We start from the raw sequence: 125,590 nt of genomic DNA, 5'->3' as shown, positions 1-125,590 counted from the left end.
ATTGATTCAGAAAAATGTTCCTCTGCATCCAAATACACCCAGATGCCCAGCAGCAAACATTTTATCACTACTAAAGTATTGACACATTTATCAGAAAGAAGGAATTCAGTGAAGAATTCCAGAGAGAGGGAAGTTAAAAGAGTTAGTCTTAGCTCCCTGACATTTCAGAAGATACTGTCAAGTCTTTGATCAAAAATCACTTTTCTAACCTGGGTCAAATATAATTCCCAAATACACCCTGAACAGAGGACAAACAACGGGCATCACAGAAGGAACTTCTGACCTGCAATTCAGTTTTATTTGTTCATTTTTCATAACTTATGCTAGGAACTCTGAGGGGCTAGAAATATCAGAAGGAACAAAAAGTAAAAGTTCACCCTGCCTTCGTGAACTTTATATTCCACAATAAGATACTATCTTTGTCTCTATCTCATATTGAAAATGGGTAGAAGGGCTAGCCCAGTGGCTCAGGTGGTTGGAGCGCTGTGTTCCTAACACTGAGGTCGCCAGTTCGATTCCCACATGGGCTAGTGAGCTGTGTGCCAGGCTCATAATACCAGGAGCTGTGTCCTACACAACTAGACTGAGAAACAATGGCTTGAACCGGAGTGGGGGAGTCTTGGGGGTAGGCAGAAAAAAGGATGGTCTGGAAAGCGCTTCTGGGACAGATATACGAGTGACAACCTGAATAAAGTGAATGTGATGATTGGGACAGTCCCAGCCTGTGGTCTGGTGGAAAAGACAGGCATGCATAATGATAAATTATTCTCTTTGCTATATAATATACTGTGACAAAATGTTAAATTCAAGGTTTTGACTGAGGTACCAAGATATGATAAATATCAACTATCACATGAGTTGTGAGATGGACCAAAATGCAATTTTCAAAAATATGTATATATATTAACAAGTTTGCTAAGTCTTTAAACCTTTGACTCAATTCAAAGATGGGGAAATTTACAAAATGTTATGAGGATGATTTTAGGAAGAGGAATTTCATAGAATTTTGTGGAGATTCCAGCTAAGATACTTGGAGAAAGTATCACTAACTGGGCTTTGAAGGACAAGTAGTTGTTTTTATTTGCAATTCAGTTTTTAAATGGCTATAGGACATCACTATTTGAGATCACAACCTGACATCGCCAGCATGTCTCATTCAGTGTGCACAATAAACGAATGAGTCATCTGACCCAGCACGTTTTACTGGAAAAGCTTAGCCCAATATTCAAAGCTTCCCTGTCCCCCTAACTTAGTGTGTGTGCAAACTGTGTCACACAAGTCCCCATGCTTAGAAGGGCCCTGAATTTGATTTAATGATCTGCTCTTAATAATTTTTGAAAAGGGGCCCCGCATTTTCATCCTATACTAGCCCCTGCAAATTATGTAATCGGTCCTGTCCTACCATTTGAACACTAGTTAATAGTTTAGTGACCTTGAACAAGCAATGTAACCCAAGACCTTTTCCAAAAGTGTTTGTATTACTTTGAGCTAAGATTTCTAGTTGCAGACCTACAGAATGGAAAATATTTTTGCAAATGATATATTTGATAAGGAGCTTATATCTAACATATGTAAAGAACTATTACAACTCAATAATGAAAAAGACAAATTGCCCAGTTAAAAAATGTACAACAGATCTGAATAGACCGTTCTCCACAAAAGATGTACCAATGATCAATAACCATATGAAAAAGATGCTCAACATGATTAGCCGTCAGGGAAGCGCAAATCAAAACCATATGAGATATGACTTCACACCCAACAGGATGGCTGCAATCAAAAAGACTGATAATAAATGTTGGTGAAAATGTGGAGAAATTGGAATCTTCATACACTGTGGTAGGAGCATAAAACGCTGTGGCCATTTTGGAAAAAAAGTCTGGCAGTCTCTCAAATGGTTAAAAATAAAGTTACCTTTGGACCCACTCCTAGATATATACCCAGGAGGAAATGAAAACATAATCCACACAAATGTTTATAGCAGCATTATTCATAACAGCCAAAAAGTGTAAATAATGAAATGTATTCATACAATGAAATGTATTTGGCAATAAAAAGAAATTAAATACTGACTTATGCTAGAAATGGATGAACCTTGAAAATAGCTATCAAATGATGGATTTTCTAAAGTGATATATTCATACAATGAAATGTATTTAGCAATAAAAAGAAATTAAATACTGACTTATGCTAGAAATGGATGAACCTTGAAAATACTATGCTAAGGTAAAGAAGCCAGTCACGAAAGACCATATATTATTCCATTAATATCAGTGCTAGAATAAGCAAATGTATAGAGTCAGGAAGTAGACTAGTGGTGACCTAGCATTTTGGGTGGAGGGATGGGACAACTAGAGGGTGGCACTAAAGGGTATAGGGCTTCTTTTTGGAGTAATAAAAATATCCTAAAATGTATTGTGATGATGGTTGCACTATACTAAAAGCCATTTAACTGTATATTCTAAGTGTATGGAATGTGAATTATAGCTGAATTTTTTTTTAAAAAGAAAACTGTTGGCTCCACGTCCCCATCAATATGTTGTGTTGTCAGTCTTTTTCATTTTAGCCTGCTGGTGTGTATTTTAGTTTGCATTTCCCTGGTGTCTAATGATATGCAGTACTTTTTCATGTGCTTATTATCATCTTTTATAAAGTGGCTGATCAATTCTCTTGCCTGTATTTAAATTGGGTTATCATTTCATTGTTACTTGATGTCATCATTATCAATTGCTGTTACAAATTACCCTAAAACTTAGCATCTTAAAACAACAAACATTTATTATCTCTCTCAGCTTCTGTGGCTCAGGAATCAAGGAGAGTGTAGCTGGGTGGTTTTGGCTCAGAGTCTTTCCTGAGGTTGGAAGCAAGGACTGCCATCATGTGAATGCTCAGCGAGGGCAGAAGGACCCACTTCCAGACTCACTCCTGGACTTGTCAGGCTGCAGTTCCTTGACACACGGGCCTCTCCATAGAGCTGCTCACAACGTGGAAGCTGGCTTCCTCCAGATCAAGTGATCCAAGAGATAGAAACCATCAAGACAGAAGCCATAGTATCTTTTATAATAACCTAATTTGGGAAGGCACATGCCATCACAAGGCTTCTTTGCCCTTTGGTTGTATAGGAAGTCTTAAGGCTCAACCCTCCACCTTTTCCTTTCATACCTCTTGGACGGGTGCTGAAACCCACTCATTTCACCTTCTTTTTATATTTGAGTTGCCCAAAATTTTGCCAAGTGGGATTCTGTGGGAGGAGCATTTTGACACCCATGTTCTTCTTTGCCAAAACTGCAAGGCAAGATCCTAACCTATAACTACCTCATCCTAACCTACAACTAACCACCTCAAGGCTGTGAGTGTGGTGATCTCAGGGTACCTATTTGGCCAGGACCAACCACAAGATGCACAGAACGTAGACCAACTGCGCCAAGTCCCAGGTATCTTCCTAAACAACAGAAACTGGGTCATATGACTGGAAGCCAAGAAGTAAGGCGTCACTCACTATTAAAAACCTTAGAAGTTGAGCTATGTTTGGGTGCCTTTCTTCTCAATCTCCCTCTTTCTTTGGCCACATGGAATCTCACACAGGCTATGGAATGTCTGCTTTTCTCTAGTTTCATCATCTGTTTGGATACTGGGGATGTTAATATGTTCCAAGATTACACGGGTTTGGTAGGCAATGATGGCTTATTTTTCAGATCATCAACCAGGCATCCACGGCCCTTGTATTGATTCAAATAGCAGCTGATAGACATACGAGCATTAATAGGAAATTTTAAACCTTAGAAGACATAGGAGCATTGATAGGAAATTTTAAAAGCAAATATGGTTTCTTTTAGAAAAAAATATTTGTATATATGTACAGAAACATTCTAGAAGAATATATACCCAAAATATTAACAGTGGTTATCCTTGGTGATGGTGGAAATATGGGTAACTCAGTAGTTCTCTATAATTATATTTTCTATTGTTTCTCTTCAGAAATAATTGCTTTATCACAAAAATAAAAGTAGTTTTAAGGAAATAAAAAACATTACATAAAACCTACCATATTTTTCTTTATAAGTAATTCCTAAAATACCCTTTGGATAAGTTTTTTCTTTACTACATGCATTGGGTTTGTAGTGAGTTGCTACCAGGTTGTGAATATACCACATCAAAGAAGATTGAAAGGCTTATGTTTTTCTATAAGGTGCTCCCGTCAAATCATATTTCTTAGAAAAAAGCTTTAAAACATTTCATAATTTTGATACATTGTATACCAAATTATGTCCCTAATAATTAAAATAAAATACATACATAACACTTACATATACATCATAAAATATAACACTGACATTATAAAGACTTTGTACTGTATTTTAAAATAATATAAGCCCTGGTATATAGTAATCCTAAAATGTCTATTTGTATATTTCTAGTAATTTTCATATTTCTAATATATAATATCAAGCTATCTTCATTATTTAAAATATGCATATTACATAGATAGCATCTTGAGGATCTCAGTTTAGCAATAAATATTTAAAATTACCACTAAAACATCAATTGAGTAAATAAGTAAATTGACCTGCCCTACCAATTTTGGTAAGTTGGGTTACAAATTTTGTGATGTTATCAAGTCCCACAGGGAATTGTGTAACCATGCAGATCTTTTGTAACAATTACGGCCTTTCAACAATTCTGGGTTTCCTAGAATTATTTGTATATATGTACATGTAGTAATAATAGCATGTAATTAGATTAAAAGTTGTTTTAAAGTATGCATATATTCCCCCGATGCACATTAGGTTCCTTAATATTTGATATTCCTTTGGGAAGAAATAAAATCAAATGAATGTCGAAATAATATGTTTTTCCACTCATGCAGGAAAACTTCGAGTCCTTTTGAGAGTCATTTTTATATTGTTCTGGTGTTTGGTTGGTGAGGCTTGCTACTATTCTTAATGCTATACTTGCTTTCCCTATGGAAGATAAGAAAGTGGTAAGTAAAGAGAAAATTGTTAATATCGGTATGCTGTGCGGCTACTATGATCAGAAACCCTACTTTGAGATTTTTGCCTCCACATCCTAAATTGAAAAAGAAAAATGACTCATCCCCTGATATTACTGGTAAACTCAACTGAAATTTATATAACTTCCGCCTATATTCAGGAGCAAATGAATTAGAGCAAAAAGATAGTGGAAGACATCAATGTTTGCCATATGTTTTTAAGATTCAATGTGGATGAGGTAGGAAATAATTTGCAGCTGATTAAGGATTTATGGTGAATGGTGATATAAAAGATTTCTGTTTTTAACTTTCAAATTTTCACTTCAGCAACAACAACAACAATTTATAGATTGCTACTGCTGTAGGCTGGTCTCCTAGACTAAGGAGTATGTTGAGGACAAACCTCCATACTCACCCAGAAGATAATTATGACTAACTGAAGGCATGGAGAGCTGGAGACCAGAAACGGCAGTGAAGAAGTGACCGGTGACTGGGAATTAGCTGCCTTTTCCTCATCTCGGTGTCAAGCAACGGTCTGCAACTTCCATTTAACTCATTGGTCCCCATACAAGCATCTGCTGACATGTATTTGTTGCTATTTCCAAGATAAAATTTAACTGTATATGTCAGGTAATGTATTTAACTTTTCTTGTGAAAAAAGAGGGGGAAAACCATGTATAAAGAGAGAAATTATGTGAAGTAGTACCAACAAGCAAACAAACAAAAAAACCAGGAGACAAGTGTATGTTCTAATTTTCCAATGTTTTCTTTCCGTTTATAACATTTAGTTATTTCATTTGTGGAAACATGAGATTAATCACAATAAGCAAACATTTCAGTGTCAAAACATTTTATATATATATATATATATATACTTGTGAAAGGCATTTAGGATCAAAGATAAAACATGTGCGAAGGCACTTTGAAAGCTAAAATTACTTTTTTAAGTTGTAAGGTAGTAGGAGTAATAGTACAGTCCCATTGCCCAAATATATTTAATATGCCTCCAAATATTACCTAAATAGTGAGGCACTTTATATATCACAGAAGGAAGTTAACACATTAAAAACACAGTATAATCAGCATATGAGAGATCTACTTCTTGTCTCCTCTTGTCTTTCCATTCTCCTGTTGGCTTTTTACCAGAATGAGTTAGTAACATGAGGTGTGGAGGAGACACAATGGATTTGGTTTTGGAAAACAATTTGATTTTGTGTATTAGACATTTTAAAGAAGCCTCTTAAAGTTCTATTTTTGAATGCTTAAGAAATTAAAAGACTTCTAATACATGATTCCCTATGAAATTAATTTCATTTTCATATTTGACATGTGTTACCCAAAAGATAGATTATGAAATTATGAACAGCTCTATAAATAAAGCTAGGCAAACTTATTCCAAGGCAAAATACACAAAAGGGATAAGCAACCAGGATGTATCGTTCGAGATAATAAAGTTTGCAATAAAGTGATTTTACAAACTAAAGAGTATCAAGGAAGGCCCAACAATAAGTTGATTTTAGGGTCTCCCATAGATAGCTAAAGTAAACAAGAAAATATTCAGGGAAGTTTAAGAACTGAAGGTGATGACTCACTGATAATATGCCTTCTCCAGAGGGACAACCTTTGCACGAAACACCACAGAAGCATACACCTAATCAGCAGGCAGTGGGCTGGGCAGTTTACTTACAAATGTGCAGAAAAAGCTCAGGGGAAGGCAATGCAGTGACCCTTCCATGAACTTTTTGCTCTCAAGTTCCGCCTTTAACTTGCAATAGAGGGAAACTCAGATCCTAAGGATCCAAATGCTTCCAGGCTTTTATTATATCTTACATCTGGGAATTCAGTAAGCAACACGTCTGTGGAAAGACAAGTGGAAAAAAAAGATAATTCACATTTTATGAAGTTTAACATGTATGCAGTGTGTGTGTGTGTGTGTGTGTGTGTGTGTGTGTGTGTAGAGTGTGGTAGAATAAAGAAAATTACTCAGCCTCAGTGAAAATCTGCTAGAGAGAAGCCTATATTTCTGTGCTTTGTAAAGAGACTCTATCTGCATGACTTGTTCTAGAAATTTATCCTTTGCTTTAGATAGCTCAGCTACTGGTAGTCCTCCATACCACATTCAACTCCCCCTGGTTTATATAGTTTAGAAAACTTGAACTATAACTTTAAAAAGCTCAGTTTTAAATATTTTCTCAAAAATGTTAAGGATTCCTTCCCTAAATCTTTTTTAAAAATCATAAATATGCTTTGTTTTCATGAGAGTTATTTAATCTTTTCTAAGGTAAGTATAAATGATTTATATTAGTTAATGATTTAAAAGAAACACAAAAATAAGATTGTGTAATATGGTGCTAGGAATCTCCTACAAGTAAATCAATTCAGACTGAGTCTTTGTATAGGTGACCTATATTTCCCTCTATTTGTTAACTACCTAATATCTTACGGTCAAGTCATTTTTACATACGAGTATGCCTAACAAAAGAGATGGTGGTGGCAAATCTTTACAAAACTCATTTTAATCCAGTGAGCTACAATAAAATCCAATTGCAAGTTTCCAGCAGCTGATGTCAGTGGCTGCCATGCAATGTTGATCTATGTGACAACAACTGGTAACTTCAATGCTAGTTTGATATAACAGTAACGGACATGCCTGTGTCTAGAAAGCCTGTTGGAGCCTGCTGACACTGCTACTGTCCGTTGTAGAGGCCTTGGCTAATAGCCATTAAAAATCATATTTCAAAGGAATATTTAATAACATGGTGAAATGTTCATATATGGTGTTTTTAAAAAGTTTACAAAACAATATATTTAGTAATATTTGTAAAAACAATACAGATATGCACACACAGGGAAGATAGAGATAGAAATTTATACTCCAAAATGTTAACAGTTACAGTATTTGGGGTGGGTTTTGTTTCCTTCTTTATGTTTTTTCACATTTTCTTCAAAATCTCCACAGACTTTTCTTTGTAATGCATTTCTTTTATAACTGGAAAAAAATCAGTTAAAAATAATTAATAAAATTCATCTGAAAGCATAAATATTAAGAATATTCAGAAAAAAAGTGAATTTGGGGAAAGAGATCCTACTGCTATTAGAAAGCTAACAGCAATGTGAAGAAGGATGAAAGGAAGAAAACAGAGGATGCAGAATAATGGCCTAGTGAATAAATGAACTTAATACATGGTACATTGGTCATTAAGAATTAGTGGGACAAGGATGATCAATAATGATGTCAAAAAAACTGGCTCAATATTTGGGTGGGAGAATCAACTTAGAGCTTCTCAAAATAACTTCCAGATTATTAAAGACTTAAATCTTAAAAATCAAATAGTAAAAATATTAGGAGAAATATAAGTAAATATTGATGTGATATTTGCTTTAAAAAAGACATAGGCATAGAAACAAAGATCCATAGATTTGACTAGATAAAAATTAATTTTGTAAATAACAATCCTCCAGTAAAATTAAAAAGCAAACTAAGAAAATCATAACAAATGTGACAAAGGGTTACCATACTTACTATATTGTTAATTGAATTCAACAAGATAAATAACAAGACTACAATATGCTCGTTTGTGAGCTCTGTGAGGGCAGAGGCATAACTGTATTGTTTAGCATTTATATCCATTAGCATCATGCCCCGTTACAACACAAGGAATTAATATGTACTGAATGAATAGAGAAATGGTCAAACAAGAAAAGGCAACTAAAAATGGGGGAAGGAGGAGAAAAGAAAACACGAATGTCAAATAGACATGATAAAAATTGTTTTACTAATAATAAAAATGCAAATACACCTATGATAAGAAATTAAGAGAGGTTTTTGTTTGTGTGTATTTGATAAGAAATGCAGTAAAGAGATATAAGCAACATTATTCAGAGTGAAGAGCATTTTGAAGGGCAATTGGCAAAATCATATTGCTGACCATGTAATTCTAGAATCCAATCTTAAGAAATATAATAGACACTTGACATTTATGAAGGATATATCTTCCAAACTCTTGGACTCTCCAAATCTGTTTTCAAATTTTGTTCCAAGGAACGCTGTGGTTCTGCAGGGGTGTCCCAAAGTCTACCTCAAAGGTGAGGAAGAAGGTTCTCCTAACCCTACCTGTGACTTTTATCTCATTTATAGACTTGATATATGAATATTTTGTTAAAGATTCCACTGAAAACATCAAAATTTGAACACCACTGTACAGCAGCATATGATTTCATCAATAAAATGCAACGAGATGTTACTACTTAAAAACTACTGGAAAAGTGGAGAACAATAGAGTGTTACATTGCCAAATACTAGCTTCACAGTAATTCAAATTCCTGCTTCAGGAAACTTGTAAATCATTCTATAATTACCTTGCAAACAGTCAAAAGTTCAGATATAAAATCTGAAATATCCAGGCTCTGTTGCATAAGAAACAAAAGATTTGTATTCTCTGATATTCAGCAATGTCCTTTAATACATCAGTCTGTCCTAACAGGAACCAACTTCCACTCAGATATTTCAACAGAAGAGATTTCATTGAAGGGACTATTTACAGAAATTTCCACTAGGTTTAGGATTAGGGTTGGGTGAAGGGAGACTCCACCACGTGGAGATGACGAGACATGGAGGTACTCAGGCTCTTGCAACAACAATAAGAAGCTATTACCATCGCTAGGACTGAAGGGATAAGGAGGGGAGATCAAATTAGAGCAGTGGAGGGGGAGCTGCCTTGCAGGCAGCTTAGAGGCCCAAAGCAGGGAAAGAGATGGGAAGAAATAACCCCAACTTTTCTCCTCTTCCGCCCTCCAACCTATTGTTGGTGTTACTCATTGGTCAATCCTACCTGAAAGCCAGCTGGCAAGAGAGCCCAGAGAAAATAGTCTATGAAAGTTCTGCCTTTGGAGGCACAGTTTAGCAGAGAGGATGGAACATGGATTTGGCAGAGAGCAAGTAGAACATAGCCAGCATAGTTATAATAGTGGAATATTGGGAACCCAAATGCTGAACAATAGAGGAACGCTTACCTAAATGTTGGTATTGACCATTGGCCAATTAGTAAATAATGGTACTCAAAAGACCATTATGTGTTCTGGGAGCACAGAACACAGAGTGACCAGCTCCATCTGGGGCAGTAGATTCTCATACTGAAAACTATTTTCTCATATTGAAAACTAAGGTGCTTTGTTGTCACCCAAGCAAAGTTTCTTGTATTTTTTCCTAACACAAAAACAATATATATATTTACTCCAAGAAACATACAACAAAAAAACAAATAGCTATAATCTCACCCCCAACCCAAGAACATTATCAACATCTTAGTGTGTTGATATCTTTTAGATCTTTCTCTATGCATATACATACACATATGATTATGTTGCATTCGGGATAACACGCATTTTTTGTAAACTGTATTTTTCCACTTAATAAATCACAAATACTTTCTCATGCAATAAATATTATTCTGTAACTTTTAAAAACACTTAAAACTTTTAAGAATCTTGTTTCCCCCTCTCTAGTAACTAATTTCTATCCTCAGACATTTAGTTTGCTTTCTCTTTGGCCGTTACCAAATGTACTGTGTCATGAGTTTTCATGTAGTCGATTCTTTGCACACATTACTGCCCTCAAGCCAATTTCAGGTCACAGCCTGTTTTGCTACAGCCCTCAAGCTAATAGCTTTCATATTTTTTAAGAGTTAAAAAAAAAAGAAAAAGGACACACACAAAGAAGAAAAGCAACAGAAACACATGTGGCCTGCAAAGCCTAAAGTATTTGCTATCTGGGCTTTTATAGAAAACACTTGTCAATCCCTGTATTATGAATTCCAAGAAATGCTATTTTTGAGTCAAAGGGTGTGAACATTTTTGAGCCTTTTAATGCATTCTGCCAAACGCCCTCCACAAACACTGAAGCAATTTATGTCTTGCTCAGTACTGAGCTTGGTCATTTGCCATGCATCCTGCCACAAAGGTCATTGTCCCAAATTGTTAGTTCTGAGTACTCTTTTAGTCTCAGTCAACTTGATGGGGCGTTTTCGGCTTAAGTTTTCACTTCCCTTAAAAATATGTTTGGCCATTTAATTTTTCTTTCACCACTTATCTAATTTACATTTCTGCCCATTTTGAAAAAAAACAGGATATTTATATTTCTTTCTAAGAGCTCTTTATTAAATAAGGATGTTACTCTCTTGTCTTTCATTATACATTGCAAATTTTTTCATAATTTCTACTTGTCTTTCAATTTTATTCTATGGGTCTTTTTGATGAAAGAAGTTAAAAATTCTATAGTTAAATCTGTCACTTTTCCTTTGTCATTTTGTCCTTTATTCCATGCTTACTCTGAGACTAAAAGCAATTCACTTGTGAATCCTGGAGTCATATTGCTGGGTTCAAATTTGGCCTCACCACATACTACATATTTGAGTAAAATTACTAAACCTAAGTCACAGTTTGATTCTTATTCAATTAAAGATAATAGTAATACCTACCGTAGGGTTGATATAAAAATGAACAGCTATCAAACACATAAAGCACTTAGCATCGTGCCATCGGCTATTATGATAGACGTGAGAAAATACTCCAGGCAAAAGAAATAATATTTATAAAGGTACAAAGGTATAAAACAACTTTGTGCGTTTGGCAAACTAGATGTAAAACGGGGTGTCATGTGTGAGGGGCAGGGTTGGCAGATGGGAGGGGGAGGTGGGCCTTGAAAGCCATGCTCAGGAGCTTGCTCTTCCTATCACCAGAGGCTGGGAGCCAAGGAAGGTTTTTAAGCCAGCAAGAGACCCAGAGACACGGGATGTAGGATGATCTCTGGCAGCAAAGTGGAAAATGGACTCGATTCGTACCTTAACTCATATTGCTGCCTCACACACAGCAGTCTCCTGCTCTACCCTCCCCTCCCCAAATTCCTGCTCTCTGGAGGCAAATTCTTTCACCTTCTAACTAGTATGATATTTGCCTCTTTACTTCTAAATATCATGTTTAAACTATTTCTTTTTTAACTTTCAAACTATTTCTATTTTGCCATCATAGATAAGATTATGAGACTAATTAATAAGCAATACCAATAGGGATGGACCTAAGGAGCCTTAAAAGGGGATGGACCTAAAAGATGGATCTGAGAGAGGAGACAGAATCAGCCCTACTTGCTAATGAGCGCAAGCCAGAGAATGAGCTGGCAGGGGGGAGGAGAAGAGGGGAGCTGTCCTAAGTCGGAGACCAGAGAAGCAGGCCAGGCACAGAAAGATGAGTTCAGTTTGGGAGATATAAGGTTTTAAGCACCATTGTGGAGAATGACCAAGTTGGGTATTGCCCCAGACTTCTATCTCGGTAGTTTCTCACTGCTCTAAGGACCAAGTATTGATATCTCAGGAGGCAGTCTTGGGTGGTCTGGGAAAATGTACATAAGAAAATCTGCCAGCTAGAGCTTTAATACAAAGCTTCCCAATTTCATGCCATGGAATGCGTACAGATATGTAGCTACGGGTCTCCTCAGCCCTTCAGGTCAAAGGGCACAGTCACTCTTGTAGGAGCAGCCTCTTCTGTTTACCCCCATTTGGGTCTCGCAGACATTACCATTTCCTGGGTGTGCCGTGAAGTAGGTGGAGGAGGCTGTGCTTTAGAAGGCCCCGTGCACTCACAAACAACGCTCACCCCGCCCAGGCCAGCTGCCAGGGCCCTTCTACTCAAAACTTTATGATGCCTTTTAAAACACGTCTACCCCTCCTTCCATCGTCACCCATTCTCATCCCCACCCACCATTCAAACCCATCCTTAAGGTATACTGAGTAGCACAGTTTAAAGGGTTCAAGAGAAAGGAGTTCCCGGCCCTGACAGGCTTCCTGTCATGGTGGCAAGCACACAGGAGACACTGCTGTGGTTTGAAGAACGACCAGCACACTTGACATTTCTATTAGAACAACGGGGCCCATTGCCACCGGCAGGAAGTCCATCTTCACAGCTGCCAACCCTTCAGTCAAACCCATAACCCCACCCCCAAAAGAGCACTGAACAATGGAGAAGGATTTTACAAGCGAATCTGTGAGCAGCTACAAGAACAAAAACAGTGGATTAGGTGACCCTGGATCCTTTTTGTTCCCTTGCACTCCTCTCTGCATCATCGTGCTCCGCTTGTGACGTCTCAGAAGCCCGGTTCCCGTGGGCGTGGGATGCCCTGGGCCGCCCCGGGAGCCATGAGGCGTCACTGTGCGGTTCCACGCCGCGGTCTTGAGGGAAACGAAGGGGCGGTGGCCTGGCCGATGCAGAGGGGCGAGCCAGGGCGAGTGAGGCAGCGCGCAGCCGGGCTTCGCCTTCCCCTTGGATGACCTCCGCCGCCGTGCTCCCCGCCTCTCGCCCTCTGAGCCTGCGGCCAGCCGCCTGGCGCCCCTCTGCTAGCCTCCCGTGCCCGGCCACCTCCTCCTTCTCCACTTTCTCCTCCTCCTCCTCCCCCGCCTCTTCCGTTTCTGGAGGGAAAGGCTGCAGCCTCCTTCTGGGCTCCGCATCCCCGGCTTAGGTAATACGATTTCCTCCTTACGCACCCCTCGCCCAGGCGCCACTACTCCCTCCTCCTCGGATCTGGTCCCAGTGTGGGCGAACAGCACGTCCCGATCGCCTCCCAGGATTGCAGGTGAGTAAATCTGGGCCCAACGGGCTCCTTGCCTTTCTGCCCGGCCTGTGATGACCTCCCTCCGCTGCAGCGAGGCGCCGCCTGGCCGCCCCACCCCACACCGTGGCTGCAACAAGCCGGGCAGAGGAGCTCGCGGGTCCTGCGGCTCCCTGCGCTCTGCGGCAACCACCGAAAGAAGTAGAGGGTGAGAAGGAATATTAGCAAGCAACTTAAAACAAAAACAAAAACGATCATTAGTATTTTTAGGTCAAAGAAGCTGATCTGACAGTTGAGAGCCACGGCCCAGGTTCAACAGGTAGATGGTGTTAGCTGTCTAGCGCCCCTGGGTTTTGCTTTGAGAGATGCTTCTAAGTGTCCAAAGCTGCTGGCTGCCACTAGCGACCGGCTAGATGAGTGTAAAATAAACATGATGGGACTATATTTAGAAAAGTCTTTACCGCCTTGCTTTTAATTCTCTGCATTTTGAAAGGCGGTTTTGTGAGCAGTACGCAGTTGGTGAGGCCAGAGTAGTTAGTAAGTGGGAGAAAATATGTAACATGGGTTTGGTTGAACCATGTATACTGTTAGACACAAAGAGCACGAAAGTCCCTAGGTTATTTAGTACATCCATGGAGAATAACTATAAACAATCAAGGTGTATATTTTGGAGATTCCCAGTTTTAAAGCTAATTTTAAGGCCTTGAATAACCAGTTTGCCCAGTGTGAATGGCGTTCACTTCAAGAGAACAGTGAGTTAAGACTGTATGGACATTCCACTTAAGTGCATCCCACGTGTTGAATAAAACATTTTTTGGCCCTTTTCCTGTGATGCCTAGCTTTGAAACCAAAGAAATTGATAAGGATCAGTCCTGCTCAGTGTGACAATAGTCCAATGATGAAAACAATCCACTGAACTACTGTTGACTGATGAATTAGCTATGTGACCTCATTTTTACCTTTTTAACTATAAGGGAAAAAACAAAGGCAATGGAAGAGTTCATTTCTTTTCATTGTAGGTATTTGTTTGCATTTTTATTTAGAACCTTCTTTATTTTTAAACTTAGCCGATTTTTATACTAATCTTGAAGTTAGTTCGTAGTCATAAACAGGATTATGTAAGATGCATAAAGTTATACTTCACATTTTGCATAGAATAAACTACCATTTCTTTTCAAGCTTTTGGACTAAACTACTACTTATTTGGAAATTGCAGCTTGGACTCATGATATATTTAATGTGAAATATTAAAATATTTTATTAACGATTTAAATTAGAGCTCTACTTGGGGTAGTCTTGAAAGAAAAAAGAAAATATGTCTTATTTGACATACAAGTCCTGTGAAAAAGTTATAAACTTATTCATTATATATGTATTAACCTTTTATATCTGTCTCTGATAACAACTAGAAAATGTCTTATTCTATTTCATCTTGTAGATAAATTGCCTAAAAGATAATTATGTTATATAAAGTGATCAATAAAAACAAGTTTCTTCATTTATTAAAGGTGAGAATGGTGTATATGAGAACTTTTTCTGGATATGTGTCTTATAAATGTCCTTGTTAAAATATTTTGAATCTTGTAATGAAGCTAATAAAACTCTGTCCATTGATTTATTTTTTAGTATAGAGTTTAGAAGTAAAAGCAGAGTTGACAGCACTTTGCTCAAGTTAGAGACCACAGTGTCAGTTTCCTTTCCTTCTCTTTCCATTCCTTTTCTTTCTTTCTCTTTTCTTTTCTTTCTTTCTTTCTTTCTTTCTTTTTTTTTTTTTGAGGGGGAAGAGAAGTGTTTGCTTGTTTGTTTTGATTTTTAATCAACTAAATATTTAAAATGTCCTTTACCCAAGTTTAAATTAATGTAAATAATTGCTAACTTTATCAATAGGTACTTAAACTTGTCCCTTTCTTTACAGAGTGATGCTTGTAGGTTTCCCTCAATGCTAATGAGAGTTATAATTAATATAAAGGAGTTAAATTCAAATGACCAAGGAAACTGTTCTTTTAATATTGCTCAAGGAAAGCCTAATTTAGTTAAAGTGATGCTATAATTTTTCATTATCATTGGTTTTTAACTAGGATCTGATCTTCCAAGTTCTAGAAAAACCTTCTAGTTAATTTCTGGGAATTTGCAAGAATCACATATACTCCCAGTTTGATCAGAGAATAATGAAAGGTGTGTTTTACAAATATGGCTGACTGTAAGTTTCATGAATAGCAAAGAATGAGGAAAATAGAAACAAAAATCAGAGCAAGAAGATAAAAATTAACCAGCTTAGACATTTATCTATGGTTGCAAGATTAGCAAGAATGCAAGAGTATTTAGTATATTTATATATTGGTGTGGCTTTAATGAGCCATATCTTTTCAGTACTTTGACCTCTTCAAGTAAAAAGTGCTATAAATATTATTTTATCAGTTTGTGTTCCTTTAAAGGCAAATGTTGCATTCAGTAGTCTGTATTGTTCTACTCAACATTTATAAATATCTGTTAAAAACAAACACTTACCTCTACAAAGTGGAAATAGAATAAGAGATATGCTGATAAACGCAGTCTGCCAAAAAGATACATGATGTGATCTATGATCTGCTTTTTTACTATATTTGGTGAATACATTTAGATTATATAGTTTGTTTATCACAGCATAAATAAATAATAATAACCATCTTCTAAAAGGTTCTGTAAAGAACTTCTTCCAATCATGTCTTCTAACAGTTATAATTCTAAAATTGCATAATAAATAATCCCTTACAGATCAAATTTTGGTGCAAGAAAATCCTTTTAAACATGTTCATGTCTAATGGAATGAAAATCAACCAATTTACAAAACTCCCACTGTGTGTCATGAGGAGATGGAAAAAATGTATATCCTGCTCTCAAGGAACTTATAGCCTATTAGAGCCATGGTACCCTAAGCGGTGGTGTCTTGGATGGGGGGCTTTAGGCCTTCTTTGTAATGTTCGTGAACCCCTCCAGCTATACCCTAACAATCTTAAATATTAAAACCTAGTGTGATTGCTGTGTAAAATCAACTTTAAGATAAATATCCTAGTGCCTTCTTTCAACCTAATTTTCATGCCCCTACTCTAGACCCTTTTTTTCTTTCAGTCAAAAAATATTTATTATGCCCTTATTAGGTAGATGATAAATATCAAAAGCTTTTTAAAAGTGCACTTTTGTACCTATAATTTTGTTTGTTTACTCTTTTAAAAATTGTACTAAAATTTATATAACATAAAATTTACCATTTAAACCATTTTCGTGGGTACAATTCACTGGCATTAAGTACATTCCCATTATTATGCAACCATCACAACTATCTATTTCCTGAAATTTTCTTCATCCAAAATGGAAACTCTGTACACGTTAAACCCTAACTCCCCATTACCCCCTCCCCCCAGCTCTAGTAACCACCATTCTACTTTCTGTCTCTATGAATTTGACTATTCTGGGTACCTCATGTAAGTGGAATCATACAATATTTGTTCATTTGAGTCCGATTTATTCACTTAGCATAAAGTTTCCAAGGTTCATCTATGTGGTAGCATATGTCGGAATTTCATTCCTTTTTAAAGTTGAATGATATTCCCTAACCTCTTATATATGGAAAGTAGATACCAAAACCAGGAAAGTTTTGAACTGGAACAGACCATAGAAAAACCATCCAACCTCTGTGCCCCTTCCTTTTTTTTCCTTTTTTATGTTTACAAACATGAGGAAAACAAGTCCCTGAGAGCTTCCAGTCCAGTGGCCAAGCATTCACACCTGGTTAGTTAAAGGCAAAGCAGACCCTAAGAACCAGCTCCCCTATGGCCTAAACAGGGGCTTTTTCTACCACACACCCACGTGGCCAATATAGACAAGGGAAGATGAGTGTTACATGAGTTGGTGTTGGAAGTTAAGTGTTGCAGGAATTCAGAAGGAAAGATACATTGATCTGAGCATCTCCCTTAATGGCTGAAAAATGTTCCATCAAAAAATACTCAAAATGGACTTAAGAATTAATAGGACCCCAATTAACAGTGATCAAAATGATAAATAATATTTTACTAGAAAGGATTCTTTCTACAAGCCATGCATGTGTGCCCTTTCTTTTTGCCTTGAATTATGCTTTAAATTTGTATTTTTAAAAATAGTTTTTCTTTCCTACAGTTAAGATGGAATTTTAAAAAGCAGATTCAGTGTGACTATGTGATTTCAGGTTTCATTTGTGACACCACAGTTGTTCTAAAAACATCTCTGAGCATGCAAAAGTTTAAGCATACAGTTGGAACACAGCAGACAGAAAATTTACATAAATGAATAGTTTCTATTTAGTGAAAATGTTACTAACAATGGAGAAGAGGGTAAAAAAGGGTCACTATCAAATTTAAAACTATTTCTAAATTGATTATGTTTTCATAGTTTTCAGATGAGTTCTGGGACGTCTTTGAAATGCATACTTTATACAAGTATTATGTGTATGCTAATGTGGAATACTTATTATATAGATCAACTTTCCTTTCTCTAGCATTTAATTTTTGCTACAAAAACGACAATATAAGTAGACCCCTAGCTGACCAAGGCCATCATTCTTACCCTGTTTCCCTGAAAATAAGACCTATCCGGACAATCAGCTCTAATGCGTCTTTTGGAGCAAAAATTAATACAAGACCCAGTATTATGTTCTGTTCTATTCTATTCTATTCTATTCTATTCTATTCTATTCTATTCTACCCAGTCTTATAGTAAAATAATACCTGGTATTATATTATATTATATTATGCTATGTTATATAAGACCCAATCTTATATTATAGTAAAATAAGACCCGGTCTTCTATTCTATTCTGACCCAGTCTTACAGTAAAATAAGACCCGGTCTTATAGTAAAATAAGACTGGGTTTTATATTAATTTTTGCTCCAAAAGACACGTTAGAGCTGATTGTCCGGCTAGGTCTTATTTTCAGGGAAACACGGTAGTTGCAGTGGCTATAAGGTTCCCTGTTCTGCTCCTACGTAAGTAACCAGTGAGAGAGAGGTGACTGTTGCACCTGGTGTTTCCTTAAAATTTCAGATAAAAATCAGCTGAGTTCCATTCCCTGTTTTTCAACCCAGATCTACTAAATCAATATCTCCAGGGGAAAAGTCCAAACATCTATATTTTTAACAAGTGTCTCAATTAATTCTTGATCTTGCTAATTTGGAAAACACTGCTTTAGCACAAGATTTACAATCCCAGTTACAAGCTACCAGAACAGCATTTGAGACAGAGAATATCTTTGTGGTCTATTGCTTTGAGCACGATGAGTGAGCAAGATGTGGGCTAATGCGGTCCATTCGTAGCCTTAAAAGAGCTGGGTAGGGTGAGGTGGACTGATCAGCTTAGCAATGGCTGTATGTCAACACTATTTGAAGGTTAGAAAGGAGGGAGGGAGAAATGTTAAGGTTAAATAGATGTATTTACATGTTCCACATTTAATATCTTTTCTAACAAAACCAAATCACACTTACTATTTTAATCAACTAAATCTTGTCAAGTAGGTCACCTCTACATGACAAGCATAATTTCAGATTCTGACTTGATGCTTAAGAAATGTGGTTCAGTTGCTAGTCTACAGAATATATGTAGACTTTTATATAAATAAATATGGGCACACATACCTAATGCCACCTGAGTAATGCTCGTGAAATCCAAGTACAATAAACAATATGACAAGGATGAATTTTGTATTTACAAAACTGAGAGGACATTCATCAGCCAAGATTTATTGAACACCTCTGAGGTATGTGAAAAGAGTCATAGAAACCACACATATTTAAATCTCCTGCCAGACACAGCATAGATAAGCAAACGGATGTACACTGGGTTGGAGAGTTGGGATAGAGATTTGGCCTGCCTCGGTTCTCCCGTGGCCCAGGTGCCCAAGATGACGGAGCGTCAGGAATGGCTCCTGGACGTGCCAACTGTTGAAATGACTCTCCTCTCTACACGTGCGAGTATGTGGATGCACACATGTGTGTACTCACACCACACACACACACACACACACACACACACACACTCCTTTTAAAAAACTTCCTATCAAATTAGAAACACATACAGAAAAGTATGCAAGTCCTAAGTGTATAGCTTGATGAACTTACAGTCAACCCACCCATATAACTATCACTCAGGTCCAGAACATTATTAGTGTCTGAAAACCTCCTTCATATTCCCCATCAATAACCCCTCCTTCTTCTCCAAGGGTAACCACCGTTGTGACTTTTAACCTTTGAAGTTAGTTTTGCCTGGTTTTGAACGTCAGATAAATTAAATTGCACAGCACATATCTTTTGGGTCCGACTTCTTTCACTCAACAGTATGTTTTCCTTTCGTGGGATGCATCCACATTGTTTCCTATGGCAGATATTAATTGTTTCATTTTCACTGCTGTAGAGTATTATGTGAACATGCCACAGTTCATTCTCTTTTATTATTGATGGTTATTTCTAGTGTTAGGCTATTGCAAATTATGCTGCTCATAAATATTCTTGTTCTTGTCTTTTAATGTATATGCGTATCAGTTTCTGTGTGGTATACATTGTCTACAAGGGAAATTGCTGGATCGGAGGTTATGCTTATATTCAACAAAGTACAAATAATTTTCCAAAATGATTGTACCAATATAACTCACACCAGCATTTTATAGGAGTTCTCATTGCTCCATAGCCTCACTAAAACTTGAAATTTTCAGTCTTTAATTTTAGCTATTTCACTGGACATGCAGTGGTATACTGTTATGATTTTAAGTTGCATTTATTTTGACTACGAATGAGGTAGACTATCTTTCCATATGTTTATTGGTCCTTTGATTATCTATCCTCTTTTATAAAGTATTGTTCGAGTTTCTTGCCCTTGGACTGATTCTGAGAGGGTGAGTGGACGTTAGGTATAGAAGGCAGAAGGAAGGCATGGCAACCAGACAGAACAACATGTGCAAATTAATGGTTTGGATAGAGCATGGGAGCAAGTGGACAGATAGTGAGAAATCGGCTACTAAAATGCTAAACTTAAGCAGAGCCTACGAAGCGATGACAACAATATCACACAGACTGAAGTAAAATGACACCAAAAAAGTACAGGCAGTCCCATTCTGTACTACTTAATGGATTCTGAGAAATGTTTAACAGTCAAATACTTAAAAGTTGAACAAGGCTTATACATTGGGAGGCCAATTTTGTTTCCAATGAGCTAAAGGGTAGTATTTGTAAATCCCTAGTAATTCTTATGGTTCAATTTCCCTCTGGTGGTCCAGGTAACCAGGTGGGCAGATGAGCATCTCATATGGCTATCAGGGGCAGCTGCTGTTAGCAAGTTGCCCTTTACCCATCCCTCAGTGCTCCAGCAGCTGAGCCAGTTGAAACATGTGCTCTTAATGTTTCCCCTCCCCTTCTGCCAGGGCAGTAGCCTCCAGTTTTTAAACTGCTCCCTAAAGCAGCTGTAAGTATGGTGCAAAAGGGAAGAGGAACTAAGTCTCTGTTTCCCCTACAACAGCAACGTGAGCTAAATAGAGCCTTGGGCCAGCCCCTCAGCATGTGCCCACCAAAGGAGACTCCTGAACAGCGGCACCACCTTGAGACGTCACCGCAAACACCATCTTGTAAAACACCGAGGTATTTCATGGTGTTGGCCTTTTCCCCCAGCAGCAATAGCTGTCAGGCAGGGCCAACTTACAAGAGCTTCAAATTGCCGCTCCTAGAGGATGAGTAAAAGACTAGATTCAGGATGTGAATGGTACAGGTAGGGTGGAGTGACTCTGTAACAGGAAAACATGTAGGCTCTGCAGAAGTCGTGGGTTATCTTCAGGAAGAAGGGAATGCCAACGGAAATGCTTTGACCCACTTGCCTATTCATCAGGGAGCAGCTCTGTGTTTTCTGAGGGCGTTTATCTATGTCGTCACACTTCTGTCACTCCGAAGAACAAAAGGGCAGGCCAGCTTCTGCTACAACCAGGCTCTTCACACAAGAATGGATGCCCCTGGCCCTAGAATCTGCACAAAATATCCTGACAGAATAGCCCCTTCACAGAATAATGACATTCTGGAGCCATCTGTAGCTGGTCCACCACGAAACCGGAGTAGTCTTGCAGCCTCCAGGAGCCAAAGTTTCCACCCAGATGCCCAGAAATTGCACTAATCAGATCGGGCCTACATAAAGGAACTTTATTCTGGGCCATTCAGAATCACAAATAGTTCCCAGCCATTTGGATTTAATGGACTAATAAATATTCAGAAAAGATTTCAGTGACCCATATAAAGTTGCCGACCTCTTGTTTTCTCAAGTAAGGACATGTGACTATGGTTTCTGTGAAGATATATTTAATAGTCATAGCTGCCATTTGTTATCTACTATATGCAAAGCTCTGTGCTGGATTCTTTTCCAGAAATATCTCATTTGATCTTCACAAGGACCCTGCAAGGTAAACATTATCTTTGTATTAGAGATGAGGAGAGCAGCTCTTACCTGATGCTACACAGCTAGTTAATGGCAGAGCTAGGTTTTGAACCCAGGTTTATCTGATTCCAAAGCCTATGTCTTTCCCACCATACTGTTTATCACATCTGAAATATGTATAAATTATTCAGATATGATTTTTAAACCTCTGCTGCTCTGATGAGATGACAGAATGGTCCGAAATTAAAATCGAGTTTTGTCTTTATAGAGAGATTTGGGTTTCCAGGAAAAGTCTTAAGAGCTTTTTTTTTTTTTTTAACTGACCTACTTCAATTTAGTCAATATTTCTCCAACTGGACATGAAAATCTCACAAAAGCTAAAGGGACTATTTAACAGGCAGATATACATTTGGTCTGAGATGGTGAGGAATATAACTTCTTTAAACCTGGTCTGCTCAAATGTGATTTTTTTTAAAAAAATTTTATTGGACTTTATTGGGGAACAGTGTGTACTTCCAGGACTTTTTTTTTCTTTTTCCAAGTCAAGTTGTTGTCCTTTCAATCTTGTTGTGGAGAGTGCCGTTCAGCTTCAAGTTGTCCTTTCAGTCTTAGTTGTGGAGGGCACAGCTCAGCTCCAGGTCCAGTTGCCGTTGCCGTTGCTAGTTGCAGGGGGCACAGCCCACCATCCCTTGCGGGACTGGAGGAATCGAACTGGCAACCTTTGTGGTTGAGAGGATGCGCTCCAACCAACTGAGCCATTCGGGATGCAGTTCAGCTCAAGGTGCCATGTTCAATCTTAGTTGCAGGGGGCGGAGCCTACCATCCCTTGCGGGACTCAAGGAATTGAACTGGCAACCTTGTGGCTGAGAGCCCACTGGCCCATGTGGGAATCGAACCGGCAGCCTTCGGAGTTAGGAGCATGGAGCTCTAACCGCCTGAGCCACCAAGCCGGCCCTCAAATGTGATTTGAAATAGGTTGTCACAAAGTAAGGCTTATGAGAGGTTATTTCAATGTTCATTGCATCATTAAAGATTTCGCTGTGAAAGTGAGTAGTTCCATGTTGGAAAGACTGCCTCACAGAATTAAATTTATTGACCACATACATGGGAAAGAGAACCCTACCCCATTTTTACTGTTTGGCCAGAAAACAAAAGACAGAAGGATAGTGTTGGCATTTGCTAAGATTATCAAGGTCTCTCTTTCACGAGAGGTGGGCTGAAGTGTATTCCACTAAAATTTGTATGGTGAAACCCTAACCCCCAATACTTCAGAGTGTGACTGTATTTGGAGATAGGGCCTTGGAGGAGGTAATTAAAGTTAAATGAGGTCATATGGGTAAGCCCTAATCAACCTGAAGAGGGAGACCCCAGGGATGTGCATGCACAAAGGAAAGGCCGTATAAGGACACAGCCAGAAGGTGGCCCTCTGCAAGCCAAGCAGAGAGGTAGGCTTCAGGAGAAACCAAACCTGCCAACACCTTGGTCCTGGACTTCTGGCCTCCAGAACTGTGAGACACAAATTTCTGTTGGTGAAGCTATTTCTGTTGTTTAAATGTTGATGTTATTTTGTTATGACAGCCCTAGGAACTAATACAAAAGGAATTAGATATTCTCCATGGGCTGTGTCTCCCATGGAGATGCCATGACAGCCAGGAAGAGAGACATCAATTGAACAGGATGGATGAGTTTTTACTATCCAGCAAAAATGGTTTTCAGTGAGACTGAGGATCAGCTGGGGAAAAGGTTTTTCTGCAAGTAGAAGGGAAGTCAGGTGTCAATTAAATAATGATTTATAATAGTCAAACTAGCAACAGCTACTGGGTGTGGGTTTCTCTATTCTTTGCTATATAATGTACCATATAATAACATTCTTATGATTATTTATCCAATAACTACTCATTTCCTTCCTTAGATAACTGCTAATAATCTGTGAAAGAATTTTATCGGCTAGAGTACTAGCTAACAGTGTGGGCTTCTGCCTGATTTTCTGGGCTTGAAACCTGTCCCAACCACTTCCTAGATGTGTGATTTTAGGGCAAATTAACATCTGTGCTTCGGTTTCTTTATCTGTAAAATGGAGAGAATAATACCTTCTTCATAGAGTTGTATGAGAATTAAATGAATTAATATATGTAAAGTGCTTAGAAGGATATAGTAAGCACCTAATAAATGTTACCTATTATTATTTTAACTCAGTGCTTTCTCTGCACATAGATAAGTGATAGCAGAACCATTAGACCTACATGGCTCCACCAACATATATGACACCAGCTCCCCCTCCAAAATTGCCAGCATAGTGGTAAATTAAAATAAGCAACCTGAAGAACCATAGCTATTAAATCTCAGTGTTTAGCATAATCTAGGAGGCTGACAAAAATACAGATTTCTGGGCTCTGTGTTCAGAGATTCTGATTCATTATGTTGGGATGGAACTCAGGAATCTGTCTTTTTAGTAGATACCTTGAGGGTAATTCTGACACAGATAGTTCTCAGAACACCCATTAAAAAATACTAAAGGAATTTCAAAGCTATTAAATTATGGTAAATGTCATAACTTGCTAATCATGTTCATTTGAGTTCATAATAATGTTCACTCAAAGTATTTGAAATGTTTAAATAAAACTAACTAACGAGTGTATAAATTTGTTTTTAAAAGAGATTTATCTAAAAGAGATTTCCAGTCAAGATAGCAGAGTAGGTAAATACTGTGCTTGTGCCCTCTCATGACTACATCAAAATTACAACTAAACTGTAGAACAACCATCATGGAGAATTGCTTGAAGTCTAGTTGAACCAAAGCCCGAAAACTAAGAACACTCAGAAGAAGCCACCTTGAGACTGGAAGGAGGGGTAGAGACACGGAACTGGCTGTTCCTATACCCACGTGTGACTGTTAAAAATTGAGAGAGATATATCAGCTGCACAGGTCCCCCCCCAGAGGAGCGAGGGATCCCAGACCCAGACCAGGGTCTCTAGCCCAGGGTTCCAGTGGTGGGAAGGAGTCCCCTTAACTTCTGGCTATGAAAACCAGTGGAGATTGTGGCTGAGTGAGACAGAGGGCGGTGAGAGTACTAGGCTTTTCCTCTTAAAGGGCCCAGGCATGGACTTACTCACTGACAGTCTTACTTGCTCTGAGCATCCGTGCTGGAGCAGCAGCTCAAAAGGTGCCAGGAACATATGGGGAGGAAATGAGTTATCTGGCTTAAGGGCAAGGGCCAGAGGGGCAGCTTTCTCCCAGACAGAAGTGCTGGCAGAATCCATTCTTTCTTTGTTGAGTCCTCTCCTCTCTTAGTGTGTAGATGTAGGCAGCTACTGTATCTGAGTCTCAATCAACCTAACTCTGGCCTGGTGATTCCCTGAGACCCAGCCCCATCTAACTTTCAGGCACACCCAAGCTTTTATCTACAAAAAGCCTGTCTTGGCTCATGCTGAGGATTTTCCTAAAATCTCTCAAAAGTTCACAAAACATAACATGCAGCAACTGGCTTTGATGTGTCCCATACCTCTGGCTGCTCAGCCCCAAGCCTGGCACTAGCAGCAGCCAGCCTTGGTTCACAGCTTGGCCTGTTGAAGCACCTTCAAGCCCAGCATGGGTGGTAGCCATCTGCGGATTGCTTTGTGGCTCATGCCAGGTGGCCCAGGCATGGCACAGGCTGTGGATGAACTTTGCCTGTGACAGAGCCCCTCCCAAGAGGGCCCTGGGGCTGGCATACCTGGTGGCCAGTTTTGGACCATGTCTGAGCATCACTCAGCCACCTCCAAGGACGACACACCCAAAGGGCCGACTGGCCAGGCACCAGAGCCCTGCTAAAGTGAATACTGCTAGAGTCAACCCCCTCACAACAGCTCCTCCACGATATCACAGCCAGTCTTCACAGTCAGCCCTCCCACTGATGTACAAACAACAATCAAAGCTCAGCTACAACAGGAGGACACACACAACCCACACAAAGGACATACAAGTAACAGGAACACCTGGTTCAGGTGACCAGGGAGACCGTACCACTGGACCCCCACAGGACACCTAGTACATAAGGCCACTCTACTAAGACTGGGAAACATAGCAGCCCTACCTGATACATAGAAACAAACATAGGGAAGCAGCCAAAATGGGGAGACAAAGAAACACGTCCCAGATGAAAGAACAGAACAAAGCTCCAGAAAAAGAACTAAACCAAATGGGGACAAGTAATCTACCAGACACAGAACTCCAAACACTGGTTATAAGGATGCTCAGTGATCTCAGGGAGAACTTCGACAAAGAGAAAGGAAACATAAAAATGGAGATAGAAAACATAAAAAAGAACCAGTCAGAAATAAAGAATACAATAACTGTAATGAGAATACATTAGAGGGAAGCAACAGTAGATTAGATGAAGCAGAGGACTGAATCAGTGATGTAGAAGATAAGGTAGCAGAAAACACCCAATCAGAACAGCAAAAAGAAAAAAGAATTAAAAAAAAAAAAGAGGATAGTTTAAGGGGCCTCTGGGACAAGATCAAGCATACCAACATTTGCATCATAGAATTACCAGAAGAAGAGAGAGCAAGGAATTGAAAACCTATTTGAGGAAATAATGAGGGAAAACGTTCCTAACCTGGCGAAGGAAATGGATATTCAAGCCCAGGAAGCACAGAGAGTCCCAAACAAGATGAAGCCAAAGAGGCCCACACAAAGACACATCGTAATTAAAATGTCAAGGTTAAAAAAAAGAAAGCATCTTAAAAGAGAAAAAAGAAAGGCAGTTATCTACAAGGGAGTCAGCTGATTTCTCAAGAGAAACTTTGCAGGCCAGAAGGGATTGGCACAAAATATTCAGTGATGAAAAGTAAGGACCTGAAACCAAGATTACTCTACCCAGCAAAGCTATCATTTAGAATTGAAGAACAGATAAAGAGCTTTTCTAGATAAGAAAAAGCTAAAGGAGTTCATCAGCACTAAACCAGTATTACGAGAAATTTTAGGGGGATTTCTTTAAGATGAAAAAAAAGTTAAAAATATGAATAATAAAATGGCAATAATTACATATCCATCAACACTTTAAATGCAAATGGATTAGTGCTCCAATTGAAACATAGGGTGGCTAAATGGATAAGAAAACAAGAACATTCCATATACTGCCTATAGAGACTCACTTCAGATCAAAAGACACACAGAGATGGAAATTGTAGGGATGGGAAAAATATATTTCATGAAAATGGAAACAAAAAACGCTGGGGTAGCAATACTTATACTAGAGTTTAAAACAAAGGCTATAACAAGAGACAAAGAAGGACCCAGGAATCCCTCTTCTGGGTATTTATCCACAGAAACCCAAAACACCACTTCAAGGGGCTTCCATATGTTCAATGGAGCATTGTTTACAATGGCCACGATGTGGAGGCAGCCTGGGTGTCCGTCAAAGTATGAAAGGATAAAGAAGACGTCATACATGTGTACATGGAATATTGCTCAGCCAGGGAAGGAAATAGGTTCTTGCCATATCGACAGCATGAATGGACGTGGACGGTATTGTGTTGAGTGGAGTAGGTCAGACAGAGAAAGACAGATGCAATGTGATTTCACTTATATGTGGAATCTAAAGAACAAAACAAACTCATAGATACAGAAAACATTTTGATGGTTGCCAGATGGGAAGGGGGATGAGGAAGTGTTTGAAAAAGGGGAAGGAATTAAGAAGTACATATTGGTTGTTACAAAGTAGTCATGGTGATATAGGGCATAAGGAATATAGTCAATAATATGGTAATAACTATGTACAGTGCCAGGTGGGTACTAGTCAAAGGGATCACTGCTTAAATTATTAAATGTCTATCCACTATGCTGAACACCTGAAACTGATATAAAATAATATTGAATGTGAACTGTAATTGAAAAGTTAAAAAGGAGCGGGGGACGGTGACAGGGAATAAGAGGTCCAAATTTCGAGGTATAAAACAAATAAGTCATGGGGATGTAATGTACAGCATGGGGAATATAGTCAATAATACTGTGATAATGTGGTACGGTGTCAGATGGCTGCTGGACTTATCATGGCGATCACTTCTTTGGGTATAAATGTGGAATAACTACGGTGTACACCTAAAACTAATACAATATTGTATGTTAGCTATATTTTAATAAAAACCTTAATAAAAATCATCTAAAAGATAATATCCACAAGTATCAATAAGAGCTATTAATAAACCTGAAGAACTTCTGTATTGTATGTAGTCCTCAGTTTCTCTGTAGACAGTTAACCTCAAGTTAAGTCATTCAAGTGAGAATGAATTACCTGGTACTAATACTCCCCTCAGAGTTGTGGCCTCCCTGAGCGAACTAAATTGAGGACAGATAGAGAGGTATACAGTAAAAGCAACAACTTACAGAGAAGCACAGAGAATGGTGGCTCAATTCATTTGAAGGAAATGGTCCATTCAGCTGGAAAGTAGCAGGCTAGCTATGCAAATTAATTAAAGTCTTGCATGTAGATGTTGACAGCTCCATTTTTTAAGGAGCTTGGACCCTGGAGAAAGGTAAATAGGTGAAGAAGTGCTAGGTTCTTACAGGATGAGATTCTTATAGGATAGCCGGAGAAAGGTTAGTCCCCAGCTGACACCGGGCATTCACGCTGGAGCTTGACAAAATGTGAGAGAGTTGGCTAGGGTCAGAATAAAGAGTGATTAAGGTTGAACTTGGGGATAACTTTGGAACTGAAAATCCTGATTATTGTTACAAAAAAAAATTCCTAAAATATGTGTACTTATAAATCAGAGGACTGTAATCTAAAGCTGGTATTTCTTTCTCAGTGGTCAAGTTGCTATGTTCCAGTGGGATGAGAATGGTCATTGTTAAGGAAATAAAGGTCAGGTTCAAAGAAGAGAAACTCCAGCTCCCTGGGGCAGCTGTACAGAAACTTACCAGGGCTGACTAGATGAGCTTTCTTGTGAGAGAAGGGGTGGGCTGGTCCTGGAGCTGGCAGCATCTGTGAGTGGCTCACCTGAGTGTGCTGAGGGCGCCAGAGGGAGAATTTCTTGGTGTTTCTGTTAGGGAAAAAAAAAAATTAATTGGTTTTAAAATGTTGAGTAAAACAGACAAAACTGATATTGTTTACCTAGAAAGCATTCAAATTGGACTCCTTAAAATCTTCATTCTACGTACTTTTAAGATAAAAAGCTATTTAGATAACGGTTGGCTCCTTGATTCTTTTCCCTTTACTTATAAAAAATCTCGGAACATTCACTAAGAAATCAAAATGATCAAAGTTACTGATCATTTTGTTTATACTCAAAGTTTATACTCATGGGATTTGTATATTCCACTAATACATAAGTATCTGACTATGTATATGTTATATATAACAATTTATAGCATACAGATGTCATAAATTATTTCTAATTCAAAGTGCCTCAGCCATATTAATGTAATGTTTCTCGTAGTGTTTAGGTTCAAGTAAATCAACATGAATTTTTGAACATATCACTCATTCCTGAAAGAAAAGTCATTTTGCAGGCAGGTGCTTCTGTTTAATTTTTAACTCCATCCTCTCTACCACCTGACAGTTTTTTTTAACATTATTAGCATAGTACTACTTTGTTTGGACAACTATCTCCAGGAATTGAGGAATTCTTGTGTTTCATGCCTAAATGTCCCAAAATATTTTAAAATGTAATTTCTTATTATAAAAGCAGCATATATTTATTGTAGGATATTTGAAAATTATAGAAAAGCATAATAGAAAAAAGTCACCCACAATTCCAGTACTCAGCGATAACTAACATTAAATATCTATGCAACTATCATTAAAACATCTACTAGACTTTCAGTCTCTCTTTGTCTTTCTCTGTATATATATATGGATGTATTACACATACACGTCTATGTGTATATATATATAAGCTCAAATTAGTAACATATATATATATGTTGTTTTTCCGCCTAACATTATAGCATTAACATATTTCCATATTAAACATTCTTCAAAACCATGATTTTAAGGACCACATAAGTAGTCTTACATTTTTACCAATGTTTAAGATTATTTTAAATTTTTGCTACTGTAAATAATATTAATCCTTCTTGCGCAGAAATATTTTAACTTTCTTGACACAAATTAAGGCAGGACTGGAGTTACTGGCTAATAAGGTAGTGACATCTCTAGGCAGTGACTTGCCACCTTTTTCTCTAATCGCCCTTAGGAAACCCAGTGTTTGCATGCCCATCAGGGAAGTAGCAGCACCACTTTCACCACACCTTCCCCGAGAATGAACGTTAACTTGAAAGGCAGCTTTGTCTATCTAATCGTAAAGAAGGACATCTCATTGTTTTATTCACTTTCCTTGTATTACTGTTAAGGTGGGACATATTTTCTCATGGTGGTTGATCCATAATCTTAAGAGTTTTTTGTTTGTTTGTTTGTTTTAGCAAATGTGTTTAATTCAAACCAGCTATCACAATCCACAATTAACTTAATTGTATAGACTATTCATTTGGGTACGAGTTCTCAGTCTCCTAGTCCATTTAAGGAGACTTTTTAAAAAACAAGTGCCTATTATGACAATAAAGAGCATGGGCTTCTGTGTAAGACTGCTGCTGAGGCCTGCCGTTTAATCTTGTGTAACCCTGAAGAGTTACTTAACCTCTTTTAGCTCCAGTTTCCTTGACTTTAAGACAGACTGATAATCCTCACCATAATTCTCACAATTAGACAGCAATTATTAAAGCTTTCACCAAAATGTAGCTATTACTGAAAGAGGAGAAACATTTTTCTCCTAATTACTCAATAGGTACATCAAAGTGTTACAGCACATGTCTTAGAAGCCAGAACTTTTCAAGTCCCAACAAGTTGCATGTTTTACTTCATTTTAGTATTTAAACTTTTTCTCGCTAGAAGAACAGCACCGATAATGGGACTTTTTTTATCGGCAAAAAAAAAAGGTGGCCAGGAAATCGCTTGCGTTACTAGCCCAAGAGTCGCCTCAGTCTAGCAGGATACAACAGTCCTTTCTGATGTGGTGCTTGGTATTTTAGGAAGTTGCCCCAAAACTAATAGGATAACTCCTCTCTCACTTCTCCCACCTTGCCCCAGGGGGTGAAAGAAACAACCCTCCTTCAGCACTGCCACTAGGCCTGCGTGATTGTTCTAAGCTCATTACAAGACTTGGGCTTTCTTTTTAACATCACGCTTCTGTGTCCACCTGTCTCTTTGTCTAGAGATTTATAAATGTAGATTGTCCTTGAAAAACATTCTTTTACCAAGAATTCAATTCTTTGCCTAATGGATTTTTGAGACTATAAATATTTTCTAAAGATTTTCAAAAATGAGTTTCAAATTTTAGATATCTAGTCTTCCACACTGAGGATGGGACTATGACACATATTTGTTGTTCAACCCTGCTGACCAGGTTGACAGCCAGATGGACTGTTAGTATTATTGCAAGCACTCTGACATCATTCTCTGAACAGCTTTCTCTTTCACATTCTTGTACTTTTCCAGCTGACAGCTGAGAAGAGGGTGGGTGCGGATTCCATCCACAGCTGCAACGGAAAAGCAAGGTTCTGAAATGTCAGATATCCTCCGAGAGCTGCTGCGTGTCTCTGAGAAAGCTGCCAACATTGCCCGGGCATGCAGGCAGCAGGAAGCTCTTTTCCAGCTACTTATAGAGGAAAAGAAAGAAGGAGAAAAGAACAAGAAGTTTGCAGTTGATTTCAAGACCCTGGCTGATGTACTGGTACAGGAAGTTATAAAACAGAATATGGAGAACAAGGTAAGAAAGGTAACAGCTGAGGTCATTGCAAAATATTTGCCCTTGTGGTTTTTGTCCCGATAGAATAGCATGCCCCCCACCCCACCCCCATAATACAAGCACCTTGGGTTCAAATAAACAAACAAGTTAGTTTTTTTTACCCCCTTGTGTTTTACAATATTACCAAAATGTTCACTGCAGAAAAATTTAAAAACACAGAAAAGCAAATAAGGAAATAAAAGTCACAATTCTAACAGCTAAAGAGAAACATTTTAGTATAGAACTTGTCACTTATTAATGAGTTCCTTTTTAATAAATAGTACACATTCTTTGGAAAATAAGTAAAAATAATAATCCTTTTAATCCCACCAATGGAGAAAACCACAGCTATGTTTTGCTAAATATTGTTAGCATGTTTTCCTTCTATGTGTGTGTATGCATAGCACATATAATTTATTTCAACAGAGATGAGAACATACTATTTTATAACTTCTTTTTACTTGATACAAGTATATTAAGTCCCACTTTTTTGACGTAATCATTTATCTAATGGTTGCCTTTGTTACAGGCTTGTAGAGTCCTGGAGATTTAAAGTACCCCTTATTCTAGTAGAAAAACGTTGTTTATAACTAACAACAATTGTAATTCTAGCTATCTTCAGCTGATTGAGGGGAAAACTGTATTCATAAATCATAATAATAAAAAATAACACTAATAGACACTTATAAATGAATACTGTGTGTCAGGCACTATTCTAAAGGCATATATAACTTTTTAATTCTTATAACAATTTTATGAAGAACTATTATTCCTATGTAATGGCTAAGACTAGCACAGAGAGGTTAAGTAACTTACCCAAGGTTACACAGCAAGCAAATGGCAGGGCCAGATTTTGAACACAGGCCACCTGGCTGGAGTCTCTGCTCTTTGCAATACTATATTGCCTTTTACGTGATCTAATAATGATATATATCTTTTTAGATCTGGGAGGATAGAACTTTATGACAGAAAGCACTATAAAATATTGGAATAGTTTTCTATGAAATTCTCAGAATATTGGGAATCATTTGGAATCATTTAAGTGAAATCTTGACCACAGGCAGGAAGAGAGAATAAATGACTCCTTGAAACCTCTACAAACAATACTTTTTCATGTGCTATACTATCTGGCTCCAATAAACTAAATGAAGCAAGTTTATATTTGTTACCGATCAAAATAGTTGGGTACATGGAATGGTTGAGCAACTGGATTAGAAACGTATCAACATTAACTTTTATGAGCTAATATTTGCCCCAAAGCATTATAACAAGTTCAGGCAACTGCTCATTGATGAGGTATATATGCCAGGACTTAGGAACAAATCCATGATGTTCACTTTTGGCTCCACGAAATATCGTGGTTTCATGACTCTCACATCCTGTAGCCTCAGAAACAGGGCTGTGAGCAGGCGTGGGAACTGAGCTGCAGCCCTTCCTGAACAGGCTCATCGCCAGCCCTGCGGACTTGCACTGTTCTTCGAAACTGAAAAATAACAAGCCGTTGTGGGCACTATGAAAGCTATTGGCCATCTGCAAATGACCGAGTTCAAATATTTGAAGCATTTCCTTGCTTTTGTTTCCTGAGACCATAACGCATATCATAATTCACAGATTTTGGGAAAAAGTATCTTTATGGGAGGGAGGATCAGAAGCAAAATATACATGAAAGCTTCCTGGTCATGAAAAGATGAGAGAACATTCTTAGCTCCATTTATTTGTTATTCTATATTGATGCATAAATTATTGGTCAATAAAATAGTTCCCTTCCTTTTTTGCTGTATCACCTTCCTATCCTGAAGGGGAATGATACCTCCACCAGGTGAAGAAAACATACCGGAAAATGAAAACAAAATGTAATGTTATCCTCTAACCCCTCGTTTCCAGTCTCAAGTAATAATTTTAGGTACTTGATCCATAATACTAACTTGTATAAGCTACTAGGGTGCTAATTAAGAGCAAAAGTTAATATATTTCCTTTGCAAATATTCTAGTTCTATGGCCCTGAAGCAGAAGGATGAAGTTTCTAGAAATTCTTCCGCAAACTCAACAGGACATAAGGAAACCCGACTTCTATCATGATTTAGACTTTTTAAAGGGGCAACGGAGCAAGAAAATATTAGAAAACTAAGGATTGAACTAAGCTGATACTTTTTTATACTTAGGTTGATTTCTAGAATTGTAAATTTCTAAATTTCAGATCTAATTGTGCTATTTAATTTGCAATATAAAATGGAAACCTATTCAGAATTGAACATGTGGGTTTTATTTTTTTATTGTTACTGTTTTGGCTTTTTGTCATACTCTGTCTGAATCATTCAGTTTCCAGGCTTGGAAAAAACAATTTTTGGAGAAGAATCCAATGAGTTTACTAATGAGTTGGGTAAGTATACGAATCTTAAGTATTTTTATAACTTAATGATCATATAATATTCTAATTTTCAATTTCATTATAAAATAAATGGATGTTTGGAAGGCTTTCGGGTAAATGACAATATATTTGAATGTTAAACTCCATTTAATACCTCGGAATATTGTTCCATTTAAGTTAGAAAAATATGGTATCTTAGAGTTATTTAGTAAGTCCACAAGTATTATTTTAGATATAAATCTGTAGCATTTAATTAATGTATACTTTCGGAAAGTTGCATGGTCCTTTGGGAATCTAATGGAAGCTATAGATGCCGCAGAAAAATGTACATCTACACAACTGTTCAGACAATTTCAAGTCCACGGTTTCAACCCATCTGTGGGCCTCCTGGGAGTTCATGGACCTTGGCTGAGAATGTGGGGAAGCCCTGTCCCTGGCTACTGTGTGATCTTGAGCAAATCACCTCCTCACTTCCCTGGTCTCAGAACCTCTGTAAGGGGACTTGGACTAACTAAAAAGGTTCCTTTCAGTACCAAGTTTTAAGTCTCATTTAATTAATTTTCTGTGTGCCAGATTCTCCTTTGATGATGAACCTCCATGTTCCCTGCGGAGAACATCAAAATCTCCATCTGATTCTTTTCAGATAAACCTTTTTATTTTCAGATTGAGCTTTTTGTTTGCTTAATGGTAGAAGATTAAAATAGTGAACTTTAAACACTGATCCCGTGACAACAAGTTAAACATCTAGAGGCACATTTACAAAGGAAAAAACTAATTTCTGGATTAACTCTGGAAAATTTTTTTCTCTTTCATGGGCTGTGTGTTAAAATGCAATTAATTCTGTGACACACAGTAAGAAATCTCATTTAAACTTCAGGTTAAAAAAAACCAAACACCACCTGTGACTAAGAAATCCTACATGTAAAATCCTGTTTGATTACTTAATAAACAGTTATTTTACTATTTCATTTCTCTAGTATAGGGGCAAAAAGGCACTCCCCATATATTTTCCTGGGACTGAAGGAGAGATGGGCTTTGCACGTTGGAGGGACCGAAATGTAGAGAAGGGGGGAGGACTGGTGGATGAGGCAGGAACAGATCATGGAAGGCCGTAGGAAGGAGTTTGGGTTTCCCTCTAAGTGTGATGGGAATTCACTGGAGAACTTTAAGCAAAGAAAGTGATGTGATATGACTTGCTACTCTGAATGACTCTTCCTGAGCCCAGAGAAGATCCTTAGTAAGTGGCAACGATTAGTAGTATTTTCCTCAACTTCAAGTCTAATTTAATTTGAATTTAACTTGACTAAATTTAAGTGAATGTTGCTTGCTGATTCAGAGCCATCACTGTAATAGTCCTACTGCACTTTCCCAACTTGAATGATCATATGAATCACCTGGGGATTTTGTCAAAACTTAGTAAGTCTAGGATGGGGCCTGAAGTTCTGAATTTCTAACAAGCTCCCAGGTGGTGCAGATGCTGCTGGTCCTTGGAATGGCTCGGGTAGCGAGGAGTATTTGTCTATATACCTAAAAAGCCCCAAAGTGCTGTTTTATTCATTTTTATAAGTTTATATTCTCCCTTGCTGTAACTTTTTGTTGCTATTAATTTGTCTACTTTTGCCAGCCTCTTCCTGACTTTTGTTGGGAGCTGGAAACCAGATTAAACAAGAATCAAAGTAGAGGCATGCTTAAAGGGATGGTAAAGCACCCAGACTTTGTAAATTATAGTTTCATTTGCTTACATCCCACTTTCCAGTGAGTTTCACAGAGGAGAACTATTCTATGTATGTTATTTAGAGTCACACAGTTTTACTCCATTAAAGGTTAGTATACTTCAAGTTATCTTACTGTACTGAGCATGAACAATTTTTCATTAAGAGCAGCACCATAAAAGAGGTAGAAGCACTTTGGAGTGCTAATGAAAACCTCCGTTCTTTTCAATAACATTCAAACACAACAGGGTGGCCTATGTATATGAAAAGTGCAAAGACAAAAAACATGAATAAAAGATTGATTATCAAGGACTCAGGATTCAGGGGTTTTAAACTGGCCCATGTGTCCCCTTAAACTGGATACAAAATTATGTGCATGTGCCTATGTGGGCATTTCTCTGGGGAGAAGCTTTGGTTTCTGGAACCCATCCCTCACTATTCACAGTAAATGCATGAGTGACCTCTGGGCATCTGCGACGTTATGACCCCCTCCGCCCAGCCCCTGTGATTCTGGCAGCCGGCCAGGCTAGGGACCACTGGTGGGGATACACTGCCCTCACCTAATTGAAGTGCACAACGCTTGCTCCTCCCCCGTTGTTCTTTCTCCCCTGAAACTCTTGGAATGTAAGGACTTTTAGTTTGCCTTGACTCTAGGAGAAAAGATTACCTTGCGACTGTGTCCAACGGAGAAAGAAACAGTAGAGCTTCTTAGCAAAGTCCTTAATGGTAACACGTTGGCATCTGAAGCGTTAGCCAAGGTTGTTCATCAGGATGTCGCCTTCACTGACCCAACTCTGGATTCGCTTGAGGTCACCATTCCACATGACATTCTGGGAATCTGGGTGGATCCCATCGGTAAGGAGAGGATATCTTGCGTTTGCTCTTGCTCATTTGTTCTTTTTAGTAATCTTTGGGGCGGGGGGCTTAGAAAAATAAAAATTGAATATAGTTTGACTCTCATGGACGTTTTAAAATTTTTTAAGTTTTAAAATGATAAATGAAGACCTGAGGTGTATGTTATGGTGTGTTGTGTTGTAAATACATGTATATTACATATAACAGATGTTTGTGTTTGTATCTGTGTGTTTGCATGTACACGTACACACACACATACCCCTGAATTAAGTCACCTCTGGAAGACTGCAGGGGCCACTCTGCTAAACAAGAAGTGACAGCAGCCATAACTAATTGAGCACACGGTCAATTAAAGAGCACTCAGCTCTAGCGGATGGCTGCCCTATGGGGAGTACAGTCCAGATCTTCAGACTTTTAAAAAGAAACTGAAGTCCAGGTTTTAGTGAGATCTCTCATTTTTAACTGCTGCCTGCTAATTCAATTAAACAAGAAAACAATCAAAACGACTGTACAGATCACGCAAAACACAGCTGAACATGACTCATGAGCAGTTGGTCTGTGAGCCCTGTGTAAACCTCACCCATTATTGTTTTGGTCATGATGGTGATAGAACCATCATCTATAGCTCATTGTTTTAAAAATGATTGTATTAATACAGTGCCCTACGTATTCATTGTCAGAAGTCCCCCTTTTTTTTTCTTTCCCACCTGCCTGGCATAGTCCACCCAACACAACTGGCACCATTCATTACACTGGGCGGGAAACTCCCCCAGGCTTCCCCTCCGACAAGCACATTAATATAACATTACAGAAATGCCTTCGATCACCAAGGAATTATAGAACATTCAGCCAGTGGATTATACATGCAAGCTAAGATTCTTCCAGTTTTTTATCACTGGTAAGGGGAAATCAGAATCAGTGAAGATTGCTGAGGGACAGGGATCTCATGTTTCTTGGTTCTATCCTGAACTTATGCTATTAGCTAGCTCGCTGGATTTTTTTTGCCAGGCACGTCCTTAATTGGGTGTTATTAACTCACTCAATGTTGGCAGTCAGCTTCTGGCATGTATGTCTCTTAGGGAGAAACCAAGCTCCTCAGCTTCTTTTGCACAGGAGCCCCATTTGTTTTTTTCCCTTTTGTGCTACCATTACTTTCCTCCTAATTTGAGCAACAACCACAACAAAAAGGTAATTCAACCCCTTACAGGTTCCCAGAAGGAGGCTTTCCCCATTCAGCTTGGACCTGTCCACTGATTAGTAAGAGCTCTAGGGAATCCTACCAGTTATCTTGAGTTCTTAGCTTTTATGTGCTTTTGACATGTGATGAATATTTGAGTTCATTATATACAAGGTGCTATGCTAGATGCCACAAGAACTATAGACATGTCCTCTCCCTTCAAGAGTTCTGATACAGTCAGGAAAATGAAACACAAGCAGCTTAGAAGTGAAGTACAAGAGTTCAAATTCAATAGAAGTGACACCCAAAGGCAAAACCTGATTGGTTACTGTCTTTGTCCATTCGGGCTGCTGTAACGAAATGCGATGGACTATGTAGCTTATAAGCAACAGGAATGTATTTCTCACAGTTCTGGAGGCTGGAAGTCCAAGATCAAGGTGCCAACATGGTTAGGTGAGGGCCGTCTAACCAGCACCTCACTGTGTCCTCACATAGGGGAGGGACTAGGCAACTCCCTGGAGCCTCTTTTATAGGCCACTAACCCCATTCATGAGGGCTCCACCCTCATGAATGAAGGACCTCTCAAAGGCCCCACCTACTAATACCATCCCTTTTGGGAGTTAGAATTCTGGGGGATACAAACATTCCGACCATAGCAGTTATTAGATTAGCGGAAGAAAGAAATGATATAGAACAGAGTTTATAGATGTATTCATCATTATTTTCTAAATAATCACGACCTGAATCCAAACAAATTTGCTTCATTTTAAAGATTCAACTTACCAGTATATAAAAGGTTCTGCTGACGTTAAACCCAACCACGGCATCTTCCCCAGTGGACTTCAGTGCGTCACCATATTAATCGGTGTCTACGACATACAGACAGGAGTGCCCCTGATGGGGGTCATCAACCAACCTTTCGTATCACAAGACCTAAGCACCCTCAGGTAAAAGACGAACACTTTCCGTATATGCCTTTTAGTCTTTGCGACCTTAGCTTTGCTTATGGTCAAGATGATCACTCCAGGTGACGTGCCTATGACTCGCTAGATTGGGGTGTTCCTACTAAAAGTCTGCAAGTTCAAACTCATGTTCTTTCTAGGGTTTGGCATAATTTTCTTTGGAGCTAGGGGGCATGCTGGTAGAAATTTTTAAAGAAATAGTGTCTTGGAGAAATCATAGTTTTGTATGTGGAATATAGAAATCCTGTTCCCTGTTTCCAGAATCCGTTCAAAACCAGATTGACAGAACGGTGGGAATACTGTCTTCTAATACAGTTGGAACAAGATAGATGCTATCACTATATAGCCTGTTGAATTTTTACACAATTTTAGAAGAAATTCAAAACGAAATGTGAAAATTATCCAAAGAAACGAAGAGTAGCTACGGCCAGGATTAGAACCTGACCGTGGGGCGCGCTTCCTATAAATGTGTCAGTAGTACCTCCTCCCTCTTCACCCATCCACGGACTCCTGCACAGAGGGCATCCCGCTGCCTCTGGTCAGTGGCCTGTGCCTTGGGGTCCACTCCAGGACATGGCAGAGTCCAAATGGAAGCAAGAAGCTTTTCTCCTGTGGTTTCAGTTGTTTATTCAAGTAGGTCATGTCGTTCTATTTGTATAGGACTACATATTTTTACTGAAATCTGAGTTGCTTCAGGTAACTAAGAATTGTTTGCTCTTCAATAGTCATAAACTACTCCTCTGGAATTTTGACATTTTCCCCCTGCTCCTGCCTTCTTCCAAACCGAAAATGTGTTTCTGTTATCTTTAAAGGGTCATTAAGAAATTTAAAAGAACTGGGACTGGATGCAGATGTAATCACGGCCTAGAAATGGCTGACAAAGTAGTGGCATAGGTTCTGGAGTGAGATTTCTTGGGTTTGAATGCACATTTTACCACTGACTCACATTCTTACACTTATATTCTCTAAGCCTCAGTTTCCTCTTCTGTAAATAGCATGAGTTACCCAACATATACGGTAAGTCAAACATTGAGAAGTGATAGGCGCTATTATTATTTTTGTTGCCATAAAGGCGTCCATCTTTCTTGGTGTTAAAGCCAAAGCGGTGCTCGTGAGTAAGAGATTGACAAGGAGTTTACCAAATGAAGACAAATTTATAAGGATTGTAAAAGATTTGCAGATTGTAAAGATAGATTATCTGTTCATCTTTTTCCCTATTAATCTTTAAATGCCAGAAGTGGCAATGAAATTTTGTGTGTTCCTAGAGGCCTGGAAATCCCACAAATACTTTAGCCTTGCCCTACATTGATGTGATGATGCTAAATAAGTGAAAGCATTCGTAATCTGCAACAACACAGACAGCTGCATGCATAGGAGTAATTTTTAGACATTAATTAGCTACTTGGTAGCTCTTCCTAGATTTAAGGGCAATGAGACTCAATAGAATTGTATTTTTTCATATCATAAAGTTGGAAAGTGACATGAATAATAAAAAAACCAATGTGATAACCTACCTCCACAAATGGAAAGTTCTCTTCCACAGGTGGAAAGGACACTGCTACTGGGGCCTCTCTTACAGGGGGACCAACATCTATTCCCTTCCGCCCCTCATCTCGAAAAGAAATGGCAGTGAACCCCAGGGCCAACTAACAGGAAACACCCGCTCTGAGGAGGAATCCTCTCACGTGTTCTCAGCTGTCATTAGTACGAGTGAAAAGGAGACTATCAAAGCTGCATTGTCACGGGTGTGTGGAGATCGCATATTCCGGGCAGCTGGGGCTGGTTACAAGAGCCTGTGTGTTGTCCAAGGTCTTGTTGATGTTTACATCTTTTCAGAAGATACCACATTCAAGTGGGACTCTTGTGCTGCTCATGCCATACTCAGGGCCATGGGTGGGGGAATGGTAGACTTAAAAGAATGCTTGGCTAGAAATCCCGAAAGGGGGCTTGATTTGCCACAGCTGGTGTACCATGTGGAAAACGTAGGCGCCAGTGGAGTGGATCGGTGGGCCAACAAGGGAGGACTGATTGCATACAGATCAAGCAAGCAGCTGGAGACGTTCCTGAGCCTCCTCATCCAGAACCTTCCACCTGCGGACACACACAGATGAACCTTCCCCTCGGTGTCCTTACAGACCTGACTGTGAAACTGTCACCTCCATCTCTATCGTTTGAAGATAGCTTTGTCCTATTGATGGTCAACGTTCACCTTCCTCTTGGGAGGAGCATTTTTTCATTATGTGTCATAATAATGTTAATCTCAATAAATAAATGGCATAATGTTAATTTCAATAAATAAATGACATTCATGCAGCAATTCAACAGATGTGTGACATTCTTACAGTGAATATTGTGCTATCAGTGTTGCTTGAAACACTTCAATACTGACGAGGAGGAAGACCTGCTCAATTAGTAAAACTCCTCTAAACATCTGAGTGATAAGTAAAATGTTACTGAAATATTAGGGAGCGCATAAGAGGCGGTCGTGCTTATGTTTTGTTTCCTGTCTTGAAGGGAAAATCTGCAGCTTTCGCCTTTGGCAGAACATTTAGAACTGTGAATCGGAGGCATAATTTAGGCAAGTTCATGTACTTTCAACAGTATTCTTGTGTTTCTTACAAGAATTAAAGCCTGGAGCCTCCCACTCTCTCACATGCTCTCTCAGTCTCTCAGTCTCTCTCCGTCCTTCTCTCACACACACATTCTCACACCCTCTTTCACATACACACACCCTCCCTCTATCTCTCACTAATACTCTCCACACACACCATTTCAGTAGGTAAGGCAGAAGGGAATAAATAGAATTAGAGGTTTTTGCAATTTTTGCATATGTACTACACTTCAGAAACCAGGGGTAGAGTTAAATACATACAGTTGTGTGTCTACGCGCATCCCATATTGAATGCTGTAGAGCACTTTCCGATTCTCTTTATCAGCCCTGGGCATCAAACAGCTCTGACTGCTTTCTACACTGCGCCCTCTGGGGGCCAAAGTATATTTCTGCAACGTCATTACATTATATATATGTATACGTGTATATATATATATATACACACACACACATATATATACATACATATGTATATATATATTCAATTAAAATGAAAGTAACAGTCAAACTCTTTCCAATAGTATTTTGTTGCATACAGCAGATTCAACAATTTATTTAGTGATAGGGTTATAGATTTTAAAGCCTGCGTTGTGCTTTGTGATGTGGGCTCTCAAGCTGTATATATTTTCCATGTAATGTCTAATTTTAAAGGTTAATTTTTAAGTCAACGAGTTCATTCTTTACAAAACACATAAAAAATGAAAACCCAGAAAGTAGTCCTGTTCCCTGATATGTACCAGAATAGAAAAATAGAATATGATTCAAGAAAAAGCTTTCGTTGTCCATATGAACATTTTAGAGTCTGTAAAGTATCAATAAAATGCAGTTAAAACAGTCATCTTCGATGTCATCTGAACAGGGAGTTTGTCAGTTTAGTGGGGAAACAAAGCTGGGTAGAACAGGGAATCAAATATATCCCATGAACATCTATTATACACATTCACTGTCAATCTTTTCAGGTAAGCCAATGCCCATCCTTTGAGCATGTGTCTGCTGATACGTCTGCATTGTTTTTCTTTCATAAACCACACCTATGTGAGTATAATCTCTACTTTTCACTTCTGTAGAGGAAGGACTTAAAATATTTGCAAAGTAATCTGAGGGCATAATCATTCCAGATTTAAAATATCTTCCCTCTATTTTTACAATTGCCTCGTACTCAGTAATTTTTTTAAGACTCACCTTTACCAACCCTTTCCAAAGCCTTCAATTCTTTGTTTTCAAACTCATGTTCCATTACTTTTTATTATATTTAATTAACCTACCATTAAACACACAATCAGGATATTCAGTTTTGGAAAGAAGTCAACTGGTCAACATCAGCTCAGTTGACGGGAGTGGGAGTTAGGGGTAGTGATGGAGGGGACCAGGGACACGAAGACCGGGTGTCTTGGGCTTCAGCCAGCGTGTTTTCTAGGAGACTGTCAGAGAGCTGAATCTGCCAGGTCACTTAGATGGAGGGTGACAAAAAGAGCACCCACTGCACATCAAGAAGAGCAGTCCCTGGGAAGCCAAGTCCACGTTGGTTCCTCTCTTGCTCTCACAACCCACATCTCATCACTCCGGTAACCCTCTTATCTTCACCTTCAAATTATAGCCAAATTTCAGCTAGTCCTCATCACTCTGATCCCCTCCCCCTGTGTCAGGCCCTCTTCTTGTCTCTCCTGGATTGTTGCAATAAACTCTTAACTGACCTCCATACTGTCTATTTGCAACACAGAAGCCAGAGTGATCCTTTCCAAACATCTATCAGATCATGTCTCTTGTTCTGTACAAAACCCTGCAATGGAAAAAAAAAACATACAGCAACAACAGCAACAAAACAACCCTCCAGCATGAAGTAGGAAGTTATCTGTTCTTACCCTCTCCTTGCTCACTTTGTTGCAGCCACACTGCCTTTCTTACTGTGCCCTGAACTTGCCACCCTCACTCCCCCCACCTCAGGACCTTTGCACTTGCTGTTCTAACTGGAAAAGCTCTTCTCCAGATACCGGCACGGTTCCCTCCTTCATCTCTATCGAAACTTTGCTCAAATATCATGATGTCAGTAGGATCTTTACTCATCAATCGTTCAACCCACATCCGCGCACCCATCCCACACCTCCTATCCCCTTCTCTGATGTCCCCCTCCACAGCAGCTATGACCTTCTAATACAAGATAGAATTTATTTTATCTGTCTCCCCACTCCAGAATGTTAGCTCCAAAAGAGAAGGGATTTCCATATCTCATGTATTTCCATTGCTTAAAAAAGTGCCTGGGCACATAGTGAGTGTTAAATAAGCGTCAAGTGATTTAATGAATGAATTGGACACAGGAACTGGACAAGAATTCATCTACATGCATTCTTGTAAACATGTATCAACTACAACTTTACTTCTAGCCATTATTTCCAAAATATTTCAGAAAATTGCTATAATGCTGAGAATTACCCTATAGTTGGTTGGTTACATTCTCAAACAATCACTTTAAGGTTGCTTGAGGCAACCTATGGACTCCTGTTTTTAGAGAATAAACATTGAAACATTTCTGAAGGTAACGTTCAAGTCCTGCATATTAGCCCCATTGGGAGTTAAGGGAGAAACCAATGGTTAAGTCACCGTTCCTCCTCTCTAATGTCCTACTGATGGCGGGACAAGGACGAGAGGGCTTGGACGAGCTGGGATATGAAACTGGCCACCTCTCTCTAGCAAAACCGAAGCCCTTTCAACTGGGTTTGGGAATCAGAAGCTTGAGATGCAATGCTGTGTAAATGAATCTACTTTAGGTCAAGTATTTCTCAAAGCATGGAGCTCTATGCCAGGATGGCTTGCCAAGCTCACCCTTTCCAACAAGCCCAACTATGCCCATGGTGTGTTAGGACAGCTTGCTGTTGGGACAAACTCATCGTAGTCTTCAATTGATATATTCAGGCTTAGAGGAAAGGAGGAGGCAAAATAATGAAAAGCCAGAGAGAGTTAATGTATGTGTATCCTTAGGATATAGGAGGGGGTGCCATTACAGTGGGAAATTTGTGGCTTTGATATTGTCTTTCCCCAGGACAGATATTTTTTATCAATTTGTCATACTAATATATCATAATTTATCATGCTAATATATTCATGTGGCAGGTTGGTTCTTTGGTAGTTTTTTTAAAATAAATTCTAAAATAAATTAATTAATCAATTTAAAAAATAAAAATAAATTCTAAGGATTATGATCTAATCATCCAGGTTATTCTGAGAATGAAGATTCAATCGGTAGGTAATCTAGACTTGCACTGTCCAAATGGTATCCGCTAGCCTCGGGTGGCTACTGAGCACTTGAAATTAGCCTGAATTGAGATGTGCCATAAGTGGAAATACTGGATTTCATGAAAAATAAAATATTCATAATTCATTATATTATAGACATCTCTATAACTCAGTTTTTGCAATGGGATAATAGTTTTTAAATTTTGAAAAACAAATACTTTAACTTGCAACTTGATGAATGTTAAAACAATAGTTCACTAATGTACAAAGTTCACTAATAAAAGCAATTAGTAAGTATTTAGTAATAGTTTTATTTTCTAGGTCCTACCTGTATGTTACTCATTTACATTTTGTTGTTTTGTTTTGTTTCTCACAATTCCCATGTTGTAACTACTAACTTACTCCTTCTTTCATATACTGCTATATCTTCACTAACTTAAAAATCTGTTAAAAATAACATGACTACAGGAAAATTCTTGTCCACCATTTTGTTTCAACAGACCAAAGTGAACCACAAATAACATATACATATATATATATGTATATATACATATGTATATATATATATGTATATATATATATATATATACATACATACATATATATATATATACCTTGCTACCAAGGAAAGAGTATGAATTGGTATAAGGGAAACAGTGTGGGTTTTGGAATAAACAGGCCTTGGGTCACTGCCACCTACAATGTGATCTTTGAATCCCAGTTTCTTCACCTCATAAACGGATTTATGCCATCTCTTAGGAATACTGTAAGAAACAAATGAAATAATGTATGTAAAACATCTCTAACATATTGGATGCTCAATGAAACATATCTACTAAGACTTTTATTATTCATGTATAATGCAGTCCACCTAAAAATGATCAGAAAACAAACATGACAAACTAAGTCGAGACCTTAATTTATTCAGTCAGTAATTCAAATAATTTGTTAAGAGGCTTAATTCTTTTACGGTACTATAATAACATAATATTATATTAACAGCAAACATGTATTGAGCCCTATACTTCAAGTGCTGTGTTAGACATTTACTTGCATTATTTTATTTAAAATAATGAGTAACATTTGTGTATCCTCAATTGTCTTTTCCTCCTGACTAGATGTTTTGCTTGCATTTTATAAATGAAAATTAATTAACAAAATAATTTTTCAAGATCTGCTTTTTAAAACGTGTTCTACACCTGATACTTTAACCTGTTACTCTACTTGCTTCCGCTTACCATCACCTCTAACTCAGCCCAGCTGCTCTTAAGGATTGCCTCCCACCTTGAGTAGGGTCCTAAGGATCGTTGCCTTTTAATACATTGTGCATGTCGCGAATCTTCTGCCCTGACTGCTGACCCCTTAGCTATAAGCTCCCCATATGAGAACTGAAGTGCCCAGGGATAAGTGTTCTATAAAGGGCTTTCTCCTGTGTTATAATGAGAGGCATATAAAAAAAACAGACCTTGCACCTATGTGTCAAGTCCATAAGACAGCCCCTCTGTCCAGAAGAAGTCCAGCCAGGGGAACTCTGCAGTAATACTTTATGTCCCTAAGCATGCAGTTTAACTATGTGGGGAAAAATGCCAAAATCACAAGGGCCCAAATAAGATAAAAGTGGTGGGATAAGCCATCCAGAGCTGAAAGGCAGCCCTGCCCTGAAGTCCTTAGGGACTCAGGCTCCTTCCATCTCACGGCTCCCCATGGCCCCCCACGGCCCTTCTTCTCAAGGTCTAAGACAACAGGATCTGCATGTTAGGCAGCAAGATAGAGGAAAATACACAGCAGGAAAGGGTAAGTGATTTTTCAACTCATTGACCAGAACCTAGTCATGTGACTACACTTACAAGGGAAGCTGGAAAACGTAGTCTCTATTTTGGACAGCCACGTACCTAGCCAAAAAGTTAGGTGTTTTATCCCCCTGGAAGAGGGGAAACAGGTATTGGAGGTACGGATCTCTGTCACGTAGTGCAACTGAGCTGTCCAGGCTTTGGCCTTGGTCTGATCTCTGATCACAGAGCCCTTGTTCTTATCACTAAGGTCTCATGACTTTTATACCCAGATTACTCCAACCCTTACCTACTTCATCCCCCAAAGAACTTAAAAGTGCCATAGATACATACATTCATCAAGATGATAACGAAAGGGAACTTCCTATAAGTAAAAGCACAGATGAAAATATAAGACAAACATAAGCACAGTTATTCCTCTCCTGAGACCTGTGAGAAGTCTCTGGGATTCTTGACCGTGGCAATCTCCTCTAATTGTACCAGGCTTGGTGCTTAGGTTGAGACACATGTTCATACCGCAAGCCTGAGTAACTGCAAATGTCCCTATAGAATGGCAGGGAACTCAGTTAAAGCCTGTGTGGGCAAAAATGGATCTTTGAAACTGGTCCAGGGGAAGGAAGTAGCTGCTTTAAGCATTGACGTCTTTCTTAAAAGATTTTATTTGCTTATTATTTTTATCTGATAATCAGGCTAGCCACAATTCTGGCTCTGTAACAAAAGGCCTGTAATTCTCAATGTGATTTTTCTTTTCTAGGCTGTATTTTCAATGCTGCTGATCCTAAAGGAGCCATGATCACGTGGGATTAAGAGCTTTGTCCCTTTAACCATTTAAACAATAGAAAAAAATAAGAACCGCATCTAGGCTGGCTTCAGGGGCTTGTGGCTTCTCAGCTGCAGACGGCTCCTCACTCACCATGCTTGGTTTTGCTAGTGCCATCTTGAAATTATGAAAACTTTTATTGTTTAATGTGTAAGTTAAGATGAAGAGACTGGAGCATGGAGTGAATGGAGGCACGATGCACAGTAAGTGTCCAGTCCCTTTCTCTGTAGCCCCATTGCATTCATGTAATGTTCACAGTGTGAGCAGGGAATTCCTGGGGACCCCTGATGTGTGGGAGTTCAGTGAGACTCAGTGCTAGGATGACATTTATGATTAAGCGGAGGCACTGACAGCCCCCGAGAACCGGAACTCGGTTTGAATACAAAAAGAAAGCAATGGCTTCTAAGAAACAGGAACGACCAAGGAAACCTATCATACCCCTTCTTACGTGTGTCATTCTCCTGTGTGGCAAAACACACAGGCTGAAAATGATGGCATGGAAGAATAGGGCCACACGCAGTTCCCTCTCTTTCCAGTGCTTCCTCGCTGGTAAGCTGAAGGTAGAGAGGGTTGACAGAATGCGTGCATGGCAAGAAGCAAAATGAAAACGGCTGAGTTAGTTTTGTACTCTGTTTCCACTGTTCCGGTAAGAATAAAATATATCCATGTATGAAGTATAAAAAATGAATTGTGTAATTTTGGTGATTCCACATGTGAGTTAAATGTTCTTATATACACACTTAAAATTGGCAATATAAAGATGAATGGTAAAATTCATGCTAATAATTTAAATTTTTAAATTTTCTTTACCTAGAATGACATTAAGTAGCAAATAAACATGAGAGAGAGAGACAGAGAGATCATAAAAGGAAAAATCTTTTTAGTATCTTTAATTGTACCTTTTCTCCTGCTTTCTGAACAAGGGACCCCACGTTTTCATTATGTCTGGATACAGCAAATTATATAGCCTAACCTAAATCGGACCCATTTCTACTTCAAACCTCACTGTCTTTTGTCATATCTGAATTTTTGTCATATTTGTTGGTCAGGTTCAAATCCAGTCCATTGGTGAGCTAAGCCTACCCCAATTGAGAATTAAAAGATCTTTTTAGTTACGTATTTGAAAACTAACATGAAAAGAGAACCAGAGTGTGTTTCACATACATTTCTCATTTCAAACACATTATAGTATATTCCAACATTTCCTGTAAACTTGCAACACTCTCCACCAGATGTCTCTAGCAGATCTGCACAGGCACGGAGGTAACATTAAAGCCAAACGGGGATAAAGTTCTCATCTTAGCTGACATCTTCCAATGGGGTTGTTTGTTAACTACATCATCATGTTTTAAATACACCTCTTTCCTTATATAACTCATTCCTCTGATTGTGTTTTAAATTTGCTTTTCATTACATACTGCTTAACTGGAAAATATGGAGAAGTAAAAAAAGAGGAAAATCCAATATCCAGACACAACCAACTACTGTGGACATTTTTAGTCTATTTCTCCAGAGTTATTTTCCTTCGAAGCATAAAGGAATGAAAATTCCAGCCACAGAGTGGGAAAAGATATTTATAATATATATCTGGCAAAGGACCTGTATCCTGAAAATACAAAGGACTCTTACGAATCAACAAGGACAGAAAGCCCAATTGAAAAATGGCCACAAGACCCCTTCCAAAAGACAGCATTTAAATGAAAAGGCGCTCAACATCACTACTCATCAGGAAAATGCACGAAAACCACATAGAGACGTCACCATACACACCAGAATACCTAAAACTGAACCAATATCAAGGATCGGTGAGAATTTGATACTAAAAATCTTTTACATTGCTAGTGGAAGTGTAAATCTGTACAACTATTTTAGAAAAATATTTAGCATTATTTAATAAAGTTGAATATATGCTTATTCCATGACTCTTTTCTCGGGATATACCTAACAGAAATGTATGTAAGTATACATCAAAAGACATATACAAGGATATCCACAGCAACACTATTCAAAATAGGCAAAACCTGAAAACTAAGCAAATGCTCAACTACAACAGAATGAATAATTATGTTATGGTATACTGAAATGGAAATGAAACAATATGGATTAATTTTATATAATGTTGAATGAAAGAAGCAATACCCCAAAAGTATATACTATATGATACCATTTACATGATTCAAAACCAAGCAGAACTAATGGAATGTGCCATCAAAGTCCCCCTTCAGAAATGCTCTTTTCAGGAAGTGCCTCAGCTGAAGAGCTGACGAACTGGCCCAAGATTATTTCCCTAATCCTGGGCCTGGGTATGAAGGCCTCACCCCAACCTGCGATAACTCTGAAGGGCCATCCCAGCACCAGAGCTCCCTGTAGAGTTACCGTGTTTCCCCCAAAATAAGACTGGGTCTTATATTAATTTTTGCTCCAAAAGACGCATTAGGGCTTATGTTCAGGGGATGTCATCCTGAAAAATCAGGCTAGGGCTTAGTTTCCGGTTAGGTCTTATTTTCAGGGAAACACGGTAGGTGAAGACTTCGTTGGGATTTCAATTCAGTCCAGCCTCTACCTCTGCCCAATCATGTTATTTTACTCCCCTCTTCTCTCCTCCCCTGCGCTTCCCTCTCTTCTCTTTCCCTCCCACAAGTATAAGTCCCAGTTGCGTGGTAATCTCAGAGTCTGCTTCCCTGGAAACCTACTCTTCGAAGTGAGAGTAGTAGTTACCTTTGGGGAAGTAATGACTGGAAAAGGGCAGAAGAGAGCTTTATGGGGTGCCAGTAATGTTCTATACCATAATGACAGATACATAAGCCTGTTTTCTTTGTAAAAATTCATTGAGCTATACACTTAAGTTTTTTTATGTTTACTATTTGTATATTTCAATTAAAACACACAATTAAAAGCAAGCCAATGAATATACTTGATGAATCTGTATATTTGAACATGTCTCTGATTATTTCATTAAAATAAAGTTCTACAAGTGGAATTGCTAGATCAAAAATGGCCATTTTAAATTTGGGTGACCACTGACAAAGGGTCCTCCAGAACGGGTGTACCAACTGATAGCTCGTCCACAGAGGGTGAGAATGTTCAGTTCCCACATCCTTACCAACACTAGACAGCGTCAATCTTTCAAACCTAATAAGTGAAAAAAGTAGAACAGGTTGTTTAATATTCTATTGCTCTTCTTTAGAACTAATTATATGCCGATGGTTAGTTGGCCAATTGTAATTTCTGAGGCCTACTGTAATCCTTGAATTGTACCATTTTATTGTGGAAAATAGATAAAAGTTTAAATATTTACATTACAGAACCAATAAGCAAATATTATAATGGAGCAAGATTGAACTCAATACAATAAGCTTTCGAAGGATTTGAGATGCCCAGCCATGGAATGAACTGCATGTAATTACCGTTAATCCTACAGGCAGCAGACAGGTTCAACTAATATCCAGATGACCCTTTTTCTGGGATTCAAGCCATCACATCTAATTTTCGTGATGAATCAGATTATCTGTATATATATATTTAAATAGTCAAATCGAATATACCATGCTTAAAAAAAAATTCTTTATGCACTTTTTCACTTAAAGATCTCATCCATTTCTGCAACTTCTACTTTATACGCATATTTGATTCTCAAATGGAAAAGAGAGGGGAATAAAGGAAGGCATGGATTGGAACAGGGAAAAGCCCTAGTCTCTTTTACACTCCAGACCCATGTTTCTAATTGGCTGCTGGCCGTTTCTATCTCCATGTCTTGCCAATCCACAAAACTCAGCCACTCCCAAAGTAATCGTCTTTCCCATCCTGCCCTCCTCCTCCAGCTCACTCCTCTAGCATTTTACTTTTCTGATTCTAGGTCTCCTCTTCCATATCCTTCCCTGAAGGAAAACTCTGGGGTCCTGTTCTCATCCTGTGCTCTCCCTCCCTTCTCTCTTCCCATTTCCTGGCCTCCAACACCCTTATATGGTGTTGGCACACTGTGTTGCTAAGTGAAAAAAAATGTTTAAAGAGACCTGAAAGAAAACCAACTCCTGGTTCATTCATTTTATATAAAAGACACTCATACCTAGAAAGGTTCCATAATCTGCACTGCACACAGTGAGGGAACTCAGTGTTCCTAGGACACAGGGTCCCGCAGTGAACAACAGGAATGTTTTGAATAATAAACACCATTTGACTTAAATTAACTCATTAGTAAAGTCCTAGACAACCAAGTGGTAAGATGGGATCAGGCTATAGCTTGTGGCATGTTTTCAACTGATCTGCATGAAGCAGAAACCAAGGCATTACACTGAATCAAGAGGAAAAGTGACACTTTGGATACCATAGTGACAGCTTCTCCAGAAAGGCATAATCATCTAAATGCATTTTAGTTGATTCCCAAAATAACACTTTGAGAAGGATACAGAACTAGAAAATGTTCAGAGGAAGTGACCAGTATAGTAAAGATTTCTTATTCTGAATGGTAACATTTTTTCCACCTTACAGTGTTTTTATTTTTTAATATTTGGGAAACACTGAGTTCTGTATATTAATTTTGTACCTTGTCATATTACATAAACTTATTATTCTAATAATTCTTTGGTCTGATTTGCCTGAGTTTTCTAGGTAAGCAATCAAATGGTACAAATAATATGATTTTGTTCCTTCCTTTCTAACGTGTAACCCATCTTTTATTTGCTTATGCGTTGGCTAGAAGTCCCGGAAGACTGCTTAGGCAAGAGTGTGGAGGATGAGTGCTAAGTAGGTTTACTTTTCCAGCTCCTTAACATGTACAGATTATTCTTAGTAATGAGAACGTATTGTAAAAATAAACATTAACTTTATATAGCAAGGAAGAGAAATTTCCGAATCCATTGTGCAATATCTTAGGTTTTCTGGTAGCATCCAATATGGGGCAGTGCTACTAGACAGACTTCTAAGTCAAGACTAGTCTGAAGCACTGACTTCCTTTCAGTCCAGTAGTGCAGAGTTGCATTTGGCTTATAAAAATAAGATGTGGTCCAGTTAGCGGTGACCAGGAGAGAAGACACAACTAACAGAGAACATGAGCCACGGCCTCCCTGCCTCCCCAGCTTGGCTGACTTATAATTGACATATAATAGCTGCATGTAGTTAGAGTTACCATTTGATTACATTTTTTTATAAACTACTCCTGAAACCATCGCTAATGAACATATCCATCATCCTCCAAAATTTTCTCATGTCTCAGTAATTCTTCTCTGTCTTCCCTCCCTGCCCCACCCCACTTCTATTCCTAGGCAACCGTTGATCTAATTCTGTCCCTATAGATTAGTTTGCATTTTTAAGAGTTTTATAAATAGACTTATACTGGACTTTTTTTGGAGGCAGGTGTCGGGCTTTTTTCACTTAAGATAATTATTCTCATATTCACCCATGTTTGTTTGTAGATTCATTGATGCATATCGCAGTTGGTTCCTTTTTATTGCTGACTAGTATGCCATTGTATGAATAAACCACAATTTGTCTATCTATTCACATGTTGGTGGGCATTTGGGTTGTTTCCAGTTCTTGGCTATTACAAATAAAGCTGCTATGTACATTCATATATAAGTCTTTGTGTGAACATATGCCCTCATTTCTCCTGGGGAAATACTGAGGAGTGGAATACCTGGGGTAGATTTATGATTAACTTTTTAAAAAACTGCCAAATTACTTTCTAAAGTGGTATAACTATTTTATATTCCCACCAGCTTCGTTTGAAGTTCCAGTTCCTCCACATTCTCTTCAGTACTTGGACTGTTCAAGCTTTTATTTAGCTATTTATTTGTTTGTTCTCATGTATTGGTATCTCATTGTGCTTTTGATTTGCATTTCTACAATGCAGCGTTTCTCAATCTTACCATTATTGACATTTCAGACCGAATAATTTTTGGAGGTGGGGGACTGTCCTGCACATTGTAGGAAGTTTAGCTGCATCCCTCGCCTCTGTCACTACATGCCAGTAGTATCCTCCACCCTGGTCGTGACAATCAAAAATATCTCCAGACATTGCCAAATGTTTCTGGGGTATACTAGGGGCAAAACTGCAATCAGTTGAAAACACTGCTCTAATGACTAATGATACCAAGCTTTTTTTCATGTGTTTATTTGGCATCTGTATATAGATTCTTTGATAAAGTGTTTTTGAAACCTTTTGTCCAGCTTTAAAATTGGGTTGTTTTGTTGAGTTTTAAGTGTTCTTATATATCCTAGATTATTAAAGTCATTTGTTGGATCAATGATCAAAAATAATTTCTCCCATTCAATATCTTGCCTTTTCATTTTTATAACATTATGTCTTGAAGAGCAAACGTTCTTAATTTTGATGAAGTCCAATTTATTGAGTATTTTCTTTTACAGTTTGTATTTTTATATTCTATTTAAGAAAATATTTGGGGTGCTAGTAATATTCACTTTATTGCTAGTGGTGGTGATTATGCAGTTTTTATTATATTTATTATAACTCACTGAATTTTACCTTTATGAAAAGGTAAACTTTTCATAAAGGCACTTTTCTATACTCTAATAAGAAGTTTTAAAAATGAAACAATAAGTTCTGAGAATGGTGGTGATGGTTGCACAACAATGTGAATGTGCTTAATGCTACTGAACTGTACACTTAAAAATAGTTAAAATGGTAAATTTAGTTATATATTTTTTACAATAAAAATAGCAAGTTTATGAAGCAACTAATATGAAGATTGATTTTAGAATATTTTTTGGCAGACTTCATGGCAAAATTGTCCTGTTTATATGTTTAAAACTCTGCTGAAATTAATACATTTTACTTAAATTCCACCCTGAAACGTAAGTCAACCTGAAAGAACACGCAATAGCAAAAGACAGAATAATTTGAGAAAGAAAGTAATGATGTATTGAATTTTAAGTCAAAGAATAAAGTACATATCCATGAGTCAATACTGATATAAATAAATGATTGAGTAAGTAAGTAAGTATGGAAGAAGGGAAAACATTTCCGTACAAGAAAATTCCAATTAATAAATGTAGAAGGAATAAGAAAAAAAAATCTCCATGTAGAACATCACAGTAACAACAGCTGATGGCAAGAATAACCAATGTATGCTAAAATTAATGAATAAAAGTTTAAAAAGAAACAGCATATTTGCATAGCATCAAAGTGTCTCTTCACAAATATTGCTGACTATGAAGGAAAAAAGCAGTGACTTTACAGCAGAGAAACCTAGCAGACACCGCCTTACTCAAGGGATCAAATTAACATCGCAGGTAATGGGATATATGACGAGTGTGTTCCCTGATATGACCTGAAAAGCACACGTCACCTCTGTGACATCCTTCCCCAAAATATACGGCCTCAATCTAACCATGAGAAAGTTATCAGTAAAACTAAATTAAGGGTTATCCTACCAACTACCTGACTAGTATCCTTTAAAGGTAGTAAGGTGATGAAAGACAAGGAGCTGTCACAGATTGGGGGAAACGAAGGAGACGTAAACGTATGGAATTCTGGGTTAGATCCTGGAACAGAAAGTGTTTTAAGGAAAAACTGCTAAGATCAAAATAAAGTCTGTATTAGGGTTTAGCTGGGGTATTGGCAGCAATGGCGTTGGATCATGGTAGTGTGGCTGCGTTAACATTGGAGGAAGCTGGGGGAGGGGGAGCTCTCTGTTCCATCTTTGCAACTTCTCTGTAGGTATAAAATTATTTCAAAATAAAAGGTTAAAAAAAGATGACTGACAATACCAACTGAGGACACGGATATGAAACAAGAGAACTGACAATAGAAGTATAAATTCTTGCACCACCTTGGGAAACTGGTTGGTATTAACTTAAAAAGGTGAAAACATGTATATCCTGTGATTTAGAAATTACACTCCTAGGTATGTATGACAGAAATTCAGAAGAAAAGTAACAATGTTCATAGCTGCATTATTTGTAATTGCCGAAGAATATAAATAATCCAAATATCTATCAACAGAAGAAATGAAAAAAAAGTGGCATCTTTGTATATTGGAAATGAAATAACTACATAGAGCAATGTAATTTCGAGCAAAATAAATCAAATACAAATGATTACATACTGTTTGACTCCGTTTATATAAAGTCCAAAAACACACAAAACTAATCTGTGGGGTTAGAAACTAGAATGATAGCTAACTCTGGGGAGAAGGGAGGGGCAGTAATTTGTCATGGTCACAAAGGGACTCTTTTGGGTGCTGTAATGTTCAATTTTTTGGTATTGGAGGTGATTACACAAAGTTTTTATTATAACTTGTTGAATGTTACCCTTATGACTTATACACTTTTTTGAATGTATTTATACTCTAATAAAAGTTGTGTAAATTAAAAAATAAGTACATTTTTACAATGCGATAACTGAAATCCATTTTAATTGTCTTGGTTTATATTGGATAGACATGCAAGGCAGGAAAAGAGGGAAGTCATCATGCAGATTGTTGCCTTAGGACCTTCGTCAGAGTATGTGTGTAAGGATGAAATAGTCGAGATACCAATGAGATAAAATTGGCAAGACTTAGTGTTGGATTGAAGGTGGTTAAGGATTTGGAACTTTATGCATCAGGCCATAAGGATCTAATGAATTTTTCTTAGAAGGGGTGGAACATGATGAAAGTGATATTTCTGAAAAGCTAATCTCTGTACCACTCACAGCATATGCTACTTTCTATTATAATCGACATATTTATAGTCATGTTTTTGCTAATAAATCACAAGCCTCTTGAAGGAAGAGACTTGATTTTATACTCCTTCTATCTCCAGGGTTCAACTCTCTGCTCCACTACAGATTTCTTGTCATTTCAGATGACCATAATTAGAAGACCACAAGCAATGTAAGATGTGTAACTGGACTGGGAATCGACAACAAAACATCTTAGAAAATACAAGAAGGAAATTAAAACACCTATTACTAATTTAAAAAACTCTTATTAAACATACACAGAAGGATATGTTAGTAATCTCAAAGTAATAGCCAGCCTCTCACACTCAGTGGTAAAGCAAAAGAAGCACTCACAGTGAAGAAAATGATAAAACAAGTGGACAACTATTGATCATCATGAATATGTATAATTGTTTTGTAAATGTAATAATAGTTTTAAAAACTGATATAGAAAAGGAGACCACAGTATGATTATTTATAGGTTGATATGATCATCCATCTGGAAAACTCAAGAAAACTAAAAAGATATCAGAATAAAAGATAGCCTTCTTTCTGTCTATTTACATTTTAAGTCACCTGTTAAGCCCGGTGTTACGTCTCACTTTCTCCATGAAGCCAATGCCAAGGAAAGAAGGAGGATGGTAGGGGAGCTAAAAGGAACCACCTTCATTACTATTGTCATCATTGAATTTAACCATTTATTATCATCCATTTATTCAATAAATATTTATCAACTTTCCCTCCATTTCCTCCCACGGGAGGTAATCAATGTTAAGAGCTCGATGTTTATCCCTTTCTCTATGCACATATAATCATATCTCAACAGTCAGGTTCAGTGATACAATTACGGTGGCGTATCAGGGCTGCTAGTTGCACCCCGTATCTGTCCTTTCCCCTTTTCATAGTAATAGGATTTTTATATGTGTGCACGGCTACGAGTTAAAAATTACATTTTTCAGCCTTCCTTGCAGCTAGATGTGGCCCATACAACCGAGTTCTGCCACTGGAATTGAAAAATAAGCAATATGTACAATATCTGGTTATGTTCTTAAGAGAAAGGAACATGGCTTCTCCTTCTTTTCTCTTTCCCAATGACTGGAGTGTGAACACAATGGGAAGAGCTGGAGCAGCCACGTTGGATTTTGAGACGAGAGCTTTATGTTGAAAATGACAGAATGATAACATCAAAAGAGCATAAATCCCCCAGGTCGATAACACCACTGAGTCACCGATTTACATAAACTTTTATATGAGGGAGAAACATACTTTTACATTGCTTAAACCACTGCTACATACTAACTAATACAAATAAGACAAAAAAATAAAAATCTTGAACAAGACAAAGTTGTTCTTTGTCTTTAAGGAGCTTACAGTTCAGCATGGAAAACAAGTCATTACAACAGTATTTGATAAGTGTCAGGATAGTGAAGGCACGTGGTACGTGAAGCCGTTAAGAAGCAACACGTCTAGTCTGTGGAGGACATAATGTTTTATCTGCGAACTGAAGGAGGGGTTAGCCATTCGGGCTTCAGTGACAACACCCTCCTGAGTTTCCCCCTATTTCTATGGCTGGTCTTTCTTAGTTCCTCTTTCTATACAACTGGTAATGTTGGCCTTTCTCAGAGCTCTGTCACTATATTCTCTCTTTAGGTGATCCCCTGCATTCCCACGATTGCAAATAGCACCTCATTGCTGACGATTGCCAAGTCCAGCCCTCTTCTGAGCTCTGGCCTCACACCTAGTTGCCTACATTACAGCTCCACCTGCGAGTTTCACAGACATGTCACTTATTATGCCAAAATGTGAGCTCTTCCTTTCTTCCCTCTAACCTGCGCCTCCCACAGCCTTCTCCCTCTCGGTAAAGGTTATCAACAATCCACCCAGTTGCTCCAGCCAGAAACTTGTGAGTCATTCTTAACACCTCTTTTCCCTTGCCTCCCACACCCAATATATCACTACGTATGCTGTTAAGTTTCCAAAACCCTCTGAAATCCATCCATTTCTTTCTATCCCCCCCCCCGCCCCGCTATCACTCTGGTCCAAGACACTGGAACTCATCTCTCTCCTCACCAACAATTACTTTCTACATGAGTCTCACTTCTATTAATACTTTTGCCCTCTCCATGCCATTCTCCACACACAGCCACAGCAATACATTAAAAGCATAAATCAGATCTCCTAAACATCCTTCGATGGATTGTACTGAATGTTAAGTTAAAATTCAAAATGCTTCACGTGGTACACGGGTTTCTGCCTGGCCTGGCTCCTGCCTACTTCCCCAGCCTCATCTCCTGACATTTCCCCTTAGCCCACCGCTCATTCTGCTCCAGTCACCAATGCTTAACTCTTTGCTGCCTCAAGGCTGCTCCTTCCGTGGGAAAAGTTCTTTCCAAAGCTTTTTTTCCTGGCCATCTCAGTCTACTGGTACTTCCTCAAAGAGGCCATCCCTATTCTCTGATCTAAATTACATTCCTCCATTTTTTTCTTGCATAGCACTTAGTTTTCCTCCCTGTGGAAGACTGCTAATTGACTCCCCAATCCATTCTCCCTTTTTTTGGTAGTAATAGAATTTAGCTGGCCATATGGTCTCTCAGCTAAAAACTGTTTCTCTCCTTTGCACCCAGATGTGGACATGTGACTGTTTCAGCCAAGGGAATATGAATGGATAATGCGTGTAAATCTAGGGGATTCCCTTTAAGTGACTGAACTTATACTCTCCCCATCCCATATGCTGGGAATAGTGAGACCTGTAGCAGTCACCCTGGACAGACATGGAATCCAACTGTTGTGTTGATGGTGGGGCCACTTGAGACTCTTAGATGAGAAAAAAAATGTAACCCTATTTAACTGCTGGACTTTTGAATCTCTTTGTTACAGTAAAGAGGGATTTGGATGGGTTATAAGTAGAGGAGTAAGGTCTGCTGGCAGCATATCCAGGAGGCACAACACAATGTAAATGGCACCCAGTGGTGTTGTGCATAGGTACCCTGTGGGGCTGCATAGAAATTACATGGTCAGATGTTTTTAAAGATTACTTTGGCTGCAATAGAGAAAATTGATTGGATGAGAGAACATACTGAGGCAGAGAGGCCTGAGAAATGGTTGTCATAATGGTCGTCAGAAATGGTTGCAGAGGAGAGAGAACCTCATGGATCGGCACCGCACAAGGGTAGAGAGAAGGGGACAGATTCCAGAGGTATTTTGAAAGACGGGGACTCCAGAGGGCTTGGCATTTGATGGGTATGGTGGGCAAAATCACTGCCTCCTAGAGACGCCCATGTTCTAATCCCAGGAACCTGTGAATATGTTACCTTACATGGCAGAAAAGACTTCAGATTTGATTAAATTAAGGCTCTTAAATGGAGGGGAGATTATCTTGGGTTATCAGGGTGAGCCCCATGTAATCACAGCGGCTTCTAAGGGGAGGCAGGAAGAGTTGGAAAGGGCAATGTGATGCCTGAAGCAGAGGTTAGAGTGATGTGCTGTGAAGATGAAGGGGCCATGAGCTAAGCAATGAGAGCAGATCTCTAGAAGCTGGAAAAGTCGAGGAAATGGATTCCCCTCGAAACCTTGCAGGTGGAATGCAGCCCCACAGACACCTTGATTTTAGCCCAGTAAAACCCATTTTGGACTTGAGATTTCTAGACTCGTAAGATAATACATTTGTGTTGTTTTAATTCACTAAGTTTGTGGTCACATGGTATAGCAGCAACAGGAAACTAATATACTGAGTGTAGGGGTGAGAGTGAAGGAGCATGGAGAATAAGGGCCTTCCTTGTACAACTGGGTGGATGATGGTTTGGGAACCCAGGAGTCAGAGTGAGTGGGGGAGGGGCAGAACACCGTGAAGCATTCATGTGGGACTTAGTGAGGCTGGAGTGCCTGTGAAACAACCCACTGGACAACTGGTCACATGGATCTGCACTCAGGAGAGAAGCTGCCTCAGAGAGAAGAATTTGGGGGCCTCCTCAAATATTTTGTGATTGAAGCCAAGGGAGTGGGTGAGAGCAATCACAGAAAACAGAATTAGAAGAAAGAAAGGCTTAGAACAAAACCCAAGTGGAACATACAAGCCAGATGGGTTGTGGGTCATAGAAGTGAGAGAGAGTTTTGAGGGGATGGTTAATGGTGTCCAATGTTGCTGGCAAGTGGAGAGAAAAGTGGGTGACCTCATTGGAAAAAAATAAAATCCCCACTCCTCCATATGTGAATATACATATTTATTAGCATTTCCGTGAGCAAGCAGGAAGGCTGGTTAAGAGCCAGGGCCCTGAAGCCAGTCCACCTAGGTTTGAATACAGAATCCATCATTTACTAGCAGTGTTACCTTAGTGAAGTTACTTCCTGTTTATATGCATCCATTTCCTCATTTGTAAAATGGGATAAAAACAGTATCTACCTGCACGTGGTTGTTATGAGGAGGAAATGAATAAGTATATACAAAGTGCTCTGAACAGTGTCTGGCACGGGGTAAGAGCTACACAAGTGTTAGCTGTTATCATTCTTATTATCACCTACTAGAATGTGTTTGCTTTGTTGTTTAAGAATAATCCATTCTGCCAAAGGATATAAGAAACATCTTTAGGAGAAATGAAATGAAAGTAGAAGTAGTTTGTGAGATAAAGCAAATAGTGCATATATGAGCTGAATATAAAGAAGAAGGTCTAAGTAGGAACCAAATATTCTTGATACAGCAAATATTCATGAAGGATATTCAGTACTCAATATTCAGGAAGGCTTAAAATGACCACTCATGGGTGACACACCTGTATGGCCTCCATTTGTCCTCTGCCTGAGAAACGCAGATGAAATCCATAGCTACTCATTAGGCTAACTGGTGAGCTACAACTATGGTCAGGCATTTTTGCTCCTGTGTCTCTCAACAGAGAAAGCATACATTGGCTCTGGCACCAGGCATACACTGTCTGCAAGTCCCCCTTACTCAACCTCAGTGCTGGTTCTTATATCCACACCATCAGCACAGGGAAGGGTGAAGAGAGAGAGAGAGAGAGAGAGAGAGAGAGAGAGAGAGAGAGAGAGAGAGAGAGAGAGAGAGAGATTGATTTTATGTATCTGAGGGGGGGTTCTATGCATATTTCATAAAACATACCCCCTGCTATACCTACCTATCCTGTGTGTTAATCTACCCTCTCTCTTTCCTCCAGCTTCTTACTCTGCATTTTAAATTGATGCAATAAAGCCATGTGATTTCAACATCTTAATTTTGTCTTTGAGCCTTTCTGTGCAGTGACCTCTGGGATAGCCTGCCTGGCAATATACTTGGAAGCTAATTTCTACACCACACCCCCTAGTTACCTCACAGCGAGCGGGTGGGGAGATGCGTGAGGAGTGGCAGATCACTTTTTCAGATCACTTTTTCTTTATGCTCGTTTACATCTTCTCCTTAGTTACACTGAAAAGGAAAGAGGCTGCCAGGAAAAACTTCATGCCCTAACAAGGCCAATTAAAACATTTTCTGTTATGCTGACTCTTGAGGCTATCCTGTCCTCTTTGAAACATAATAGCCAGCTTTAATTTAGGGAAATCTGGCTTCACTTTTCAACATGGAGCTGCCTTTGAGCAGCTGGAGGTCAACAACTACCTTTTCTTCACAAATTCTTCCTCCGTTGCTTCCCCTTCTTCATATGGAGGACAGACCTGAACCATGTTAGACCCTTTTCTTTTTCTTTCTTTTTTAAAAGGTTGCTTCTTTAATGTCTGGATAAGAAGAATGATGATTCTTTTATGACAGCTACCAAATGGGTTGGGTCTTTATGAGCTGTTCAGTGTCAAATAATGTAGGGTGAAGTTATCTCCAGACCACACCAGACCAAAATCTGTCATTCTGAGTTCAACAACTTTAATCTCTCTTTCATTTGAAACTTTAGCACTCACTGCCTTTAATTGTTTTGCTTTTATCAGTATTGCAAGTGGATTTATCATGAGGCTAATGTAGCTTAAGTTTCAGGGACCCTTCCCGAGGCTCCAGGAGGGGCCAGAGCGACATTGTATTTGTGATTTTGTTTTATTTTTCCTAAACAGGGACCTCAATTCCTAACGCTTCAGGGCCTATAAAATTGTCATCACTACGATTTTGTGGTTAAGAGCTTAAACCTGGAGATAAAAGACGACTTCTCTCCCTTTTACTATTAGTAATCTTGGGTAGGTCACATTAAATTTAAGCCTCTGTTTTCTCAGTAAAATGGTAACAATACCATTACTTGTCCTTTTAGGATTATGGTAAGGCATAACTGGTACTTACCCAGTGCTTCACATATATGAAATGTTCATACATGTTAGCTGCCATTATGGTTGTTATTGCCAGAACACGACCATAGCTACGAGAACAGGATCTGGCATACCAGGAGTCCATCACAGCCACATAAAAATACCTGCTGAAGGAAGGATACCTTTTACATCCAACTCCACTCTTCCCACCCTCTCTGCGTGTCTAATCTGAAATACAACTTTACGTTCTTGGTGCCACACATGGTTACCTCTTCAGTAAGGCGTCAGTGGCACCTTCCCAGTTTGAAAGGCTGCTTTAGTCTCCTGTATCCCTTTCCTGGTGAGTCCTGAAAACCCTGTGTTTGCCTCGCGTTCCGGCCCACTTCCTCTCTGCCGGGTCAACTGAGGACACTCTGCCAAGGTTGGGACTAGAGACACGGAGAACACGCATCAATAGCGTTAGCATTGCGCTTGGCGCTCAATAAGCGCTCTGTAAACGTCGGCTAGTATTATTATTACAATTCCCAGCCAGGCGGCCATCTACTCCCCGCCCCCCCCCCCCCCCCCCGGAGCTAGGCCTGCATCATTTCCCCAGGAGGAGGGGGGATCTCAGCCGAGAGCCGGGTGGGGGGATAGCACTTCGCGGGCCGCTTTCCCCTTCTCAGCGCGCTTCCCCAGCAGGGCTGGGTCCCAAGGTCCCCGGGGGCCGCCAGGGCGGGCGGGACGCCGGGAGGAGCAGCCGCCGACGCATCCGCCGCAGGAGGCGGAGCGCTGCACCTGGCGGCGGGTCCTCGGCGCTCTGCCCTGAAACGGGTCCAGCCGGTGCGAGCGACTGAGGCCCGGCCCGAGGAGTCGGAGAACAAGGAGGAGGAGAAGGTCGCGGCGGTGGGTGCGCTCGGCTTGCCGCTCCCGATCGCCCCACCCGCACCGCATCCCTCCGTGCCGCCCCGCCCGCCCGCCGCAGCCCCGGAGGAGCCAGCTACCCTCCCGAGATGGTGCGCGCCGCCCCGACAGCCGCCGCCCGGGCGTCCCGAGCTGCCGCCCCGCGCGCGGGGGAGATGGCTCTCTGCACCCCGCGCAGCTGAGCTTCACCGTCGCCCGCAGCAGGTGAGTCAGGCCTGGCTTGTGGAGGGGGGAACGCGCTCGGCGGGGGCGGCCCGGCAGCCACACCCTGGCCTCCCCGGCAGGGGACCAGCCCCGCCGCCCGACCGAGATCCCACGCCGGTGCGCACACCTGCTGTCCGGGGAGGAGGCTTCAGAGGAGAAGCCCGGAGCAGGGTATGTGTGCGTGTCTCCGTTTCCAGCCCCACTGGCCCGCGGCTCCCTCCCTCCCCTCCGCTTCTGTGTCGGTTGTCATCTTCATGGGGTGCTGGGGGAGGCTACGGCCGGCACCCCCGGCGCGCTGGGCGCAGGCAGCACTTCCGCAAACGTAACTGGAGTCGGGAAAACAAAGGCGCTGCCCCAGGGAGCCCTCGCCGGGCGCCCGCTGCAGCCGGGGAGGGGGTGGGGGCCCAGGCCCTTCTCGGCCCAGGCCCACTCGCGCCCTTGCGATAAACATCCTCGAGAGAAAGGGGGAGGCGGGAACCACCAGACAGCCCCAGTGATAAGGACATGGCCACTTGTGTGGTAAGAGGAGGAAACTGACAGCGTCTGCTTCCCCAGGTGAATAAATACAAAAAAACCCACCTCTTCCCTTGCCTGCTCCCGTCCTAGGAGAAATTCCCACCTCGGGACTTCTTCAACTTGGTCTAACATGTCCTTAGTGCCCTTTTGAGATAGTAATGGGGGTTACTAGTCCTTCTGGGAACTATTTATTCCCTATACAGCCTCCTGTAAATTTAAGTAGGATGGTGAAAAATTCCTAATGCAACTTCCCCCTCATTTGTCCCACACCCACGTGGACAGACAGGTGGATTGATTACCCTTAAGGCCAGTACATGGTGTATTTTGCCTCTCCCACACACATTCACAACCACAAACATTTCCTTTCATCCAAAAATATTTAATCAACATCTCACAGAGCTACTGCAACAGATAAAACCTTGCCTATTAGTTGTAGGAAAGAACCCACAAAGAGTAGGGGGTCTAATCCCAACTGCTGTATAAATAGCTGCATGTCCTTGAGCCTGTCATGTGCCTGAGCCTCAGTTTTGTCACATAAAAGGAGACAGTTGGATAATATAGTGGCCCAACGTTTCCCCTAATTGTACTAGAAGTTTAAGATTTTGTGGACATCCCACTTTAAATCTTCCATGTAGATGAATGTAAACGGTGGGTGGACATACAGTTGGCCAACAACACCGTCTGATAAAAGCCAATGTGGATTTGGGAGATCCCTGGTGTTTGCAGAGCATCCCCTTCCCAAGACATGGCCACAAGCCGGCTGAAGGGGTAGGCGTCAGCCATGGCCTTGTGAAGTACAAAGAGGACAGGAAGCCTCATCATCGGGAAGGTCAGCTTCTGACACTAAGCTGCTGGCCATCAGCAGACATGGAAGATGCTTTCAGTTATTTAGTGGAAGTCAGATGGCTTGTGTTTGTCACAAGTTATAAGTAAAACTTAGAACTGCACAGCAAGAGGCTGGGACATTGCTAATGAGCCCAATGCAAGACACTCTGAGGGAGTAGGAGGAGAGAGGATTATATTTCAATAATTCATTAAAGCTACTAAGCATGTTTACAGTAATTTATTTCTGTGTCTATACAAATAAGGTAAATATAAAAACATGAAGGCAAATAGGTAAACAAAAGAGCGTGGTTTACAGGTATGAGGTATTGGATCACCATCTATTACGTATAGTTTCTGAATTATTAAGAGTAATAAGGCACTTTTTATGTATTTACTATGTTCAAGACACCATCTTAAACACTTTGTTTCTAAATCTCTGTAAGATAAGTCTTTTCCCCACTTTTGTGGATGATGAAAAAGGAAGCCCAAAAAGGTTAAGGAACTTACACAAACCACACAATCTTTTCAACCCCGTGTCTCTGGCACCAAAGCCCAGGAAATTTCCACATGGTGTCCTTAACCTATTCAGGACCCAGTAAGCCTCACCACCTACACAGGTGCCTTCCTTTGCTTCTTGCCTTTGAAAATTAACTTCATTTCAACGTACATATATTACATATGGGATATTTACCTATGTAAGAGAATATATATATTTAGAGTGCATATATATTAACGCATATGTGTTTACCCAAATGTTCTTTCTGTTTTTAAAGTCAAAGGCAAGTGTGAAAACTAACATAACCAAAGATATATTTAGTATTAATCTGACAGGTTTTTTGTTTTGCTTTTGATATTCAGTAAATCTTGATTTAGTAATCTCATTGTAGGGAAAAGGAGACATGCAATAATATAAATGTGTTTGTTAGCTGCTTTGGTACATTGACTAGGGAAAAATCAAGATATATATAGTAAGTGGAAAAAGGAAAACGTGAAGAGAGTTATAATATGCACATACTTAAACCTGCATACAGGCATACATATACCTCATTGTCCCCAAACTGTTGACAGTGGCTACCTGAAGGAAGTGAGATGGCATGAAGAGAAGAGGGTGCTTTTACTTTTTACCTTATTAAATTATGTTCAGGCTTAAAAAAAAATTTGCAAAAAGCATGTGTTATTTTATTATGTAAACTAAAAAGGGAAACAAAAAGAGTAAAATTGAGTCACTTCCTACAAATCTAAAATAAGAAAAAAAATTGAATGTGCCTAAACTTTGCAATGTTAGAAAAGTGAAATGAAACTCAGGAGATCAAAAAGCAAGGTGGTATTGTGGGAATTGCAGGTGTGGGAGAAAAAGCTGAAGAGTCTTAGGTGACTGATTTTTACCTTGTCTCACAGTGTCTATAGCTTGTTTCACAGCACCCCCATTTTTCCTCTTCAATAAGAAAGCTTTGATGCATGCACCAATTTATCTGCTAGGCTAGGGTGGTAAGAATTCCTGGTCTTGTTAGTTACTGGTGACTCTTGAGAAACATGAGTGTTCTTTACACAGAAGATAGGAATAGGAGAAGTACATTTACCTGCTGTGTCATTTCATGAAATTATGGCGTTTTGGATGAGTTCAGGTGTAGTTATTTTTAGTAATATAATTTCAGGAGCAGCCAGTTACCGTCAAGTTAATCTAGTCTGATGCACATATATATTTATGATATATAATCCCACCATTCTCAATTTTATGTAATAGTAACAAAAATCATTGCTTAGAATCCTTAAAAATTAATACATTTCTCTGCTCAGACTTAGAAATCCAGAACCAAATACATTAAAACCTTTCAGAATCAAGAAAACATGCTTCTTGTGTTTTGTACACGAAGGAAATCTGAATAACGTTAGTTTATTCTAAATATGATAAGCAATCCTGAGGAAATGGTAATTGTAAAATTATTTTGTAGAAGAGACATTCTTACAATTTTAGGTGTCATCCAACATATCATTCAGGGTTCTAATTATGTTTTGGGCCGGGGAAAATCTATCTATTAATCTAGGAAGCCCTATTGCCCAATAGGTTCTCTCTAAACCCAGAAATCAAGGGCAAAATCCTTCCCTAGTACAAAGCCAGGTTAGGTAAAACATTTTTTCCTCAGAGAAAAACTAATGTGGAATTCCCAGAGCACAGCATTTTAGATTCCTGGGACAAGCAAACACATACATCTGATGTGAATTATGTGTGGGGCAATGAAAACACCTTAATGTCTCCATCAAGAACATCCCATTGAGATACAATTCCTCTGTGTTTAATTAACATTAGCTGTCTATGGCCACTTACTATACTAGCATTATGGAGGGTAAGAAGGGCCCGTGTCAGCCAGATTTGTTGCCCTAAATCCTGAATGACACATTATCTAGTACTTAGCCCTCTTGTTGGAGTTCAGTAACATTTGCTTTGTAGCTGTTTTTCCGCTCTCCATATTTAGAAGATCCTGATTTACTGTTTTGTAAAATGGTATTGTCCAACTTATGTTAGTTGGTTGGACAGCTTTTGTAAACTATCAGAGTCATTTACTAAGACAGTGATTTATGGTGCCGAGTCCAAAACAGAAAAGCAAAACAAAACAAATAAAAAAACAAATATGAAACACCTAAACCTTGAGCCTGTATTTTAATATATGTTTGCTATAGATATTGCAACTTTGGTTGCTAGTTTGTGGCTCTAAATAGCACACAAGCACACACACACCCCTACCGCAGCACCAACAAAAACTACCCGCAAGTGTTGTGTGTATTAAAAGTAGCCTCCCTCTGCCTCCGTCCAGAATAATGTAAATGTGGCTGAGCTGTGGACGTGCTGATGATTGTGATGCAGGGATGTTAAGATTTGGAAATGCCAGTAAGAGCTCCGTATCACCTTCTGGCCTGGTATGCTGCTGCGTTTTAGGATGTGGGGTGGAATAAGAGACAATGGTGCAGATGGGAAGAAATCTAGGCTCTTAGAAAAACCATATTCCAGATCTATGAAATAGTCCTTCAAGGACTGCGGCCCCTTTTTTTCACATTTGTTCTGGGGAGCATCTGAGAAGGGGAGACAAATTCAGGGCTATTCTTCAAGTAGAAAACAGGAAAGTCCAACTTTGAATGACTGTGAGGAACATTTTGATATGAGACCAAGAGCAGGACGACGGGGAGAGGGGGAGACAGGGGCATCATGAGTCAGCAGTGGCCTGGGGAGCTTTGGGTGGCTTTACAAAAGATAAAAGAACTAGAAAGAGGAACTGATATTTTCTCAACAAATTGATTTGTGGGATAAGTGTGCCAAGGGAAAGTAAGTGAGGAGCCTGCGTTGTAGTCAGCTCCCTGTGAGGTTACGTAGAGAGACCTCAATGCACAGCTGGGTGCGATGGAAAGCAGAGACAGGGCCAGCGCGCCCAGGACAATGGCGGAGTGGGTCCCTGTGAGCTTTGTGGAGAATTCACCTCTCATAACTCCTCTGGGAACTTTTAGGGACAAGGTTAAGGTAGAACATACTTGGACCTGAGGTAAACAAGGCCTCTATCAACAGAGTGAAGCCGGAAGCCCCTACACTAAGCACATAAAGTCCAATGATACAAAGTGACATGCGCGTTATCTGTGACTTCTAAGAAATGCACCGATCTGATCCTGCATAGGCGAGCTTCTGTAGCTATTGTGGAGTGTCTTCTTAATTCTATTTCAAAATAATTTCTGTGGAATTGGTCGCTAATGTACAAATGAAACCCAAACTCACCTTTATGAGGGAGTTTGAATAAAAGAGTTTATTGTTAAACCTTCAAAAGGGTAAAAATGACACATTTTAACTTTCTTTTCTATATAATGAGGTCTCCTGTATTTGAAGTTGTAATCTCTTTTAAGAATGTCTCAAAGCCTTTGTAACAGGTTCTTTCAGTTGTTTGTACTGATAAGCAAACTACAATTTAGCAACTCCCCATAACCTTTCAGGAACTCCAGGATCAAGGATGTTCCCACTGTCACTCAAATGACTTGTATTTAAAACAATACAGGTCATGCCTTGAAGATACTGTAGGTTTGGTTCTAGACCACTGCAATAAAGTGAGTATTACAATAAAGTAAGTTTCAATCTTTTTGCTGGTGGAGGGTCTTGCCTTCAACTTGTAAAAAATGCAACGTTTGTGCAGTGCAACAAAGGAAGCCTGTATGTATTTTAAAAGTGATAAATGCTCATTGAAGAAAAATCCAGTAAAGTGTAAAAAAAAATTAAAGTAACTCCTAATTTTACTTCTCAGAGATAACCCCTAATAACATTTTGATATTATTTTTTTCATGTCATTTTCTAAAATATATTTAGTATGAAGCACATAGATTTACAGATATAAACTTAAAATACATAGAAGTTTGTGTCCTTTTTTTCACTTAATGTGATCCATAGAGCGTGAGCATTTCCCCATATTCTATTAATTCTTTTTAATTAAGTTCTCTTCAGTTCTGTTTTTCTATTCCATGGATATAAGGTTCTATTTTTCTCTCATATGGATATAACATAATTTAATAACTGCTCCTATTACTGATTCCTTACTTTGTTTTGATTATTATGAACAGTACTGAAATAAACCTCCTTACACTTAAACCTTTGCCTTCTGGAAAGGTTATACTTGATTCTCAGTTAATGAGCGTACCTGTCAATCTTCATCCTCACCAGCATTGAATATTTTCATTTTCAAAAGTATTGGTATGGCATTTACAGTAAATCTTTTTAATAGGCTAGATGATAAATATTTTTCTGAAAGAAATTGATAGCACATGGTAATTCTCAATTTATCAGTCCTAACAGCCTATGTGACAACAATTTTAGATTATATTTACTAGAATGTGCTTAGGACGTAAATTATTGTTTTAAACTATATTTCAGGGATATAAGTAAAAATCATTGGTGGTAACTACGTGTCTGTAGAAAAATGTATTTTGAACCTTAAGGTCTATATTTTGATGTAAATTGTAAACTCATAAAAGACGAGAAAGAAACACCAATATATTTTTGTTAAAAATGGTTTGTCTTAATGGATACACTGTACTTTCTTTAACCCTCTTAACATCCTCAGTGCCTAAGTGTCAGAAATGCCAAGTAATAACACCAGCCTTTTGTCGAATAAGCATTATCAAGCACTTATAATATTATTTTACATATGTAATAATGTATTAGTGCTATAACCTAATGTTATATTACTAATACCTGGAGTTGTGTTTTTATTTCTAATTATCTTATTGTTCACAGTCTGCTTTTTCTGTGTTCCTAGTACTTTTAGATCTTGGACCTATAGTCTTATACCAATTATATTTACCCGAGTCAGTCCTATTCTGAAAAGATTTGAAAAAAAATTGTGGTATAAAACAGGGATTCACATAACTAGGGTTAAAATAAACCAAAACAACATTTTAATAGAATTGGACTGTCTTTTCTTTTTACTAATATATATTATACTTTATTACATGTTATACTCATATGTAATATATGCTATTCATTATACTAATATAGATTATATATTATTCAATATAAATTGCTTCTAAAGTGTATAGCAAGCAATAATTTATTAAGGAAAATCTTTCTGTAAAAACCTTAAGCAAATAACTGCTTTCAATATCCTTTTAAAAATCCTTTGTTTTATGCTTTGAAAATAAGAAGTTTTACATTTTCCATGTTAGCTTCCTGGCAAACAAATAAGATTGCATTTATATTCATTAAATTGGTAAATAATTTGATAGTAGAGACAGTTTTCAAATAATAACATACTGTGGCTCCCACTTTTACCGTAGCCTGTGCTGGTGCTGACCAGGTATCACCCTTCCCTTTCTCTCCTCTGCTAACCCTGTACCTATTCTGTTACCTATAAGGGGGTTGAAGATAACCGTTTCAGTGTTGCTAGATTTCCCAGGCTCCCTCATGATAACAATTACTCATTAGAGTCCCCTATCTGAGAAAATGCATAAAGATAAAAAGTTAATAAGAACTGCATTAACACTTATTAGAGAAATAAAAGTATGGTGGTAGCATCAATATATATTTGAAAATGAGTGGAATGTGTATGTGTGACGCTATATTTAGTGCTCTCGGAGACCACTGGCAGTAACTCCATGGCTCCCACATGTTGCAGCCTTTGCCCTGGAGGAAGCAAGCGGCTGCTTCTCTCCTGATGCGTGGCTGGAAGAGAGCGAGTAGGAAGCTCTGTGTGGGCCTGTCTTGGAAGATGTGTTACTGGCACCCCAGACTGAAAAGGACAAAGAATTTCCCTTTAAAAGTTATACATTCTGTAACCCGTAGGTTCTTTCAGTACTCTTGGTTCGGTAATCTGGGCACTACCACTATTTCTAATACTTTTTCGATGGGGATATGTTTCTAAGCTTCAGCAATGGAAATACAATGAATATTGGATACTCAGCCTGCTCATTAGTTTGGTTGTTCTAAACAATTTCATTGCCCTGTCTGGCTATTGATCTTTGTTTAGAGAGAAATGACTATGCATTGCTTCTACTTTTACAAAGCATCTGTGACCCCCTTAAATTCCTACATTGTTTTCCTTCTTGACAAACTAATGCAGAGTATTAGCAGCATTGTATTCAATTAATTTCACTTCCTATTTGGAACATCTATTGGATTGTTTTTGTTGGAGAAACTCACAAGATATAATTGTCTTTTAAAAAACATTTTTTTCATGCTGTAATATATGAACTGTTATTTGTTCCTCACACTGAGCTTGTTTAAGACAGGAAATTGATCTGAGAAGTAGAAGGAAATGAGGTTCTGGGGCCTGCTTCAAATTTATACTATAGGCTATTGGCACAATATTTAATCAAAAGCCCAAAACAAATAAATAAAAATCTTCCATGATGGCTTCCATGATGGCTGATAATCTCTAAAGACATAAATTACAAATTTTTTTTATTGATATTTAATTGTCTTCTACAAAGTGAAAGTGAAAATCTGCTTGGCTTTTATTAACTAAAACCACGTTTAGGGTTAAAGGTTGTTCCCCCATTCTCCCTGAAAGAGATGAAAATAATTTGCTCCTTTTATCCGATTAGCAGGCTGAAGAGAAATATGTTAGAGAGGATTTCAGTGCCTTTCGTTCATACTTATTATGTTACAAGTAATATCAAAATGTTCCTACAGGGCACTATATTTTAAATAAATAGTTATTTCTTGCCTAGGGATAATTGTCATTCCAATCCAAAATCCAACAATATGTTCTCTATTGAACACGTGCCCCCCTCATTAGCCTGTGGATATAGAGATGGATGTGAATATAAATTCATGCACATTGATGGACAAAATGCTACCCTAGTTCAGGGGTGGTACCTGAGAATTCTAGAACACTTACTTGGAAAGAATGCTTTTGGAATACTTGCAAAATAATGTCTGGGGTTTTAAAGAAATATTATAAGACCTCAACCACCACTACCAAATGTTCACATGTTAGCAGACTTTTGAGTTAGCAAAACGCTTTTTTATACATTATTTCTTTTAAGCCCTAGAATCCCTCTGTGAGTTAGTCGACTTGGATTTGTGTTTTTTTCCCCCCGATTTTCCAGAAAAGGGGCTCAAAGAGGCATTGATTTGTCAAAGCCAGGAGAGCAACTGGAACTTCTCTCTGTACCTCTTAAAATTAATCTCTGGTCACATTAAGCTTTAGTAAAACTTTATATTGTCATCAGTAGCTTGTCAAAAATAACCAATATTTATTGAGAGCTTACAAGAGTAAAAGGCAATATCCTACGTACTGTATTCCTCCCTGAAGGAGTTTATAATCTAGTTGGCCAGACAGGAAGTAGCTATAAAAAGAGCAATAAAATTACCCATAAATCCTGTAACAGCTCAGGTGTGAGAGCAATCTTCAGTAGTAGAGGAAGGAGTCAGTAAAATATTGCAAGTTTATTCTACTTCCAGATGTTAAAAAAGATTACATTAGCTATCATTCATACAGTATCGTCTAAAAATGTTATAACAGGGTATTAGTACTTACAGTTTAGTGTTATAACTAGTACACTAAAATAAAAGTTCAAATGTTAGAAAATCCTTAGGAGGGGTTGCAGTAGCGAAACCTTGCCAAGTGAATTTTCCACACTGAAGCCATAATGATCTTTGTAAAATCCAAATGTGAACATTCTACTTTCCTGTTTCATTCTCTCCAGTGGCTCCCCATTGGGCTCAAAATAAATAATACCTACAAGTTCTTACTATGTATCAGGCACTGTGCTAAGAGTCAACACGCATTATGCTAATTCATCCTCAGAGCTACCCCAACCAAACAGTAATACCATGTTCCTCATTTTGCAGAGGAGGACACTAAGATTTAGAGAAGTTTGTGGCTTTCCCAGGCCACAGAGCTAGTCAGTGACAGAGCTGGGATTCCAGTGTCTGCCTGTCTCTCATCCCCTACTCAGTGACCCCTGAGTAGTGGGTAGCAGGCCTTTGATCAGGCCTTCACCTGCTCCTCCTCCTCTGGGGGACTCTTAATCATCCTTTAAGGCTCCCTGAAGGCCCCACCCTAGAGACTCCCGCATCAGTCACTGACCTGGGCTTGCTCCTGCTTTAACGTTTAGCACAGTGTGTTGTGGTTGTGTTTCTCTCTCTCTCTCTCTCTCTCTCTCTCTCTCTCTTCTCTCTCTCTCTCTCTCTCTCTCTCTCTCTCACACACACACACACACACACAAACACACATACACACACAACTGGACTTGATAAAAGGGACTGCATCTTCTTCACCATTTGAATCCTTGATCACCAAGCACTCATCCCACCTAATGGTTGATGCTAAATTTATATTTATTAGATTAAAAAAATGAACGTCTGTATCTTCAATATAACTCTCTAACATAGTATTTTGTCTTCTTTTCTATTATCCCTCAGCTTGATGTTTAAGGCCCTCTGTAATCTATTGCAAGCCTCAGAGGCCCCAGTATTAACCTTTTAAGGATCTCCTGTCTTTTCTTTCCCCTCTCCTGGAATAGTTTTAGTCTTTGCCTAAAGCAAATCTTACATATTTTTGAAGGTTCAGATTAAGTCCCTCATACTTTTGACAATGCCTATCTGAAGTTTGGGCTCTCTGAACTCTGGAAGCACCCCATTGCCTGTAACATTTTTGTTAATTAATTATGCAGTGCTGGGTGGCTTCTGTTGTACTCCTGACTCGTTTAAATGTTACTTGTGTTTTGGACTCATTTTGTCAACTATAAAGCAGGTCTTTAAGGCCCAAGACCAAGTTTTGGGCATCCCTGTCCAGTAGCTAGTTGCACAATGTGTAGAGAGGCCGTACCTGCTAAGAATATAATGTATTCAGAGTTAAGGGTCTTTTTTCTTCAAAATTTGAATCCCTTTCCATACTCATATAGTTGTGGATAACTCCATGTATATTTGAACAGTTTTAATTTAAATACTACTTAATAAAGCTATCAATTTTAACAAGACTAATTTCATCACGTCTCATCAACAATTCAGAAATACCTGCTACTTGAATGACTCAGTGTAGGTACTGGTAGAATGTGTCTCCAGGTTTTCAAAGGCTGTGCTATGGTTTCAGAGTAATGGTGTTGATTGCTATCATTAGAGAGTACAAGGTGAGAAAACTTTTCTGCTTTTCTAAAAAAGCAAAAGTCCTTTTTATCCAATTAAGATTAACTGCAAACCTACAACAGAGATTTCCCAAAGAAGTTTGTAAGTTTAATTCTGTGTATAATTTGAAATGTCTTCTCTTTTTAAACTTAAAAAAACACACAAAACTTTAAGATTCAAGTTTAAAATGAAGTGTGAGCTTAATGGGTTCATGTTGGTGGAGTACTTAATAAACAAAAATCTCCCCTTGATTTGTAAACAGATTAAATACTTCATCAGCATATAAATATTTTTTACTGCTCTTTATATTTGTTCTATCGATTCTTATGGCACATTAAATGTAATCTAAGTCAGCCAAAGCATGCCCTACTTTGGGACATTTTTAATTTTATTAAAATACAGGTTTTGGGGGGGGAGGGTTCAGTTGTTTCTTTTTGTCCTTGATCCTGTGATTACACAGATGTCTATAATTACACTTTATTTTGTTCTTATTTTATAATGTAATTATTTTGGTTCCTTTTCATCAAAACCTAAATATGACCTGAAAATATTGAGTCTAAACATTAATGTCCTGAATTGAAGCTAAAAGATTTGTTTGTATTTTTAGGTTTGAAATTCACATAAAACCTACTGAATGTGACAGTCATCAGGGACATTTCCTTAACTACTTCGCATTTGTTGATACTTTGAGAACTACTTAATATCTCGACTCACATAACAAGAGACACCTCCCATAACTTTATGATAATCAAAAATCATTTGAATAAGATGGAGAGGAAAGACTGGTTTGGGAGAAAGTTACCTACTGAGGTTTAAATCAGCAACTTCATGTAAGCTATTGTACAGCTTTGAATCAGCATTTCAGCATCGGTTCTTCATCCTATCCTCACTTAGATAATTCAGGGACTTACGCCCTTTTAAGGGACTTTGTGTCCTACTCTGACCTACTTGATAAAGTCTCAGTTGACTTATAGAGGATAATTCATTACAGGCCATCTGATTAGAATTCATGCAGTCAGAATTTATTCTGCACAATTCTGAAAACTATTTTTAGTCTATGACAGAGGGTACTAATAGCTGCTTTTAATTATGGCCTTTTACAAAGCCAAAGCTCATATGATCGCAAATTTATTTTTTAGTTTGATTCTTATTTTTTAAATCAGAGTTACGCATGTACAAAGATTTTTAAAACTGGAAAAGTTTATAAGGCTTGATAAAAACAAAAACAGATTCTGCGCCTTTCCTCCTCATTTCCCCTCCCAGAGGCAACTATTTTCTCTGTCATGTAGGCGATTATTTTGATATTCACCTGTATGTTTTTAAATAAAATGCTTGTATTCTTAATTCTTGATTTTTAAATGTAGGCATTATCTGTTGTCTTCTCACTATGGAACATAGATTGAAATTAACTTGCTTTCCTGCCCCAACTCTCTCTGTCTGTTGAACCTTCTCATTTCTCTATCTTCCCAGTGTAATTATGTAGCAATTTTGGTTAGTTCAGTATTCATTATTTACATTAGTATGAGTAATCACAGCTGAGATGTATAGTAAATTATGATTATTTTTCTTTTCCTTTGTAACTTTTTGTTTCTTTTAGTGTTTTATTTACTGAACTTTTTCTGTACTTAACACTAAGTCATCCCCAAACTCTTCACCAGTTGTTTAAATTCAGATGTATTGGTATTTTGTCAGTGTCACGTTGCTGACAAAGAGTCTCCTGGAACCTGCAGACCTACCTCAGAAGCTGGCTGCCCCTGGTGCACAGCTGTCATCCTGGGATCTCCAGTCACTGTCTTGCCTGTATTCCATTTGCCTCTCTCCCATGTTAGGTCTTAGATTTATTTCCTACATCCCATGTCTTACTTTCCATTGATTTATTCTCTTATTTTGGTGGAGCACAACCTGCGAAAGGGTATTATGAAAGGTAAATTTTTTTGAGAAATTGACTAGGTAAAATGTCTTTATTTTACCCATATACTTGATTATTTGGCTGGTTATAGCTTCCAATGTTATCGTTGAGAAATCTGAAGCCATTTTGGCTCCTGATCCTTAGTATGTGACACACTGTATTCTCTGAAAGTTTGTGAGGTTATCTGTTTGTCCCAGTGTTCTGAAATTTTGATGACGTGCTTTGGCTTGGGTGTATTTTATCCATTGTGTTGTATCCAGTAGCTCATTTCAGGCAGACAGCTCATATCTTTTAGTTCTGAGAATTTTTCTTGAATTAAAAAAATTTCCTTTTCTTAATTTTTTTCTATTTTCTCTTCTTGGACTTTACTGTATTTTTAGACATTGACTTTCTGAGTGAGTCTGTATTTTTGTCTTTTCTCTCCTACTTTCATGTATTCTTTTTTTCTTCTGCATATTCTAAGCTCTTAAGTTCATTTTTTATTGAAGAGTAATATAGTTCAGTGACTTTTTATATAGTGAAGACATCATATAATAAAGACCCAGATACAAAAACATCAGCACCTCCAGAACCCTTCCCAGTCACTACTACTCCTAGGGCTAATCCCTATTCGGGCTTTTTAAAACTAAGCTTTTTCTTTTGAGATGATTGTAGATCCACATGCTGCTGTAAGAAATAGTACAGAGATAACCCATGTAATCCTGTGCTCACTCCCTGCCAAAGGTAACGTTCTTGCAAAACTTCAGTACAATAGCATACGGGGATACTGACGGACATTGATATAGTCAAGATGCATAGTATTTCTGCCACCACTAGGATTCTACCTGTTGCCCTTTTGTAGCGGCCTCCACTCCCTACTGAACCCCTGGCAATCACTTCTCTGTTCTCCATTTCAACAATTTTGTCATCCCAAGTATGATAATATGAATGGAACCATATAGTATATAATCTTTTGAGATTGGCTTTTTTCACTTTTTATAATTCTTGCAGATCCATTCAGGTTATGAAGTGGGCAATAGTTTGTTCTTTGTTTATTGCTGCATAATATTTCGTGTTATAGAGGCACCGCAGTTTGTTTAACCATTCATCCATTGAAGGACATCTGTGTTGTTTCCAGTGTTGGACTATTAATGAATAGAGCTGCTATAAACATTTGTGTACAGTTTTTTTTTTGTATGAAATGAGTTTTCATTTCTCTGGAATAAATGTCCAGAAGTGCAATTGCTGAGTCATGTGGTAGTCATGTTTAGATTTATAAGAAACTGCCAAACTGCTCTCCAGAGAAGTAGTACCATTTTACATACCCACCAGCAAATGTATGAGTGATCTAGTTTTCTGTATCCTTTTCAGAATTTGGTATTGTCACTCTTTATTTTAGCCTTTCTTACAGGTTGTAGTGATAGACCATGTTATTTACATTTTCTTAATGGTTAATGATGATGAACATCTTTTCATGTGTTTTTTTTTGCATCTGTATATCCTATATACCCTCTTTGTTGAAATGTCTCTACCTCTCTTTTGTATATTTTTTGATTGGATTGTTTGTTTTTTTTAATGTCGATTTTTGAGAATTCTTTACATATTGTATATAATAGTCCTTTGTTGAATATGTGGCTTACAGATATTTTCTCCTGGTCTGTAGCTTTACCTTCTTAGTGGGGAGTAACACTTTTAAACACTTCACCTTCTTTTGCAGAGTAACACTTTTAAATTTTGATGAAATCTAATTTATTAATTTTTCCTTTTATAAATCATGCTTTTGGTGTTAAGTCTAGCAGCTCTCTGCCTGGCACTACAACCTAAAGATTTTCTTCTAAGTTTTTTTCCTAAAAGTTTTATAGTTTTACATTTAAATCCGTGATCTGTTTTGTTAATATTCCTATAAAGCATGAGATTTAGATTGACGTTAATTTTTTACCTATTGATGTTTCATTGCTCTAGCACCGTTTGTTGAAAAGGTTACCTTTCCTCCGTTAAATTGTTTTTGCATTTTTGTCAAAAATCAGTCAGGAATATTTGTGGATTTATTCCTGGGTTCTCTGTTCTGTTCCATTGATCTATGTGTCTATATCCTTCTGCTAATACCACACAATTTTGATTAATGTGTAGCTGTATAATAAATCTTTTTCAAAATTGCTTTACTATTCTAATTCCTTTTTCCATTTCATAAAATTTTTGGAATAATCTTGTCGATATCTACAAAAAAACTTGCTGAGATGTTAATAGGGATTGTGTTAAACCTATATACAGATTTGAGGAGAACGGAAATCTTTACTGTGTTGAGTGTTCCAATCCATGAACATAGTATGTCTCTCCATTTATTTAATTTTTTTTATTTCTTTCATCAGCATTTTGTAGTTTTCAGCATAAAGTCCCGTACATGTTTTGTTAATTTATACCTAAATATTTTTATATGTTTTTAGCAATTATAAGTGGTATTGTATTTTAAATTTTGGTGTCCACGAATTCATTGCTAGTACATAGGAACACAGTTGATTTTTTTGTATGATTATCTTGTATCCTGTGAACTTGTTGAACTCACTTAATTGTTCTAGAAGATTCTGGAGATTTCTTGGGATTTCCTACATAGACGACCATTTCTAATAGACAGTTTATGTCTTCCTTTTTGATCTGCATGCATTTTTTTTTTCCTTTTCTTTCCTTATATAGTACTGGTTAGAACTTCCAGCACTATGTTACATAAAAGTGGTAAGACCAGATACGTAGTCTTACCTAGTTCCCTATCCTAGGAAAAAAGCATTCAGTCTTTCACCAGTAAGTATACTATTACCTGCAGATTTTTGTAGGTGATCTTTATCAAATTGAGGAATTTCCTCTTTATTCCTATTTTTCTAAGACTTTTCATGAATGAGTAGTTTTGTCAAGTGCTTTTTCTGCATCAGTTGATTAGGATCATGATATTTTTTTTCTTTAGTGTCGTGATATGGTGGATTACATTGATTGATTTTCAAATATTGTACCAGCATTGCATCCTTGGAATAGATCCCACTTGGTCATAGTGTACAATTCTTTTTATATATTCCTAAATTTTCTAATATTTTGCTAAGAAATGTTTGAGTCTGTATTTATCAGGGAAATTGTTTTGTAGTTTTCTGGTTTTTGGACTGTCTTTTTTCTGAATATAGGATCCTGGGTTGACAATTCTTTTCTTTCAGCACTTAAATATTGTTCTCCTTCCTTCTAATAAGAAATCTGTGATTGTTGAAATTGTTTTTCCCCCATAGGTAAGTTATGATTCCTTTTTCACTGCTTTCAAGATTTCTTCTTCGTCTTTGGTTTTCAAAGTTTACCTATGCTGTGTATTGGTGTGGGTTTCTTTTGCTTGGAGTTCATTTAGCTTCTGGAATCTTTAGGTTTATCTCTTTTGTCAATTTGAGAAGTTTTCAGTCTATTTCTTCAAGGATTCCTTCCAGGACTCTGATGACATGAATGTTCAATCTTCTGTGTAGTCCCATAGGTCCTTGAGACTGTTAATATTTTTCAGTCATTGTCTCACTGTTGTTCAGATTGCATAATTTCTATTATGTCTTTCAGTTCATGAGTCTCCCTCTGTCTCCTCCATTCTTCTCTTGAGTCCATCCATTGAGTTTGTTATATTTTGGTTATTACATTTTCCAGTTCTAAAATTTCCATTTTGATTTCTTTATATATTTCTTTGCTGAGACTTTCTATTTCTGTACTTCAACTTTCTATTTTTCATTGGCTTTAAACATGTTTATAATTGCTTGTTGAAGCATTTTTTTTTAAGATGTCTGTTTTAAAGTCATTGTTAGTTTATTCTAACATTTCTGTCATCTCAGTGTTGATATCTACTGATTGCCCTTCATTTCCTGGTTCTTGGTATGATACATTATTTTTTATTGAAACCTGGACGCTTTGGGTACTGTGAGATTCTGATCTGTTTCACGCCTTCTGTTTTAGCTGGATTTTTCTGACACTGCTCTAGCAAGGGAATGGGAGATGCTGCCTCATTACTGCCAGGTGGAGGTAGAATTCCAGGTTCCCCACTCAGCCTATGTTGACACCTGATGGTGAATGGCTCCTTATTATGAAGTGGAGATGGGTGTTCTGGCTTGATACTAGGCCCCCACTGATACCTCTGGCTGGGAGGATAGGAGTGCCTCTGGGTAGCAATGCCTCAGTACTGCCCTCACATGGCCTCCACTGACACCACAGTGGGAGTGGCCTTGTTACTGCTGGGCGGTGGTGAAAGTCCTGACTATCCACTAGGCCTCCCCTAAAACCACCCCAGTGGGGAAAGGGAGGGGTGCCTTGTTATTGACAGGTGTGGTGGAAGTCCAGGCTTCCCAAGTGGCCTCCACTGACACTGTTGTGGGGATATGGTCTCATTACCACCTAGCAGTGAGGAAAGTCCTAGCTCCTCACTTGGCTTCCTCTGACACCACCTCAGCCGAAGGATTGGGGTGGCCCATTCTAGCCTGGTGAGGGTGGAAGTCTAGGCTCCCCACTTGACCTTCATTGGTGGTACTGGTGCGGGTAGGAGAGGGGCCACAATTTTTTTCCTGTAGTATTTGACTACCAATTGTGAATTATTTAAACTCACTATGCCTCATTTTCCTCATCTGCAAAGTGGAGAAGATAATAGAGATATTATAAGGAATATGAACTAATGCATATAAAGATCTTTAAATGTTACCTGGCACAGAGTAAGTGCTCAACAAATGCTATCTATTTTTTTCTGATATTTTCTTAAGCTGCAAACCATAAGAGCATATTTGGAGAAATGTATGTAATATAAGCAACATGAAGGCTGTTTCCTTTCCAGGATGTCCTTGTCATGCCTGTAGTGACCAAGTCCTATTGCAAGGGTGCAATTGGCTCCCTGTTTCTCATTGAATTTGGGGTTGTGGTTAAGAGTTTCTTCCTATTTTTTCCTAGAAACTGAACGGTTTTAGCTACCTTTATTTTCTGAAAATTCTAGACTTCACAGTGCAGTGGATTTGTTTGAACAGTAAAACCAAGAAACTATAAATACTATTTTTAATCCCTATATTTGGTTTAGACATAGTCCCTATCATTTGTACATTTTGTGTAGGAATCAACGAAAAGATTGAGAATGAACTGAGCTATAAACTTGCCATTGGTAGGTAGTCAGTCGGTGGTCACAAAGAATATTTGATTTTTTTAAAGCTATTTTTTAAAATCAGTGTTGTGTGGCTGAAAATGATAAATGGTGAGACTTCTCTCTCACAATTATTGTTTGCAGCTATAGTTTGAAACTCCTCAGTTTCCCGTAAGACAAAACTCTATGTTTAAATGTTATCAATTTCATTACTAAGCCATCTTTTAAATTTTACTTTACAGATAAACAATTAAAATTTTGAAGTTCAAACTTTCTGATGGTGGTGACAAGCCATGGCGACAGATGATAAAGTTGCCATCTTAACTGATGATGAAGAGGAACAGAAGAGAAAATATGTGCTTGCTGATCCCTTTAATGGTATTTCCAGGGAACCAGAACCACCTTCAAATGAAACACCCTCCTCCACAGAAACAGCAGCTATTCCTGAGGAGGATATAGACTGGATAGAGAAACATTGTGTGAAAATAAACAATGATCTTCTAATTTCCAAGGTCTTTTATTTTTTCTTTTATGCTGCATATGGCTCTCTTTACCCACTTTTGCCTGTGTATTATAAACAACTGGGAATGTCACCGAGCCAGAGTGGATTGCTAGTAGGTATTCGATACTTCATTGAATTCTGTAGTGCCCCCTTTTGGGGTGTAGTTGCAGATCGCTTTAAAAAAGGCAAAATTGTCCTCCTCTTTTCTCTCTTGTGTTGGGTTTTATTCAACCTGGGCATTGGATTTGTCAAACCTGCTACCTTGAGATGTGTACCAAAGATACCCCCAACAGCTCGCCCCACCAATTCAAGTCACCTGCTGACGATCCTGCCAACGAATTCTTCCATTATCGCTTCCATGATCACATCACCAAGAATGCGTGAGAAGAGAAACCTGCTTCTTTCCAATGAGCCAGTGATGTTAGAAACGGGGTCCAATAGCACAGCTGTCATCTTTTCGACAGCTCCAAGCAAGACCAGTGCACCTACTCTGCAACCTCAGACAGATGAAATTACAGACCAGATTATGGACTTGACCTTGAGCCCAAGCACAGCAACCCTTGGCCCACCAGGAAATGTAACCAGGGAGACAACCACTGCTATTGTCACTACCACCAAATCTTTACCTTCTGACCAAGTCACTCTTCTTTATGATCAACAAGAAGTAGAAGCTATATTCTTGGTAATCTTGGTAGTTGTCATAATAGGAGAATTTTTCAGTGCCTCTTCTGTCACCATTGTGGACACGGTAACACTCCAGTATCTGGGAAAACACAGAGACCGCTATGGATTGCAGCGCATGTGGGGCTCCCTGGGCTGGGGCCTGGCGATGCTGTCCGTGGGCATCGGGATTGATTACACCCACATAGACGTGCTCATTGACGGGAAGGGGTGTAAGCCCCCTGAATACCGGAACTACCAGATCGTCTTCATTGTCTTTGGAGTTCTCATGACTATGGCCTTGATCGTTGCTACTCAGTTCCGGTTCCGCTACAACCACTTCAAAAATAATGAAAACGAAGGGAAAGAGGTGGAAATCCCTCAGGTGGAGAGGAACAGCTCCACAGAATCCTCTGAGGAGACACCAACCACGACGAGCCACTCCCAGGCCTTCAGCTTTTGGGACTTAATCAGACTGCTTTGCAGTGTGCAGTATGGCTCAGTGTTGTTCGTGGCTTGGTTTATGGGTTTTGGATACGGCTTCGTGTTCACATTTCTCTACTGGCATTTGGAAGATCTGAATGGAACCACAACCCTCTTCGGGGTGTGTTCAGTCCTGAGTCATGTGTCTGAGCTGACAGCTTATTTTTTTAGTCACAAGCTTATTGAATTGATCGGCCACATCAGGTAAGAACATGCTTACTATATCTGCCCCATAGCCATTGAACCGTACCATTTCCTAGTGTATAGCTCCTGTGGTCACATTTACAGGATAGTCATAATTTGTATGGAGGGTAGGATTGGATAGGAAATGGGGCTTTCTGTTGTGCTTTCTCTTTAAAATAGAAACAAGGAAGGAAGTAATGAACCTAGTTGGATTATCGAAAACAAACAAAAGATGCTGCTTCCTCTCTGTATTTTAAGAGACTCTTACAGTAAATATTCTGCGGTATAGGAGTACCAATTTAGTGAATTGTATTATCCATAGACCTTGAAGGGTCCACCTGTCTCAGGCATTTATGAAGGAGGGCTTAAGTGGACAAAGATTATGTTTTTCTCAGCCACTTGCTGACACAGACCTTGAATATATGGTGTATGAAGACGTCTGTTATATTAATAAGACTGATGTGACCCACCACAATCCCTAATCCATGACGTTACATGGAGGAAATTTCTTATATAATTTTTTTCTGATTATTACATGAGTTTCTGCATTTTTATCTGCCATGAAGAAATGGGACATTGAAAAATCTTCTACCAAAAATTTTCCATGTAATCCTTTCACTCAAAAGATCTAAATGCCTAGTGTTTCTTCTTCTGTAATGTTTCTTACCATTAATGTTTGTATGAAGTTGATCCAACAGCCTTGCTCTTTATAACCCTTTCTGCTTTGCTGTTGGCCCTACAATAGAGCCAGCTACACAGAAGCATTCTTACATCATAGAAAAACATGGCATGTCTGTTCCTAAACTGGAAGTTGCCATAACTAAACATAACGTAACTAAAACAATGCATGTGTTTGTGTGTATGTGGTAATCTTTAAAACTGCTATTTTAATGAGAAATTAGAAGGGAGAAATAGACACTGACAAGATCTGAGAAACATTGATCTGTTTCTTTTAATTTCTCTTTGACTAACTGAAGGAAATATTTTCTAATTTAAAGTTTCAACTTAGAATCATTCTTTTCCCCAAACAATTGTGAATTTTTTCCTCCTTTCGTTTGGTTTAGCTTTGGGAGCTGTACCCTGTTCCTTCTCTTTCTCAAGTCTTTGACCCCTTTGTTGTCACTAAACAAAGTCAGGCGCTGTGTGGATGGTTCCCAGACCCACAGCGTCCCACAGCACATTTAGTGGGAACAATCTGCAAAGAGTTTTGTAACATTAAGGACTTGGAATGCCCTTTAACCTTGTCCAGGTCATGTTGACATTCTCTGAGGCTGTGGATTGACCACGATGAATGAGACATTTCTCTTCAGCTTTGGCGTATGAGCAGGATCTCACCTCAGCTATTAAAATCACATTTACTTCCAGAAAGGTACCAATGACCTAATCAAAGTTAGGTCTTACCACTGAGGAGAGTTCCTAGGTGTCATTATTTAATCAGTCAATAGCATTAATTGAATGTTGACTCAGTACAGAGTATGCAGATAGGTTCTATTTTCACAGAAATTGTTAAGTTCTTTTCACATGCTAAAAAAGTTTCTTTTCTGTCTTTGCCTTTTGTCTGAGGTATATATTTTCATGATAAAATCCTAGAGGGTTTACAACTAATTTTGGAAATTACATGAGTTTACACTTGTGATTTTCTTTCCTAAGCATTATTAGTTATTCATTACTGAAAACCTACAGCTTACTTAACCTTAATTTTCTGGTTTTCCGTGCCAAAAGCATCTTCCTTCTTTTATTTAATAGTGTGATGGAAGAAGAAGGCTCTTGTGGTCACAGTGTTGCTCCCAAGAGCCTACTAGGATTCCATCAATTTCTGATCATTTACCTCTTTTGGATTTTAATTATGTCCACTAAAATATATGCTCTTATCTACCTTTAAAGGATTCTGATAGCTGCAATGAGATTATACCCACATAATTAGGTAGAATAAATACGGGGTGTTTTTGGTGAGAATTTTGGGAACCGAGTCATATGGTGGTGCTTGAGATTTGGGGGTTAGAAAGTATGATGGTGACAATTTAATCTTTTCATTGAAAAAATATACACTAAATAGTTGATGAAGAGGAATTGTCTTTCTATGAATTCGTAGTCTTTGTTGTCCTGGTAGGATCATAAGGAGGGCTCTCTCTGTGGCTCTTACATATGCATGTACGGTTTTGCAGTATGCTGTGGCTGTCACAGTGGGAGTTTGTTTTTAGGAGTCAGCACTGCCATAAAAAGTGTAAATATCCTAAGGTAATCAAAAGTGGATTTTCCACAAATTCTTTATAAAAATTCATACCAGAAAACATTTTTTAAATATCGTGTCTAATCTTGATCCACTTAGTATTTTTAACAGTTCCTACAGCTTGGTCCCAGTTTTTCAGGGAATAACCTATCTATCAATCTAAGTACGTACACACACACACACACACACACACACACACACACGCACAGAGTAAATGATTTCTGATTTTAACCTTGGATTTTGTCCTTCTCTGAGCAGTGGCTTTCTCAGGCAAACAGGATAATGCTTAATATTTCCACTAAAAACAGGTAAATTTCTTTTGAATTGAAATCACAAGACTTTGGAATTTACAGCAAGTATAGTTTTAGGCTAATTTTTGTAAAGATAAAAACTAGACTTCTTTAACTAGAACTGTAAATGAATCTTAAGGGTATATTCACCTTGCTGAGTGTTTCAACAGCCATGAGTAGGGTTGTGATCAAAATGCATTGCAATTAATCATTTGTAAATTTGAAAATCATTACTATCTGATATTAAGCCATCACCTATGTTATTTGATTTAAATTTATTTACATTTTAAGGGACACACTAAAATCTCAATCAACTCTGACTTTGCCAAGAAATTCTTATACTCAAGGTCAGTTTTGCCATGCAAATGTTATCTGGAAGGGGTACTATATTAACCATTATTAGCCATTAATTACTACTTAATTGTAGCTAAGTATCCAAATGAGCTAGGCAGTCAAGTTTGGGAAAGAAGAAAAGACATAATCTAAATAGTGAGAGAAGGAGAACACAGGCTTTGCTGGTGGGGCACTGCAGGAAGACCCAGAACAGATAAAGATGCTGGGCTGCCAGCCGAGGACAATGGGAGGTTGTAAGGGATAAATGTTTTGTCACTGAAGGAAGAGCAATTTGCATTGTAAGAAGGAGGACACTGTGTGATTAGGGAAGGCTGCACAGAGAAAGCTGAATTGGAGTTAGCCACTGAAGGATCTAGAGAGGATCATGGTCATGTTTTCATTCCTTCTTTCTTTGTCCTCATCCTCTGCCTTGTTTCTACCCACTTCTTTGTGCCATATTTGCTGATCCTGGATCCTCTGGCTCTAAGATCCTCTCCACACTATGCGTGGCAGAGTGCTGATTTCTGCAGGCTGCTTTTCTCAGGACCTGGTCTCCTGGCTTCTGCCTGGGTTCAGCTCATGTGGTGGTACTCAACCATTAGACTCCCCAGGAGAGCTTTTACAACTCCCAATGCACACACTGCACCCAAACCAACTACATCAGACACTCTAGAGGTGTGTCTAGGCATTCATGCTTTAGAAGGGTCCCCAGTTGATTCTAGTGTGCAGCCAAAATTGACAACCACTGAGCTGGGGGAGGCACAGCTGGAGGTTTCGAGTGGAGAGGAAACCCTAGCTCACGCAATGTCTTGTGTGAGCTTTGGAGGTTGTTCCCTCCGATCCCTTCAGTTGGTTCTTTCCCTGGCCTCCGCTACGTTCCTCACATGCACATGTGGGTCAGCACTCAGCTAAAGACTCAGGGAACCCTCGCAGCTCTGTCTGTGGAGCTGTCTCCTCGCTGATACTCTGCCCTGCTCCCCAGAGTCTCGTGTCTTCTCAGCTCAGGAGTCCTCTGCCCTGTCAGGAGGAATCTCTGATACAGCAGCTGCTGCATCTCACTCCGGCTCCGTCCATTGTGGGTGACCCTTCCCTTCATCCTTCTAAGCTAGACCTTGTAGAGGCTGCCTGTGGTTCTCTCGGCATACTCAGGTTTCTCAGCAATTCTATTACCTATTCTAACAAAGTCTCTGAATTAAGACAGATTGGTTGGTACCTGTTTTTCTGATTAAATCCTGACTCATACACAATCCTTAACTGCTTAGGAGGACTTCTGTCACCACAATGAAGGAACAGAATGGAAAAAGAATAACTCAGTTCCTGATTAAAAGCCAAAAAGGTGGTGGACCTTAACCAACATTTTTTCCCCCTCTCATTTCTTAAGGAAGTATTATTTATTCTTTAAAAATGACTTTTACCACAATAAAAATATCTTAAAGACTTAATTTTTATAGTAAATTTGAAATTATAAGTTATGACGCTCTAAAGCAGCAAGTATTACGCTGTGTTATTAAAAATCAAAACCCTGTATATTTGTTCAATTTAGTTGAACAGTTATTTAGACCTAGAGAATCCCAGATTAATAGGGTTTAGGGATGAGCATAAAAGGATGGGGATTGGAAATGAGAGGGGAGATTGAAGGCCAGCTGGGTGCTGGAATGAGGAACATGTACTCTATCCTGGGGGCAGGAGGGAACCACAGCAGGGTTTAGAGCAGAGGAGGGCCATAGATTTTTCACTTATTTGCAATGCAGTAGGTAACTGAAGCAGGGAGCCTACTGAAAAGGTTCTTAAAATAGTCCAAGTGAGAGGTGATACAGGCCTGAACTGCAACAGTAGCAGTTGGGGGAAGGGATGGATTTGGGAGGTAAAATTGGCAGAATGGTTTGGATGTAGGAAGTGAGGTAGAGACCTCCACGTTTCCAGCGTGAGTATGGCGGGTCCACTAAATCCAATAGAAAATTCAGGACAAAGATACAGAATTGGGTGAGCCATTGGACTCAGTGTTGGGTATGTTTAGTTTGAAGTTGGACTGTCCAGATGGGAATGTGTAGCACAGGTGATATTATAAGCCTGCAGCATAGTGGAGAGGTTAGCACTGAGGATACAGGATCTTCGACTGTTAAAGCCAGGAACGTGCCTAAGATCAACAAGGACGGATTGTGGTGGAACAAGAGAAATGGGTTGAGGAAGACCAGTTATGAACGACTGTGTCCAAAATTTTACTCCAAGTTTTTGATCTTGCTGAAATTTTGGTCTATGTTTTATTGCTTAAAGTAACTATCCTCATACTTAAGAATATTCTGTGTTATGAGGATTGTGATGTATGGCATTTACTGTAACCTGTGTCCACATTGTGCTTCAAGAGCAATTGACTTTCTCAGCGCTCCAGTGCCATCGTCTGAACCAGGCACACCTCTGTGAGTGTGTGTAAGCGGACCAGAGACATCATTAGGGGAAAGAAAAACATAAAGGGAACAGAAGGCATAAAGATGGAAAGAAAGAAAAGTAGAGAATGGAAATAGCCACTCTCCCTAAGGGAACGCTTCTTCCCATCCTTATTCATGAAGGCAGTGGCACACAGTGGTTACACGCACAGGCTGGAGTCAGACAGCCTGGGTCAGAGGCTGCCTCTCCCACTTGTAACCGGGTGGCCATGGACAAGTTACGCATCTCTTTTTGGGCAAGTTTGTCATCTGCAAATGCGGATAATGTTACCGTGTTTCCCCGAAAATAAGACCCAGCTGGACAGTCAGCTCTAATGTGTCTTTTGGAGCAAAAATTAATATAAGACCTGATCTTTTTTTAATATAAGACTGGGTATAATAGAATAGAAAAATAATATAATATAATATAATATAATATAATTAATATAATATACTGGGTTATAATATAATTAATCTTAACAAATGTAATTAATATAATATAATACCGGGTCTTATATTAATTTTTGCTCCAAAAGACACATTAGAACTGATTGTCCAGCTAGGTCTTATTTTCAGGGAAACAGGGTAGTACCTACCTCTTATTTTATGACTAAATGACATAAAACATAGCAATTGTTTAGAATAGTGACTGGCATATAGTAAGAGTTCAGTTCATTTTTTTTTTCACTATTACTCTGTCAGTCTTCTGATATATTATGTTGCTCATAACTACAAGACCTATTGAATCTGATTAAAAATAGTGACTTATTATAATGTCAGAAGTATATAGATCATTAAGGCTGCAAAGTTAAGATGTTTGTGGCTTTCAAAATAACATTCCCCCTCAAACCACTTTGGTCAAATTGAAATTTTCTCCCCCTAATTTATGATGACTGCAAATTGTTTATGTTCTTCTTCATGCCGTTTTTTTAGGACTTGGTGACTATAAGCTACCATCGCTGTCATAGCTGGCATACAGAATGACTGTAATTGTAGCTATTATTATTTGTATGTGGGTAGACTTCTGTTTTTCTATTCCTTTCCTCTTTACCTTCAAAGACTTAGATACTCATTTTTATAGGAAGAGCCTCTTAGCTACTTCAAATAAAGATTCTCATTATTAAACTACAAGCTGTAGAGTCTCAAAAGTAGAAGAATTTATGATCAAGAACTGAAAGAGTATAATTTGGTTTTTATAGTCCCTTGAAAAGAACATCTTTGCAAAGAAAGGTATTACCATATTATGTCATAGCTATTAGGCTGACTCTTTAATAACAGCATTACTGATAATTGAGCTATTCATAGTTCAGAACAAAAGGCCATTGTTGCAAAGTAGTTTAAGTGAAGCCAGGGAGTTTAGTTATTGGTGTCATATTTGGTTTGTTTTCTCTTCCACCTTTGGTGGCTGCATTGACTGAGGCATTCACTGAATTAAAGAGCAGGAATAACTCCATATGAGCTGTAGCTTTTGTGGTTGCGGACAGCCCCTCTCAGCGTCTCACAGATCGAGGTGATAGTCTTTGATGTACGCACCAGACAAGAGTAAAGACAGCCCCCACAAATGCATTACCTCGACAGCAACTGTGAAGACCAATTCAGCGGCCTATGGTAATACTCAAATTGGACATTTCCTATGGCCTGAAAATTGCATTTTAAGGTATGTACCGGGACATACTCTTCTACATGTGTATAAGGATGTGTAGAAGGATGCTTACTTGCTTACTGCACCTTTCTGATAGTGAAAAAGAGAAGCAATCTAAATATCCATCAACTGGGGAATGGATACGCTCAATATGGTATAGTCATAGGATGGAATATTATGCAGAAGGACGAAGGAAGAGACTAGATCAATATGTCAACACGGAAAGTCCTCAAAAATATGTTGAATGGGGAAAAAAGCAAGTTTTAGAATGATGCAGTTTGGTACATTTATGCAAATTTTAACAACACATTTCAAAAGTTAAACATATTTTTGTGGACATACCTACATGTATAGAAAGACATTTAAATTTGGAGAGAAAAAATACATTCCAAATTCATTATTAGCCGTAGTTTTCTGGACAGGACGTAAAAAGAAGGGAACTGGGACAGGGAACAAAGAGGACAAGGAGAACCTACACTTTATCTGTAATATTTAATTTCTTTAAGGAAATATGGCAAACTATTCACAATTTTCAATTCTTTGTGCTACATACATTATTCTCAACTCTTTTTTTTTTTAGTATTTTCTATTGGAAAATAACTTGAAGCTTAAGTCTACTTATCGTGGATCAATTATCCTATAGAAGAACCAAATACATATGCGTGTGTGTGTGTGTGTGTATAGCTGTATATGTTTAAAGAGACATATTGGATCCAAATATATCAAGTAAACATTGAAATTTTGCACCCCTAATACGTACATCCCCCACACGTTTTTCCTTAAGTAGCATAAATATAAATGATTAAATGTCTACTTTGTATCATTATCACGTTTTCAGGTCTTATTCCCCTTTCTTTAAAATGAGATCAGGTGCAAATTTACAGTATCTCATTAGGAATTGTATTCAAACTGTACCAAACAACCCTGATTTGGGTAGTAATTATATTTTTCTCTCTCTATAAAAAGAAACCAAGGTACCAAAACAGTCAAGTGATGTCCCAGAGATTATAAAGATTCATACTGGCAGTGAGTCCAAGTATGTGTGTTTGCACCAGCTGTTTAATATCTTGAGTCATACAGTGTTAATTGACTGCTTTTTTTTTTTGTAGAAGTCAAAAAACTAAGTAATCTGGCTAATTATATTTCCATTTATCCATGGAAATATTTGGTAGATTGCAATTATATAATTTTGTAGGATACTTTGAATTGTAGATAAGAAATGGTCTTAGAAGCTTACTTCATGGCTTACCTCTCCAAAGCCTTTCCAACTGGAAGCAAGAATACCACTCCATTCTTGTTTCTGCCGTGTTCAGCATCTTTTCTTTGCCTTTTCTCTGCTGCAAACATCTTTGAATAGTAATCCATAAGCAGACAAGAAGTAACTTCACTTTTTCTTTCCTTTAAAAAGATAACATGTAGAATTAAAGCTCAGACATTATCAGAAAGAATCAGTGTTAGGTGACATTTGTCTAGGTTCTTTGTCTTTGAACCATGCTACTGCTGAGTACAGTGAGGGATCCTAAGTGATGGAGTGTTGGTGGTAATCCTTGGTTATGATTGTGGGATGTTGGCCGGGCTTTTCATTCCATTTAGGAGAATGAGAAAGAGAAGGGAGCACATTGGTCTAGCCTTGAAGCCAGTCATCTTCCTAAGCCCAGGACGGAGTGCTGGGTAGTCTGGTAACTATCCTGTTTCCTTTTATTCTTCTTTTTGCCAGTTTACTTATAAAGAGAGCATGTGTGCGCTTGACCTAGATTGAAAACCCACATTTACCATGTCTGACCTTGGATATGTCAGCAGTTTAACTTCGTTAAGCCTAAGGTTCCTCATTTGTAAAATTGGGGTAACAATTGTACCTAACTTCATAGCATCATTATTTTATTAAGATTAATAAGCTAATGCATAACACATAGTGAGTGCTCAACTATAAACAGTAGGTAGTATTATTACTGTTGCTATTCTCTTCTTCAGTATTTATTAAGCATGTACTAAGCCAGAACATGAAGTCTCGATGAATATATCTCTAATGTCCTCTTGATGTTGTTCCCTCATAATATAAGGCCTTCATCCTAGAGTGAGCCTCCATTCCCCCTTAGGAACGGGAACCCCTGCATTTCTGAGGGACTGGAAAAACCCCACACTGGAGGGAATACGATGCCCAAAATAGCCTAAGGGCTTAGGTGTGATTTTTCTGTGCCTAGGACTTATCTGGTAAGTGCAGTGTAAACTGAGAAAGAAAACAAACCAAGACTAGACTGGCAAACAAATCAATTATTATTTTTTTACTAACAAATGCCTGAATGTAGAATTGTTTTTTATTGCCTTTGCCTCAGGAATACTACTAATAGCTAGGATATATTTTATTCCACAGAGAAAATTCTTGCATCTTTTACAGGGAACAATTTTATGCTCAGTTTCCTAATAGGCTAAATCACAAAATCATTGTTTCCATTTCTAATTTCTTAATCACCAATAAAAGTAAATGGAAATATTATTATTGTAGGCTTTATAATTTATAGCTTTCATAAATATTTTTATTGTTACAACCACCCTGCAAAACACTTAAGTTTTATTATATTCACTTTACAGTGGCTTGATGAGAGCCAGGTAGCCTCCATTGGTGGAAAGGCCATGTTTACTTCCTGGGGGCCTGGGGTGGAGCACCTGAGAACCTGCAGCCAAGGTTCATGGAGCCCCAGGGTAGGTTCCTAACTGAGTTAGAGAGTGGGGGTATGAAGAATAGAGAAGCATGTTGCTATGGACTGAATTGTGTCCCCCCCAAAATCCGTAACACCCGGTGTGATGGTATTTGGAGCTGAGGACTTTGGGAAGTAAGTCAGGTTAGATGAGATCATGGCGATGGGCCCTTATAAGAAGACACACTGCAGAGCTTGCTCTAGCTCTTTCTCTCAGCCACGTGAGGGCACAGTGAGCAGGTGACTGCAAACCAGAAAGAAGGTCTTCATCAGAACCCAACCGTGCTGGTACCCTGACCTTGGACGTCCAGCCTCCAGAACTGAGAGAAAATAAATTTCTGTTGTTTAAGCCACCCAGGCTGTAGTATTTGCTGTGACAGCCTGAGCAGACTAAGGCACATGTCTAAACAGATAGAGCAAGGAGAGCCTGAGGAGGTTATAGAAGGCTGGGATTCCTAAAGATTCTAAGACTCAGAGGACACTAGACAAGAAGGACCTGTGGCCTAACATTGGGATGACACTAGGAGTGAGTCCAGCAGTGGAAAACTGAGTTTTCTGCATGGTATGCATTCCTGGAGCATGTACATTGATTGGTTGGATAGATCCACCATGAAAGCATAGGAAGAAACAGATTTGCTATGATTTAGCCAAGGTCCTCCCTGCCGAGTGGTGGAGTGGGGACTCAGTCCGGGGTCTCAGGCTTATAAATCCCATGCGTTTTCCAATATATCAGCTAGTAACGTTGGTATTCATCAGAGTAGATGAAAACTAGCATCATTACTAATTCCTTACCCTTAATCAAGTTACCATTAATTACCATTACTCTATTATTAATTAAGTTATTACTATTAAAGTATTCTTAATTCTGTTAATGACATTTTGTTAGAAATGGGTTTCAAATACAGGTAGAGTATTCTAGAAAATCTTTGTGTAACAAGATTTTTAAGGTAGAGTGATCATCAATTTTTTTGCGTGTGTGAAAAAGAGCACTTTTACATTTTTCAAAGTTTGCCTCCTCAGTGCGGCCCACATGCAGCCTGCACGCAGGGCAGAAGTCCTGGCTTACGCTGCCTTCTCCCTCAGCACCAGCACCTGAGCTTTCTGGGGCTGCCTCATCAGAAATTGTCATTTGGCCCATTATATCTCCTAACACAAACTTTTGCTTCTTGGTAAACTCTTCTGTTGCGATCTAGGATATTGGGCTGCTGTTGAATGGCATTTGCTTTTCTACTTACCTCTTACCCCCTTGCTCCTAACGATTCATCAAAGTTTAAAATGTTAACCATCCTCTAAAGCCAACTCAAACATACATCCACCATTCTTAATCCAAGTCCACAGCTATTATCAGAAACATAACTATACTAACACAGTCAGTCCCAGTGTCCACCGGTCCTGTAGGGCAAGGGGGCAATGACCTTGACCTTCTACTGGCCAACCAACTCTGTGGCCCCCTTCTACCTCTCTGGGCCTCTATTTCCTTATCTCTCTATAATAAGAGGGTTGGACTTGATGTTGTGGCTTCTTTTAGTTCTGACTCTAATGACCTAATTTTCGAATTTGGTTGGTTTTAATATGTGAAAAACCATACATCAGACCTGCCCACCACCTCAAAGACTCAGACTTTGAATGGTGTCTCCTAACAAGTCAGAAATGTACACAAAGCCATTCATGTAAACTCATCCAGGCCATGCCATGACAACAGACTATCTAGCCAGTGATGGGGAATGTGATTTATGATAGTAGTTGCTGGGATCTAAATAGAGAATTTTCTTTCTTCAAAGCCAGTTGACTTGAATGGAAGTTAGAACCCTGAACTGGAGACATTTCTCCATGCACTAGCTCAGACAGAATTTGTAAAAGACTTGGCTGCTCTAGCTGAAATATTTGCATTTTATTTAATGGGAGCTTACAGATTTGCACAATGTTTTGTAGTTTTCCCTTACATGTCTATTTGATCTTTTCAAAATCCCTATAGTATAACCAAGGCAGTTGTGACCATTCCTGGAACAAGTCCACTCCCAGGAGGCCTGTGTCATGGATTCCACCTATTCACTGTGCTGCCCATGTGAAAACACATTAATTAGCACTGTTTGTCAAAACCTTTCATTTTATATCAACCACTGGAAAAGTAAATAGCAATCTCCTAGATAACATAAATGAGTCAATATAGTTGGATTAGATCGTACAAATGCTAGGCTAGCAGTCCTCCTCTAAGGGTACAGCTGACTTTAGAGACCCAGAGAAGCGGCCACTGGTAGTCCATGTTTTATTTGTGGTCCACGGAGCAATGGCTCTTGAGTAATATACCGGCATTCTTTACTAAACTGCGGAGTTGTGAGTAACCTTGGCGGTCGTGTTTGTGGGCTGAACTGTGTCCCCTGAAAATTCAAACATTGAAGTCCTAAGCCCCCAGCACCTTCGAATGTGACTGCATTTGGTGACAGGGTCTTTAAAGAGGTAGTTAAGTTAAAACGAGGTCATGAGGGTGGGCCCTAGTCTACTATGACCTTTGTCCTTGTGAGAAGAGATTGGGACACAGACACACACAGAGGGAAGACCACCTGAAGACACAGGGAAAAGATGGCTATCTACAAGCCAGGGAGTGGGGTCTCAGAAGAAACTTAATCCTGCTCACACCTTGATCTCAGACTTCTAGCCTCCAGAATTGTAAGAAAATTAATTCTATTGTTTAAGCCACCCAGTCTGTGGTACTTTTTTACAGTAGTCCTAGCAAACTAATACAGTCACATAGGCCTAGCTTCATCCAGTTTAAGTCTCTTCCTCCTAATCCTTGGAAGATGGTTATTTTGCCTTGGCTTGGCCACTTCTGGTGACGTGGAACTTGCTTCCTTACAAGGTAGATTGAGATCTTGTGTCACTTAGGACTCTTTCACTTGAGGTGGCAGACAATCTTACCCAGAGTGGCTTAAGTCTAATTGAAAAGTCTAGCAAGTGGCCTTAGGTGTAGCTATAACCAGGTCTCAAATGCTGCAGTCAGAACCTGAGTCTCTCCATCTCCTCTGTCTCCTACTGGGTAGGCTTCATTCCCAGGCCTATGCTGGAGGTCCCAGGCAGGTCCAGGCTCTCATATTCCCAGGATCAAGTCCAACTGAAAAGAATGCTGCATTCCCTTGTTTCTGCCTAGCAGCTAGAACAACATTATCTATTGTATTGACTGCCCACAGGTCTGATTTTGGGCTAACACAGCCTTCTCCCTCTTCAGCAGAAAAGGCTGTCATATAGTTCAGCGTCCCTCCTACAGGTCTCCAATTCCCTCAGGGATTTTCCCCAGAACATCTTATCCCAGACTCTCCCTCTTTGTTCCCCCTTCTTATTCTGCCTTCTCTCTCCCCTCCCCCATCTCTCAATTGTTCCCACTTCCTCTTATGGTCTGGTCTGGCCAAAGTCAAAACAATGGGATTATTATCTCCTTTTGGTTTCATCATGATATTCTTGCAGCCTGAATTTTGGTGAACTTGTTTATTTCCCTCAAATTTAGCTTAGGTTCAACTAAAACCCTTGAGGTCTTTTTCAAGTTAATTGCTATGCCCAATGTCAATGATTCTTATCTGCAAATTATAGAATTTGTATTTTACATTTACCTCAGGCTATCTCATAGAAAATTTTTTAACAAAGACATAGTGTGTGTGTGTGTGTGTGTGTGTGTGTGTGTGTGTGTGTATGTGTGTTCATTTGACTTTTACCCAAATGGAAACTATAACAACAAAACAGCATATTGTGTCTTCCGAATGGTTGGGTTCCATTAATCAAGCTTCTGTTTTGTTTTAAACATCCTTATTTTTCTACCTGGAGATATACACAATCTAAGAAAAATATACAGATAAACTAAAAGAACAATGGTGAGATGTAAATATGGCCAGGAACCAGCACAGGAACCTGGCTGATGGTTACCATAATTATACTTTTAGCTTATCAATCACATGGAGAGGAAAGATTTGAAAGCAGCAAAATAAAGAATGACTGGAGACCAGCAGAGACTCAGGCTTCACTTTTACCTTTTCTTTTTCTTGCCAAATAAGTAAAGTATCAGTAGCTGCACAAAACATACACAGCTAATTGAATCTTTTCTGCCATTCACTCTTCTGACATACAGTGTAGTGGTTATGCTCTGTCCTACAAGAATGGGTCAATGACCAGCTATATCTGCTTGGTGACAGGAGCTTGGTGGCTTCCAGGATCTCTACTGGTGATCCCTTTGGCTCTGCCACTGATTCTTTGAGCTTTGTGGCTTGTACTCTAACTTACTCTTCTGGTAAGATAGGCCTGTGGGTACTCGCGAACCGGGTTATCTACTTGTGCACATGTGTTGAGGATGTGCTGCATGGAAGCTTCAGGATTCCCCAAATAAGCAAACTGTAGTCAGCAATTCATTGAGTTATTTTTGTCCACATAAATGACTTAATATTTATATTCAAGCATAGCCTATTAACATTAATCAAAAATGTTGCCAAATATGGACATCCATTTTGTTATCATCCTAGTTCTAGGCCTCTTTTGTAAGTCAGTTCATTCTTTCACATGCTGATCACTTATTCCTGTACCATAATCAGGTGTGTGTGTGTATATATGTATATAATTATAAGGATAATATGTGCATAATTCATGTTTAAACCTTGTTTACCACCGTATTCCTGGCAGTTAGCACAGAGTGTGCAGTAAATATTTGTTGAGTGATGTTCTATTTAAAGTATTCATATTTTCTCTTTGTGAATATCTATGAGTGCCCGCTATGATCAAGCACTGGAGAGAAAACTGAGCCAACACTGTATGAAATGGACCTCACCCTGTGTTGAGCATACTGTCAGGTTGTCGTGTGGTTACAACTGAGATAAGGGTTGTGAGAAGAGGCATAAGACGCTGTGGTCACATATAAAGGAGCTGAGTGAGATCTGGACATCAGGTCACAGTTAGGGATGGGTGGGGACAGTGGCCCAGTGGGTCCGTTTGTCATTCATGTGGCTGGAAGACAGAGCTAGGCAAAGCGTTGTGCCAGATAAGCTACAAGGAAAGATGTTTTATAATAGAATCTTGTTTTCTGTAATCAGTTTTAAGTCAAGGGTTCCCATTGTATTACATATTTTTTCTGATGATCGAGGCGGCTCATCAAGCAAACAAGTGCTTTTCTTAAGTCTGTCTCCACAGACTGCCATTTCCTTTGTCCAGAAAGAATATGATGATGGTAATGCTGATTATTTCATGTGCCTTTCCTATTTGTATGACTGGATGACTTACTCATAGCCAATCTCACAACAGATTCACAAGGTCGGAATAATACTGAATACTAACTTAGCTAGCATGCTGTATTGTTTTGAAGGCAATATGGAAACCTAGATACTGATACCTTCAGGTTGGGGGGCCATAGGTCAAACATTATACATCATTTACTTTGCCTACATAACTTCATGAAACACAGTGACTGATCTCTCCTCATTCTTTGAGAAAGTAGATATACACACGGGAAAAAAAATTCAAAGAGTACTAGATGTATCCAGTAAAATCTCTCCCCGACCCTGTGGGACAGCCCCTAGTTCCCTCCCTAGAGACCATCATTGATATCCTTCCAGAGATACTCTGTTCACATGTAAGTGCATACATGTATATATAATTCTCTCTCTCTGACATAAATATTAGAATGCTATACATACTATTCTGCAGTGAATTTTAGTTTCTTTAGATGTAATTAGTGGTTGGTGGATTAATGATAAATCATAACATATTTACAACTTACACATTATAGAACACAAAAATATAAAAACATCTGCTAATCTTTTGATGTAGAGCCATGTCTGTCCTTTGAAAACAATTCTGCTGATTGGGGTTAAACCACACCTATAATCTATGATTTCCATCAGTTTTGGTTTCTTTAGTGTGGAACACAAACTTAAAGATACTTTCAAACAATCTGAGAACACAATTATTTCAGTGTTTTATTATTTTAACCCCTATTTTTTATGCTTGTTTTTCCCATTTAAAAGGTTTTTTTTCACCTTTTAAATCTTTATTGTTAATATAATTATCAAAAAGCACATAATTCACTATACAAACTCAAAATCTACAGAAATATACTCTTTAGACAGTGAAAGGCAAATTTCCAAAATAACCATCGATCATGCTTTGGTTCCTGTCTCCTTCTAGATTTGTTTATATACTAATATAACTTGAATATGGATACACCACATACACACACACACACACACACACACACACACACACGACATTTCATGACATAATGACCAGGAAGCCATTGTTTTAAGAGACTCATCTAGTGGTTCTCAACAGGAGGTATTTAGAAATGTGTGGGAGGCATTTTCAGTTGTTTCATAGACTGGCATTTAATACATAAGGGCCAGGGATCCTAAACATCCCGCAATGAATGGGTGAGCCCCATATGGTAAAGAATTATACCATCCAAAATGATAGTGGCCAATTGAGAAACACTATTTTTAAGACAACAGTGCTTCTTTTTGCCTTCATATTTTATCAGTTTACATTAAATTATGTTACTATAGATTCACTGAGTACTTGAGTAAGGCAGACTTCTTTTGACTACAAAGATACAAAAAGACACTGTCCTTGTCTCCCAGGAACTCAAAATCTTCTGTGTGCAACAGTGACAAGTTCTCTGGAGTATAACAGTGGAACGGGGAGGTAGGATCAATTATACTTGGAGACATCTGGGAAGGTTTCTTGGAAGGGGTGATCCCTTTCAAGGATAGGACTCTCACAATTAGAGGTACCAGTGCCAGAAGTCATGTCTTGGGAAAAGGGAGAAATATGTCATTAGCTCTGTCACTTGTGGCTAAGCACGTCACTTGGTCAGTCACTGACTCTGTGGCCACATCTTCTCCCCTCTGTCTGGCTGCTTTTACTACCATTGTGGCGTGAGAAGAGTGTACTGTGTTTCCCTGAAAATAAGACATAGCTGGACCATCAGCTCTAATGCGTCTTTTGGAGCAAAAATGAAGACCCGGTATTATATTATATTAAATTATATATATTATATTATATTATATTATATTATATTATATTATATTATATTATGTTATATTATGTTATATTATGTTATATTATATTATGCCCGGTCTTATATTAAAATAAGACCAAGTCTTATATTAATTTTTGCTCCAAAAGACGTATTAGAGCTGATGGTCCAGCTAGATCTTATTTTCGGGGAAACACAGTACCATGATGGTAGTTTGGGCCACTTGGCTTGGGGTAGGAATTCCAAGGAATGCCAACTATGATCCTTTCAAACCAGCCAGCCCTGGGCATGAGGCACAAGATGGCAGGAAATGCCACCACGAGAGGACAAGAAAGGAGAGAGAGGACAATAGATTCTAGACCGTTACAACAAAACCCAATTCGGCTAGAGGAGCAGAGAAATCCTGGCAGGACATTCACAGTAACATTACATCATGGAGGTTGGTAGAGAGAAGTGGGGCGGTGGATATGAGAAAAGAGGAATTTTCTAGACTAAAATTTAACTCTTTCAAGGTCTAACCTTATATTTTAATTATTTTTTGAAGAATTTAGATACATATTTTCCTGCTTTCTTCAACTAACTATAGGGAACATCATCTTACTAAGGTCATCAGTACGATGAATGATTTTGCTGGAAAGCAAGCTTCATTTGGGGAGGGTGGCACTGATTACATCGAATGCTTACATCAGACACCAGAGTCTTGACTGTAATTAGCAGCTGATGTCCGTCTGGTCTGGAAAGACATCTGTAACAATACATGAAGGAGTTTTTTTAAATGACAACTTTATATAGACCATAAAAGGACGACCTGGGCATGAGATGGAACCTAACCTAAGAGTGAGACATACTGTTTACTATTCAGAAAACCTCACCTGCTTCCTACATGAGGCCGACTGTAGACTGTCTTCCAAGTGTCTGGTATTAAGGACCAGCCTTTTTTTTTTTTAATTGGGGAATATTGGGGAACAGTGTGTTTTTCCAGGACCCATCAGTTCCATGTCAAGTCATTGTTTTCAATCCAGTTGTGGGGTGGGGGGGAGCGCAGCTCACTGGCCCACATGGGAATCGAACCAGCGACCCTGGTGTTATGAGCACTGAGTCAACTGGCTGCCCCATGGGACCAATCTTTCTCATTAGGAACGGATGAAAACTCTAGCGAAGTGTAGCTAAGGAAATTGTCTGAGTCGTCTGTAACCTATTTGGAGTGTTGCTTTCTGAATCTTGGTTTATTGCTAGTCGATCTTCATCTCCCACCATACCTTTGGGCAACACTTGTGTGCACTCGAACCTGTGCATCTTTGTGTGAGGGCTTGTAATGCAAATTACAGAGAATTTTTAGTCTATTCTGCAAATACTCCACTTCCGAATGATAAAAACAGTCTTCATCCAGGGTATTTTGTTTTTATCCAGTGGTGGTGGTTTTTTTGTTTTTTTGGATTTGGTTTTTTTTTTTTTTTTTTTTTTTTTTTTTGAGGAACTTTTATGTTTCTGCAGTAGAGAGGCTTTGCAGAATGCCTGCTGCCAGTTCCTCATTGGGCTGAGATTGGGTTCTCTCAGTGTGGTGCTGCTCTTTTGTCTCTCAGATCTGAGCACTGTAGAATAATCCTGCTTAGGTCTTTCTTTGCTCTCATACCCTGTGTTGGCTCTGGAATAAAGAATAATTTCCAGATTGGATCTGGACTGGAATAGTTCACTCATCTTTTCATAAATCCTTAGACTTTGATCCTTTTTATATCTTTCAATACCCTCTCTGTCTGCAAACATTTGGGGTTTTACGGTTAACCTTTGTTCCCATTGTTCCCTCTGCCTGTTATGCTCTTCCCACCTTTTTGGTTCAGTTACTTCTAACCCAGGTGTCCCTGAATCCCCATGGGGAGAGCTAAGGGCTTCTGTATTTTGTGGCCACCTCTTAGAGTATTACATTTTAACTTATTTGCTTATGTGTCTGTCTCCCCATGAGACTGTAAGTTCCTTGAAGGCAAAGAGGATTTTTATTCCCTTTGAGTCCAGCATAGTCTATGGTATATAGTGGTATCTCAGTGTTTGTTGAGCAAAATTCATGTTCATTGTGGTTTAGAGGGGTTCTTGGAGCAGCATTCAGCCATATTACAGATGGTTAAAATTAGAAAAGTAGGGATCATACCTAACCTACACTCTGTTACGAATTGCAGAATGATTCACAGTTAATTGTATCTATATTTGAATACCATCTGTCTGGAAGAAAAAAAATACCGGTTTTATTATAAGAGTACCACGAATTTGTCCTATCTATTGTATCCTGTGAATTGTGGTTGTATAAATTAGAATCTCAGAAACATTTTTTCTCTTACTGTTATATTTTGCTCAAATACAGAATCAAGGTGTTTGACAAGTGATTTGGGTTTTCCATGGTGCAGTGTTTTCTGCTGCATCATTTGCTCCCTACCAGTTGTATCCCTCTTTATAGAGGAGTTCCTTTACGCCTACGTGTATCCTTACTGACTTACGTTGTGAAATAGGAAAGTGATGGTGTTATCTCTGAACTTTTTCATTATAGGTGTTCAGTACGTATCTATATCTGACAGAGAGGCATTTTTCAGGCTATTCTTCTATGTTTCTAGACCTCATAATGGCCAGGAAAATTCTAGGTCCCTGAACATGCACTGTATATTCAACATAAAGAATTGGATTGTCCGGAAGATGATTTAGTAAAACATATTATAAATTCCATTTTATTAGCAAATCCTTAATTTCATGAGAGTGAATGTATTTGTTTGCCAAAGCTGCAATGACAAAGCACCACAGACTTGGCTTTAAAAAAATTTGATGCAGAAATGTATTTTCTCACAGTTCTGGAAGCTGAAAATCCAAGGTAAAGCTATCAGCTGGGTTTATGTGTTCTGAGGGCCTCTCTCCTTGGCTTGTCTTAGTGTTTCCACCTGTGTCTGTGTCCTAATCTCCTCTTCTTATTTGGACACCAGTCATATTGGATTAGGGCCCCACCCATGTGACACCATTTAGCTCTCATTACCTCTTCAAAGGCCCTCTCTCCAAATACACTCTGAGGTGCTAGGGTTTAGGACTTCAACATACGAATTTGGGGAGGGGGAAGGAGGACGCACAATTGAGCCTAGAACAGTGAATAACATGGCAGTTTAAATATTCCACTCGGTGATTAAAAAGATCCTTAGTTTGCTGAGATATTTTTCAGTGACCATTCAATGAATACATGTCTACTTCTTTCCCTTTTTATAAATCAAAATGCTGCCTTTCTTTCTGCACATCATCTTACCTTTGCTGATTTCTTGAAGTCACTGGCTTCCCCAGAATAACAGTTGGTGAGGAAGGAATGTAGCGCTCCTCTCTCTTTTGGAATTCTGGAATAAAGGTTTTGTCAGAAAACAGAAGGTTACTTGGTTTCTCTTCTTTAAAATAATAATAACAACAACAACAACATTAGGCTACCATTTATTGAGTGCTTATTTGGGGTGACTCACTGGGTTGTAATTATCACAACAAGCCTGCAGAGTAGATGTTACTATCCGTACTTGATAAAAGAGGAAAGTGAGGCTCAGAGAAAGTAGCCTGCCCGAGATGCTTCTTATTTTGCTTTTTCTCCTCTAAGGTACCTGTGGGGTCCAGAAGGACTATCAATTGTGAGATTAGAATGGGGGGGGAAGAAGTGAAGTACACGTCAAGCTCATAGACACTTGACTTGTTGGTGGCAATTTGAAACTTAAGGCTCCCAGAAGTTACGGAGTCCAGTGATTGAATTCCACATGAGTGGAAGTTTGAAGGCATAATACAGTACACCTCTTACACTGGGCTGATTGACTCTGGGTTACTTTAGGCCAGGACCTTTGGACTATGGGCTGGATTGAATAACAGTTGTCATGGTAACCCTGATTCAGAGGTGGGCTTAAAAGAAAGGATAGGGATAGGCAATGTGAACACAAGGAAGATGGATTACTAAATTTTTGTAGGATAGGATTATGGGAAAGTATCACTGGGAGCTGCTTGGAATGAGCTAGACCACTGGCTATCTACCCCGGCTGAGTATCTGAATAATTGGGGAGCTTTCAAAAGCACAATGCCTGGGTGCCAGCACAAGAGATATTCATTGAGAGTGGTGTGGGCCTTGACATCTGTAGTTCTTAACAGTTACCTGAGTAAATCTGACATACAGCCAAAATTAAATAGAACTAGTGAGCTAGGCCATGGGTTGGCAAGGTACGTCCCACGGACCGAATCTGGCCGCCTGCCTGTTTTTTTATGGCCCATGAACTAAGAATGGTTTCTACACTTTGAAGTGGTTGGAAAAAATCACAAGAAGAATAATATTTTGTGATACATGAAAATTACATGAAATTTAAATTTCAGTGTTCATTATTCATATTTTATTGGAGTACAGCCATCCAGGCTCATTCATTTACATATTGCCTATGGTTGCTTTCATGCTGCAACAGCAGAGTTGAATGGTTGCAAGACACCTACAAAGCTTAAACTATTTACTGTATGGCCCTTTATAGAAAATGTTTGCTGATCCCTGAGTTAGGCTAAGTTGAGCTTATCAACAGAGCTGGTTTAGAACTTAAAAGGAAGACATAGGTTTGCATACCTTGTGTGTTTGTGTAGTGTATGTTGCATTTTCATTTCCTATCGGCTTTTGTTGTTTGTTTCCTAGCAGAAAGACCCTGGTTGATGGATCTGTAGCAAGTTTGTTCAACAATTTTTTTATCAAAGAGGACTGAAACATATACTTTTTTCTCTCTAAACATACAAGTACGAAGAACATAATGTCCACAGACCTTTTGGATCTGAGGATCTCCTAAATCCCTTCTAATATCCATTTCCTATCCCATTCCTCAACGTTTTTTTTGTCTTTCCCCCATCCTTCTGTTCCATGTTTGTAGTTAATACCAGCATGAAGCCTCAAAGCACTTCCTTTCCTTGATCCAATGTTGGAAAAAGAATATTGATAGGAATGATTTTAATATAAAAATATAGTTGAGCAAGATTAGGAAAATACCACTGATTCTCATATTGGTTTATTTCTTTTACCTTCTAGTTTTCATCCAGTTGAATTTAGAAAACAAGAAAAGTATTAAGGTTAGGAAAATTAACAGAAAATGGAAAACAATCAAGGAAGAGAAATCCCTACCATCTGGTTGTTTTTTTTTGTACAGAGAAGCAGCTACCATTTGTTTCCAAACCAGCCCATCCAGTTCAGAATGAAAGAGATCATAACCTTACGCTTGGATGCACTACTTTGGGCCTTCAGTTGTTTTGGTTTCACTCATAATTTTGGTTAGTAGTGATTGTGAGGGGGAAAGTGAGCATATGATTTCATGCTTTTTCTAAAAATAAATAAAAAGGAAATTAAATGCACTATATCAATTGAACTAATAGGAAAAAGTATTTGATTTCCAAATAGTTTATTATTCATCACTGGATGATAGTTTTTGATGACCTTGAGAATCTCCTTGAAACTACTTGGTGTCTTGGGTACTGCAAGTGAGGCCACATTCATATTCACATGTTCTCATTTTTATCCTGTCCTTCCCCTGTCATAGTGAAGTGGCTACACTCCCAGGCATATTTACACTACAGCCACCTGGGAGGAAGCCAGCAATGTCATTACAGATGGCAGTGAGCCCAGACTATCTTAAAAAAACATTGTCTCGCTGCTAATTAAGTTTCATGAAGGGTGATGTTCGCTTTTATATTTACAAGCATTTTGAAAGGCTAAAGGCAGATATGTTAGAAGAAATCTTATTCCTAGGAGTTCATGGTGTTTTACTTGTCCTTTAGCTTCCCCACTCCTACGCATGGAACACTGCTGGATGATGGATGGTTTGGGCAGGGAAAATATGGGTAAGATTTGCATGTTTTGTATCAGATACTGGGATCTTGACTTCTTTTTCTTTGCTTTCTTCAGGGTTCTGTATATTGGCCTGGCCTGTAATACAGCTCGCTATATTTATATTTCCTATCTGGAAAATGCCTGGACTGTTCTCCCCATGGAAGTTCTTCAAGGTAAGTTAACATCTGGAATTAGAATTATTTTTCTCCCTAACTGAGCTATGACTATGTAAAAGTTCCGTGACCTTCATTTAGCATGTGACTCTACAAAGGAAGGGTGGACCTACTGTTTTATCTGATTTTAAAGTGGTTGTTAAGGAAGAGGTGACATCAGGAGGAGGGGTTCTTCAGTTATTCTGAATGCTGTTCTGTGTTTGCTGAGCCAAACAAAGCTGGATTTGACCCACACCCTTGTAATTAAACAGAGAAGCCTCTAGAATAACCTCTTATGAACAATTGTGAGACATACATATCCAAAGGTGGTTTTAAATATAATATTTATCTTTTAACGACTTTGGTGTTTTGTTTTTGTAGGTATAAAACTACATTTAATGCAAAAGGTTGTCATAATTATTTTATACCATTAGTTATTTTTTATCACATTTAGTGATTTATAACTATAGTCAGGCTCCTGTTTTCCCATTAAATCTTTGCTCAAATATACTGACCTGAGTTCTCTTTGCTTCAATGCACTGTTTTCCATCAACATATAACTTTGAAAAAATTCCTAGGAGGCTTTTGCAATGTGGCTTAAGAGCACTGAAAACACGGATATCTGTTCTAAGCTCATTGCCATGTCAGCTCATATAATCCAAACTATATCGTGAAAACCCCTATTAGCACCTTGGCGAAACCATTTGGTGGTTGGCATTATGATTACAACAAAGGTTCAGGACAAGGTCACAGGAGTTGAGGTCTTCTGGGACAGCCCAGGCTTCTAAGTCATTAATTGTACTAAATACAGTCTGCGATTAAATACAATTTCATTAGCTTTATAGATTGCCATTAGCATTTCCGCCAACCCTGAGGATGCAAATGCAACATAGTCAACATAATGAATTTCTTGTCATGATATCTAAGATGACAGATTCACAATTATATATCTAAACAAAATGCAAGCTCCTTCATCAGATTCCCACCATGGCAGTGGGGGAAGAAAAACCTATCCTAATTGAAAGGATATATAATTTAAATTCACATCATAATTATAAAATTCAAATATATACACACTTTAAAGGTGCTTTTCTCAGGTCTGATACAATGATGTAATTGGTGAAACATGATTTTTGTTGATAAATTTATAGAAAATGGAAATTTGGTCTTACAATAAATTATTGTTTATAATAATTAGAACTCTGGAAGAGCACTGAGGTGGGGCATACATCTCAGCATTATGTCATTTAAGAAAAACGAAGTACTAAATATGAACTGCAGGAAAGAATTGTGCAGTAACAGAGTATGAGGTGTGATCAAACAATACAGTAAATGTTTAAACAAAAAAAAATTTATTACAGTAAAGGACACACTGCCATTAATCTCCCTCAAAATAAACCACCTTGTTTCGAACACACTTATCCCATCGTTCTTGCCACTTTGTGAAGCAGTTCTGGAAGTCCTCTTTCGTGAGTGTCTTTAGTTGCACTGTCGTGGCTGCCTTGATGCCTTGAATCATTTTGACTGGGGAAGAGCCAGAAGTCGCACAGTGCCAGATCGGGTGAATAAGTTGGATGAGGACACACCATCATGTTTTTATTTGACAGAAATTGCCATATACCAGAAGCGATATGTGACATGGAGCTTTGTCATGATGGAGGATGAAATAAAGACATTCATGAAAGAGGACTTCCAGAACTACTTCAGAAAATGCCAAGAACGATGGGATAAGTGGTTTGAAGCGAGGGGGAGTATTTTGAGGGAGATTAATTGCTGTAATAAATTTTATTTAAACATTCACCATATTGTTTGATCACACCTCATATATGCAACACAGTTTTTAGGATTTCCCACCTCTAGTGCCTATTCTGTTCTATGAGGTAGGATCCTCGCCTGACTTAACTAACTGCTTTATTGCTATGCCACAATGTATAGAATCTTTAAAAATAACAAACTGGTATGTCTGCAAAGAAGAAAGTATGTTTGTAATAATATATGCATATATTTTTTCTCCTTTTAATTCAATATGAAGCTGGAAAAGGACAGTTTGCTTAAGTGACTCAAGAAAAGACAGCAAAAGAGAAAAGCCTTTTCATGAAATGGTTAAAGGAACAAAATAATTTTATAAGAAGGAAAAAGCAAATGCTGTTGTGAATCGAAAAACTTTTTTCCTGTTAATTTATCAAAGCTATATTAAATAGCTACTAAGAATCAGGCAGCATGCTGGGTGCTGGGAATGTAATTTAAAAAAACCCATATATTAACTTAGGCCTCAAGGTCTCACTATCTGTTCTAGAACCCAGATGTGTAAACACATAATTACTATACAGAGTGTTAGATGGAATCAGAAAAATGTGCCAGGTAGCAGAGAAGGAGGTCCGTGGAAGGAATGATTAACTTTGTGAATCAAGGAGTGGGAGGATGAAGATACTATTGAAAGATTCCCCAAGGAAATCACCTATGAGCTGGATTTGGAAGGGTGAGTAGGAATCTACAGGATGGCCTAAAGAGAGCAGGCATTCTGGCGTAGAGAAGAGCCACGTGCGAAAGCTCAGAAGTGGAAAGCAGAATGGCACCGACAGGGAATCTAAGTGGTGTGCTGGGGCTGGGACTCAGTGGATTTATCATTCCAAGCTTCGGACCCAGGACAATGTTTTAAAATACTTATGTGTATCTCAGGGCAATTACCCCAGGATTGAGGGAGCTGGCCATGTTCTGAATTGAAACAGGAATTCTGTTTCCTGTGGCAGTCCCCACTTTATGATGTGTGCTTCATTTAATTCTCCCCTGTGCTGATAGAAACCTAGTTACTGATCTGAAGCAAGTGGAAAGGGGGATCTATAAATACAGGGTCTCCTTGTCTGACAGCGCTCTGTGGCCAGTTCCACAGAGCTCTTTGTGTCTAAAACTGGAGGAGGTGATTTCATTCTCTGGTGCAAGTGAGTGCTGAGTATTTTGGCTGTACATCAAAACCCTGATCCCTTGCCTTTATTTGACCCATGCCCACCCACAGAAAGTAGTTAATCATCCATGTGAAATAAATCCTGCATCACAGGAACATATTTCTGACTGAAAAGATTTGTTTTTAGCAGTCTGGATTCGTCCACCTTTACAAGGCTTGTCCAAATGACTTTAAAGCCCCTGTGCTTAAGGCAGCTCTACTCAGGACACAGTAAAGACGAGAAATGATGACGATGAAACACTGAATGATTTAATTACAGGGCAAGCCCGCTGTCATGACAGATGCCACTAAATCCCTTGACTGGAATTTTTGCCTGCTCATGACCAAAGATCTAGGCTCAGGAGGGGGAGGGTTGGGGAGTGAGATGTTGGCTCTCATCTTGACAAACTTGATACTGAACAGTCAGTACTTCCATTCTTTGATTCCCAACCAGCGCCACACAAGAGGGTTTCCTTAAAAAGTAGAAGTGATTTCTGTCTGTTCATCCTGTCACCCCTTGCCTCGTCCCCAGACAGCATGAGAACGCGTATCACCTAGTGGGCCACTGAAGGGGACGAGACCAGGTGATATGGGCGGGTGGGCAGGGTGGGATAGTTGATATTTATTTCTCAAGATAGCATTTGAAAAAAACCATGGGAATTTTCTCCTTTACTTTTGTACAAGAAGCATTTAAACATTCCTGATTGTGGTCAGGAGTATACACTTTCTATGAAAATTAAGCCCAGATTTGTTATGCTCTTTCCTACATGGGTATTGATTGTGAACCCTTCCTTGCAAAACTTTGAGATCTTGCTATTAAAATGTATTTAAGGAGAAAGTAAGGCCAGCCCAGGGCTGCTGTAACTGAAGAGGTCCTTTTGAGGTGCTTGAATTAACGACTCAAGTACTTAAGGGTGAAAATGAGGGCTGTGTCAGGTCTTTCTCTGCAGGATGCTTGATCAGTGGGAGCCGGATTAAGATTTTGATGAAAGATGGTTTTATAATATCTCCAGTAGGAAGGCTTGAACTGCCATTTATGAAGCTTTTGTCTCTTAATATGCCTACTCAGCTGAGTAAGAACCATGTTTTCCTTCTTCTTATGTTCTGGAAGAACATGGAAAAATTATGAAAGGATTACTATGATGCCCTTATCTGATTGGAAATTCAGAACATGATTCTAGTCTATCATCCACATTAGAAATTTTCTGTCTGGCTTAACCCTTGAAACACAATTAGCTTGCCACATGAATATATAAGATAGACAAATGCTCTAAGTTTAACATTTCAGTTGATAAATTCGCATATGAAAGTAATTTGTGTTACTGTTAAAATTAATTTTTAATTGGAATAGTCTTATAAATTGTAATAGAGCAATTTTATCCTTTGTCACTCCCATGCTAAAAGTTACTAAAAGTACTTATATAATGTTTCTTCAAAATAGACATTATTTTTTCCATTTAGAAGTTATTTTAAATGTCGTCTGCTCCAAGGATCCTTTTCTGGCAATTGCATCTCACACTTAGCTCTTCCTTTTCTGAATTGTTCTCAAACTTATGGACTGTATTACACAGTTGAGCACTTAATTGCTGCCCAATTATTTTACAAATACTAGTTTTACTTCCTGACTTAATTTTAACGCTTAAATGTAAAGACTGTACCTTATACTTTTTGAATTCTCCAAGAGACATGCACATAGGATGATATACTATAAATGCTTGTTGTTTAATTTCACAGTCCCCTGCAAAATACACTATAATCTCTCTCCTAATTTTTAAAGCTCTTGAGTAACACAGGAAGTTCTATCTCAAAAACTGATAAATATGTGAAAAAATTCTGAAAACTAAATTTGAACGTTGAACCTTTAATAAGATAGCATTTTTCCTCCTAAGATACGATCCTGTCATCCATTGCACATCTGTAAAAATATCAGTGTATTTTAATCACTTATTTATGCTCCCACTTCATTCTACAAGTTATTTGAGGCAGCTTAAACCAAAATATGCAATAATTTGGAAACCATAAAGTACTTAAGCTTGAGTTAGACTATGTTGTATTCCACCTCCCCAACCTAAAAGCTGTGTCTTTGGGCAGTTCTGAGAAAGTCATCATTATCTAAGGTACTGAAATTATTTAGCCAGAGAAAGCAAATATATATATTTTTTTAATTCTCTGAAAATTAAGTAAGTGTGCATAGTACCTCTAATCATCTAGTCCATATTTCTAGTTAAAAAATAACCTGGTTGAAATGATTACTGAAACATGTATAAGCCTAAGAAAAACGATTCTGTTTCTTAGTTAAGTATAGGACATATAATCTAATGTGACCAGTAAAAATTATGTTTATTCCATTATTGAAATCTACTTAAGTAAGCTCATACCTGGTAATTTGATTGTCTGTCAGACATTGTGAATTTTGTCAGACTTTGTTGGGTGCTGGATATCTTTGTATGCCTATAAATATTCTTGAGCATTGTCTGGCACACAGCTAAATTACTTAAAAACAGTATGATCCTTTAAGGTCTTGCTTTTAAAGATTACGTGGGTGGGACCAGAGCAATGTTTAGACGAGGGCTAATTCATTCATAATACTAACACAGGACCCTTGTAAATACTCTGCCAATCCCAGGAATCATGAGTTTTTCCAGTTTGGCCGATGAAACCGGTACTATTCCCAGCCCCCTACGGGTTCTGAGTACTGTTTCTGTAATGCCTTCGGATAGTTCTTTCCCTGGCTTTACAGAATTTCTACACATGCTTTTGCTGATCAGTACTCTGCTGAATATTGAGGGAAATCATCTGCAGATTTCTGCAGTCCGTCTCTGTGAAGCTCTCTCCTCTCTGGTACTCTCACCTGAAACTCTAGCTGCCTTGGTCTCCCCGGACTGACAGCTCCACCTTCTCAACTCAGTGGATCCTCCTCTATGCCTTCCAGCTTTCAAACTCTAACCAGGTAGTAAACTGGGGCTCCTCATTTGTTTTCTGTCTCTCAGATATTACTGTCCTTGTTGCTGATGTCCCGTGTCTTGGGAACTATTGTTTCATATATTTTGTCCAGGTTTTGGTTGTTTCAGAAAGGAAGGTAAATCCAGTCCCTGTTAATTCCATTTTGGCTAAAAGCAGACTAAAGCCAGATTAAATCTTAACTTTATATTAATCTTTTAGTTTAATTTTCCAAAACATAGATTAAGAGTTTCTGATGAATAAAATGAAATAGAGACCAGAAAAACAATACAAAAGATCAATGAATCCAAGAGCTGGTTTTTAAAGAAGATAAACAAAATCGAAAAACCTTTAGCCAGACTAATCAAAAAAAAGAGAGGACCCAAATTAATAAAATCTGAAAGAGGAGAAGTAACAACAGACACCACAGAAATACAAAAAATTTTAAGAAATTACTATGAGCAACTATATGCCAACAAATTAGAAAATCTGGAAGAAATGGACAATTTTCTAGAAGCATACAACCTTCCACGGCTAACTCAAGAAGAAAAGGAAAACCTGAATAGACTGATTACCATCAGGGAAATTGAATCAGTAATTGACAAGCTCCCAACAAAAAAAGCCCTGGACCAGATGGCTTTACAGGTGAATTTTATAAAACATTCAAAAAAAATTATCACCTATTCTCCTCAAACTATTCCAAAAAATCCAGAAGGAGAGAAGGCTCCCAAACACTTTTTAGGAGGCCACTATCACCCTGATCCCAAAATCAGACAAAGACGTTACAAAAAAAGAAAACTACAGGCCGATATCCCTAATGAACATAAATGCAAAAATCCTCAACAAACTATTAGCGAACAGAATTCAGCAATACATTAAAAAGATCATACACCATGATCAAGTGGGATTCATCCCTGGTATGCAAGGGTGGTTCAACATCCGCAAATCAATTAATGTGATACACCACATTAACAAAATGAAAAATAAAAATCACATGATCTTATCAATAAATGCAGAAAAAGCATTTGACAAAATCCAGCACCATTTATGATAAAAACTCTTAAGAAAGTGGAAATAGAGGGACCATATCTCAACATAATAAAGGCCATATATGAAAAACCCATAGCTAATATCATACTCAATGGGGAAAAGCTAAAACCGTTCTCCTTAAGATCAGGAACAAGGCAAGGTTGCTCACTTTCTCCACTTCTATTCAACATAGTTCTGGAAGTTCTAGGCACAGCAATCAGACAAGAAAAAGAAATAAAAGACATCCAAATTGGTAATGAGGAAATAAAACTGTCATTATATGCAGATGACATGATACTATATAGAGAACACTAAAGACTCCATGAAAAAACTATTAGAACTGATAAATGAATTTAGTAAAGTATCAGGATACAAAATTAATATGCAGAAATCAGTTGCATTTGTATATACCAATAATAAAATATCAGAAGGAGAAATTAAGAAAACAATCCCATTTACAATTGCTTCAAAGACTATAAAATACCTAGGAATAAATCTAACCAAAGAAGTAAAAGATCAGTACTCAGAAAATTATAAGATACTGAAGAGGGAAATTAAAGAAGATACAAATAGATGGAAACACATACCATGCTCACGGATAGGAAGAATTAATATCGTTAAAATGTCCATACTGCCTAAGGCAATATACAGATTCAACGCAATTCGTATCAAACTACCAAGGACATTTTTCACAGAAATAGAACATATAATCCTAAAAATTTATATGGAACCATAAAAGACCCTGGATAGCCTCGGCAATCTTGAGAATAAAAACAAAGTGGGAGGTACAACAATACCTGACATCAAATTATACTACAAGGCTACAGTAATCAAAACAGCATGGTACTGGCATAAAAACAGACACACAGATCAATGGAACAGAAGAGAGAGCCCAGAAATAAATCCATGCCTATATGTTCATTTAATTTACGACAATGGAAGCAAGAATTTACGGTGGTGTAAAGAGAGTCTATTCAATAAATGGTGCTAGGAAACCTGGACAGACACATGCGAAAAAATGAAGCTGGACCACCTCCTTATACCATATACAAGAATAAATTCAAAATGGATTAAAGACTTAAATGTAAGATCTGGAACCATAAAACTCCTAGAAGAAAATATAGGAAGAAAGTTTACAGACATTACCCGGAGTAAGATTTTTATGGATATATCCACTTGGGCAAGGGAAGTAAGAGGAAAATATAAACATGTGGGATTACATCAAACTAAAAAGTTTTTTTCCACAGCAAAAGAAACCATCAATAAAACAAAAAGGGATCCTACTGAATGGGAGAAGATATTTGCCAATGATATATCTGATAAGAGGTTAATATCCCAAATTTATAAAAATCTCACTCAATTCAACTCCAAGAAAACAAACAACCCAATTAAAAAATGAGCAGAGGACATGGAGACATTTTTCGAAGGAGGACATACAGATGAAAAACAGACATATGAAAAAATGCTCAACCTCACTAATCATTAGAGAAATAATAAAAACCACAGTGAGATACCACCTCACCCCAGTCAAAATGGCTATCATCAATAAATCAACAAACAGCAAGTGCTGGCGAGGATGTAGAGAAAAGGGAACCCTTGTGCACTGTTGGTGGGATTCCAGATTGGTACAGCCACTATGGAAAACAGCATGGAGGTATCTCAAAAAACTGAAAATGGAACTATCTTATAACCCAGCAATTCCACTCCTAGGTATCTATCCGGAGAAATCCAAAACTCTAATTTGAAAAAATTTATGCACCCGTGTTTATTGCAGCACTATACACAATAGCCAAAACATGGAAACAACCAACTGGTAGATAACTGGATTAAGAAACTGTGGTACATTTATACAATGGAGTATTACGCAGCCATAAAGAAGAATGAAATCTTACCATTTGCAACAACATGGATGGACCTAGAGAACATTATGATAAGTGGAAGAAGTCAGACAGAGAAAGAGAAATACCATATGATTTCGCTTATATGTGGAATCTAAAGAAAAGAATAAATGAATGAACTAATCAGAAACAGTCTCAGAGACATAGAGGAAAAACTGAGGGTTGCTAGATGGGAAGGGGGGTGGGGATAAGGGGGAAGGTGAGGGGATTAGAAAGCACAATCGGTAACCACAAGGTGGCCACGAAGATACAAAAGTCAATTTGGGGAATGTAATCAATAATGTGGTAAAGATTTTGTAGGGTATCCAATGGACACTTGTCATATTAGGGAGACAACTTTAGGGAGACCATATTAGGGATGATGTAGATGCCTGATCCCTGCACTGTACACCTGAAGCTGAAGCTGAACAATAATGAATGTCAACTAAAAAAAAAATAATAAAATATATACTGAATGTCATATATATATATATATATATATATATATATATATATATATGGTTACAAGAAGTAGAGTACAGCATTAGGAATAGAGACAGTGGAAGTGCAATGGCTGTATGCGATGTCAGAGGGGTAGTAGATTGGGGGAGGGGGGTTATCACTGTGTGAGGGATATAAATGATAAATATCTATTACATTGTTTTGTACACCTGAAACTAAAAAAAAGAAAAAGAAAAAAACAAAACTAGCATAGTCTGCATAAGATCAAGCAGTAAAATGTTCTTTTTTCATTAAAGATTAGTTTGGAATGTTAACAACTAATGCTAAATATAAATAATTGTTTTTGCACTTAAAAAAAAGAGTTTCTGATGATATTATCTCCAAATGAGATTATTTTTGAGGGAGGAAGTCCATGACTAATCTAGGCAGAACCAGATGATTTCTTAATCCCTTCCATTTATAAAACCTGTTGTGTCATTATCTTTTATTTGTTTTATAATTTATTGAAATTGAAATACAGAAGGGTTAAGTATCTTACTCAAGATGTTTCCTTTTTTTTTTTTTTTTACATCACAGTTGACATTCAGTATATTAGTTTCAGGTGTACAACATAGTGGTTAGACATTTATAGAATTTACGAGGTATTCCCCTCGGTAAGTCTTGCACCCACCTGACACCATATATAGTTATTACAATTAAGTATATTCCCTATGCTGTACTTTACAAATCCATGACTATTTTGTAACTGCCAATTTGTACTTCTTAATCCCTTCACCTTTTTCACCCATCCGCTAACCCCGCGCCCATCTGGCAACCATCAGTTTGTTCTCTGTACCTATGAGTCTGTTTTTTGTTTTTTAAATTCCACATAAAAGTGAAATCGTATGGTATTTATCTTTGTCTGACGTATTTCACTTAGCATAATACCTTCTAGGTCCATCCATGTTGTTGCAAATGGTAAGATTTCATTCTTTTTTTATGACTAATATTTCATTGTATATATGTACCACATCTTCTTTATCCATTCATCCATTAATTGGAGCATTTAATCCATTTAAAGTGATTATTGATAGGTATATAGTTACTGACATTTTATTGTTTTCTGATTGTTGTTACAGTTTTTCTCACCTTTATTCTCTTGCTCTCTTCTCTTGTATGCTGATGACTTTCTGCAGTGTTGTGTTTGGCTTCCTTTCTCTATATTTCTTGTATATCTTGTGTCATTATCTTTTTAATACAGTTAAAGCAGTGCTTTAATAAAGATTTAAATTCAGAAAATGCACAGTTGCTATACATTAAAATAACCTGCTATCTTTATCCTTCCCTCCTTCCTAATAAATGATGAAGAAATAGTGAAACAGGTAATGAATAATTGTAAATGGTCTCTACACTCTTTTGGAAAACAAATTAGAACTATGTGTTAAAAGGCATAAAAATTGCTATATCCTTTGGATCATTAACCCCACTTGTAGAATTATAGCCAATGTAAATAAGCTAAGATATGTAAAAAGCTGTATCTCCAACAGTGTTAATCATGGTGCTAATTATAATGGAAAAAATTGGAAATAATCTTAATGTCAAAATAGGTGCCCAATAAGAGGTTAATACACAAAATATATAAAGAGCTCCTACAACTCAACAGCCAAAAAAACAAAAACAAAAACCTAACAACTCAATTTAAAAATGGGCAAAGGATTTGAATAGGCATTTGTCCAGAAAAGATATACAAATGGCCAATAAATACAAAAATAAAAAAAGATGCTCAGCCTCACACTAGTCATTAAGGAATACAAATCAAAACTACAGTGAGATACCCTTCATATCCATTATTGCTATTATGAAAAACATGGACAATACCTACTGGAGAGGATGTGGAGAAATTGGAACTCCTGTGCATTTCTGGTGGGAATGTAAAATGGTGCCGCTATTGTGGAAAACACTTAGGCATTCCTCAAAGTGTCAGATATATTATTACCCATATGACCTATTAATTCCACTTCTAGGTATATACCCAAAAGAATTGACAGCAGGGACTCAAACAGATAGTTGGTGCACCAATTTTCACAGCAGCAGCATTCACAATACTAGCCAACAGGTGGAAACAACCCACATGTCCATCAATAGATGAATGGATAGACAAAATGTGTTATCTACATATAATGGAATATTAGCCTTAAGAAGGCAGAATTTGGACACATACTGAAACATGGATGAACTTTGAAAGACATTCAGCTGAGTGAAATAAGCCAGACACAAAAGGACAAATACTATATGATTCCACTTATATGTGGCACCTTCCGTATTTCTCCAAAAATAAGACCTACCCTGAAAATAAGCCCGAGTTAAGATTGTCAGCCAGAAGGACACATTTAATACGTTATGACAATGTTCCAGAAGAAGATGACATGACTGTATTTGAATAAATGTAGATTGTTGTACATGAAAAAATAAGACATACCCTGAAAATAAGCCGTAATGGAGCAAAAATTAATGTTAAGACCCGGTCTTATTTTGGGGGAAACATGGTAGAGTACTCAAATCCACAGAAACAGAAAGTAGAATGATAGTTCCCAAAGCATGGGGGAAGTTATTGTTTATTGGATAGTTTCAGTTTGGGATGATGAAGTTCTGGAGATGGGTGATGGTGATCGTTGCGGAATATTGTGAATGTACTTACTGCCACTAAACTATTAATATACACTTAAAAATGGTTAAAATGTTAAATATTATGTTATGCATATTTTACCATGAATATATTTATTTTATAGATATATGTGTATATATACATGTATTTTAAATGAAGAGCTCGTTTGAAAAAAGAATAACCTAAGGAGTGCTGACCAGACAATCCTTCCTGTTCTTCTTCCTCTCCAGGAGTGACACATGCGGCCATCTGGGCAGCCTGCATTTCTTACCTCAGTGCAGCTGTTCCCCCTGAGCTGAGGACGTCTGCTCAGGGTATCCTGCAGGGCCTTCACCTGGGTTTGGGGAGAGGCTGTGGTGCCATGATCGGGGGCGTGTTAGTCAATTACTTTGGTAAGAATGGCTTTCTCTTTTTCCCTTTCTCCTATGACAAAAGCTTAACGATTTTTCAGCAACACCTCAATAAGCACTCAGATTATTACTGAAGATTGCCAGAAGCTCAACTCCAGTAGTCATATTCTCTTTCTCGCTTTCATGGTCGTCAAAATGGTAAAGCAGTGTGCTTCAGTTAAGGTGATTCCAGCCAGCCTGTAACTGTGCACACTTCTCTGACTAACAGCTTAGTGAGATGCTACAGATACCTCAAAGGAGCCAGACAAACGAGGTAAGCACATGGGCTTTTGCTTTGACATAAACTACCCTAAACCTGCTCTTAATAATTTTAGAGGAAAGAAAACTCATCGTTGGTATTCCATCATGAGATCCTGAACCAGAAAAATCCAGCAATATGCTGGCCTCGCTAATGTCACTACATCTGTGACAACAGTCTGTCATCCCTGTCAGATCTCCCTTATTGGAATTACAGGGGTTGAGGTGAAGATGAGGTTATTCTGCTCTAGGCTCTTAACTGCTCAGTCATCTGTGGAAGGTGGGCCCAGGAATGTCTAAATTTATAGCACTGTTTGAGCTCCGCTGCTCCAATTACACATTAGTAGTACTGTTTAATAGTTAAGTAAATGGTTTTTATGAAGAAGAGAGTACCACTGAATTCTACGGTGAAAAGCACCGAGATGCAGTCCTTTTAAATGCAGTTTTAAAATGTGACCAATGACACATCCAGTAGTAGCACCTGGGTCTCCTGATACCTACTCTGCCGTGTGTGTTTCACTTGATGAAGCTAATGGCCATTTGCCATTCTCTGGGTCATCCCAAGCTCTGCTGCCTTTGTACTGAACTTTAGCACAGTGACCGTTTTGCATGAAGGCTACCTGCATTTCCTGGAATCACTCTATAGAGTGTGCTGTTTGTTTTCCAGGGGCTGCTGCAACCTTCCGAGGAATCGGCATGGCCTGCCTGGTCATTCTGCTCCTCTTTGCCCTGATCCAGTGGCTGGCAGTGCCAGATGAAGAAGAAGGTAAACATATCTCTTCTTTCTTAGTGGTTCGAAAGCTTGAAGCCGTGGGGAATTCCATGCATACCCTTCAGAAACCAGAGGTGGCGACAGAGTGTACAATGACCCGCTGGGCTCGATGGTCTCTGGTGTATCAGCGGACTCATGTGTACTGTTGCTCTAGAGGAGCTACCTACTGTGTTGAAAAGAATATTGTTGTCTTACATAGCTTGGGATATTCTAGTTTTGGTTTATGGTACAAGGTACTGGGGGAAGTACTGGTTTTAAATTTCTCTGGTATTCTAAAGGGATTTAAAATTTAAATTAAATACGTATAAGACTATGCAGTAATTTCACTACTAGAGATAGGCAGTGGTATTAATCTGCATGATTTTATTATACCTTCCTTTGAAAAAAATGTCTAAATTTTAAATTTGAAGTTTTCCATCAATTAGGCATAGCCTTCATTAAAGTTGTTACAGAGAAAGAAGATTATATCAAATATAATGTTTAAATGAGAACAAATTTTCAACTCTTTTTTTAAATGAACTTTTTGATTTTTGTTTTGTTTTATGAAGAAGGGCAACCAGTAGAGTAGAAATATTCCTGCTGAGGTCTTAGGTTCCAGAATGGAGCTCATTTTCTTTTGTGTCCTATCCTTTGACTGGCATTTGCCTCAAGTACCTGAAATGCTTTTGTTAGGAAAACTAGCCTGTTACAGAAACCCTAGAGATAGATTTTAATCCCAACAAGTTACTCAGCAAGAAAGACCAATACTGGTTTTTCTCATTCTTGTTCTTTTATAAGCTTAATTGGATCATATCTCTTATATAACTTTGGTCTCCTTGTCTTCAGTAAAAGGCCAATAAAAACAGCTATTCCTGTTTTGATGTTTATCTTTAAAAGCTCATACTGTAAGTGGGCCTAAGGCAACATTCACTGTAACCTTTGCCCCACAGATGTTATATCTAAGTTAAATGAACAATACATTTTATAAATAAGTATTAGTTAATGTGTATTAAATCATGTAAAGAGACCCTGGAAGAGAAACCTCATGTTCACTTGCTCAGTATTTGGACCAAGTAAAGAAGCCTTTGGTATACAGCAATTTACTAACGTTGCCAAGCACACTAGAATGGGCTTGTGGGATTGTATGCTTATTTAGTTGTTTATTTTTATGTTTTTTAAATGTGTAGAAAACTCAAAAATGATTCAAACATGATTTTCTCTCTAGACAAGACAATGTTGGCAGAAAGGATTCCTGTTCCATCAAGTCCTGTTCCCATAGCAACCATCGACTTGGTACAGCAACAGACAGAAGACATGCCACGCATTGAGCCCAGACTTCCACCCAAGAAAACCAAGCACCAGGAAGAACAAGAGGATGTGAACAAGCCAGCCTGGGGGGTCAGTTCCTCTCCCTGGGTGACCTTTGTCTACGCACTCTACCAAATTAAAGAGATGATGCAGCTCGCAAGGGACAGCCATGCTTCTGAGATACAGCCGTTACAGGTAAAGTCCCTCTGTTGGCCGCCCTTAAGTGTGCCCAGTGTTTCAATTATTCAGTTATTCCCTCAGTGAGGTTATGGAAGGTCTGGGGCGGGAGACAAACATGCAGACAAATAATTTCAGTGCTCTGTGACAAGTGCATTCTGGAGTGTGTACAGGATTCCACAGAGGGAAAATTCTGCCTTATGGAGTTGAGGACGGTTTCACAGAGAAGACACTTCTTGAAAGTGTTGAATATATCTATTCTAATTTTGTATATTTCCTTAAAATTTCAGTGTTGTCAGATACCAGTTGCAGTTGCAAAGGAAAAATATGGTTCTTGCTTTGGGGGCACTAATCGCTGTGATTCTAAAATTCTAGTGGGGACATTATATATAATAGGATCTTAATAAATATTTGATGAATTAATGAGTACCCTGAGCCACTGTGTGGGTCTAATAATGACACCTAACTCAGTGGAAGTGTGGTTTTGCTCGAGGCCCTACATGAAAAATAAAAAGTGTAATTTTTCTTGTCCTAAGAGATGTGATCTCTCCTGAGTCAAGTAAATCATGTTGATAAAAGAGTGTGGGTAATTGTAACTAAAGCTGTATTCTGCCTTTGGAAAATGATTAAGTGTGACTTCTCTGAACAGTTTGGCCAAAGTAATGAGTCCACTTCCTTGTGTTTATGTTAATCATTTCCTTTTACTTGATGCATCGTGTCAGCTCTATACCTAGAGTAGTTTAAGGAGGGGGAGGAAATAAAGGGGAAAGACTTAAAAAGTAATTTGGGTAACTTCTATTTTTGAACATTTGAACTACCTTTATCATGACTTTGTAAACTAACATAATATTTCAGTAATTTAAGCCAAATCTCATTCTTCATTGATAACCTTAATGCATTCTGGTCTATGCATGACGCTATTTATTTATCCAGACAATAAACTCACACAGATCTTCTGCTTAGTCATGAAGGAGAATATCAAGGTGAGAGGGGCGTATAAAGGATGTGAAGCAGGGAGGTGAAGCAAAAGAAAGGATGGTATCTCTTGCTTGAATAGCAGTGTTTTTATTACTTTGGGTACTCATCCTTATTTTCACAGAAGCCTATCGGGCTTAGGTATCATTAATTTTTTTTCTGGTATGTTAATTTTAATAAACACTGGCTGGTATGGCTTAGTTATTTTTATTAAGAAGCTGTTATAGTAAGATTTATTTATTTATTTTTTACATTGTGGAATCAATCAAAGAAATAACATTTGTTTTTTGGTGCTCAGCTACTGGAAATGATAGGTACTAATTCAGAGGAAAACGCATTTTAAAAATGTTTCCTGATTTGTAAAAATGACTGTGGCATGGAATACAGCAGTGTGGCATTTTACAGAGACGCCATGGGGTGATTGCTGGAGTGTGTACTCACAGTTCCTTACAATTGCTTACATAAGTGCTTGTTTACATTCCCTTTTTTATGTGGATGTTCTGTCTTATTTAACTTTCACTGTATATTTTAAAATCTCAAATATACATAGGGCTCTTAATTTCAGGATATTCTTTTGTGGCCCTGTCTCTGAGATGGAGAATGCATTGCTTCCTGTTAGACAAGGTGCCTAGCAACTGTTGAATTCTGTGGTCTCAGCAAGTGGCCTGAGTTTCATGCCACACTGCTTGCCCAGTGACTTGCCACAATGGCTGGTGGGGACTCAGTAAATATTTGTTAATGTAAATTGTTTGCCTAGTAGTAACAGGCACTTTGGTAGTAATGTTCCTTTACCCACAAGATATGTGTGCTTATAGTGTTTGTATTTTTCATGCGGCTTTGGCAGTTGCATGTCGGAAAAGAGATGAAAGGTAAGACATTCTATCCTTATTCTTCTATTACTTGTTCCCTGGAGTGGTCACTTGATGATGACCTCCCCATGTTTCCTATATCTTACTGGGAAGCATATAAAAAGTGTTGCATTTATTTGCTAGCACTGACCATGAGGCGTCTCTTGTTTTGTTCCTGCCAGGAGACCAGTGAGAATCGGAGAGATTCTCCAGCTGGCGGAGCCCAGCCTGTCCCATGTGAGATTTCCTCTGACCCATCCAGAAACCAGCCATCCCCTCAAGCAGCAGCATCTCAGATGCAGAGCAGCCCTGTTCTCCCCAGTGTGGACCAGACTGCAAAGGAAAGTGAGGACCAGCAGGCTCAGCCTGCTTCTGGGGGACACTGAGGGGTCCTGCTCATTTCACACCCTGCATGGAACTGGGCTCCTCTGCCAGGACAGAGGCAGAGGTGCCCCAAACCCTGGACATGCCTCAACTTGAGGAGCATAGCACCACACACGCTTCTAAATACCTGAACTCATTAACGTGGAAACACACACATAGGAGCTACAGTACATATTGGCAGAAACAGCTTACCTTCCATACTCCCACCGGAATCACTGAAGGGAAATGGCGTTCAATGAGGACTTGGTTGGTTAGGTTAAGGACTACAGGACTTCTCTGCCAGGGCAGGGAGAATTGCAACCAGCAGTTACACTAAGTAAGTGGAGGGAAAGAAAGTGTTTCGAGGTAAGTGCTGATATAACATCCCTCTTCTGATTATTTATTCTAATTATTTGGTTCTTAATGCAAACTGGGAAGAAACAGAATACACTTATAATTTTGTTCCTCTTAACGAGAACCATTTAAAAAGATTTAAATACAGTAAGCAGATAAAAGTAGAGTATATGCTTTTGTTTAAAAAAGGGAAAAAGTTTAATCAGAAACTTGGCATATCTCTAGCAAATATATTTTTATATGTGTATGGTATATAATGAAAATAGTCAATTCTTTGAGCAAAAGCTGTTATTGACAACTGCAAGCTAAGCTGAGCTTTAAAATGCCTTTTGTTTTAAATGGGCTTTAAGACCAGAGGAAGGAATATTCCAAATAAACTAACCAACTTAGTATCCTGTGGCCTGGTAGACGAGGGTTTACTAAATATATTGATACTGTAAATAGCCGATATCACTATTTATAATTTTATAGTGATTCAGGCTCTACTTAGTTGATGGAATTTTTAAAACTCACTGAATTCCTAAGAGTTTCTTTAATTTAGCAGTACTATTTACAAATAACAGTATAAGATTTAAGTGCCTGGGAAAGGGATGCAATTTTTAAAAATTACATAATGGGTCAGTTTTTGTTTTGTTTTTGGTGAGGGGTAAAAGGTGTTGAATAGGAAACCAGGAATGGAAAGGACAGGAATAAGAAGTAACTGTACTTTCCAATGACTAAAGAAATACATATCAGTGTATTCTTTCCTTTGAGGACACAGTCAGACACTGGACCGTTCAGATGTGGGTATGTAAACATGACAGCTACTGTCAGAACAATGGCTGGGTGAAGCACACATTACGCTTGCTGCTAAAAATGAAAGCTGAGGTTAATAGGAAGCCTTGGGGGAGGGCTATGGAAAGGGAATACTGCTTTAGTGAATGAAGGTCAATTATTGTGCGTATAATAGCTGTGGATGAGCCAGGAGAGACAAAAGAACAGAGTTAAAAAGGAGCAACTCACTTTACCCTCTGACCCTGATTAAACAGGGATCAGTTGTAAAGTGAGGGCTTCTCCATGATACCATACTTCTGCCCCAAACTGCATCTGGGAGAAGAAATTCTACACTTGGATATCTAGCTTCACCACAAAACACAGCTTAAAAATAACGGAAAGAAATTGAATTAAGCAAATAGTTATTTTTGCACTTGAATTGAAATGTACTGTAATATAAATTATCATGACTCATTTTAAGTGACCTTTAAAAATCAGATGTATTTATTATGCTTATGTAATTATAGAAATAAAGAAATGGGTAATAGGCTGAACCTCACCTATGAATGTACAGTATGTGGATTTGTGAAACTGACTGTAGGAAGTCAAAAACTTATACTGTATCTTGTGTTTACAGTTCTGATTTATTCCTTTGAAAAGCCTGCTGTTTTGGAAATGCACAGTTGATATGTTGAAATAAAAATAAATACCATTTTTAAACATTTCTTAAATGATAAAGATGTGACCAGACAAATAGAAGTACTTTACTCTGTAATGGATAAGACCAGATTCAACAGGGCTTTGTTATGAAACATTTACTGTGAAAGCTGATTCAATAATGCAGTAATTTCCAGCCTTTTAGACACATTCATGGGTTTGTGGACTTTGTGACTTTTTCTTCCTTTCTTCAAAGTGGCATTTTAAAAAATATTAAAGTGAATTCAAATTAAATTTTGATTTGAGAATTTTATAACCCCCGCCTTGAGATTCCATGGAAATACCCCAGGGTGTCACAAAGCCCAGGCTGGTAATCACTGCCTTAATGACTTATTTCATACTCTTTCCCCTGTGATTATAGAAAAAGTGAATGAACTGCCCAAAGTGCTAAGCTTGTATGGATCCAAAGAACTTAGTTGGTAATTATTAAACTATTACTCAAAGCCGTAAGTAGAATAATACATTATAATACATGTATCTCCATTAGCCAGTAAACCTCATGTAAAGCCTAAACAAGTCATAGGAAGAAAAGTGCTGCTTTACTGGCCATATGAAGCAGTTAGCTAAGCGCTTCCCTCTGATTTGCAGTTCTCCCAATACTCCTGGGGTTGGAGCTGCTGCTGGCGCTGGGACATCACTTCAGCAGTATTTCTTACAGCCAATCTGGAGTTCAGCAGTGAACCGCACCCATAGTTACTGGGTGCTTGTTAGGTGCTGAGATTATCATTTTGTCCTTATCACTATCCCCACTTTCAGTAGGATTCTGGAGGGAACACAGCTTAGTGATGGGACCAAAGCTAACTTTGTAGAGCAGCACCGTCCGGAATGGTACCCATTAGCTGCAGGTGGCTGTCAGCACTGCAGTGTAGCTAGTGCACCTGAGGAATTAGCATTCTTATTTAAACAGCCATATGTGGTTCATGGCTACCATATTGAACTGTGAAGGTACAGGGGATGAAATCGCCTTTGGGAGATCGCTGAGCCTGTTTCCTCATCTTCAGTGTGAAAAGATAGACCCTTAGGTTAACATTCTGTGAAGATGAGGGCATGCTGTGACAGAGTTGACAGTAGGGAAGTCAAAGGTGACTTTCCATTCGGGAATTCTTCTGTCCTTTAGTACACAGGGACAA

General features: G+C 38.5%; 2 protein-coding genes across 4 annotated transcripts; both read left to right on the top strand.

Moving 5' to 3' along the window:
• Positions 1 to 13,005: 13,005 nt before the first annotated feature.
• INPP1 (inositol polyphosphate-1-phosphatase) lies at positions 13,006 to 41,162 on the top strand. Of its 3 annotated transcripts, none has more exons than XM_033111868.1 (6): positions 13,006 to 13,610; positions 31,478 to 31,748; positions 34,086 to 34,146; positions 36,501 to 36,701; positions 38,651 to 38,825; positions 40,420 to 41,162. In XM_033111868.1, the coding sequence occupies exons 2-6, from the start codon at positions 31,545 to 31,547 to the stop codon at positions 40,949 to 40,951; spliced, it is 1,173 nt and encodes a 390-aa protein (XP_032967759.1). In that variant the 5' UTR covers positions 13,006 to 13,610; positions 31,478 to 31,544; the 3' UTR covers positions 40,952 to 41,162. The 3 variants fall into 3 exon arrangements, with proteins under 3 accessions (XP_032967759.1, XP_032967757.1, XP_032967758.1); XM_033111866.1 differs by having other exon boundaries at positions 13,010 to 13,610; positions 40,384 to 41,162; XM_033111867.1 differs by lacking the exon at positions 13,006 to 13,610 and adding an exon at positions 15,047 to 15,094 and having other exon boundaries at positions 40,384 to 41,162.
• Positions 41,163 to 62,968: 21,806 nt separating this feature from the next.
• On the top strand, positions 62,969 to 124,463 carry MFSD6 (major facilitator superfamily domain containing 6). Its single transcript, XM_033111858.1, has 7 exons — positions 62,969 to 63,286; positions 81,478 to 83,084; positions 105,598 to 105,695; positions 117,798 to 117,959; positions 118,882 to 118,980; positions 120,191 to 120,468; positions 122,456 to 124,463. The coding sequence occupies exons 2-7, from the start codon at positions 81,529 to 81,531 to the stop codon at positions 122,657 to 122,659; spliced, it is 2,397 nt and encodes a 798-aa protein (XP_032967749.1). The 5' UTR covers positions 62,969 to 63,286; positions 81,478 to 81,528; the 3' UTR covers positions 122,660 to 124,463.
• The last annotated feature ends 1,127 nt before the right edge of the window (positions 124,464 to 125,590 follow it).

This window comes from Rhinolophus ferrumequinum, chromosome 8, assembly GCF_004115265.2.
Source record: "Rhinolophus ferrumequinum isolate MPI-CBG mRhiFer1 chromosome 8, mRhiFer1_v1.p, whole genome shotgun sequence".
NCBI lineage: Eukaryota > Metazoa > Chordata > Mammalia > Chiroptera > Rhinolophidae > Rhinolophus > Rhinolophus ferrumequinum.
The sequence above is the reverse complement of the archived record's forward strand: the minus strand, read 5'-3'. Positions and strand labels throughout refer to the sequence as shown.

Excerpts from the sequence above, each read along its gene's own strand:
- MFSD6 (XM_033111858.1), top strand. The coding sequence starts at position 81,529 with ATGGCGACAGATGATAAAGTTGCCATCTTAACTGATGATGAAGAGGAA. Across the intron at positions 83,085-105,597 it reads GAATTGATCGGCCACATCAG|GGTTCTGTATATTGGCCTGG; the intron begins GTAAGAACATGC and ends TGCTTTCTTCAG. Across the intron at positions 105,696-117,797 it reads CCCCATGGAAGTTCTTCAAG|GAGTGACACATGCGGCCATC; the intron begins GTAAGTTAACAT and ends CTTCCTCTCCAG.
- INPP1 (XM_033111866.1), top strand. The coding sequence starts at position 31,545 with ATGTCAGATATCCTCCGAGAGCTGCTGCGTGTCTCTGAGAAAGCTGCC. Across the intron at positions 34,147-36,500 it reads TGAGTTTACTAATGAGTTGG|GAGAAAAGATTACCTTGCGA; the intron begins GTAAGTATACGA and ends CCTTGACTCTAG. Across the intron at positions 38,826-40,383 it reads CAAGACCTAAGCACCCTCAG|GTGGAAAGGACACTGCTACT; the intron begins GTAAAAGACGAA and ends TCTCTTCCACAG.